The 144,179-nt window shown below is 36.6% G+C and overlaps 6 protein-coding genes across 15 annotated transcripts in view; 5 read left to right on the top strand and 1 right to left on the bottom strand.

The window, feature by feature from the left end:
• BDKRB2 (bradykinin receptor B2) overlaps positions 1-4,971 on the top strand; it is an 18,088-nt gene extending 13,117 nt beyond the window's left edge. Inside the window, exon 2 of the mRNA XM_072338922.1 lies at positions 2,326-4,971. Coding sequence (XP_072195023.1) covers positions 2,328-3,473 — 1,146 coding nt within the window. The 5' untranslated portion in view covers positions 2,326-2,327 and the 3' untranslated portion in view covers positions 3,474-4,971. The remainder of the gene's footprint in view (positions 1-2,325) is intronic.
• Positions 4,972-8,494: 3,523 nt separating this feature from the next.
• Positions 8,495-10,159, top strand: BDKRB1 (bradykinin receptor B1). The gene is made up of 2 exons (XM_072339242.1): positions 8,495-8,577; positions 9,059-10,159. Exon 2 carries the CDS (start codon positions 9,071-9,073, stop codon positions 10,157-10,159), a length of 1,089 nt encoding a protein of 362 aa, XP_072195343.1. The 5' UTR covers positions 8,495-8,577; positions 9,059-9,070.
• Positions 10,160-31,715: 21,556 nt separating this feature from the next.
• ATG2B (autophagy related 2B) lies at positions 31,716-78,024 on the bottom strand. Of its 2 annotated transcripts, XM_072337319.1 has the most exons (42): positions 77,655-78,024; positions 74,122-74,284; positions 73,140-73,292; positions 72,215-72,317; positions 71,121-71,283; positions 70,477-70,656; positions 68,662-68,762; positions 67,539-67,717; positions 66,788-66,942; positions 65,156-65,267; positions 64,753-65,014; positions 63,738-63,888; positions 63,133-63,225; positions 62,778-62,966; positions 60,718-60,991; positions 59,914-60,016; positions 58,708-58,900; positions 58,416-58,558; positions 56,969-57,126; positions 56,541-56,713; positions 56,081-56,231; positions 55,310-55,509; positions 54,343-54,423; positions 53,102-53,208; positions 52,690-52,782; positions 51,778-51,848; positions 50,804-50,880; positions 50,408-50,578; positions 49,762-49,903; positions 48,705-48,907; positions 47,679-47,905; positions 47,005-47,113; positions 45,120-45,314; positions 44,461-44,562; positions 42,865-42,943; positions 41,720-41,924; positions 40,741-40,810; positions 39,995-40,077; positions 39,357-39,478; positions 39,020-39,174; positions 37,953-38,102; positions 31,716-37,176 (listed from the first exon to the last, which is right to left on the bottom strand). In XM_072337319.1, exons 1-42 carry the CDS (start codon positions 77,814-77,816, stop codon positions 36,946-36,948), a joined length of 6,234 nt encoding a protein of 2,077 aa, XP_072193420.1. In that variant the 5' UTR covers positions 77,817-78,024; the 3' UTR covers positions 31,716-36,945. The 2 variants fall into 2 exon arrangements, with proteins under 2 accessions (XP_072193420.1, XP_072193419.1); XM_072337318.1 differs by lacking the exons at positions 68,662-68,762; positions 70,477-70,656; positions 71,121-71,283; ... (2 more) ...; positions 74,122-74,284; positions 77,655-78,024 and having other exon boundaries at positions 47,005-47,110; positions 67,539-67,718.
• A 279-nt stretch (positions 78,025-78,303) lies between these two features.
• Positions 78,304-81,636, top strand: GSKIP (GSK3B interacting protein). Of its 5 annotated transcripts, none has more exons than XM_072337327.1 (3): positions 78,304-78,440; positions 79,167-79,425; positions 79,745-81,636. In XM_072337327.1, exons 2-3 carry the CDS (start codon positions 79,168-79,170, stop codon positions 79,904-79,906), a joined length of 420 nt encoding a protein of 139 aa, XP_072193428.1. In that variant the 5' UTR covers positions 78,304-78,440; position 79,167; the 3' UTR covers positions 79,907-81,636. The 5 variants fall into 5 exon arrangements, with proteins under 5 accessions (XP_072193428.1, XP_072193429.1, XP_072193430.1 ...); XM_072337328.1 differs by having other exon boundaries at positions 78,324-78,440; positions 79,064-79,425; XM_072337329.1 differs by having other exon boundaries at positions 78,346-78,444.
• Positions 81,637-81,822: 186 nt separating this feature from the next.
• Positions 81,823-102,241, top strand: AK7 (adenylate kinase 7). Of its 4 annotated transcripts, XM_072337321.1 has the most exons (18): positions 81,823-82,261; positions 82,346-82,525; positions 83,331-83,439; positions 84,783-84,877; positions 85,306-85,416; positions 87,248-87,331; positions 87,858-87,946; positions 88,440-88,530; positions 90,023-90,100; positions 90,876-91,025; positions 92,154-92,282; positions 92,709-92,856; positions 93,796-93,924; positions 95,457-95,516; positions 95,882-96,079; positions 99,141-99,361; positions 100,043-100,201; positions 101,194-102,241. In XM_072337321.1, the coding sequence occupies exons 1-18, from the start codon at positions 82,184-82,186 to the stop codon at positions 101,230-101,232; spliced, it is 2,148 nt and encodes a 715-aa protein (XP_072193422.1). In that variant the 5' UTR covers positions 81,823-82,183; the 3' UTR covers positions 101,233-102,241. The 4 variants fall into 4 exon arrangements, with proteins under 4 accessions (XP_072193422.1, XP_072193425.1, XP_072193421.1 ...); XM_072337324.1 differs by lacking the exon at positions 95,882-96,079; XM_072337320.1 differs by having other exon boundaries at positions 81,823-82,525.
• A 191-nt stretch (positions 102,242-102,432) lies between these two features.
• PAPOLA (poly(A) polymerase alpha) lies at positions 102,433-140,959 on the top strand. Of its 2 annotated transcripts, none has more exons than XM_072337325.1 (22): positions 102,433-102,820; positions 111,574-111,744; positions 112,287-112,353; positions 113,344-113,425; positions 113,846-113,955; positions 115,087-115,140; positions 117,951-118,062; positions 118,915-119,004; positions 119,101-119,239; positions 120,629-120,701; positions 122,130-122,250; positions 123,208-123,292; positions 127,400-127,453; positions 128,191-128,310; positions 129,641-129,750; positions 131,270-131,391; positions 132,202-132,344; positions 133,203-133,303; positions 134,469-134,689; positions 134,996-135,061; positions 136,377-136,448; positions 138,302-140,959. In XM_072337325.1, exons 1-22 carry the CDS (start codon positions 102,813-102,815, stop codon positions 138,395-138,397), a joined length of 2,217 nt encoding a protein of 738 aa, XP_072193426.1. In that variant the 5' UTR covers positions 102,433-102,812; the 3' UTR covers positions 138,398-140,959. The 2 variants fall into 2 exon arrangements, with proteins under 2 accessions (XP_072193426.1, XP_072193427.1); XM_072337326.1 differs by having other exon boundaries at positions 134,999-135,061; positions 138,302-140,499.
• Positions 140,960-144,179: the final 3,220 nt, after the last annotated feature.

Here is a 144,179-nt window from a genome sequence, read left to right as displayed (position 1 = left end):
ACATCAAAATCACCAGATAAAATCAGTTCCAGATGAGACATTAAAACTGCTTTGCATTGCGCACACTATGTCTTTGTGAGGGGACTGCACTTATTTTCACTGGCCTGAGATGAGACAATGACAGATCAATCTCTTTTCTAAATTGATGTTGTGTAAATCATAATTTATTCAGTAAGCACATGGTTTAAATGACTTCTCCCCATGCTGCAGAGAACAGCCCCAGGCGATTGTTTAAATAGGACATGTAATGATGATTAGCACATTTTACACCGTTCACGCCCTCATTTCTAACAATTACAGAAGGGTCTGAGCTCAGGACCAAGGAGACAGATCAGCCAGGAGCTGCACAGCACAAGTCTTGGTCTCAATCTAACTATGTCCCGAAGTCTGTTCCTACACCACAGTAATGTGACAGAAGTAACTTATTCTAAACAGTTCTCGGTCTTTCCTTTCTAAAGCACAATCATTTAAAAGATGAATTAAAGGAAAAATATCATCAATCAGTGGGCAGTTTTTGTGCTTCCGTTTGCTGTAAAATTAATTCCTGGTTCTTGCTTTCCTATTAGTCATAACTATGAGAAAGAGGCATAGAAAATGCCAACAGTATCATAGCCTTTATGACTTTGAATTACTAATGAATGTCTTATTAAGTAACTGCAGATATTCAACCTCAAAGAATTTCATAATGCACTTAGTTCCTGCTGCTGCCTGCTCCTGGCAGAAACAACAGCTTTTGCTTACAGCATCACCCAACAGAACTTCTGTTCTCAGATGACCTTCTGTTGGTCCATTAGCAATTCACTTCACATTTTTAGAGCATGAAGTGCCAGGAAAAAGAGCTACAAAGAGGGTGAAGGGTCTAGAGGGGAAGGTGTGTGAGAAGCTGGCTTGCTCAGCCCAGAGTAGAGGGGGTTGAGAGGAGGCTTATGGCAGCTTGCAGCTCCTCACAGGGAGGGGCAAAGCAGCTCTGTATGACAGAAACAGGGCCAGAGGGGACGGTATGGAGTTGTCAGGGGAGGGGCAGCTGGGGGTACTGTTTCATCCCTAAATGTTCTCAGTCTCACTTGTTTTATCCAGTTGACCTGTACTGCCTGACACTTGTGTTGTAAATTTTATGGCAGAGAGGTTTTGTTATACTTAATGAAATGCAGTCTTGATCTTTGCGTTTGGTTCCCAAGCACTACAGTACTTAATTAAAATAAATACACAAAATATGGTCATCATTTTTCAGCAGTTCTTCATCTAACAGCCAAATGTCAATGTGCATACCCAGCATTGATTTTTACCAACAAACTAATGCATTAACCAGAACATGAATGAGAACTTAATCCTTCCAGGAATTACATATGTTTTCACTACCAAGTTACCAGATGAGTCAGAAAAATGTTTTAGTTAAAAATACATCTGAAAAGCTTCCAGTAAAACAATAGTATTATCAGAGGTATTTTAAAGACCTGGAATAACACAAGCAATATTGCTGTCATCTAGTCCAGATAACTATGCGTACAGGCCTGGATTCTTATATTTGGTCAGTCAGAGTCTCAGAAACATAGCAATAATTTCCACAGCATACATTTTAACAGCACCAAGTGGAATCTGGACATTCAACTGTTTGATCCTAGTGACATTTAAACGCCTATCTGAGATTTATCTTCTTAAATAATTCCCTGTAAGACCCTATGCTGTTCTGAATGTTTACAATACAACACCTGGTTTTCACACTGTGCTCTTACAGTCAAATTAGCTCAGTGAAGCTTCACTGCATACAGGTAATAGAATCAGAATATCCCAGGTTGGAAGGGGTCTGTAACAAGTCCACCTCCTAAGATCTTTGCTTATGTGATGGCCACTATCTTTGCCAACCTGCCAACTCACCTAATATGGACCTATTAAAACTGGATTCCCTTCCAAAGATTGGTACCATTCATCTCTTTTGTGACTAGCCTGCAGAAAGAGATGCTAACACAAGTACAAAAACATGCAGGTGATTCCAGTGAGTTGACAAAGCCACACTGCTTCCAAATACTAATGTATTCTGTGAGAGGAGACTTTTTATAAAAATAAGGAGCTGTGTGGAGAGAAAACACCACTGAATTCCACAAATTCTAGTTTAACAGAAGATGGAAAATGCTGAGAAACATGCCACAAGCTTGTGAGCTTTCCAGGTGAAAGCAGACTCTCACAGTGATGCATCTCTTCTTTGGGAGACTATGAATATTGATACACAAAGATAAGAAAAGGAAGAAATCATCACCCTCAACGCAATGAGCTAGCAGTCTCATTTTACCTTTTGTTTTGTTTTGTTTTCCCTCTCTCTCTGCACAGGAATGGTTACCATCACAACTGAAAACATTACGCAACTTACCAATGTTTCGGCCACATGGGAGTTTACCATCAGTCCTGCAGGATTCCACAATAATTCCAGTGTGAATCAGACAAATGGATACAGATGTGTTAATCCAGATACATGGAACTGGCTACAGACTTTTCAGCCTGGATTCCTTTGGATTATATTTATCCTGGGAGCAATAGAAAATGCCTTTGTCCTTATCGTCCTGTGCTTCCACAAGAGTCGCTGCTCTGTGGCTGAAATTTACCTAGCAAATATGGCATTTGCTGATCTAATGTTAGTCAGTTCTTTACCCTTCTGGGCCATTAATATTTCGAATGGTTATGAGTGGCCTTTTGGCCTCTTCCTCTGTAAAGCCGTCAACACAACCAACTACATGAACTTTTATTCCAGCATTTATTTTCTGACATTAGTGAGCATTGACCGCTATCTCGCCTTGGTAAAAACCATGTCTCTGGGACGGATGCGGCGAACAGCCTGTGCCAAGTGGAATAGCTTTATAATCTGGATGTGTTCATTGTTCATGTGCTCACCTACAATGGTGTTCCGAAACTTGCAGTATTTCAAGGAGTACAACATCACAGCTTGCTCTCTTGATTATCCAACCCCCTACTGGTACCCTGCAAACAATTGCCTGCTGAATACTGTGGGCTTCTTGATCCCACTCTGTGTAATCACCTACTGCACTACTCAGATCATCAAGGCATTACAAAGTAATAATTTACAAAAGCTGAAGTTAATCCAGACAGAGAGGAAAGCCACCTTGCTGGTCCTTGCTGTGCTCTTGCTGTTTGTCATTTGTTGGCTTCCATTCCAGATCAGCACGCTCATTGACACAGTTTGCTACATAGCAGGGAATTTGGAATGCCTTCAAGAAATCAATGACATTGTGACACAGATGGCAATCTACTGTGCCTATAGCAACAGTTGCTTGAACCCGGTCCTGTATGTTATCGTTGGGAAGCACTTCCAAAAGAAAGCAGTGGAATTCTACAAGGGCTTGATCCCTGAAAGGTGCAGAAGATCACAGTCTGTGAAGACAGAAAACTCCCTGGAAACTTTAAGAACTTCCATTTCAAGTGAATATCTAAGGAAAAAGTCTGCTTTGCCATTCTCACAATAGCACAATTTGTTCATAATGGAAAAAATAAACAAACAACACTTTTAATGTATCATTCTCCACTAATATTCATCTGCTATGGGCCAGAAGAATGAACACATAGCAGCATTCCTCATTTGAGGGAAAGGTTTGGTCTTAAAGCTAACTCAATACAGTGAATTGCTTCTAACATGACTGGTCATTCTTTTGGATGAATCAGTCTTTGTAGCATATTTACATTTTTGTGGCTGAATTATAGTTTTTTGCATGTATCATTTGAAATGATTGAATTTCTGTGGAGTATAAGTGTCAGAATGCACGTACAGTTCTCTGAATAGAGTGCCAGTCTAGAAGCTATTGTAAGGGTCATGCATCTACTTATGGTACTTATACCCTTGGATAAAGTACATTTTTTGATAGGATGGAGTTGTGTTTATGTAAGTTTAAATGAATCCACCAGGATTATTATTGAAATGGTTTTTCAAATATGGTCATCTTCTGAGTTTTCTTTTTGTTTGCTCCAAAGTAATTTTTTTTACTTGATTTACAAGCTGGGCCTTCTTGCAAATGCTCTGACTGATAGGATCAGATTTACATCTGCCTGTATGTATGGAACATAGTTCAGAAAAGGCAGTGCAGTAAAGAAAGGAAGGCTGTAGCAAACCTCACGAAGGCAGTGGAGTTTTCTTTATAGCAGGAGACACTTTACTCCTGCAGAGAGGTAAAGCATTCACTAAATAGAGCTCCTTTGGAGTTAATGTTATTTACATTCATACCTATCCTTCAGCTCAGAAACTTGTTTTTGAATATTCACAAAGCATAATTAATATTTGCAATATTATTTCATGGAAGGATAAATACTCAGCACAACAGGCATAATCTCACAAGAAGAAGAAATAAAATATAGTGTAGAGCATCACCTCACTGGCTTAGAAAGACGACTGAAGATTACAGGGGCCTTGAATGCTAAGAATACTCAAAATATGGCATTTCCAGACTCTAATACTACCCACATTTTATTTATAGAGTTAGTCTGATTAAAATGCAAGATAAAAATTCATAAATTAGACTGGATTTAAAAATGATAAGTAATTAAAATAAAGAAATGCTCTTGAAGTTTGTGAATGTGCTATAAAAAATTACAGGTTTTAGACGGCTGCAGATAATTTATAAACAGTTTCTACTGGTTTCATTTAAACACACACTGTATGTAATTCTATGTCATAAATATTTATACTGGTTGTTATAGATATTGTCCAAAATGTCTGTGATGAAACACTGCAAGTCTTTCTGTTACCAATGTTGTCTTGTTCAGGAGCATGTTGTTCATATAACCCTTAAGTGAAACCATAGGGAGGTTATGGGGACAATGGAAGAGAATTTTGAGTATTTGGTACTGACAAGTAAAATATGAAAATGTTATGACATGTAAAGAATATGACATTAATTTAAACTATGTAAATAAGTAGATGTGTTATTTTGCTATACAGTATGTACAACAGAAAATAAACTACCTTAAGATATGATGGTGTTTTGTTCTTTAGCTGGAGTTCTCTTAGTTAGGAGGGACTTGTCAGATGTGCAACTGTTAACAGATACTTTCCTTCTTCTTTCACTTCCTGTTGTACCAAGAGAAAGCAAGTTGAAAGAGTAGAATTTTAGCTATTTTAAATGCTTTAGGTCAGTTTTCTTTTGGGTCAGCCCATTTCTAATGATACTGAACACCCTCAACTCCTTTTGTAGTTAAAAGATGAATTAAGATGGATAAAGATACTGGAATCCTTTCAGTAGCTTTTCTTTGCACCTTGGTAGCTCAATTTCCCACAAAGCAGCAGATGCTCCTTTTCTTTCTGAGGTCTTGGGGCACCCAATAACCTGTAGGTGCCCTCTATATCTGTCTGCAGGATGGGCTGCCTGCCTAAAGCCTTTACTCTTCTATGAAAGCACAGATACCAACAGAAGGCAAAGACTTTCCATCAGATCCTGTAGATTGTAGAATGCAATAGGTTGATTTCCAAGTCACCCACTTTCTAGACCTATCACATATTGTCTAGAACTGGCACATACCAGTTATGCAGGTAACAAAGTAAAAACAGAGGAACAGCAACTGTATGAAATCCCAGCTGAAATTTTAACAGAATAGTTCAGTCGGAGGGGACCTTCAAAAACCATGAAGGTCTGAAACTACCTGACAACTTCAAGGGTAACCTAAAGTTAAAGCATTACCTAAATGCCTCTTTAAAACTGACAGGCATGGGGCACTCCCTAGGAAGTCTATGCCAGTGTCTGATCACATTCACAGTACAGAATTTTTTCCTAATGTTCTATGCTCTGTGTCATTCCCACCCATTCTATCAGTTCCAGGATCAGAGCCAGGCACCTCCTGCTCCTTATCCTCAGGGATCAACAAGGTCTCCTCTCAGCTTCCTCTTCTCCAGCACCCTCAGCCCCTCTTGACAGGGCATGCCTTTCACTGTCACAGCTTTGCTGCCCTCCACTGGACTCTTCCAAGGACTCTAACAACCTTTTTAGCGCGTGGAGCCTAGGTCTGCAACGCCATATGCAACGTCAAGCCACACTAATGCTAAATATAGCTGACAACCGCCTCTTTTGACCACTTGGCCGTGTATAATGCATCCCTCAGTGCAGTTTGGCCTCTTGCCTGCCAGAGTACACTGCTGGTCTGCACTTAGCTGCTGTCGAAGCACCCTAGGTCCCCCCTTGCTGAGCTGCTCTCTCCAGCCTCTCTACTCCTAGCCCATGACTGGCACTGCTCTGGGCAGGTATGGGCAGGATTAGCGATGAACTTTTTACTGCCTGTTTTTTTCAAGTGGATTATTGTTTCTACCTGGAAAACAAAATTAACAGTCTTACAAGGAGTTAGTCCAAGCAGCTGATGCTTGTTTTGGATAGGATAAGGTTGCTGTTTGTGCAGACACTCCGTGGAGAAGTAAGGAACTCAGCCTAAGATTCTAAGATGTTTAAGAGCAGCACCTATATTCAATGCTATTCATTTTACAATCTCCATGAAATGCATAGAATTGTAATTTTGATTCTTCGTTGCTGAAAACAAGTTTTAAGCATGAAAACAAAAAATAGAAAATCAGAAGCTTGATTAACAAAGAGGAGTTGGGCTTGAAAACTGAGGCTTTGATCCCATTTTGAAATGATGATTTTAGTAAGTCTGCATTTTTTACCATTTACGTTTTAGACGTAGCCACCAACTGATATTTGACATCTGTAAGAAAATGTGGATGTCCGAGCAAGGCTGAATTCCAAACTTCTTGTTATTGCTCAAATGTTCTTCATGAAAAAATAACTTCAACACAAATCTAGTAGCGTAAGCAAAGAGGAAGTTATGGAAAGCTTATGACGAAGTTCTACTCTTCCACTGCACTTACCTTAGTGACTCAGTCTGGGATGAGATGTTTAAAGACTGACCTCCTGCAGGTTATTAGGATCCTTTACACTGTGTGTTCAAAAAAAATTCTTCACCAAAATAAAAACTTTGATTGAGATGTCAAAAAAACATTGACACAAGTGAAGCATATAGTCTCACTTGAGATCTATATCTTTAATCCAACTTCGTTTGTTTAGTAAAATAAACAACTGTTGAAATAAGTTACTGTCTAAATAGAAGTGTTTGAATTCTTTAAGTCTTTAAGGCTTCACATCAAATATTGGATTTTTTTTAGAATTTTCTCCATTGTGATTGTGTTCAAACAGAACAATTTTTCAAGTTTCTGTAAATTGTACCATAATATATCAAGTTTTTAATGAACAAAATTAGAATAGTTAGAATAAAACTATTTATCACAATGATAAGGAAATTCGTCATGTGACATCAGAGTGCAGCCTTGCACGATCCTTTATTTTAACTAATTAATCAAACGAGAATGCAGTGGAGTAAGAATTTGGAGAGATGGTGAATTTGTTGGGTAGACAGCCCACAAGAACTATGTTCTCATTTAGAATCATATCATAGAATGGTTGGGTTGGAAGGGACCTTAAAGTTCATCCAGTTCCCACACCCTGCCATGGGCTGGTTGCCCCCCACCAGCTCAAGCTGCCCAGGCACCATCCAACCTGGCCTTGAACATTTCCAGGGGTGGGGCACCCACAGCTCTCTGGGCAGCCTGTACCACTGCGAGAAAATTCCCCCTAACTTCTAATAAATCTCCTTTCTTTTAGTTTATAAGTGAATAACATTCCAGGCCTTTTGTTACCTTTTCAGTGCTCCTTCAGAAATTGAAGATACACATGTGTACTTGAGATACTTGTATTTAAAAATCTGATATATATCAAATCCGATTTTTTCTCATTGCTCAGATTAGGGGGCAATTAAAATGAAGAACTTAGGTTTATAGACAATTAGTCTCAGTCTATAAAGCCTCATGTAATGAAACAAAATGCAGATTGCATTTTGCATGTCTGATAAAATACAGACACGATCACACAATCCTGAGAAGTAATGTTCACAGAGATTCATGCACTAGATAGCTATAGCGGTGTGCAAATGACATTGGTTTTCAAAAATGGTGGAAAGGTTCAGTGATTCCAGGTTTCAGCTACCATTCCCAAACACCTCTTCTGCTCTAATCCCAACTCCTTCGCATGGCCCACCACATATGCGATATCATCTTCCCTACACCAGCTGGACAGGAAAGAGTTCTCACAGCAAAAACCTCAGAGAAAGTTTGTCTTTGATTGTGTTGGCACTGAGAGAGAGGTTTGGAGCTGCTGATAAAATTGCCACTGTTGCTGACGTTGTTTTTCATACAAAGGAACTATTAATTGGCATTGACCTGCACTCGAGACCTTTATTTATGTTCACGTAAAAGTCAAGTCATATAGCTTGACTTTTTCAAGCATTTCACAACGAGAATGAAATATCTCAGATGCCTTGAAAATTACCACGGCTGACGCTTGGAAAGCTTAAAAAAAACAACTCAGTGGCTTTCTTCCAAATAGTAACATCATACATAATGCGCAGGGCTAACAAAAGACTCAGACAGCACTCAGTCTCACTCACTGATGAGTCTGAATTCTCTCCGTAATCACTGAACTGCTGCTTGTCAGTTCTTGGATTTAAAAGTTCACCTAAACTGCCAGGAAAGACAAGAACAAGGTATGTCTATGTGTTTTTAATGTCTTACGTACGTTAAAAGTATTTCAGATGCTTTTATCTTGTGCTCTCAGTTCCATTGCGTGCAGACTAGTAAGACGTACTCTTTCACTGCACAGCTAACTCTGAAGATCAGGATTAAGTCTTCTAATCTGTAAAAATACTTGAAATGTATTAAGGACATACATAAACTGAAAGTCATTACTTTGGCTAATTGTCCATTAGCACTAAATACTTTACGGTACTTACAGAAGAAAATTGCCTTTGAAAGAGAAATGAATTAAGCAACTGCAAATGAACTGCATTTTCTGCCAACAAGGCATCTGGAGTTCTGTGTTCATACAAGACGGTGTTGGGGCACTGAAGAAATCTGAAAAAATTAAAATGTTTGTTACACCACTGCTAACAGACAACATTTAGAATGTTATGCCTCCATTTTGTGGTTCTTTTCTCTTACTTCAAAAATGTCTCCTGTTAATTACAGAACCTTTAAGAAATGACTGAAACTCCTCTACTGAGCATTCCCTACTCAAACCAGAGTGAAAACAAGAGCAACTCAACTGCTTGCCCAGACTTGGATAACTGGTGGGAAATCGTGTACTACTTAGTACCTAAGTGTATCGACATCATCTGTGTTATTGGAATGCTTGGAAATTTATTTGTTCTCATTGTTTACTTAATGCACAAGGGACCCCTGAAGATACCTGAAACCTACCTTGTGAACCTAGCTGTTGCTGATCTTATTTTCCTCATGTGTCTCCCTTTCTGGGCAGAGAATATCCGAAATGAGTATAACTGGCCATTTGGAAATTTTCTTTGTCGTAGTGCCAACTCATCCATCCACCTAAACATGTACACGAGCATTTACTTGCTAGTAGCAGTCAGTTTGGATCGCTACTTGACTTTTGTTCATACCTTGACACACAGAAGAATACGTAGTAAAGCTACAGCCAAACGGATATGCTTGCTCACCTGGATCTTTGGGATCCTTCTCAGCATCCCAACCTTTATGTTTCGGAATGTGAAACACCTTCCTGAGTGGAACATCTCTGCATGTGTTTTAGACTTCCCCACCCCATCGTGGGCAATTGCTAATCGTCTGATATTCAGCATAGTGGGGTTTGCATTGCCATCAACAGTAATAATTTTCTTCAATTTCTATACCATTCGCTCCCTACAAGAACACACAAAAGAACAAAGAGCATTCAGGACAAAGAGTTGCAAGGACCCCAGAGACGCAAAGGCCGCAAGGTCAATCTTCTTAGTGGTACTGATGTTTCTTCTGTGCTGGACTCCTTACCATCTTGTTACGTTCATTGATATATTATTCCAGATGAAAGTGATACAAGGCTGTTTCTGGGAGGATTTCCTCAACTTTGGTGAGCAGTTTAGTTCTATTCTGGCTCTCACCAGCAGCTGCATTAACCCAATAATTTATGTCTTTGCTGGGAAATATTTCAGGCAAAAAGCTTTAGAAGTTTTTTCACAGTTTTCCTGCTGTGGGCATTTTTTAAGCCAAGTATCAATTCAAGAAAAGTTTTCACATTTCAATTTGTTTCCAGTCAAGAGTAGTTCAACTTCATGATTCTCGCTTCCATCTTAATTTTGATACTACAACTTATTTTTAATTGCACTAAAAAGGAATAGGAGTTGCACTGTTTCAGCATTCTCAGAATAAGTGAATTATTTATTAAGTCACTTCACTGTTCATTTCTCCCTGGGTTTGCTTCTCCTTTTCTGTGTTACCATCCAAACGTATAACATGCAACACCAGGATTTTATACCAAATGATGTAACTTATCAATTATCAGAGACTGGAAAGAAAAGTTCTTTGACAAAGTATCAGAAGTCTGTTTTCTTTACAAAATGCTATAAATTGATTGAATAATTTACTATATTGTATCTATGGTAACAGCTATTGTACCACCAGAAACACTATGCAAAGAGTTATAACCAATAATACAGAGCAATTATGAGCTTAAATTTCAGCTGATAACTGCATTTGAGCAATTACAGAACAGACTCAGCTATTTTTATCAGTACTTTAAATGGGTTGCATTTTCAGTATAATGTATTGAAAATTTGAAGAACTGTTCATTTAAAATGCATTTGTTGCAAAAATATTGTATATGAAATGTAGCACAAAAGAAATGCACATGAACTGTAATAAAAGTCCAGTATCATCCTCAAAATTGCACTTTTTTTTTTGGATCCAGCACAATGTTATGCAACCACTCTTCAAGTAGGCAAGGATTCTTTTTCTTTTCTGTATATGAAGTGATGACCATTGACACTGTATAGTTTTGAAATACTTTTCCATCTACGGCAAATCCTTAAGCTCATACTTATATTTTTATGAATCAAAACCAATAACTACATAATATCCCACTTTACCATAACCTTGTCTTTTTCCTTATTCCTTTGGACAGGAGGAAGTGCGTATTTCCACAATAAAAATCCTTTCAACTACTATAATGTTAACTCTAATTGTAGCAGTAATAATAATAATGATATAACAATAATGTAGGAGATAAAGAAGGAAACTTTTCCATCATAGGCACAACAGTAAAACAAGTTGATGTAACTGAGATATTTCTTCCCATATACGTGAAAATATTTGTGTGTGTGCAGACACTGGAAGGAGATGTTTCAATACAGAAGTTGGTTCAGCCAGAAGGACACCAAGTACAGAAGAGGCACATAAGCACTTCATTTGTATAACATTTTACTTAGTTTAGTGCAAGTTCTGTTCAGTCTTTCACTTTCTGTAACGGTGTTTCTGTTTTTAATATGGAATTAATCTCTTATTATAGAAATCTAACCATTCAACACTCCAAAAAGATTAGTGCTCATTTTTTAATGTTTTCTTCAAACTTTTTGAGTTTGAATGTTGAAAGCTTTTTGGTGAGTTAAAAGTTTGTCTTCCTGAAACGATGAGGTAAGAGCCGAGGGTGGATTAGGCAATCAGGGAGGAAGAATTATTCATAATTCCATTAACTTTTCTCCCTCTGTGACAGGCTTTTTTTCAAAGAATTTTCAGCTAGATATTTGTAATAGCAACAGTATGTGAAGTCTGGTGAGTCACAGAATCATAGAATGGCCTGGGAAAAAAAAAGACCACAATGATCATCTAGTTTCAAATCCCCCTGCTATGTGCACAGCCACCAACCACCAGACCAGGCTGCTCAGAGCTACATCCAGCCTGGCCTTGAATACCTCCAGGGATGGGGCATCCACAACCTCCTTGGGCAACCTATTCTAGTGTGCCACCATCCTCTGTATGCAAAACTTCCTCCAAATCTCTAACCTAAGCATCCCCTGTCTCAGTTTAAAACCATTCCCCCTTGTTCTATCACTATCCACCCTTGTAAACAGCTGTTCCCTCTCCTGTTTAAACACACCCTTCAAGTATTGGAAGGCCACAATGAGGTATCCCCAGAGCCTTCTCCAAGCTAAACAAGCCCAGTTTCCTCAATCTTTCCTCACAGGAGAGGTGCTCCAGCCCTCTGATCATCTTAGTGGCCCCTCCTCTGGACCTACTCTAGGATCTCCACATCCTTCCTGTATTGGGGGCCCCAGGCTTGGTCGTGGTACTCCAGATGGGGCCTCACAAGAGCTGAGTAGATGGGGACAATCACCTCCCTCTCCCTGCTGGCCACCCCTTTTTTAATGCAGCCCTGAACACAGTTGGCCTTCCAGGCTGCAAGCACGCACTGTCAGCTCATATCCAGCTTCTCATCCACCAGCACTTAAATCTCCCGTCTTTTATCTTATAGCCATTTACCCTTATCCTATCACTAACAGACCACATAAAAGGTTGCTCCTTTTCCTGCTTAGAAGCTCTCCCCTCCTGTACTGGAACACCACAATGAGGTTTCCCCTAAGCATTTACTTTTCCAAGCTAAACAAGCCCTACTCCCTCTGCCTTTCTTCATAGAAGAGGTGTTCAAGCCCTCTGATCCTCTACATAGCCTTCCTCTGGACCCACTCCAACAACTCTGCATCCTTCCTGTACTGAGGGCCCTAGAACTGGACACAGTACTCCACCTGGGGCCTCAGAAGGACAGAGGGTGAAAAGCCCCACCCTCACCCTCTTGCCTCCCCTTTTGATGAAGTACTAACCTGGCTTGACCCTACATAGCTTCTAAGATCAGATGATATCAGGGTGGCATGGTCAGTCTATTTTAAAATATTGCACAACATTTGTTTTACAGATTGCCATCTGAAGCCTTAAGTCCAAATAAACTCCCAAACAGAGATTCTTTTTTTTTTTTTTTTTTTTTTTTTTTTTCTTTTTAAAGCTGAAATATGAAAAAAGTACATGGGAAACCTTAAAAGTGAAAAATTTCTCAACATCTCTAACTCTTGTCCATGTTAAGTACTGAACAAAAACAAAGCAAACAACACAGTACTGAAGAAGGGTTTCATTTAGAGCATGAGCGAATAGACTGAAAAATCAGTCTGCAATTCTAAATCAATGGAAAGCTTCCCATCTATTCCAGTGTGAAGATGGCAAGGACTTTCATGAAGGTGCTGCTTCCTTTTATATGTACACAACCATTAGAAAGTGTCTGAAACTTCAGCACTGATGTAATGAATACTTAGCAGGGTCTCACAAATCAATGAATTTACAACAAGAGAGTAACAAAAATATTTTTCATTCAGCTTCTCTTATTACCAATTGTGTGAGTTACATTATTATAGCAAAATATGACCAGTGATCACAATTCACTGCACAGCAAATACAAAATTCTATATTCAATCATAAATAATCCAATACACAGAAACAGGCTGCAGAGCAGGCTACAAACAGCAGTTGAGCTGAAAAGAACTGGTGGATTAGAAGTTTAACATGACCCAGTAGTGCCGCATTATTTTTGCCTTAGAGGTATACGTGACAACAGTCAACAGACTTAAATTGTAGCAAGGGAGGATGATTATTAATAAAAAATCTTCTCCTGGTGATGAGTCACCTTGGAGATAAGGTAAGACCTCAACAATGGAACCCTCTGAAGCCATCTTAGAAAGGCCTGGTAGGGGTGATATCAGTCTATTCAATTCTGTTCCAGCTCATGGGGGATTTTTAATGACACAGATCTCTCTATCAACTCTTTCACTTGTGGTCAACAATAAAGGTTCCTTGTTTGCATTCTCAGGATTCTTCACATATCACCTTCCATTCATTACTGAAATATAAGACCTTATGGCCAGTCAGTCACTACTGCCAGACTCCATTACCCATGTGTTATCCTCTTCAAATAAGCACCCTTTTTATCTTCTTTCACTTTACTCCTCACAGTCTCAATAAACACTATCACGTAATTATCATTAAAACAATATCCATCTTTTGCAGGCAAGATCTCAGCCTTCTGAGAGCTTGCAATCATTAACTTCTTCTCCTCATCCATCTACACCAAATTATGTTTTAATCATAATTTCTCTATCAGAAAAACTGTCTTCTATTATCTGTCCAGAGCTTGCTTATTCTTACTTTAATAGATGGATCTGCTAGCACTGGAGTAATAAAGTGGCATTTAGAAACTATGGAAGCCCACATTAAGGAATAATATAGTCTGGGCTTGCATTTGCAGGATGAAGTTATTATGTCATCTTCAAAAATTAAACTGTAAACATAGACCCACACCAAAACCATCTGACCAATTTCTAAAGCCAAAGGTAGAAGATACTGATTGTTAGAAATAAATGCAGAAGAATTTTCAAAGATTCGTATTCACAAAGGCTTCTAAAGGCCGAGGCATTTTCCTGGGAAGAGAACACGTGTCATCCCTCGAAAAAGCATTCCAAATCAAGTCAAAGTTATGAGACTTCAGTTGCAAAAAATCACAGAGCACACTTGCCTCTGACAGTGTTGCACAAGTGAACTGGTCAAAGGTAAAGTGGATCCACTTTCCCTGCCTGTGTGTGGCCTTAGGCTGCAGAAAGTAGGTGTCAAGGATGCTGACTGCTTACGTCCTGTGGTGGCTTTCTGTGCCAACACAACCAAGAGACAAAATCTGTGTCAGCCAGCAGAACAAGAGCCAGGAAGTGTTTAATCTCAGACTTCTCCTGGAATCTTACTGTGGCTTCTTTCAGGGTATAAGTTATAGAAGTACTACATGACTAAGCTTTGACTTTCCAACATTGCAACTTAGCCACTTCTCATTTAGCTCTGTGTCAGTATGCCTTATGTGGGAGAGAACACTTAACATAATTAAGCAGTATGCTCAAAAAACTGAATTATTATGTCTTGTATATTAAATACCACCTAGGAGATTGATAACACATATCTTGCCATGAATTTTACAGAACTAAGTCTTTGAAGAAACGTTCAATTAAATTGAACAATTTGTCACAGTGAGATTGTACAGAGACAAATGGATCTAATAATCAGAACTGAAAACATTAGAAGAATTAAACTAATAGGAATTTGGAAGAAAATTGTCATCAGTGTCAGAGTAGGATAGAACATCATTCTTTGTAGCACAGTAAGATGCCTCACAAACAGTAGAAACCACTCTTGGTCACTGGCAAAGAAGGGTCAAAACAACTTTGTTATAGAAGAGTAAGATAGGGCTTTAGATCCACTAGGTGAACAGAAGAATTGGAAATTCCCCCCAAAAAATCCTACTCTATCAATTCAGGGCATGTAGAGAAAAGCTGTAAACACAGCCCCTAGGCTGAACTACACAACTACAGTTTATTTTACTTTAAGGGAATTTGAAGCTTGAAGGAAAAAGAAGCCCGCCTGAGGAGTCATCCTACTCATTCTAGTGTTTTACCTGGTTTATTCTTCAGATTTTCAATAGTTCCTGCTCAATGCTCATCCTGTTATTTCTCACATGCCTAAGAGTCAAATCATGAGTTTTTCACAGCCTTACTAGGTGACAGGCCTGGCTTCTCCTTCCCTAGTACCATATAACAGAAACCCCTTTCAACTAATATGATCCTCTGTGGTAGAGAATAGCTAAGGATCCATTTATTCATAGGTATTGTCTTCTATGGAACATACTGCCTTACAGATACCTTTCACAGTGAGCTGCTGAAAATATGAGCAAAGTTCTGCTTCAGGGAAGGAGTAAACATGTCCTCCATCCCCTCCTTTTTCGTTGCTGTTGCAAAAAATGGATATGCCTTGCTGAATGAGTTCACTCTGCAGATGCTCACAAGGAGACAACATTTGATTACACCCATTCTAGGGTTATCTATGTTATCTATGAAGCATGAACAGATCCAACTGTCTCTCAGGGTCATAAATCCATGGGCAGCAACGGCAAAAAGCAAAAAGTCTGCTTGAGAGCTCTGCTTCTGAGGTTCAAGCAGAGCAGGAGTATCTCACCCACACAAACTACTTTGGCTGTGCTGTTGTCACAGACAGAAGAATTCTCTCTTGTGCCACCAAGCAGTGACATAATGAAAACCAGTAAAAAGAGATCAATGAATTCAAAACTTTCTATGTTTAAGGCATAATTGAGGCTGATTGCACCGCGTAGTATAGGAAAGAAGGCAACGGATCAAGAAATCCACCTGCCATCTTGCACAGTCCAAGTTTGTTCTGGCAAAACCTTCACTGTCTGCTGGTTGTACTTTCTTACAGGAGCTGAGGCTTATTCTCCATTGAGACCCTAATCTATAGCTACACCTTGAAGAGACATTCTCCTTTGAGAATTAATTCACTCATGGAGAAGTTCATGTTTGGTTTCATGGATTGCTGTTCACCTATTTCAACTACTGCAGTGCAAATCCCTAGCCGCACATTAGGAATGAAACAAGTCACCCTCATTCCCTACAGGAAGGGATAAGTCTCACATCCATCACACAAGACTGAATCAAAAAGATGAGTTGTAAGGCCAAAAGCCTGAAAAAACTCTCCAAATTATCACAGCACCTTTTATGTATGGACAAATATGTACGTCAGGTAGCTACAGAGAAAGAGATGCTCATCCTTCATTACTGAGTGGGTACATAGCAATATTTCTTCTGTAGCCTCAAACAATTCTCATGCAAGGAACAGGATTTTACTATGAGGGTAGAGGCTGAAACCTCACCTAATGTACATCATATTAAATCAAATTTGATGGAGACGTACTTAATTGTACCAGGTAAAGGATCAGCCCTGAACAGAAATAGTGACTCTGAGTCTCTGTATCATTTCACAATTTTCAAATTACAATCATTTTTCTATTACTATGAAGACAACATGATAAGTGAGAGATCTTTCTGCATTTTACTTTTCTTTCTGTTATGCATTTTAGCTATTAAGTTACTGACAAAGATCTCCCTCAAATGACAAAACTGCTGGTATGCACATGCTGTAGAAGTGACATAGATTGGTGGTGTGCTCTTTCGCTTGATAGACTGTGATGAAGTGAGATTCCCATTACGATCAGTTTTTACAAAAGTGACGTGCAAAAGAAGCCAAGATTTAATATTAAATTCAAATAATAACCAAAGGAGATATATATATATATATATATATATATATATATATATATATATATATATTAAGAGGAAAAGCAATAAAACAGTAAATCTCAGGTTGCCTAGTTTATGAAAACTTCTGTCCATCTTACAAGAAACTCTGAGCAAGGCCTCTTGACAATACTGCTCAGCTCTTATCTGCTGGTTGCACACCTGGTTCCCAGCATGGATGCCAGTAAGTCACACACAGCAAGAACATAAAAACTGCCTGGCGTGGAAAGTGGCAGCCAGACAATGCATGACAATGTGTCTGATGGGAATTAAAGCTCTACAAATATCCTACTCTACTGGAAGAACTCAATTTATTTGTGAGAGGATGCTATAATGTTTAGCACAGTTTTTTCCTCTTTCTTTTTCGCCTCAGAAGAGCTGGAAAGCAACACTGGTTTGGCTAAATATGGACATCCGCATAATGCCATAAAATACATTACCAGGCAAACTTTCTTCTTGCTGGTGTTTTGAGGGAAAAGGAATATACTGCTTTTTTTTTTTTTTGGCAGCCACTTCACAGCTTTTAAGTAATAACAGCCACTGGCAGCTGTCTATCATGGAAGAGGTTATCCTCACCATATTAGCAGAAGGAGGAAGCAACCATAGCAAAGACGAACGAGATAAACTTGAAACATATGTAGTGCGCCATTTATCACCAGTAGCAAAATCCCTACAGCCAGTCCTAGGGGTGCTCTTTATGTTTTGATAATAGAAAAAGAGAGAAATAAATTCAAGCTAATGGGAAAATACCTAGCAGAAGCAAGTTCCAGAAAAAGGAAAAGTTTTTCTTTTATCAAATGACTTTTAGATGTGCATACTGGAACTGAAGCTTTACGCATCCTAAAGCTCAAGGCGATTCTTGGCTAAGTTGTCACTGCAGATCAAGAGTAACATTCAGGTGCTCATTGATGCATTAAAGACACACACTCTCCTTGTACACATGACCTTATTCACACCACGGCTTAGTATCATTTCTCAGACCTATCCACTACACTCACATTAGTGGCCCAAGGGAAGATGCTAGTGGTCTAACTACCAATTGCACAATCAGCATCTCAACTTCCCAAAACCATAAAGCACACATGCAGATCTCAGCCATACTCAGCCAGCCTTCTGGCTTTTTGCAACAGTCACGTTAGTGCTGTTGTGTCTCTCAAACAGATCCACGCTCATGCCTTGGAAATGTGAATATCTTTGACAACAACCTTAGTTTTGAGAAAAAGCCTTCACAGTAAACAATTTCAAATTTCACCTCAGCTACAGATATTTAGTTTCATCAGGGAGAAATCCTTAGTTTCTGTAATTATTTCTAAGATAGCCTTTTAAAAGTGGACATCCTGATTTCCAGAAGCTTCTCAGGAACCTTTCAGGTGGAAATAGTTCACCTTACCTGCTGCATGTATGCTGCTTAGAGACCCCTTTTGCACTTTATCTTCTTCATCATAGGATGGTCAGGCAAGGAACAGGCTCCCCAGGGCAGTGGTGATGGCACAGAACTTGCAGAAGTTCACAAAGCGTCCAGACAATGCTCAGACATATAGTTTTATTTTTGGGTGGCCCTGTGTAGATTCTGGACATGATGATCCTTATGGGTCCCTTCCAGCTCAAATGTTCTATGATTCTATGAGTCTGAAAGAAATAGAAGCAGGTAGAACAGAGAGCCAAGCCCTCACAGTGAGGTCAGATGCAGTGTGCTGATAATAGGAATCTAATGACAGCCTCTCTATGAGCTTTACATGCAACCCGGATTTGCAACAGAGCTGACCCTTGACCAAACACTGTACAGAGAAGAGTCACTGCTGCCACTATTAACTCTGGAGTCATAATAAAATGAGTTCAAAAAAATTCACAGGTGTATTACGATGCCTAGAAATAAAACAGGCATAAGTTATTCAGATACTGAAATAACTGAGGTTTATCGAGCACTTCCTATAGACTATGGAGGCCAAAACACAAACTGCTGTCTATGGGCATACAGCACATACATCAAACATGGAGTTCTTGGTGGGAGCTTCCCCACACACAGCTCCCTGCCTCCCCAGATGGGGTGGCATTGCAGTTCTTGTCATTCTCATGTGCTGCACACGCAGCATTTATAGGCTTACATTCATTACTAAAATATTAGGCAAATGAAAGGAGTGTTTGTACATTTTATAGTTAAAACAGCTGTTAAAAATAACAGCCAAAATTATTTTAAAACCAAAATGATTTCATCTTTCACACCAGAGTAAAAACAACCAAATACCCTTCAAGTACACCATATATTATCAAAATAATAACAAGTGCTGTAAAGAGCACACGATTTCCTGAGGAAGTGCACAAAAGCACCACTGATCACATTAAAAGGGCAATCCGTGCAAAAACAGTCATGTAAGCCAACGCCTTGGTTTCACTGGAATAAAATTAGATGTGATTCTGCACCTCCACTGCTCTTCCTGCCTGACTTCTCTCCCCTGAGCTCCACTTCATTTCCAGGCATTTTGCACAGCCCATCCTGTTTATTCTGATGAGCTGCAAAGGGTCTGGATGAGTTATTTTGGGATAACATCCCAGAATTTAGGGATACCGATGCGAAACACTGCTCCCTTCATGCATTGGATCCTTTGATCTTTTTTCAAATTCTAACCCTTCAAGGCTAATATTAGCAGAATGACCCTGTACGCCAATTTCAGTGAAACATTTCCTTTTCCACTTCAATACATTCTTCTCTGGTGTGTTGGACAATACTGTATCCAGCCATGCTGCAGGAGATATACCTGCAGTCCCTGGTCACTGTGGGAAGCAGCCTGCAGTAGCAGATGATGCCCTTTAGCAGTGCCCCTCTGTCCAGACCCCGGACCTCTTTCCTACCTTACAGTTGGAGCCCCAGGAACAGCCAGCTGTGGTGGGAACAAGCTGAGCAGCTGAGGCACTGCAGTTCCGCAGTGATGTACCTAGGCTGCAGAGAGCCACGGGACAGGAGCCATTTGGACAAGAACAATGCCACGGAATAGAAAAGACACCTTTCTTTTTTAATTAGAATTATTAAGGTTGGAAAAGCAGCTAAAATAATCTAGACCAAACATAAATCCACAAGTGTGACTGCTCTAGACCATGTCACTCAATGCGTCATTCATATTTTCCTTGAAACCCTCCAGGATGGTGACACCCACCTGATTCAATATGCCATCAAACACCTCTTCCTACACACTTAAGATGGCTTTTCTTCACTCGTGTCACACAAACCAGTCGGGATATACCTTTGTTTGCCTATGGCTATCACTATATGAAGAGAAACTTCTGTACATCTTTCAGGAACAAAGAGGACAGCATGATGCATTCAGTTCTCTGAGCTCTATATAGTGTGAGGAGAAAGACTGAGCAGCTCTGATATTGTCAGTCCCACTTATAGTGAGGTTAATAGGTTAATAATGCTGAGAATTAGCAGTAAGCTCATTCCATTATACTATGTTACAGAAAAAGAAAATAGCAACTATTCCAAGAAATATGAGTAAAAGTTGAGTGAAAAAACAAACAAACAAACAAACAAAAACCCACCAACAGATATTAGAAAAAGATCTTTAAAAATACTAAAGACAGGAGAATCATTTCTTACTGTTTCATTGCAGGGTGTTTCCGAGTTGCGTGTTATACCTTTATAATATGCACTACAGTGAGTCAAGTAATTAAATGGCTTCCCTTTTCCCAGACATCTTATTTGTAAAACTGTAAGTATCATTAATGTGGAAGGTGTTTTTGAGAGTTATTTAGAGCATTTTAGTACGCAGCTTACTCAAATTCACTTCTGTACTACCGTAGGTGAATGAGCCAACAATGGCATTAAAAAAACTTTTTTGACATAGGAAGAAAATTACATCCAAAGGTACATACAAAACAAAGATTTGTTGCCTGAGATGGCAGGAGGTGGTAGGGATACACCAAAAGGAAGATGTCTGCTTTTCTCCACAGAGGACCAGGCTATGCTGAGTTGGTGGCACCACCTGAAGCTGCTCTGCCTCTGTGGTTCAGTTGGACCCTTCTGCTAGAATGTGGCAAGCCATCTGCTTGGCTGCACTGAGGGGCCCTCTGTATCCCCCTCATGCTTAGAGATACGGAAATTAATTCAAAGTTTCAGTCTATTTTTATAGAAGCACAAACCAACCCGGAGGAGACCTTCCAACAGACTAATAAAGAAAGTGGCAGCTGTACATGCAGTGCTGCACTGCAACTCACAACACCCTCAGCAGAATTCCACCAGCAGCTGTTACCCTGAGCAATTACAATATTAATGTTGATGAGGGGTTTTTCAATGCATCTTCAGTCTCAAGGAGAGGTTGTCTCATACTCTGCTTGCTGTTGTGAGCAGCATACTGCGCTCCTTGCCAAGCATCTCTCAGAAAGACTAATGAAGTTTACAAAGTTTCTTACACATTTGGACACAACAGTTTCATATCAGTATCTAGAATTCAGATCACCTCATTGGATGGCCTTCTTTGAGCAGATGAGGGAAACATCTACTAGCAAAAATGTTTGGTGAAGGAATATGGGCTTCATAAATTGTTAATATCTCCACACTATTATTAGCTACAGCTGTATTTTATGTAACTATAATTAAATAACTGTCATTTATAACATATAACAGAATTTCAAAATATATCACAGCAGGTCTCTTGGAGCCTGAACCATTGCTGCCAAGCTCTGTAAGAAACATTGATTTGCATTGGTTTTGACCTATGTGAACTGACAAGCTAGAGACATACTGTGTGCACAGCCACTGCATGCACGCTCCTTACAGGGAAGGCTGTGGGAGCTGAGACATGCCTCTCCCACAGCCCAGACCTCCCTAATATCAGCACTGCACAGTAAAAGTATTCACCGAATTGAAGTGTGCAGTAATGCTGACATAGCTTCCTCATCCAATCCCAGTTCCTTGCACACCTTTGTACAAGGCACAGCACAAAGGCTGTCATGGCAGTAATTCCGACATTTTAGGTTAGATGGTACTTGCACGATGCATGATAATGCCACGAGGAAGACCAGATCCCCAGCAACACATTTACTAATGAACACCATTAACAGAAACACCTATCTCAGGGGTGAAACCACCAATACATTGCATGTGGAAGATGCCATTGGAGTTAATGCACTTGAAAGAAAAATGGAAGGAAATTGCATTTAAGCAGCAAAATGTAGGGATCAGAAGCAGGATTCTGTAATGGCCAGATGAAGCTGAGACTCCCTGACACGTTCAAACATTAAAACACTTTATTCTCCATGATTACCTTGACTAGGAAAGAACACTAGGAAAAAGCATTGCACAGTTCCTAAAATTACCCACATGGTTAAACAGCCCTTGTCAGAGAAGTCAACAAGGCTGCTTGCGTGCCCATCTCTCATCTCATTTGAGGAAGGATTGAAGAGCAAGACAAAGCTTTCCTAAAAGGTAGGGGTTAAAGTAAAATGTCGTTTGTTCGGGACCCATGGAAGCACACCAGGGAAATATAGTACTTATATTTCCTCTTTAAAAGTAGACAAAAGAGATTAGTGTTCTTTTTCTCTGGCTATTGCAACTCCTTTCCTGTTTCAGTCTATTTCGGTTATTTTAATTGTTCTGGAGGACTTGACCTAGTACACCAGACATAAACATCTGCACTGCAACTCTGCCCTCCTAAAACATGTGCATTGTCCTCTTTTATTTTTTTTTTCTGCTTCCTGAGAAACTTTTGGCCCACAGAAAGAGAGCAGAGTTCTGTCAAAACTCAGAGACCAACATTCAAAATAGAAGTCTGTGATGCAAAGCAAGGTGCACTACAGGTGCTCACAGGTAGTTTCTTACCAGCAGCCTGATACTTTTCAATTCTACAAATGGCCTGTTAGGGCTTTCTCACATACTGCCCAGACTTGTGGATGTCCAGAGATCCTCAGCATGACTATTTCTTCCACAGATGCAGAAGTCAATGGATGCAAGGCCATTCTGAAAGCAACGCCTCCTATTTATTTCCATGAAAACTACGGACACAAATAGCAAAATAACACTGCCTGATAGAGCAAATTCCCAGTGACAAAACACTATTTCTCAACATAGTCACCACCATTAATTTTGCATTGTCACCAGCCACAAACGAGAGTCTACATGCCATGCTTGTAACAGTCTGCACCAGTGTGAGCAATCCACTGTCACCACTGCTGAAATGCACCATCCACCACCTCACTGTGCTCACATCCACTGTCTGGTCTCCAGAAACATTCAGCAAGCATTTATGAATGTCCATGGGAACCATCTTTTCTGCATGGAGGAGTTCAGTGACACACCTTGCAAAACATAATCAAATAATGGTGGGAAGGTTCAGCCTTTACTGCCATACCACCACCATCTGCCTCTGATGTCATGGGCCAACATAATAAAACAGGAGGCATTACTTTTGGAACAACCCTCGTAATACTGCTCTATGCAAACAAGGCATCATTTGACATAAAGCAGAGAACTCACCAAGTGATGCAAGGTGGGTTGAATGAATTCCAAGTAGCTGAGGATATTGTTGCCCTCCCAAGGGTGAAGTAACAACGCTGACAACTCCTTGGAAAAGGAGTACATATCATTCCTAACCAACATCTGTGATGCTTCAGGGACTACATCAGCACATGAACCACAATGGAACAGTGTCTTTTAAAACATATGTGAATCTGAGATCTCAAGAGATGAGACAGAGAGGATCAGAAAGAGTGAGGGCATGAGAGAGGAGCCAAAGGGACTGAGAACTAATAGGGATACACGCTAGATGACATGGTAACAAGAAACAGTCCACGTCCTTCCTTTCTGCTCTTGCCAAAAGATAGAGGTAAAAAGGTCTGTCAGCAGCTGAACAGGCTCCTAAGGATGTCTGCACAGAATTCTGTGTTATCCTAATCTGCTTTGCACAACCATTGCTAAATGTACATTTTATATGAAGTAAATATATCCAACTGCTTAGTCTCAGTATTTCAAGAGCATTTCCCCCATTCACCAATAAAGATGAAGAAAACACACCGTTAAAGGCAATGTTCATAATTTTCCAAGACTTCAACATCCTGTTTTATGAAAACATTGTAACTGAGCGGAGATGGTTTCCAAACAGCGTGCACTTCGGAATAGAGCTCAGAGATGGAGAACCTTTCATTTGAGAGAAACGTCCTGAGATCACCCTTATTCCAACACCACAGCTCATGCAGAACCAGCTGCAGCAGGCTGCCCAGGACCATGTCCTGTGAGGCTTCGGGCATCTCCAATGATAGAGGCCCCAGAACCACTCTAGGCAGCCTGTTCTATTGGCTGACCACTCTCACAGTAATAAATAAACACATAAATAAATATAAAAATAATAAAAATTAAAATAAAAAGTGTTTTCTTACATTCAGACAAGATTTCAAGGATTATCATTTTTGTCTATTGCCTCTTATTCTGCCATTGGGCACCACTGAGAGGAGCCTGGCTCATCTTCATCCCTTCCCATCTGGTATTTGTGCACACTGATTGCATCCCCCCAGGCCATCTCTACTCCCTGCCAGACAGCTCCATCTTTATCACTCTTCCCTCCTATGGGAGTTGCTCCATTCTATTAATCATTTTAGCACACCTGTGCTGGACTCATTCTATTAAGTCAATCCTTTCTTGAACTGGGGAGCCTAGAACTGGACACAGCACTCCACCTCATTGCCCCAGTGCTGAGAAGAAAGGCAGTACTGCTTCACTTGGCCTAAGAATTTAAACAGTTCAGGTCACAAAGAAAGAAGTGAAAAAAATAGCAACAAACAGACATATGGCACTGTAAGAGGGATGGCCCACTGCCACCAAGTGAAACATTGCTTTATGATGGTGTTCCACAGCCTCACCTGGGGCACGGGGAAAGCATGCACACAAACACACACAGGCACAAAGAGGCAGGAACCTTTCAGTCAGGTTGTCTGAAATCAGGGGCACAAGATGCAGCCCAGTGAGGTTTTGCCTTCCTCAGCAGCTGCTGAGCAGCCTCTCCTGGTAGAACCGAATTACTGCTTTTCCAGAAGAAAGGTTTGGGGTTTGGTTCCTGCTGAACTCACTGCAATAGTGTTTTCATCTCTACTGATTCACTGCCAGAGAAAATTGCAATGGGTTTATAAATACAGTCGAACATTAAGCTGAATGGCAGTGATAATCGAACAGTTTCTTTTCATAAAGTCTTGTATCTGAGAGAATGAATTGCTGTTTCTTTAAGCTGTCCTTACGTTATATGTTGCACTCCACACTTGCTGTGAATCTGCTATTTGTATAGAATTAGAAATGTCTTTTCAAGCAAGCACTCACACACCTCCTCCATTATTATAGGAATAGCTAATGTACATGCATGACTAACTTCAGCTCACCTTTGTCTTGCTGTTCTGCTGGATCTAATTGTGGTGCAAGATTACTCACTGTCAAGCCTTTCTGACACCTAAAAGCTTTATTTTGTAACCCTGTAAAATGGCTACAACAGATTAAATGCACTACTGCAAGTAAAGCAAAGCTCTGTACATGTTTCAATGTTTTTGAGGCTTTGCATGTCTGTCCTTTCCATTACTGGTAAAATCTGCCAGTCGTACCACTTGCAGTAGTAGTACAAGTGGTATCTAAGCGACACCACATCGTTTCACCGACACAGCACAGTTTCAGTCATCCCAGCACAAGAGGAGATGCAGGCAAAATAGAAAGCACCTCTTCCAGGTGCTGAGAAGCAAGTTAATAATGGCAAGACAGATTACAACAGTTACAAGTGCTCATAAACAGTCTGCTGAAAGGAATGTGAATTCCCTGAAATTCCTCCCAGGGAATGAAAGAAGATACGAATGTAACTGATCTTGCAGAAGCTGGAGTTTCTGGAATACGTCTTTAAGGGTCTCTCTCTGTCTCAACTGAAAGCTGCTAAATTAAAGTTATCTTTCCTCAACCCATTACCACCATCTTCTATGAGTAGCCACTTCAAGGAACTGAGTTTACTACTGGAAACCACATCCTGACATTCCAGTTTATTACTGGGAACCACAAATGCTTTTTAGCAGCATTACACCATTTGAGAGGTAGTCATGCAACTAAAACATACCACGCTGATACAACCCGTCAACAGACAGGTCCCCTAAAGTTAACGTGACACTGCATCGTCACCATTCAAGGTATTTGACTAAATACCTTCAATTTTTTTCTTATAGATCTGCTTTACCATAAACAATGCATGGAAGTATTTTTAACATTGCAACACAATGTAATTATCATTACCCTTTGCAAGACCACATAGATGCATGTACCCTTTCTAAATGAGGCTTTAATTGCTTTCTCTGTTGAAGGAGGACCTAATGTATCGTTGGTAGTTAATGTAGTGTTTGCAATAGGAAAATGCATCATTTCAGCTGTAGGTGACTTGGAAAACAGCACTGCTTAATTCTCTGTGATATTCCATGGGCTCTGTGAACAACTGCAGGTAATACCATAATGGGTTATTCTCTCCCACAGTACTAACTTCTTCATTTGCAGTATTTCCTACCAGTTTGATTAGAAACCTCAACTCCAGTATTTCATTACAAAGAGCTGAAAATCTTCCCCTTTGAAGATGAGGAAATTATTGCTAACCTTCAGGAAATGTTTTCCTTAATCACTGCAGAAAGTGCAACATCTGTCAGTCTTCCACATGCATTTTAACTTGCTGTGACTGTCATTTGTAGGGACTTAAACTTACCTTGCAGTAGGTGCACACGGCAGTACGCAAGATTGCATTCAGCATCAGGTATGGGTCTTGACAGCCATTCTCCAGCACCTGTCCTGGGCTGGTAGAGCTTTTGCACTGCCCTCTGTACAGGTAGTTTCTATACAAAATTGCTGCCTGGGATGAAGTTCTATCCACAGAAGACAACAGCTGCTGGTTTTGATGTGAATGTTCTGAAAGCACATTTCAATCAAATTTTTTTGCACTGTAGTGGTTGCTGACGTTTATAAAAACACTGCAATGAAATTCAAGATTTGGAAACTTGTCTTGAATGTGATTTATTGCTGCTTGAAATCTAGCACTTGATCTTAAATAGAAAAGCAATCTGAAGAATGAAACAGCTTACGGCAAAACAAACACAGGTTCAGCCATGTGGAAGTTCCCCTGCAGACTGGTCGTAGTCTGTCAAACACTCCCAGTTCATTGTCTTACACTAAGTGGGCTCTTCAATTTTCCAGCAGTAAAGAATCTGAAGGAGTCTTCTCCTTTAGTTCTCCTCAAACTCTTACTTTACCCTTGTTATAAATAGCGAAACAGGTTTTTTTTGTTTTTCTTTTTTCATTTTTGCTGAGAACACAGAAGATACAAGCAGGAAGGCACACACAGGCCACCTCCCCAAAAGCACTGTACAGATATGTGGTTCTAAAGGCACAGCTTCTGCTCTTGAGGCCAAATGTCAGCACACACTGCCCAGCAGAGACATCCCCAGGCTGGCTGCAGCTACAAATCCACAGCAACACAGTGATAGAACTGCATTCCTCTGGAGTCCCTCTCACTGGAGACCCCAGCCTGAGACTCAAGGAGGGAAGGACATGAACACCCACAGCTTTCCTCCTCAGCTCAGGAGCCTTTGTTTGGGCAGACAAACTGGGTTTATTATCCTTTACCTATCCAGTATTAATTCTGCTGCAGAAATGAGTTTTGTGCAAGCAACAGGTATGAAGAACTGACACTCAGCAACACCAGCAGGACTCTTTGAATATCTGCTCCTAAATTGCGTAGGAAAACAAAGAAACCATTTTCCGTGTTTTCAAAATTAATCCCATAAATCTGCTTTTCCCTTCTTCCATTCGCATGGCTTAAATTCAAGTTTAAATTCAAGCACATGCCCTTTGGTTAGCTGCTCTGTTGATCAAGTAATTTGGACAAAAGAGCACTTATCAGCAAGTCTCAGGGTGGCAGAAATAAAAATACTGCTCATCTTTATCCATCATCCTTCCCGGCCTTTCCTGAATCTTCCCAAACCTCTGTTTAAACCTGTTCTTAGGGCTTCATGTTTAATAAGAAGCAGCATCAGAAAAAAAACAAACCAAAACAAAAAAATCAGACTGAGGTCAACAAAATAAAGATGGCTGTGATGAAAATCACATCTGAAAACCTCCTCTCTCAGCGTCAGTGTGGATCTTCACATTAAATGATACGAGAGGCTCCAGGCAAAAAAGTAGAGGCATTAATGGTTAATGCAGTGGGACACGCTCCTTCGTAATTGCCTCCTGTTATTTCTGCACTGTCCCTGGGATATTTCAAAGAGACAGTGCCCAGTTTATATTCTCACATCAGTGAATCTTTTCAAACTTGGAGGTCATTTTTTCTTTTAATGAATTGTCAAAATACATCGTGTAAGCAAAGAATTTAAGCACAGGGGCATCAACACTGGTCTACGAAGAAAAAAGTTGCTACATGGTACTAAATTGCTGCTCTTAGGAAACAGTAAAAATACAAAAGAGTGCCCTGAGATGGTAATTCTGAGTGAATGAATGAAACTCAGCCATGAAGTGGGAGAAGTCGCTTCAGTGAACTTGGTATAATTGCTCCACCCCCATTTATATCTGCTGAATTTGGCCTGCTGATTATTCAAGGAAAGAGAGCACTCAGAGTCAGAAGTGACATGGAAAAGAACAAAAATAGTATATGTCACTACAAGAAAGTACTAAATAGCTCTAATAAGCAATGAGAAAATGGAATTCAAGAGCGTGACTGAAGGTCTCATGCTTAAAATAAATACCTTTAGTGCTCTTGAAGATACTTCTGGCACCAAGTACACAGAGACACGCCATAAAAGCTGTAAAACATTTCATTTTATGGAGTAATTACAGGAAACATTTTAGATCTGTTAAACATTACTGAAGAGATAAATGGTACCAGGAACTGCATTTCCTAATAACTGGGATGTGTATAAGTAACCTGTTTATACAACTGAGCACTACTTTTTCCATCCTCCTGTACTGCTGTTTTGATGATCTATTAGCCTTCTGCCCACAGCACCAAGTGTTTGTACAAACATCTGTCACACAGCCACACTTATCTGCCATTGCCATGTCCATGTGCTATTTGGCGTTCCATCAGCACTGATGGATCCAGATCTGAGAATTACTGTTCACACCAAAAGATAAAGTTAGCCATCAGCTTGCAAATGCTCCTATGGCACACTGTGCTTTCTTCAATTTTTCCTTTCATTGTCCACCATCCACTTCAGCCCACCATTCCCTCACCCTTTTATGTCCCCTGACCTGCCATATGCAAACAAACTGCAGTTATTAGAATACATAGCATGGTACTGTCAAAATGCCTCCTGCTCACAACTCCTCTTGCTTACAAGTAAGCACAAATCCTCCAAGACTGTGTCCTATGAACAGTAAAAAGCATTTTGAACCTAAGTTAACAGAAGAGGAAGAAAGTGTTGCGAGATTAATGGAGTTGATGGAAACACCTGCAAGTTTTCAATACCAAAGAACTACCAAATGTTGAAATTAAAGCTCTCTTATTGATACAGCTGAGACCTGCTAACTATTGGTGCACATTTTACCTTAGCGCCCATGAGTGACACTGGACCCAGTCCCCATTCTGTTGAGTGCTGTCATGAAGGACACAGGGCAGTCCACATCCTTAAAAACAAAGTTGTTTTTTTCTCTCCTGAAGCCTGATACTCCTGGCCTGTAAGATTCAAATTCAGCGCTCAAGCTCCTAGTAAAGAATGAAATCAACAGCAAGGCAAACAATTAGATATGTAACTGAGTTAAGGAACAGAATTACACTGCATTTAACTATCTCAGAAATTCTAATTACAAGCAACTAAGAAGCTTAAACTGTTTCCTTTCCTGTAGGACAATAGATATTTCATTGCTGACCCCCAGTAAATTCTGTGTTCGTCTAATCACTCTGATCTAGAATAGCTCTGAAACGAGAGCTGCCACAAACAAAAAAAGCACCTTTATACAGTTCATGTAATCAATCATAATATCAGGTGGTTTGAAACACTTTTTTGCTAGAGATATGAATCAACTAAGTGAAACCTACAATGTGACAGAAAGCACAGCAACAATAGCAGGGTAGCAAAGTCCTAGGCTGCAGCAAGTGAGTTGCTCAAATGCAACAGCCATAGGCATAGAATTAAAAGAAAGAAGCTGCTTACCAGAAGGCCTCAGGAACACAAGGATCTCCAGCAATATATCCTTGCCTAAATGAAGTCTGGGAAGGGTTCAGTCCTGGCTTCACCCCTTTCAGTCACTCATCTGCACTGCATGCACTGAGCTCCCCCCAGGTTGGTCCTGCCTTCCCAGCAGGTGTTCAATCACTAGTTCAGGCTGTGCTCAGCATTTCTGCTACAGTGGGAAAAAAACCATCACTTAATAGTACAACCCCCCCCCCCAAAAAAAAACAAACAAACAAACAAAAAAACAAACATCACTATGAAGAAAGTAAATAATTAACACTTCAGCTGGGCTCATCGTCAATCAGCAAATGCAGTTCAAGGACTCCAGCTCATGTTGCTCCTGGTTGGTGGTACACTGTTGGCTTCCCATAAATTCTCAGCTAGCTGATGTGCCATAGACTGCGGAGTCTTAGTCTCTGCTCCTGGGACAAACTCTGAGATGGTAGGAGACTGCCGTGCAATCATAAAGAGAAATAGATCTTCTCTGGCATTCTCCTTGAGTTGCATTTCCATCTTGTACCATTCTGTGTGATCTCCTTAGAGCTCATTCAAGCAAAACGAAGCCTTACACTCTGACAAGGTGGATACAAGCTTTACAGATGCAAACTTAAACTACAGCAGCTTTAGATTCTGTAGCGGATTTTACATAATTGCTTTCTTACAAGTGTCAGATGAGACCCAAAAATCTTGGGGAGCACTGGCTGTGAATGAGGAGTTTTCATAGCTTCATCTCTTTTGATGTATGAAAGAAAGCATTGAGAACAAGTGAAAAAAGGAAATTCCTCAGTTTTCATACCTTCTTGTGATGAGCAATGACTAATCTCAAGCTCTTCCCTGTTTCTCCTCAGCAAAGCATTTGTTAAAATAGCCTTGATCACTTTCATGAGCGTTATTTATTAAAGTGGAATAAGACTCTTGTCCACCTTGCTTGCAAACAACAAAATCCCTCTCTCCTATAAATTGCATGAAGAAAAAAACTGAGAGCTTCATAGCAATAGAACTGGAATTCACATGAAGTCTTGCTTTAAAAAGAAAAAAGTGGGGAGGGAATGGGGGACGGGCAAAATGAGGACCTGCATTGAGTAGGACTCAATTTTCTTCTTAAATGTAGTTACTATTTCACCAAATAGCCATCCAGGCTTCTTGGATTTTTACTGTTTTAGTTTTTAAGCTATAAAAGGGTTTCAAAATGCAGTAGGAACATTGCACTGCTACCACGATTTGAGTACTCAGCCTTTCTAGAGTCCTTTCAGAAAGCTGTAACTAAGCACTCAAACAGGGCATCATACCAGGAGCCTGAAGGAGTTATTAATTACACAGCTGTGTAGCCAGGTAGGTTAAAAAGCATTGGCATTGTTTGCGATATTTTAGGGCTAATTTTTGCTGTATTATTTTTATTCATAGGTAGAGAAAACCAACTCAAGGAACAAATTAGTGTATTTATTTAGGTACTGTTACAAATTTGTCTTTTGTTGTGGTTTTTATTTTTTTTTTTTTATTTTTTATTTTTTAACCATTAAAGATATTTGCCAGGACCACCTATTTGCATTCAGGCCTTTCAGTATTTTAATAAGTGAAAATATACACATTTAGTGCCATATAAATCATGGCCTAAAAATAATCACACAGATTGAGAGGACAAGAACGTTAAGCAAAATAATTCAAGTCAAAAGTGTAAATTCCTTCAACAGTGGTCTCTAGCTCATGAGATTACACCCTTTACTCTTGCAAACTATAGACAATGAATACCACAAAACTACTATAAATGCAAAAATGTAAAAAATATACACAAACATTTACACAAACAGCTGTGTTTCTTTCTGAGCTAATTCACTATTAAATCGGAATAAAGGCATGATATGTACTCATGTATTTAATACATACTGTTTAACTTTTTTTTTCATTGTAAACAAGATTCAACACATACAGCAACTTAAAACAGTTGTCAGAAACTTAAAACATAAGGTCCAGAGACTGAGAGAGCTCTGCACAGTGCGGATCCAAACATGACTTCAACACTTACATCTTTTCTGGGAATGCTTGTACTACTGTGAACTGTGGGGTATTTGAATGTATTTAACCATTCTAAATGAGTTCTTGGATTTCATTGCTTTACAAATGCTTATGTTCCAATATTTAAAGTAAAATCAGTACCACATTTGCAACGACACAGATAATATTCAGTAAAAGTGTCTCCTTCATTAAGGGGTTTTTGGTTTATTAAAAAACCTTTCTTGCCAACTCAAATAACAGTAAATGGAACTGAGTAAGGTATGACCACAATTAACCACTTAGTGAAAAAACAGGCACACCCATTAAGCATATACAAATTCATTGGTGAGTGACCTAATGCTTATCACTACAGAAGCAAGCATAGAGTATATTGCTAAAAAGCTGATATTTAGGAGCTGTCAATTGATACCTGTAAGTAAACAGAAGCTTCCTTTGCATTTGTTGCTCACAGACACTGTTAAGATTCCTGTGTAGCATAGCTGTCTTTCAGGTAGTTCCTAGGCACCCACAGGTTCCTAGGCAGGATACTTAAGAAAATCCCAGTAGATTCTGAGCCTGAACATCTGGCTAAGTAACAGTAGTAGCAGTATTAGTTCAATGTTACAGAATTTGTGTGTTAGAGAAAATGGTCAATGCCTCCTCACACGCTGAAACAATGAGAAGTACTCATTAGTATCTGTACAAGTTGATTTCAGCAGAAAACATGAGTACATTTTCGTAGATTCATGCTAACAAAACTACAGCAGCGTGCACAGGTTACTCCAAAAGCAATGTCTCCTATTTGTTTCCACAGGAACGACAACATAAAAAAAAAAGAGCACAATAATACTACTTGATGGAGCAAGTTCTCAGCAATGAAATGCTAACTTTCAGTGTAGTCACTAACATTGGCTGTGTATTTTTGCCATTGATGAACAGAAGCCTGCATGCTGCACTTGTCCAAATCTGCACTTAGCAGAAGTGACCCACTGTTTCACAGCTGCTGTGATGGCATCACTTCCCATGAGTCCATGTTTCACCACTGGATAGAAGTCAGAAAGTATCAAATCAGGACCATACAGTGGGTGTGGTAGGACAGTCCAGCCAGGATTGGCTATGTGCTCCGACGTGGTTTGGCATTATTGTGTTGCAAGACAAAGGTGCCTTTTTCTCTGCCCTGACTCAGGAAGTCTGAGCCTTCAGCTTTGTCAGCATTGTGGTGTAGCAGTCAGAGCTGATGGTTTGTCTGGGCTCCAGGAAATCCAGAAGGATCACCGCTTTCCTGTCCCTTCTATTACTTCACCCACTGTGGGCTGTATCTTGCACTTTTTCTTGATGGGGATTTCAATGTCACCTCTCCCTGGTCTGCCATTTTGACTTTATCTTGTAGTAGTGATACCACACCTCATCACCACTGATGACACAACCCTGGAAACCATCACCTGTAGCCTCATACTGGCTCAGTGAGTCCTGACAAACGCAGATATGGTATTCTTTCTGCTCCTGAATGAGCATTCATGGAACTCACCTGACATAAACTTTGAGATATTCCAACATTGCCACCACTGTTTCCAATGAACAGAAGCTGATGTTCAGATCCATACACTCCTCCCTGGATATACTTCAACAGCTTGTGTGATGAGACACTCTTCTGTACATGGCAGTCATGACCACTGTTTGTCTTTCACAGTTCTTTTGCCTCTGCTGAAATGCACCACCCATCTCCTCACTGTGCGAACATCTACTGTTGGTCTCCATTAAAGTTTGCCAAGTGACATTGAATGTCAATAGGTGCAATTTTTTTTTTCCACATTCAATGACACATTTTTCCTTCACCCACACTTCCATGTCAGATACCATTTTGTATCTGACTGTCCCCCTGCCGCCATCTGTCACATAGTCACAAAATGTAATGGGATACTGGCAGGAAGGTTCAACCTCTATTGCCACACAACCACCATCTGCTCCTGACGTCATGAGTCAACATTACAAAACAGGAGGCATTACTTTCAGAGCACCCCTTGCATATTACAGCCTTAATTTCCAGGAAATCCATTCAGTCTAACTGTATTTGGTGAAGTAAATGCTTCCACATTCTTAAGTATTGAGCAGAACCTCTGATAGGCAAAATGTATCTTTTGATTTAAATCTGCACCAAAACACCATGTACAGTCTGAGGAGTGTTTGGGTTTTTAAAATATCCAGTGCTACATGATGTCACTGAAATCAGAAACAATACAGAATATACATTCAAAAATTAAGAAAGTGATCACAAAAATAAAATTAAGGGAAAAAAAAATCTTAAAGTTTCCCTAAAAAGGCTCAATAAAGTACAAGAAATAAATGCAAGGGTTTAAATAGTGAAACGTTTGAAGTTTAATAATTTGTACAATCTGTATTGTCAATAGACTCTATAAAATGTTTTACCTTGAGAGTATGGCCTCGTATAAAAATACGTTCAAACTGCATTGCTGTACAATCAGATAATGACAGAATGGAAGCTGAACACTGAAATGCAAGTGCTTCTTTTAAGCAATGTTAAAAAGGAAGAAAACATGCAGACTTCTACTGTTACAGTGTACTTCCATTAACTGGATGAACTAGACCAGAAGGAAAGATGTAGTATATTAACTGTAATTGAAAATGATTAATTGCTACTTACTTGCACTGATTCATTACCATTTCTTCAGAAGGCAGACAGGAGATGTGAAATAGCAAGCATGGAACTCATTGCTGTGCAAAATGTTCGGCTTTGAGCTCTTACTGAAGCATTTAGTAACAATACTGAAGAAAAATATGAACTGCAGCAAATATTTTTACATCAGAAAGAATTTCATATATGAAGGTATTTGTCCTCTCAGAAGAATTTCCTTCTGTTTACAACATGTTGCTTAAATGAAATTATCGGGTCTTCAAAACATACTACAACTACGAAGATTCCAGTGAATGAAAGCCAACTTCGTAACAGCACCTTCCACCCACATAAGAACTTGTTTGCAAATGGATCTGTTTTATTCAAAATAATAAAAGCAGTCTGCAATAGTCATTCCAGCAGAGGGGACCTCTCTCACAAACATTTGCCCTCCAGACAAATTCTTTGGTGTCCAGGAACAGCTAGTTAATGCTTATTCATCTTAATATACTGTTTTCCTTCATGAGCTACTTTTGTCCTGCAATGCAGTATAGCAGCAAAGTTTCTGCTAATGGTAGATTATTAAAAAAAAAAAAAAAAAAAAGAGGAGATTACCTCCTGATCACCGTTAAGAGATTCAAGTCAAATGAAAAGCACCTTTCAGCAGAGATTTGTCCATGGCGCATCTGTAGGACAACAGGACTAGCAAAAACTAATGTTCCAATTGGTCACTCAAATGATTATGCTGCTGAAATTCAAAATAAGTAGTTTTCTATTCAAAGTAGTCCTTACTTTTTATCCTCCAGGCTTTGCAAGTACAAGGAATAAAGGTTTATTCCTGCACAGCTACTGTCTAGCCTTTTGATTTCCCAGAAATGGCGCACTATCAGCGGCTTCATAAAGTTCTGCAGAGACCCTGTTCCCCTATTAAACTGTAAAGAGTGTCAGAATCAACTCTGACTTTTAAAGGTTTTTGTTTTTCAAATCCTCAACTATTCCCAATTCAAACTAAATGGCTCCAAACTCTCGCTGCCAAATAACTGATGATGCACGATTTACATTAAAAAAAAAATCTTGTTAAGAGCAGCAACTCCGCAACCATAAATGAAAGCACAGAATTTAATCTGGTGGAGAATTTTAACCATGATGCTATAAAATAATTTGGATTTATGTAAGATTCCTCATTCTTACAAAGAACTTTTCACTACAATATGTAAGTGCTGTTTTTTTGAAGAACGGTTATTTTTAGCTTTGTAATTAGTGTAACAGAAGAGTCTTTTTACATGTAACAAGCCATTTAAACAAATTTAAGACACTTTTTGTAGAATCATCATCAAATGATGCTTTTTATCAATTACTTGTTTAAGCTTTTAACCACATAAAGGATAATGCACATTACATTTTATTCACGCTATAAAAAAGCACAATATACAGGCCATATCCTTTAAAGTGCAACACAACAGAACATTTCTGCAACATTCAGTTTCTTCAAAGACCCACAAAAGTAGGTATTTAATATTGAGAAACAAATCCTGTTCACAGGTGTATCAGTAATGAATCTAAATTCTGAATGGTTATCAAGATTGCTCCTTAAGTGCCACACTAAAAGCAATGCCTATGACCGCTAAATGATATTATCATATCTGCTTCCATGTTACATTGCCTCCGTATCTCAAGTCCAAAATGAAAGCTGTTATCTTTTAGTCAGTGAAGAGCATCTGCAGAGCCTTTTATTGAAGACAGTTTCTTGACTAAGCACAAAAACCATCACTGAAGTATACTTATTTTCATCATATAGGCTGCTGCTTCAGATGTTTAATCTACCAAGAAAAATATGGTAAACAGAATAGAGCAAGCACGTCTCTTGAGTTGGCAGCACATGCTTTGTTATGTTTGGCACTATCTACCAAATGTATTGGTAACACACAGCATAAGCAAGTACCAATTTGCTTTCCACTTCATAAATATTTTTGGTTGGATGTTTTGCTAATAATAGGCAAAAACCTTGCTTGTTCCTGAGATGAGCAAAACAAATTCAGCTTCATCTAAGGCTGCCAGTGGGCAAATCTTCTGCATTTCTAGCCTTGCTAGCTGGCTGCTGAGCCTGATTTATAAATTCAGTCTTCCCCAAGGCGCCATTTCTGAGACTCTTCTTGACGCACATCTGGCCTGATCTGGTTTCTCATTCCACCTAGAACATTTGAGGTCGCCTCTGTTGCAACAATGAAAGGTTTCACCACAGTTGGTGGAATTTGGCGGAGGACTCCTCCTACAGCTCCTGTTACTCCTCTGTTTTCATGCTCACGAGCAGCAGTCTCATAGATGGTTTGGGCTGTGTCCGTAATTCCCTTTGAAAAATTAACAGAAATTAGTCACATCAAAAACAACAAAACCAATTCTCCTAATTTAAAGGGCAACTTAAACTGCTCAGCTGTTTTTGTTTTTTTGTTGTTGTTGTTGTTGTTTAGTCTATTGTAACTGGGACACAACTACATTTAGACAAATCTGATTTAACCCTTCTAATGAGGCTTAAAATAACACTACCACGAGCTTACAGACGAAAAAAACATAAGTAATTTCTGGTGGCAGTTCCTGTGAGTAAAGGAAGAAGTTCCGGGCTACTCTTTGCTATTCAGACATGACAGAATTCCCTGAATTCTCCCCAGCTGAGACTTAATTTCCTAAGCACGATTTCAAGCACAACCAGAATTATAATACAAAAAGCTCAACAACAACAAAAACCAACAATGAAACATCAGCATTCTAACTTTTAATATGTTGTCATGGTAAAGAGACAGAGTTTTTGCTCATCTGCACACAGCATTACGCTAACAACCTCAAAATTAATGGTAACTGTTGTTTAAGAAAGAAAAATAGCCTTATATGCCTCTAAACAATAGTATAATCTCAGAACTGAAGACTTACTCATGCTTCTTTGTCTAACATCTTAATTTGTTTTTATTTATTCCACGCAAGATTTTTCTTGGCTTGAAACTACTGATGAAGACAGCTGCATTCAAAAAGTAGTTCAAAATATAGCTTAATCTAGCATCTCACATTTTATTTGCTTTGTCTTTACTGATACTTCTTCAATATTGTTAAGGACAACCACATCTGCACTCACCTCTTTTACAACACTGTATGCTTTGGCAACACCTTCCCGCAGATCTACCGGCTGATGAGCCAAACGATGGCGAGGGAATCGTTTGATCTTTTTTGTTTCAATAAAATTTGGCCCTGGTGATACCATATCATACGCTGTTTCTGCAGCCACCTGATGATCAGGAACAGAACAAAGAAGTAGTCTTATTTCAGCATCTGGCCCCATATTTGAACTACTTGTAGGGAAACATAATTGAAACAAAACTATTTTAATATTACAAATAATAGTCATTTACATCAGATTAAAGTTCTGTACTACAATAATTTCTAGAATGGGTGTAGATGCAACTGTATATCAAGTTCAAAAATGAAACAACTAATATTGAAGGTTGGTTAGCTCCCTCCATACTCCCCCAACTGTTGTTGCTTCAAAAGCATCTTCTAACCTGTAGAAAACATTCAAGATGAAACTAAAACATGAACAATGACATGTTTTTTTACATGCACACAACCAGACACATATTTCCATTCATGAAAAATACCAGTTTTTGGCTAAGAGCATGCACATGTGGGCACATGTACAATCCTTGCAAAATTAGGCGGTAAAAATATATTATCATGTGGTATTTAACATTAAGGATCATGAATTTGTTACCACTTCAAACCACGAGTAGAGCTATTGCCTACAACTTTTTCTTTCTCTTCAACGAATAAGTACAGAAAATGTTTTCAAAAACTTTTCAGGATCTGTTACTGGAGAAAATATGTGCAAGACTTTTCTTAGTATCAGAAATGTTTTTAGTGCTGCTGTTTTACTGGTTAGTCTCTCCAACGTAACACATACAAGGTATTAAGTCTGGATGCTGGGCAATATTTTGGACAATTTTCTAGATATTGCATTTGATGAAACCATTCAAAGTGCCGTAACCCTTGCCTAATCTCATCTCTGCATCCTTATTTGTACAGCACTTATTTTTTCTTCGGCATTCTCCCAAGCTTAAACACAGCATTTAAAATATTAGCCTAACATAAAGCACTTACTAGCAACACCTCTCACTTATGTCTAACTTTAGATGCAACACACTATACCTGTATTGTCTGAACCATTCTGTTTGTTAGCTCCAGGGCTGCCATTGCAGTTGAAGTACCAAAAGATGCCGCTCCTCTCTGAAAGCCTCTTACAATACGGCCATCCTTTCGGTACTGCTCAATTGGTAACCACACCAAGTCCTTCAGACCTTGAACTGAAATGAAGCAGAACACTAGACTTAGTAAGTTCTCAGTATACCTCGAGAGGAAGTAGAAACAAGAACTACCACTGTATTGTTTTGTTGTTGTTATTTCAGGAAAACAAAACAATGAATAATTTGAAAACAAAAACAAGCAGTGCCATTGTGAGCCTGAATAGAAATTAAAATTAGCTTACCTAACTGCACCAGTGAATGCATAGGTCCTACTCCTCCCAAAATTCCCGGAAGCTGGTTTTTCTTTATATCATTAAGCCATTCACTGATGGCATAGGAAAACAATTTATCGACACCTAATAAACTGAAATAAATAAAATAATTATTCTTTTTTTAAAAAAAACAAAGAATTCCTGATAAATGTATTATTCATTGAAGCAAGCAAAAATGTCATACAAACAAGGGGGAAGCCAATTTCAAGTGTCATCTTTTGTTACCTTTGGCTAACTTTGCTTCATAAAAGCAAAGTTCAAAACTGTATACTACATCCAGTTCAACAGGAAGCAGTACACAAATAAAATTGAAGAGCATAGTAGCACCAAGAATAGCACATATATTAAGTAGTTTCCTGAAAATTGATGTTCTTCTTTAACTGTCCATTTATGAATATTTCTCAATTATAGTTTCTCTATAACTCAAAAAGCAACTGACCAGAAATTGTTTCAAAATTAAAATACTCAATATAAATACTCACTGTAAATACTGAATTTGAGAAATGTATCTTATCAGAGAATTTGCTTTTTGCTTGCTATATTCAGTTATTCACTGTAAACAGAACCAATTTGGAATACTTACGCTAGCTAAAATTTAATGAACTTACCCATGTCTGTAACAAAGTCTCTTCAGCTTTAATTCTGAGCAGTTTAACTGTGCAAGCCCAATAAGAATCCCAGCTAGTGTCCCCTGTAAGTGAAACATTTTGTTAACATAAAAATGCACTCATCTGCACTACCTGTACGTGAGAGAGAATTTCAATATCTTAACTCTTTCTGAAGGCATTTCTGCCTAAATTGATTATTCCACCAAAACCCAAATGCCACACAGCGCTATGAATTACATGTCCAGTTGATTTGCAAGTTATACAAAAACTTGCAAAAAGTTAAAATCTGACTTAGTCAGATACTCTAAGGAAAATATGAAGAGGGCCCCTTCACAAATACTGAGGTAAAACAAATAATGGAAACATAGCTGTGGTATTACTATGTTTCAGGTATCATAAAGCTGCTATTTCAAGTTACAACTTCTCTGACAGTACTGATGGTTCAAAAAGCAATTCTGGTATCATTTTTTCAGGGCCACCACAGTTGTGTAGAAGACTGTGTAAGCCAGTCACTGAGCTTACAAATGACTTTCAAGTCTCACTCGGCACTAATTATACCTGGATGAGCTACTTCTCAGTTTTAATATTAAGAGTAAAATAAGATCAAGTTTAAGCTTTACTGAAACTGCAAGAAAAAAAGAGCTCTATGATTCTCAGGATTGCATCAATGAACAACAAAAAGTATATACAGTCTTATGAGAGAAAAACAGAACTTTTGTTTTACAGAATCAGCATTATACACAAACCTGATCCATAGATACATGTTTGCCATGGTAATCGAGCCGTATAGGAACTTCTGATGTAAAACGAAACTCTCTAAGATATACAGAGGAAATTTCAGAGTTAGGAACATCAATAAGAAACAAGATTATCTTTTCAAAAAGAAACCCACGGTTTCCCATTCTCCCAGTATAGGATGCAAACCACAAATCCTTTAGACACCATGCTAGAGCTTAAGTATTGTGGAATAAGTGTACAGACTGCAAATTCAGCTTTTCTTGGTTTATTACTATCTTAACAAAGTTAATATTCACAGTAATTTTAACAATACTGTAGAAGTGCTACTAAGTCTAAACATGAACACCTTCCCTCAATTTTCACAGCATGAATATTGCAGACAAAGAAATTAACAGCAAATGATGGAACTTAATTAAAAAATCTTTTGGTGATATATGTGACAAAAGCAGAACCACAGCCATTTTCTCATGATTTGGCTCTGCCCTGCTTACCAAAACAAACATCTTTACCTACAGTTTGAACACATAATGGAGAAAAAGCTTTTGCACAACAAGCTGCAATTTTTGTAATCAATTCTCAGTCAGGAACGCATTCAGAGTTTTTCTTGTGGTATTTCAATCTCATCCCTCTCCTATGATTTATGTACTTGAAGGAAGGTACTCTCATCTCTATTTATATTAGACCTAATTTACATTGTCAGGGTACAAAGACTGCTCTTTTTATATATATCTCCAAAATATACTACTGTTTTTTTACATGGCACAGCTTTAACTCATTTTCTTGTCCTGTGCACAGTAGTTTGCTAAAATTCATAATAAATGTATTAGTTACTTTCCAATTATGGAAGCAAATACATTTGATTTCTCTTATCGGTGAATAAACCATCATCACCACTGCACTTAAGATACCTAAGTTTATCATCATACTTCCTTAAAATAATCAGTAAAATAGCCGCGGGTCTCTGGAAATTTTTTAACTAAAGCTTACCTAAAAAATACTGGCTGATCACTGTACGATGTCACTTCTTCTGAGAAACGATGATCATCCCCATTAATGACATCCATAGAATCAATGCTGCCATTCTCACTTGTTTGCTTGTGTGATGAGAAAGAAATGACTGGACTCGGGTCCTTAAGGCTACTGGCATACCTGGGCAAACTACACGTAACTTCAGCGCCAGGAGACTTTTTAACTAAAATGAAGAAATGTTATACATAGTGAATAGACTCTTATTTTTCCACAGGGATTACAAAAATGGCTGTATTTATACAAATACCTTAACCTTTTTAACTATTAATATGATGTAATTACATTAATTAATAATTACTACTAATTACATTACATCAGTACTTACAAACATTACTAGCAGGATAATATAGATTAGATTCTCTTAGATAATAACTTAGCTATCATTAGAAATCATTATAGGAAGTTTAAGTTGAGGTTTATGCTTCAGCAAAAATAATCCATCCAATCTGAATAAAACCAGCATGGTACTTCATTACTTAGGCATTTCAGCACAATGTCTCAACTGAAACAAGTAAATCATAGCTGCTAATAAACTCGCAGATATAGTTAATAGAGAAAATGCGCATTTCAATATATAAGGCTTTTTTTGCATTGGATGTTTAGTTGAAATGTTGATTTGACTGTACATATACATTTTGTACTGCTTAGTTATAAAATTGACCTCTGTTTCTTCCTTAGGTGTTACACAACCCCAAATCGTTAGAGAGACATATTAATTTATACAAGAAGTATGAAATAACATTTTTGTTTTATCTGATGGTAACTTTCAATTGTTATATATACATTACTCAATTTTTTCAGATGTTCTTATTAAACATGCTCTAATTTTAATGAAGCATTTTATACAGCAGGGCTTCCAAATGTTCAAAATCCTTGTTGGTGTTTACAAAACATTAAACCAAAAATACCCAAAGTTTGGTTTTTTTTTTCTAAAAAGTCAAGTACTAATGTTGATTTCAGGTCAATAACATAACTTATTTTATACATGAGACTTGTATGTATATTTATAGATATGTATATTTAAATAGAAATTACATAGAAATATATATTTGTAGATGTTAAAAGAGAAAGAAAATATTTATGTTAGATATTTTCAAGTTTACCTTCAGGATCTGGAGTAACTAAAAGCTCTACTTCTGCAGAGAGGCTAGTGAAAAAGTCCTTCAGGAAAAACAAGGCATCCTAGTGTCAACAAAAAAAATACAATCAGTTTTAAAAACAATAACGAAAAAGCTCTCAGTTCTCTTAAAAGAACATCAACAACCACAACCCTATAATCACAGAACTTTTTCCTCTCTGTAAACGTGAAACAAACCTCTCTCTATGTGAAGCCTGTTCCAGAAACCAAATGTTTTAATGGCTATAAACTTTACTGATTTCCATTAAAAGCATAAGTAAATTTACTTTATATTCATTTCTACTAATGAAGCCAATATCAGACCCATCATTCTGGATCAGCTCAGCTCTCATCACTGTTTCAATAAAAGGCATTAATACCTCTACTGTTGCTTTATGTCTTGTTAATGTCTTAATGGTATTACATTGTTTGCTTTTTTGAAAGATGCATCACACTTATCTCTTGTTCATCTTATAATAAGTGACATCTGGGCTTCCTTTTCTTTTGTCTTTTTGGCAGGGGGGGGTTCATTAGTTTGGTTTTGACTGATTGCATACAACTCTCTACTTCCAGAAAAGCTATCTTTTTATTTTATAGAAGTCATAAAAGTGAATTTGGTTATATTATGAAAGATAAGCATTAAAGCTATTAAGAGAAAACATATTTCTTCACTGGATGGGAAAAAACACATTTTTCTACACAAAATTACTACAAACCACAGAGTTGATGGTTGGACTAGACTATCTTACAGGTTTTTCCAACCTTAATGTTGCTGTGACACAGTCTTAGATTTTTTTCTAAGAGTAAAAGGAAAATCGGCTCTCTAACTTGAACTGAGCAAAGGTAGCTAGGGATTTTGTCTGTGCCCTTGGTGAAACATCTCTTCATAGATGTTCTATTAAGCAAGAAATTTCACAAAAAGTAATACCTACACTTGAAATGTGAATGCATAGAGATACGTATCTTCCCTACTGGTACAGAAAAAAATATATGTTTCTGTAGTATATGAAAAACATTTTGTGCAAAGGTTTGCCAATAAATATAGAATAATTTCTCCCGGTTCTGTTCCTCATGCCGCTACTGCTGATAATGAGACCTAAAGGATCTCATAATAATAATGATAATGAGACCAGTGTATCAGCAGTCACCATGTGTCGAGTGCCCTTGACTAAAATGCTGTGAAGAAGCTTCTGGTTTAATGATTAACATTCTTCCAGTAAAACCAACACTATTACCTCATCAATAAACAAAGTAAGATTGCATAAGCATTATGCTTTTTAGACACTGCCACTTCAAAACATGTAAAAATCATCAGAAACTGCAGAAGATAAACTGGTAGTCTGGAGAAAACAGCCAGCTGTCACTGGCTAGTCACTGTAGTAGCTGTGGCACAAGACAAGTTGCAACTTGGACATAAAAAGAAACTGAAACCCAGATGTGAATGACTACCATTAAAAGTTACCAAATGTGAGGTAGCAACTCCATAAAACCAGGCATAAGGGTCACAAGTAAAATAAAATAAAATAAAATTTTATATATCAATGTATCAATCAATCAATATTTTTGGATTAGCACAACTAACCTGGTCAATATTGAGACGAAGTGGCATTAATGAAACACGTAAACAACATTCCTGTGGGGATCTGCCAGACTCTGGTCGGACATGTAATGCTTTAACTGTTAACTGAGGAATAAACAAGGTAAATAAAAATTATTAGCTTTCACAATTACTAAATCTCAAAACACTGAGTAGGACAAATGTTTACAGTTAAAGCTCTATATTAATTTGATTTAATGTGCCACTCATAAACCTAGTGTTGAGCAATTACTTCAATTTCAATTTTTAACAATGTTAATAGTAAGAAAAATTGAAAAATATTTATAAATTATAATACCAGTAAGACTAGAATATGTCAAAACTACAACTCTGTATGTGTAGTGAAGTCTAAGAATACGCAAAGATGTAGATGCTTGTTCAGAACAAAAACCTGAAAGCTACTAATGTAGTCCTGCATATGTACCTTCTAAAGAAAAATGGAAAATTTATCTGACACACTAATATTTACAATGACTTTTTAGGGAGGTGTCAAGAAAAATAACAGTAATCATTTAAATGGCTTCCATTGCTCTGTGACCTCACTCACGTTCCTCCTTCTGAAAGATTAATAACTCTATATAACTTCCACAAAGACAGTTCAGCCTCTATAATTATAAATGAATTAAAACATTCCATAACAGTACCATGTTTGAATGTGCTTTTCTGGGCATCTCCTTACTACAGTATAGATAGAGAAATTTGTTCATCTGCGATGTAGCTAAGCGGTCTCTGATCTCTAAGTCTTGAACAATAAAAATCTGCCGTGACACGGGTTGTTCCAACAGACCAGATTCGCCTTCTGCACCACTTTGGGGGTACACTTCATGCTGGAATTTCACCTTTTAACACATGAATAAAAACAACAAAATCGGTTTCAGCGATAAACAAGTTTGAAAAATAATATCAATAAAAACAAATAAACAGACAAAAAAAAAAACAAAAACCACACAAAATCCTTAAGAAATCCTAAAAATTCAGTCTACTATTTTAAATCTTTGTACACCTAATATAATTCTCTCCATTCACACTTGTGTACACATTTGTATGTTAGGATGCAAATTCAAGCCAGGTCAAATAGTAAGCAGTATAAAATGAACAAGTTTCGCTTTTCATTTTAGTATGGATTTCATCCTGTTGCTTTATCTCCTCCTTCTTTCAGTGTATAGAAGTGTAGACCATGCAAACTAGCAATTCTACACTTCAGAACATTTCTTCCCTTTCAAACGGACTTCTCAAGTACCTTCTTCCAAGTCTGTTTCCTTTTCAATCACCCACTATCCACATCATTCCTGACAAATTACAATGACTTACCTTTCCTAAATTCTAAGCAGTTCTGAATTTCTTTTTCTTTACCTCCCGATGTGATTCTCAATCAAAAACGTGTGGTTACCTACAAATCATGACTTGTCTCTGCAATGGGGTAGGCCACAAGGTAGCAAGCTTGGCAGCGCTCTACTGTCCACATACAGAGATTTTAAGAAATACTGAATTAAGTACCCTGTACTGAAGACACACGTAATAATTCTTGAGATGAAATGGAAAACATAAGTCAGTCATAAATACTACTAAGAAACTTCTTGGGTTTGATAGTAGTTTCTTCATTTTCAGTTCTTATGCAGCCTCATACAAACAATAAAAAAAAACAAACAAAACAGAACCTTGCATCTGAGTACTAATATCGAATATCTACTCCTAAAACACCTGCAAACTAAGGGACATAATTCCAGATCCATGGAATATTAAACTCTTCCTGTTTTCCTCTTTTCTATCACAATGCAATGTTCTGCCTAGAACAGGATAACTTCAGCATCAAGTATTTCTGGCAGATGTGGCAACATAATGAACTTTATGTTGTAAAAGCACCCACAGGTTTTAAATGGCATTCAGATTTATGTAGTACCTTCCACCTTCATAGAAGTGCTTGAGAAAATGGTAGCTAAAAGTTTCTGCTATTTATTGATTTAACATGAGATGTGATTAACTCTTTGTCAGTGCTCTTCACAGCATCTCAATCAAGCATCTAGTTCCTAAGTACAGGTTTAAAAACTGCAGCAATATAATTATTCCTGAAGGGTGATAAACAGTGTTACAGGAAACACAATGATGACACTATTATATAACTCAATGTTATTTAAAACCCCATTATCAAGAGATGTCCCAATGAATCTACATCTCAACTATTTCACTAAATATTTAATTTAATAATAGGCGTACAAATTCAGAGGAAAACCGAGGACAAAAAAATAGATCAGCTGTACAACATAGCAGAAACAAATTTTAACCATATTATATTAAGCATCTTCCATCTTTAGAAACATATTCAGTCATCAAATAAGTAATACTCTGCCAGAAACACAAATACATTTCTTGCTAACCAATTCTAAATCTACCACTTTCAGTGTAATTGCTTGGATGTAGACAGATGATACTGGAAGAAAGCCTACTGAACTCAAATGGAAAGCTGCTATTAAACCACTATAGCATGTAATGATATTTTCACAGCCATGGCTGAAGACTTTTGTCATTCACCTTGCTTAGTTGTATTTCCATGAGGAAATCTGGGTTTCTTCCTCTTCCCCCACATGCTGTACTCCTTCCATGTCTTGTCGGTGTATGAGAAGGAGAACTATGGGGACTTCTGTGGGGAAAAAAAAGAACACTTTTCTTGGCTAACTTAAAGCCATCTCACTGTGAACAGAGACAGGAACTTGAGTTAATGCTAACCAAAAAACTCCACTCTATTACTAAATAACACACACAGACATGGAATGCTAGGTGTATGTTTCCCAGCAAATTAACTTTCACAAGTTTTGTCCATGATAACATGAATTCATCTCTAGCTTACAAGACTTCCTTCAAACTAGGCCCCAGCTAACACAGCAATATATATACCCCTCTTATACCCCTTAAGGTCCACCTACTTAAGAAATTTTATTTTTCTCCTAACACTTAAAAGCAAAACTATTACTTCACTTTCAAAAGAAATTAATAAATAAAATGCCACAACAAAAATCCAGATTGTTCAGCCTGAGATATTGGAAACATACACTGAGATGGACTGAGTAAGCACGTTTGTTGTGCGGAAGGAGCAAAGGAGAAAGAGAGGCCGACTGAAGGTTAATCTTACAATGCAATCACCAATCACAAAGGGAAATGAAGTATTTTAAAATATACTAACGTTCAGAACTATGTCAAATACTTACACGAAACTTTTAGCTGGAGATGTTGGTGGTGCAGACCCAAAATCCCTTCCACCATAAAGATGCCAAATAAGAGAGATTTCCTTCACAACGTAGCGTACCAGAGGAATAGGAAAATGAAGGGGAGCTTTGCTTGCATCTGTTTTTTTCACAGGTTGACTGAAATGATTTTCCTTTATCAAAATTGCATCATCAACCAGTTTTTTTATTACTGGTTCTTCTTCTTTCTCCTAAAAATGTACATAAAAATAAACAGCATTAAGAAGAATGAAAGAGACTGTTCTATACTGTTCTCTGAGGGTTATACAGCATAGGTTTGGTTTAAGGATGATATATATAAAATAACAAAAACCAAAAAGCACATAAGAGGGTAAGGACACCACTTACTCCACATGTACATGATGAACATAAGTCTACTATGTAAGCACTACTGGAAACAGACGAGCTCAAGGATAACTGAGTTAATACTACTGATCAGGAATCCAAAACTAGTTCTGTTCATTCAGCAGAATACAACCAGAGACTACATGAAGAACGTGAACACAAACTGTTTTCAGACAATTTGAGTTTAGTTTCCCAAAGTAATGCACTGCACTAATGCAGTGGACAGATAGTGGAGTGACATGGCACACAAGCTTTACTATGCCTGGTAATCTTATGCTCACAAGACTCCTGAAAGCTTGGTTTAAGAGAAAAATGAATAAATGTTGGAAGATAATAACTTTGCACATCTTCAAAGTATCGTAGTTTTCTTTTAAACTATGCCTTGATTGTAAGCCAAATGATAATAATTAATCATGAATAAAATGTATATAAGCTTTGACATAATATTCAGACCACAGAAGAACATTTTCCTGATATATAGAAAAACCTGATTTAAAAATAGTTGCATATATTTCCAATGACAGCAATGAACATCTTTCACAAAAAAACAAAACAAAACAAAAAAAACCTTCTAACTCTTTAGTTATAGCTCATATGGATTTATTTATTTATTTATTTTTTAAGGTAATTCTCAAAAGTTCTTACAGAAACAGCAGCTTTGGGTGCAAAAAGAATGCAGAAATCATCACTTTCTGCAGGAGCATCTCCCATAGTCTCATTTATCAGGTGATGAGTGAATGAAGTGTAAGTGGGACTTGGATCTTGTGAGACATTCCCACTCTCATCTGGAAATAGGAAGAGATCTGAGCAAGATGGTTCCTGAGTTTGAGATCTGTCATCCAAAACTCCTGAGAGCAGAGAAAAAACATGCTTCGTTGGAAAAGTCTTTATAAAGCATTAACAAAACAATACAATGTTTAAGTGAAACCTGTTACTTTAATTGTCATAGAAGCTGATAGAAGTTGAAGAGACATTTTCAAAGAATTAGTCTACTATACAATTAAAACAATTATAATATATTCATAATTAGTTACTAGTAGAGATGATTTTAAAGATAAAAAGTTCATAGAAATACCATATAGATACAAAACATCATCCCATGATAAGATGACTAAGAATAACTTTCCGTATCACACCAATAGCTTACTTTCAACTGTGGAAATAAGTATTATCACTATTTGCAGTACAAAATCCTTAGCCAAATTAAACCTGGATTTAGCTGCACTCAGGATGCATAAACCATAATCCTCTGTTTAAATCAATTACCTTGTTATGTCTGTTAATTAAAAGATTTCCTCATAGCTCCAAGTTTTGTTTGACTTGGAAGCGAAACAATCCTCTTGGTCTACCTCTGTATACAGAATAGTGGTTTTTGATTTCTCTGCACCACAGAAAGCATAACTTACACCCATACTAACTTGCTTTGACAGTCAAGGGTCTTTAATAAAGACACACAAAATATGATACCTCCCTTGCTGCTGCCAGTATTTAAGTAATGTGTATGTGACTATGATCTTAAATAACTTTTATGTTACAATTATTATTAGTGAGAATTTACTACTTGATCGTAAGAAGACTTCAGACATAAAAAGTGTGCTCTAATTATTTCTGCAGTGTCCCAATATACACAAAACTTTCCATCCTAATTTCCTTAAAGAAAAATTGCACTTCATGTTTAGTTATGACTCCAATGTATTCTTACCATTAGGCTCTTTCTTCACAGCAGAAGAAGTCTGATGAGTCTCAATTTCCTCCATAGCATCACTCATCAAATCCCGTAAAATCTGTTGTTGTGATTCAGCAAGCAGTGGTCCATGTGAAGAAGGCTGGCTAAAGGTTTCCACCTAGAGGCAGCAAACATATAGGCATATTTAAAAATAATGGCAATATCATACTAAATAAGATTCTGCTAGAATATCCTGAAACACAGCAGTCGAACTTTATTGGAAGTCAGACAACATTATATGCTATCAACTGAAACTGAACTATGATCTACATGATTCATAAAACAGAATTAAAAAAAACTATGATTCGGGATACTTACAACACTAGAGCACTTGGATACCTCCCCTCCTTATATCCCACCATTTCTTTCTCTTTTGTTATATATGAATAGAGTACATTAAGTAAACAGCAGAAAATATTTACAACCATCTAGTAGTGATCAAGCCAGAAAAAAATAAAACTAAACGCAATATTTTATTCTCAAATATTTTTGAGTCAGATACAAACTGATTTTTTGCAGCTTTTTTCATGTTCTTTGGAGAAAGAACGCAGATATTGAAACTGAAATGGATTACCAAAAAGTGTACAGCTAGTTACGCCAATGTTACTTTGAGATTTTATACCTTCATTTTTGGCTTGTTAACTCCACATTTAATCTCTGTTTTACTTGGAGGATGTAAATCACCGTAACTCGCAATATACTGTATAAGGTTCATTAGTGCAGCACACGAATCAGAGCAGGTGCGAATATGGATTACATCACTGGAACAGCGCAGCTCAAAACGTGGTTTAGTCTGGATAACAAGAAGACACAGTTAAGAGTATTCTTAAAGTCAATCTAAATACCCATAAAAATAGCTTCTATACACAGAGAGTTCAAAATGAGTTAACTAGTCAAACAGAACTAAAAAAAGTACACATAAACTTAAAAAAAGCATATTTGATTCTAAATATAACAAAGTAATTTATAAATTGCAAATCAGTCCTGATTATTTTAGATTTTGTGGTTAAAAACTTACTCTTTCCCCATCTGAATCAGATTTCACTGTTGTAATAGTTAGCTCCAGCAGGCCCATATCCATAACACGGACATAATCTGAAAGAGAATGCATAAAAAATTTAAAAAGCAAAAAATAAAAAAACCAAGTATCTTCCCCTTTTTATTTTTGTTTGTTAAAAGTATTAGAACAGATCATTTTGCCAAAACTTTTTCCATTACATCACCTCTAAAAACACTATCTGTGTGCAGTGCAGTCTATTTAGAAATTCATCCTTATCCTGTCCAAGTAAGTTAGAGCCAGAGGCACACAGAAACTGGGTGACTAAGCATCCTTGGTGCTTACTGCTGAAGTAGTAAAGAGGACATTTTAATACCATACCCATCTTTCAGTACCAAGAATAACTTACTTCCCCACTTTTTTGTTTAAACACCATACGCTTGCTTTTATTCTGTCCTTTGCTAGAGATCTCTCAGCTAAGCTAAATACACTCATTGGTTGGTGAAGGACTTCATCACTTCTCCAATTTTTTTTTTTAAATACTGCTTCAAGTTTCTCAATCCTAACAGTTGTTACTGTATAGAACAAAATAGAATAGCTGATAATTTCCTGGTAAGACTACCTAGAATTCCAAGCCATACAACAACCTCCAAGTTCAACTACTGAGAATGTGTAACTCAGAAGAGCTTTTCTGACATGCTTCTGCAACTACAAATCTAAACTAGAACAATCACAGAATCACACAATCATGTTTCCTTCAGTATTGAACTACTCATTTCATATCCAACTAGCCACTACTCAGACCTTCAATAATCTTTATATATGCTGAATATTCCTGTGAGGCTCTAACGTGTGCTATGAGATATGGTTTAGTAGCTTAGTGGTAGTAATGGTGATAGGAGGAACGGCTGGACTTGATGATCTTATAAGTCCTTTTCAACCTTGTGATTCTACTGTTCTATGATCAGAAATTCAAGAAGTGATTAAATCCTTACCTCTGTGGAGGTTTACCATGACGGCGTTGCACTTGTCAGACAGATGCAAAGCAGCTTCATCTAAAATTACCCTAGAACATCAGTAAATCAAAACAAACGAACAACAAAAAAAAAACACTAGATGAAGAAAACACAACAAAGAAATGCTACAAAATTCAGCAGGCACAGAAAAGAAACAATATTTAGTATAGAAAAATATATCCTCATTCCAAACTCTTTACCTTAACTTCTCATCACTTCCAAATCTGTCAACTAACTCTATAACATGTATCTAATAATTGCAAGATTCATTCACTATCGCTAATTATTTCAATTTATAAGTTTGGTCCTCCCTAAAACAAACAACAAAAAAGCATGTTGACGTACAGAATTATCAGAGTAACTTTGTTGATGCTGTTGTTAATGAAGACCACCTAGCAGGTATTACCAATAGAAATTAGTAATCTGGTAGATGTTCCTCATCAGAACATCCATGTGCTTACAGGTCCTTACATACATGTTCTGACATGAATATACAAAGGATGTATATTCAAATAGAGTTTCATTGTTATCAACATACTGAAGATGGTGAATAATCCCTAAATATTTTGTCAATTAATACAACATCTACACAAAACAAACTTTGATGAAACACAAAGTGCTGGTAATTAAGAAAATACAATTTCATTTTTCCAGCTTTCAGCTTCCTATTAAAAATTGCAGAATTGCTGGTTGTTAATGAAAGCAATCCAACAAAGAGTAATGTGTTTGGCCTAATAAAAAATAATGACTACACATGAACAAAGTATATTTCAAAGATATAGTTCACCAGTGTGATCATTTACACAATGTGAATGCTTCATAGATCAAATAGCAAAAAGGCATTACAAGCTTCACAGAACATCCCACGTTTCACAAGCACTTAAATTATACCTGAGAGTAGAATAGGATTTATCTACTGCAACGCTGCTGGAAATGCTGAAAGTTTCAACAGTAAGTAGAGATCTGACTGGCAAATACACGGGCCTAGCAACAAATGGAAAAACAATTTTTTCAATTAAAAATTGTTGCTTATTATATAAAATATGTATTATGTAATAATAAATCTTTATTTTCTCACTGATAAACTTTATATATCTATACATCTAGAAGCAGCTAAATCTTTCCTGTCCTATAAAGCATTTAACTTACTTTAGATTGCTTACAGTTTGCCATCTTTCTATTTAGCGCTTTTTCCAAACGAACATAAATAAATGTTATTAACAATACGCAAACTAGAATGTTTAAAATGAATAAATATATTGCTGAAATGCCACCAAATGACACAGACTTGCATTTTATTTACCTGTAATCAAGAGCACAACTCCATAGATGCACATGAAAGGTTGTAACTGTAGCTGGAGGATTATATCCCAAGACAGGCTCATCAGAAATATTCAAAAAATATAAAATCTAAAAAAACATACATATATCATTACAATATTTCAACATCTGCTAATTTAACAAACAATAATGCATTAGAAAAGAGAAAATCTGTAACAGGTACAATAATAAAACACAGGAGAGCACTGAATGTAAATTGGGCAAAAAAAATGCAACAACCAAACATGTGGACTTAAAGGTGTGGAAGAAACTGATCCACAGAATCCAAAGCGGGTACCTCTCTAGCTACTAACATACCATTTCTAAAACACAGTTCCATTCATCTGCCTTTGCTATTGTGGTTTGTATTTTCATTTCGATACTACAGTATCTGTAGTAATGTAAATCACAGTGCATATAATAAATTCCTATCCTCCTCTATGAGATGAGATCTCTCAGATTTCTCTCTCAAAACTGTTACGCTCTGAAGGTTTCTCCTTAGAAGTGTTTCAAGTAATGCTCAAATCAGTAGTACTAGTCTTTTAGTCATGTGCCCTACATACTCCTACGGCCCATTCCGCCTCCTTCCAGAAAAGATACCCAAGTGCACTTCAGACAACATTAACCAAGCAAAAAATCATTCTGTAAATAAACAAAGATGATGTAAAAGCAAAGAACAAACAAAAGCACCATACAGAGAAAAAAGTTGTGAAATGGCTGAGTTCAAGGCACCAAGTACAGCTCCATACAGTAGCACAATGGAAACGAACATAAAATTATGCATACTGTGTTGAAGGATAAGCAGGCGGCTAAGCTTAAAGGAGAAAGTTTACTTTTGCTAATTCAGTATGGCATACACGCAAATATGTACATCTATTACTAATACTGAGGTATTAAGTGAGCAGAAAGAAAAATGCAAAAATGATTTCAGCACTGCAAGTAGTGGGGGTTTTGCTGGGTAAGTTTGGGGGGCTTTTTTTTTTTTGGCTTTTTTTTTTCCCATTCTTTATTTAGGTCAAGGATTATTAAGGTAACCCCATAGTGAAAAGGGCAAGAAATTAATGGATTACTGACTTCTAACCTGAAATCATTTTTCAACAGGGCAAAAGAGTAGGACAAAACCTAGTATAAGAAATCTAAGGTTTACTTTAAATTTAAAGCAACTGTTGTAAAATAATGAGACTGAAGTTGAAGATGCAGTTGAGAAAACTCTAGAAATCTGACCTGTTCATGCCAGCTTAGACCTGAAGGCAACACTCTGTGTTGAAGGGTGGCTCCTCTTAGCCCAACAGCAACTAGAAATTCCTGTACAAGAAAGCTGTACAAATTAGTTTACATGAAATACATGCAAATGACTGAGATCAAGTTTATAAAGTGTCCACACTTTTCTCCCAAATTGACTACAAATAGTCTAAACAGAATTGTCTAGAAATAGAAGGACTGGATCAGAATTAAACAAAACAAACAAACAAAAAAATCTGTTTCCTAAAACAAAAACCTTGTTTCATATAGTGGTATTTGTTGCAGTGGGATAGTCAGAAAACTATTATCAATTTTTCTAGTGGGGGTAGAAAGGCTATTTATTCATCTATTCTGAGCTTCACCAGGAATTACAAGTACTAACCCAGTGGTGTCCCATATTACAGTGTGTTTAATCTTGAGTCCACTGAGTCACAGTGACATTCTGCGGCTATGCAGATTCCTTCCCTCCCTAGATTACTCCACCAACCTGTTTGTCACCATTATGCTGGCAAACAGGTCATCTTTTAGCCATGCTAATAAATGCTACTGTAGAAGCCAACTCAGTTACCAGAGAGCTGCATCAAACAGGCAAGCAAAGGCTACACAATAGACAATGCTGACAAATAGTCAGTAAGCTGATCAGAATAACTTTTAACTTCTCTTATCTGTTTTGCCTGGTTTGATACCAGGTTAACCAAATTAAACGACAATAAGGTAAGTTGGACAGTAAGTATATCATGTGAGCAGCAAAGTAAAGTACTGGAAGAATTACTACATTGTGCTAATAGATAAAATTCACAATTCACCCAAGAAAATCCGATTTTAACAAAATTATAGAAAAAGCAGCTCATAAGTCATGGTTTCTTCATCTATAAACCTTGTAATCTGAAATCTAAATGCTCCCCATATACACTGAGGTAAATAAAAGCACAAACTGAAAAACACAAACCTTTGTATTGCTCTCTGTTTTATCTGATTGGATTTTGACTGCAACGGTCAGCATATTTGGGCAGTTCTCTCCCACACCATCTGAAGATGTCCTACTAAGACCATCTTCTTCCGAAAAACAAATAGTAGGTTCTAACCAATGGGGACGTATTGTGCTGGGCAGTCGTATTTCAGACGAAGGGACAGCCCCATCCACCATACCTGCAAAAATTGTGTAATGAGTTACACTCTGGGTAAAAGCTGCTACTAATGAAGCGTTAAGGAAAATCCTTTTTATTCTTTGTGTCCTTAAAATCCTTCCATTACCACCAAATAAAGTCATACACACAACAACAAATTGCAAAATGAAGGTTACAGGTAATGCAACATTTAAAAATACGGTTGTAGCTAAAATCTTTAGCTATAGTTTTGTGAGGTTTTTTTTGTTTCTCTTCTGTTGTTTCTTTTGTGTCCAGTATCTTTTTAAACTAAATATCTAGTACCATGTACAAGTGTCTACATTCATAATAAAGAACAAATTGCACAGCTAACATGTATAAGAGGACCACAAAATCATTTAAGACCAGCAGTTGACGGGAAAAGCTTGAACTAAGCTGCTGCATCACTGCAGTACCTTAGGAACATTACCCACGATTTACAATCAAGCGAAACAGTACTCGAGGGGAAAAAGCAGGGGGAAGGGTGGGAATAGCAGAATTTCCTTCACCAAAAGATAATGCAAGAATATCTACTTCAACTTTAGCTCCCACGCCCACCTCAGTACCAACTCTACCTTGATGATACAAATTGAGGCTGCTAGAATGGAGACAAACGTAGTGTCTATCTTCAAAACCTTCATATTTAGTCACACTGAAAAGTGAACCATTGTTGAATTCCAACCAGAATTCTCCGTATTTTCCTTCTAGTGTTTTTCCATCATCCTGCTGAAGGAAGAGTAGAAATAATATGCTGAGACAGTTCAGACCAACCTGACACTTGCTACTAACACCTTTTTTCTGCTTGCATTTCATTATTCTCATGTTAAACTGAGTTTCAAAAAATTGCTAAAATATTACATCACTTTACAGTTCAGTTACATTAGAGTACGTAGAATGTAAGATTACAGAATTACTGTTATACACACTTGTTCCCTGAAGACGTCATGACATTTTGCATGAAAGGGACCAATGGCCAAAACAAAAGAACTCTTGAAGTACCGTGTTTGATTTCACGTTAGTTTCCAGCCACCTTACCTTTACATCTGTGAATATTGACACTAATCCATGTGTGACATTTAGCTGAACAGATAGAAAGCTTTGCAAATGTTTATTCTGAGAGTCAAGCTTTTTCCTTCTGCGTGAACGATAATTTGGATCAACAGTGGAATAATATTGTAGTGTTTCCTCCTCAGATCCACTCTCATCATCTACGAGATAAAATAACAAACAACTAACTTTCCAGTTAAAACACATTATGCCAGTAACTCATTCTTTAACCAGGTGGTACAACATAATTTCACACTTGTTTTTACTTAATTGAAAAGCTATCGACATTTTTTTTTCTCAGTTTAAAAACTTTCTTTCTTATAAATTTGCATGTTCTTTCCAGTATCATCATAATTACTCCAGCCAGTTATGCCTTTGTATCACAGTAGTTCAAGTGGATCTAATAAGTGCATTACCATAATTAACTGCAGATTTAAATTGACTGAAGCTGTCTTTACTGAAAGTATTGATGAGTTGACTGGCCACAGATAGTCCAACACCATAGGAAAGGTTTTCAAACGTTTCTACAGGAGATGGAGCAGTTGGTTCCCATAACAGCAAATCATTGCTGATTCTAGAAAGAAATACATTATTACATACAATACTATATTCTTAAGATGAATAAAGCATTATCTCCTTCACAGATTTAATATATCAGATTTCATAAATGAAGGGGAGAAAGTTCAAAAGAACAAGAAAGAATAATATTTCCAAGAATAAAAGCCATAAATAATGAAAATATATTTTCTCCATAATTACAGTGTGCATATAGTATATATATATATACACCAATGTATATATACTATATATATATATTGTATATGTATAATATATATGTATAATATATATATGTATAATATATATATGTATAATAATATATTTTATATATGTATAATATATATATATACACCAATAGTGACACAAAAATCTCAAGTAATTGGTGCATGCTGGAGAGGAAAAATATGATTTTAATCACATCAGTTTCAAAATGAAGTTGCAGGAAATGTTATTTGATTTTACATGAGTCTGTGTCTATTAGTGGAACAGAATTTGTACATTCAATAACATGAACATTCAATGAAAGTTTAAGCATTGCAACCTTGGAAGAGAAATAATGGCCAATACAGGATTGAATAAATCACTATCCTTCATGTATGTAACATATAGCATAATAGTTATTTTTAATTGATATAATCTAGTGGAGTTACGCAGATTAGGAACAACTAAGAGAGATAGCAATGGGAATCAGAATTTAAATCAAGTTCACTTTCCCTCATTAGTGTCAGTAAGACTTAATAAAATAAAATAAAATAAAATAAAATAAAATAAAATAAAATAAAATATGTACTGTTAAGAGTTTTGCCCCTGCCTAATGAATTTTTAAGAGGAAAGTGACTGAATTAAAAGGAAAAAAATGAATTCAACAGTTTCTGAAGTATATTATTTTATATATTATTTATAAATTAAATATAAAATATTTAATATCTGTAAATTAATTAAATATAAATATAAATATTTATAAATATTTATTATGTTTATAGATTATTTATAAGGGGAAATTCAGAAATATTAGGGCAGAACTAAGCCCTGTGAACAAAGATCTGAATAAATTTTTCACTGAAAGCAAAAGGCTATTTTAACTTCATCCCCTGTTCACAAAATCTGCCACATACTTTTTCAGCAACTGACTCCTATAGCACCAGTTAACTTGGAAGTAAAGAGTGTTTTAAGTACTTCATATTCTTAGGAAACCACTGGAATGAATTCCAGCTCCAATCACTCATTTAAATGCTTTCATCAACAATTAACACAGAACTAAAAGTATAGGTAATGATAACTAAATAAAACAATTATCATACTTACCTGTTGTAAAGTTTTTCATAAAAGCTTTTATTTGGTAATGTTAGGTGAATGTTTGGTAACATGAGCTCCAGTACATAATGAGAATTGTTAATTGTTTTATCCTGAAATTCAGTCATCTCAACTACATCTCCTGGCATCACCATCTGAAAAAAAAAATATCAACAAAACAAACCCCAAAGTGAAAACAAACATCTGAGGGTTAGAAGATACATGTAAGTGAGAAGATCTAAGTGTCAGAATACATTCATTTTATCTACAATTAGCACAGAGCAACAATAAAATTTCAAAGTACCTCTTCATTTTCAAACATGACTCTACGAGAAGAAAAAGGGGAAGGCTCCGGTCTTCTAATATCACAGACATCTTTCAAAGAATGAGGCCCTCCTTCTTCTTCCTCTTGAAAGTTACCATCTCCTTCCTCCTCCTCAGCTGCTATCCTTTCCAGAATGGAATGCACAGCCAGAGGGTTTATTTTCAGTACAATCCTGATGTTGGAGATGTTACACAGAACAAGCCATTAGAGATGCCAAGAATTTTTATATTACTGTACAGACACATCTGCTCTACTATTAATTCAGTAAGCACAAGTGGACTAGCAAGTCAAAGATCAGGGCTCTTTTATCAGCAGGAACATTTTGTTAGAGGGAGTGACACACTGAGAAAAACACCAAACTTAAAGGCACAAAGGAATATAAAGATTCACCCAGCCAAAAGGTTGCTATATGCTATTTTCAACTCTATCAAGCAACCATTAGGTAACCAAAGAAAATGCTTTTTTGCAATATCCGTATCATGATGCCATCAGCAGCTATTAGAAACAAACAAAAAGCAAACTAACACTCTGCACACTCTCTGTACATCTTAAGTACAAACTGTTATAGACTATTTTATTTCTATCACCATACAAAAAAAAGAAACAAAACAACAACACACTGGAAAAAAAAATGTCCATGCAGAAATACTGTCAAAAAAGCCGATGAAAACTGTGGCAAAAAGTACATGTAGCAAATCCGAAAATCACCTTTTTAAACAGTGTTAGGTGATTCAGTTCAGCAACTGAGGCACTGTGTTGCCTTACACGTTGCAGTAACACTCAAAACATAAATATTCTTATTGTTGTTAGAGTTTCGTGCCAGTTTATTATTATTTTGAGACAAAAAGCCATGTGTTTTTTTTTTTTTGTTGTTGTTCTGTATTCAGTCTTCAATGTAAATGTAAGAGAAAATTTAAAGTGACAAGTTAGACTAAACAAAGTTTCAAGTCTCCCTCAAGATCACCCTGAACTGGAATTTACTGAAATCTATCCAGAAAACATTATCCATCAAAACCATCTTGATGATAAACACAGCAGTTTTATAAGCTCTTGGGTTTTTTCACATTCTTTCTTCACAATTAATTTTAAAGAAGTCGCCACACAAGCAATTGGCATTAAAATTTGAACAGCGGCAGTACTCAAAAATACTATCTATCTCTTCTGAAAAATAAAACATTATTTTACCGAGGCCAGTCAAAGTTGTCTGATGATGTTATATCGCCATCAACGCCACCAGACACTTGAAAAAATTTTACTGGTGCTTGAGTTTTATCTTCTTCAAATGAACCTAAACAGAAAAATATAGTAGAAAAAAAGTGAATGACAACTGCTAACTACAGCACGCCTGTAAAAATCTGAATGCAGAAATACAGTAGAAAATAAGGTCAACTGCTCCTCAGCTTGGAGTCCAATAGGTTAACCCATCCAAACTGTACACAAGACACCTTTGCACATTCTCTCTTCATTTCCACAAAAAAATAAATGTCAACTTTTACAATTTGAAAGCAGTTTGGTTTCCATCTTCTGACTTTGTAAGATACTTGAGTTATAAGAGTATTACCATTCTCTCAATGGCAATTATTTAGGACAACATAATTCACTATATTTTCAAACTAGAGCTGAGATTTCTCGTTTAACTGTATTTCTCCCATAGTATATACAAAATTTAGCCTGAAACAATGAGTGATCCCAGAAAAATACAACGTAAGACAACATGACAGAACATAAATATTAGCTCAGCTAAAGCACTGCACCCACATACATCATCCCCATCTCCTATTTGTATTAATTTACTTATGTTAATATCTAGCACAGAACGCTGCACTACAGGAGAAATATCTGCTCCAAAGTGGAGACAGAAAAGTAGTCCATCAAAAGGGAAGAAGTCATTATTAACCCTTAATGGAAGACCTTTGTGTCAATTGCGTGATTTCTGGTAAAAATAATATTAAAAAAAAAGAATATCAAATATAACATGAATACACTTACCAGTCAGCTCTTTAAAAGTAAGTTCTAATTTAACTTGTTCTGGAGTTGAGCCTCCTATAAATTCAGTTTTAAATTCTATATCTGTAAATTCAAGATGAAGAATCTCTTTCTGAAGTGACTTCTTGAACCATGGTCCTCTTTCCTGATCCGACCGCAGGTCAGGTATTGGGAAGCGAACAGATAAATTTAATGCAGGGGCAGTGACTTGAACTGAAACTCTACAGTTTGCAGGAGTATGTGAATCATCCAGAAAAACTTCAGTGAATGCTTTATGCTAAAAACAAATAAACAGAAGAAGTTAAAAATATAAAAATCATCTGCATTAGATGTATTAGTATTAGCTAAAAATAACGATGGAGAAAGCTTTTTCTGTAATACTCTAAAAAAAAAAAAAAAAAGAAAGAAAAAACTCAGTTTCATATATTACACAAACTAGATAAAGGACTGTGGGAGATGGACAGGTCAGTTTGGCCTCACTGAATGTCAACTCGCTGATAATGAGGCTTGAGAAAGGAGACAAAAGGTCTGAATAAACAGGGGTGTTTTGTACCTAGGCATAAGATAAACTTGCTGCTTGTTATGGAACTTGCCTGCTTTCTAGTCAAGAGATAATTAGTGGAAGCGTACTGAATGCTCGTGTTAGAATATAAAAGGCTTGCTTAGAAGAATAAGCACAGATGCACAAGATGATGCAAATACACATCATGATCATGATCATCACAGCAATAAAGAAATCTTCCTGGCACGAGAACCCTGTGTCATGTTGCTATCTCATGACAAAGGACCAATCATTATTGCCTTTTAGATTATTCTTCTATTATTGATACTGTTAAAAATCTTCTTAATTTAAGTCAAGTATTTACAGCAGAGTTAGCAATCTTTCATAAATGGCTAGTTTTCCCCTTCAAATTAGAGTAAGAGTACCAAACTATACTCAGCAGCAGTTAGGAGATACTATAGAAGTACAGAATATCCCAAGTTGGAAGGGACTCACAAGGACCACCGAGTCCAACTCCTGTCTCCACACACCACTACCTGAAATTCAAACCCTATGTCTGAGACTGCTGTCCAAACATTTATTCAACTGGCAGCAGTTGAACGTGCTGTGACCACTGCCCTGGGGAGCCTGTTCCATGCCCTCCACCCTCTGGTGAAGAATCTCAACTTGACCTCCCCTGACACATCTCCATGCCATTTCCATGAGTCCTGCTGGCGTCACTAGAAATCAGTACCTGCCCCTCAGTCATCTCTTCTTTAGGCTGAACAAACTAAATGACCTTGATAAAACAATTCTTGGAGGATTATTAAAGGAAATTCTACTGTTGAGAAGCTAGGAACTACCAGAGTGCATGGCTGCCCCTTTCAGTATGTCCTGGGTTCCAGCTCCTGTCACTCATGCGTGTCATTCAAGACCCCCCTGCAGATGGCTTCCTGTTGACCATCAATTAAAAGACTCAAACTTTCAGAACATAACTGTATTGATGAAAATCGTTAATATCTTATGCATTTCCTATACAATTAGCAAAATTTCATTCACTGGTACCTGGACTCAATTAAGTTTTGAAAACCGGTTGTTCTGTAATCAATGTAGCTACAAAATTCTTTGAGAGTATTTTTTCCTGTGAGAAGTCAGTAGCATTAATCCTCTATTATGTAATCCGAAAAAGAGCTTTCAAGTTAAATATTCTTATGCTAAATATACTATTAATAATCCTACTGACAACTTGAACCAAGATTAACAAGCTGTAATTTCTGTTTGTCCTCAATCACTAGAATGCAATGCATCTGTTGCCTGTCCCTTCAACTCACTGCACCAAAAGTAGATATGACACAGTACAGAAAACTGGGCCGACATAGTTTATGAAGTAGCTATCATAGTCTTTAGGTCTGCTATCACACATGCAACCACTGAATCTAAAACAAGTATCCAAATCAGACAGCTTCTGGTTTTTATCAGAACTTATAAACCAACAAAAAAGATCCCAAAGGTTAGAAAACTGACCTGTCTTCCTGTTGCAAAAATTCAGCAGGTTTCTTAATAAATTTCATTTTTAACTTACCAGATTTATGTGTTTGTTGTAAGAAGTATACATGTGAGATGCCATCATCTCCACTGAAGTTAGCTTCTGTGGTTGAAGCAAGGAATTTAATCTGTCCACAATACTAATATCCAGCTCACAAAATACTGGACTTAGCTTTATTTGTAGCTCTGCTTTCTGTGGAATAGAACTAAGTCTGCCTTGACTACCCTGAAAAGAAAGAGAAAAAGTACTAAAATCTTTAAAAACAATATAATGAAGTGAATAATTATATGTTAAATACTCTCAGTTGTACAAGATACCTTCTTGTAAAAATGAACAAAACTAAACAAAGGCTATTATATGGAAACTTGGTCTTTTTAACACCCCTCCTTACCTGAGGTCCTCTATTGTCTGAATGCTTATAATGAAGCTGAAGGCATGGCAGAGCATGAGAATCATTTTCTTCTTCAGAACGAAATGTCAGCAGCTTTAAAATAGTAGAGTTAAGATAATTAATGGATAAGAAGAAGAGCTGCCATAGAGAAGATGCTATATTTTTACTAAAAAAGATAGCATGTAATGCTGAATTCAAGTCAATGAATAGAGCCTTGGCCCAACCACTAACTCCATCCCTTTGTTCAGTCACTTTATTAGATGCTTCTCATCATTAGAAGATTAGACGCTGGAATAATAATCACCATCTAAAGGAACTTCCCCATTCCTTAAACCCAGGAGTTAGTGTTAGGAAAATGCTTACTGAGTTAAGCATACTTGAAAGAATAAACTAGTGAAGTCTGGGTAATTAATACCACTTTCAACAGGTATGACAGCAGTCTGGTTCAATATCTGATCTTGCAACAAATATAAGATATATCTTAAAACAACAGCATATATAAACTTTTTACATAAATACTGTAACTATTTTAAAATCTAGCATTTTCAATAACACAATTTACATTTTCTGGGGAGATGCCTAATTTTATTTATATATTTATTTACCTCTGTATAGTGAGGCTGAACGGACTGAGAGTCAGTAGAGAAAAGGCATTCCAGAAACTCCATATTCCCAATGGATAAATCCGTACTAAAACTTCGAGAAGCAGACCTTTGTCTTTGTTCATAGGACACTTTGATGCCAGTACCTATAAATCTGAATTATAAAAATTATGAATTATGGAAATTAGCATGAAACAGTAAAATTAAGAAAAGTCAAGCTTCAAGCATGGGAAAAAAGTATCACTGCAAACCTTTTAAAAATCATTAAAACTGTTACCATTTGTAACTTAAAATGATATTTCTAGTTATCATTTTAGCAACAAAGTGAAAGGATTTCACATCACACATTCAACAATGATTAACGTACAGAAATTCATGAAGACCACTTCAGACATCTAACTTAACGTGTAATTCAAAAAAACCTGGAAATCTAACACCCTTATTTAGACAAAGTCTGATGCCTAAGAAAGTTTAGATTAGAGTCATAAAGTAAGAAAATATATTTTCACTCATAAATGTTCTGCATCTCAGACTGCACTGGGACAGTTAACACTTCTGGGCAAAAAATTGTTTCTGAACTAGGATCTTCTTAACTGTATTGAAATTCTATTTTGCAGAAAGTAAAAACCTAAGTTTCTCAAAACGAAATCCTTCCTTTGCAATAGGATGGTCCTACAAATATAGCCACTTCTGAAGAAATAGTTTACCTAGTGAACCCGATTCCATGGCTTTCTGCAGTAGAAACTGTACCTAGGTATAATCAATCTGTAACAGAAGGGAGCTAGGCTCACTCCATTGTTCATGCACTTCTCTTATATTTGTTTTGTTAAATTTTAAATATAAAACAGCAGTAGTCTTAGACAACAGGTGTCAAAACATAAGGCTATTTTGAAATGAACAGTCTAACATTCAGTTAACTAGCAGTCCCAATGGATATAAACTTTACTGTTTATTCAAGCTTACTTAACAGATATATACACATATATATAAATTTGTTTATTAATAAGCAAAGTCATACCTAAGGTGGTCATGGGAACAAGCTTCTGAAAATACTTCTCGGAAGGACAGAAAATCTTCAGTTGCAAACTTAACTGGCTCAATCTTTTCTATTCGGGCAAAGAAATCTCGAGCCATTGGTGTCAAAGGGTTATGGTTCAGTGAACTTTCAGGTGGAGGTAAAGGGTCAATGTGAAGTACAGACACTGAGAAAGTTCCCAATGTGAGTCTAAAAAGAAGCTCAGGTCTGGATTCATCCACAGAAACAGATCTGGATGGAATAGCTGAAATATAAAATTAAGTTTGTGTAAACAACAAATTTAAAACATCATCTTAATTCTTATTTTCATTTTTTTTACCAAGTTGCTTAATCAATTTCTAGTATGATCTAGGGAGCAGAATGAAAAAACAGTATTTTTACTTACACGTTCTCCTTAAAGAAGCCTGGTGAACCACATTGGCTGCAAGTGAAGAACCTCTTGGAGGCTGTAGTTCTTGCTTGTTACGATCAAGAAAATCACCCCACGTTGGTTGAAGCTAAAACAAAAATATGTACGATCTTAAGTTTGCTAAATAGATGTGTATATATATACATACGCACAAAAAACGTGGCTGTTTCAAAAGTAATGCCTCCTACGTTACTACATTAGTCCACATTGTCAGAGGTGAATGTTGGAAGTAAGGCAATAGAGGTTGAACTATATTCCACTGTTGCCAAGCAACAGGGGTACTCTGACAAAACGGCACCTGACAAGAAGGAAAGGTGTGAAACTGAATTCCTCCATGAAGAAAAAATTGCACCCACTGACATTCATCAATGCTTGCTGAATGTTTATGGAGACCAAAGAGTGGATGTGAGCACAGGAAGAAGGTGTGTGCTGTGTTTCAGCAGCAGTTGTCAGCCACGTGAATGACAAATCCTGTTTCAGATAGCTACGCAAAGTCACACTATGAAATCAAGAGTGTCTTGATCAGCACATCCACACAAATCAGCCGATTATGAACAGGGAATGGTACAGAGCTTAACATCAGCTTCAACCCATTGGAAACGATGTTGGCAATGTTGGAATATTGTGAAGTTATTACTATTTGGGTCCTACAAATGCTCCTTCTGGAACAGAAAGAAAACTGTATGCAAGTTTGTCAGAACTCACTGAGCCAATACAAGACTGAAGGTTTCCTGCCTCACACGATTACTGGTACAAGATGCAATGTCGACACTACAAGAGAGTCAAAATGTCAGCCCATGAAGTGGTGACATGAAATCCCCATCAAAGAAAAAGTGCAAGACACGGTGGGTAAAGTGATGTGCATGGTCTTTTGGGACAGGAAAGGGGTGATTCATCTGGATTTCCTGGAACCCAGACAAAATAAATAAATAGGAGGCATTACTTTCAGAGCAATCCAAATGTATGTGTATTAGATCAAGCAAGCAATAGGCAAAGCAACCAAGAAATCTGTACATAAACAATCAACAGCACACCATTTCACAGCTTGTTAAAACTCAGGTGAATTATGCACATATGCTTTACTTTAGGCTACACTTTTTAATTTTATGATAGATTTACTGCACGTTTATAAACCTGGACATAGTTGCACTCTCATTCAACATATATTCTCCTGTTTCTCTGTAAAAAGCATGCATTTTCCCTTGTTTTAATTAAACATCAGGCATCTAACAAATTTTGAAAAGACAGAGATATTAACAGTATATATTTTTGTCATTTGAGGAATTAATACAATGATTTTCTGCTTTTTATTGCCATCACCTATGTAGTCCATAATAAAAGAAAACCCAAATATTCAGTTACAAAAACAAAAGGATCTTTCGTAAGTTTTCTATGTAAGTTTCAAGGCAACTGAAAACAAATACATTCAATTTTCTGTCTCAGTAGCCAAACAAATAATCTTTCCAATACAGTTCCTATTTCCTATAGCTTCAAGGAAAAACTGGCCTATCCTCAGATAGAAACATACAACAGGAAGAAAAGAGAAATAAAAGAGGAAAAAAATATTGATTTCAAGAAGATTTTAAATACAGCTAATACTATACATACCACTGTTGTGCTCAGCGGGGATCCTGCTGGTGTGTTTGTATATGTACTAGTTAAAGACAAGTCTAGATCCATAGTTGGAGGGTCCCCGAGAGGCGGCAGGGAGGAAAGGCTGTGAGACATGTCCATTTCAGCCATTGAGAAGAAAACTTCTTCCTCTAATGAGAATCACACATACTAAAGTATTATTTTCTAATGAAAAAGGATTATTTTTAAAAGAAATAGTTCAGAAATCCAACAGCTAGGCAGAACAGTCAAACAAATATATTATTTACAGGAGTTCCAAGTTAACAACCTTAAAAATATTATATGTCAAATGCTCTGCTTTCATATTCAAGTTGACATAATTTCTCTAAGTTCATACACTCTTTTGACAAATTAATATATCAAATAAAAAACGGTAAGAATAATAATGGAAATAAAAATGCAAATACAAGAACAACTGAACTATTTTTCTGTATTTCATGTCCTCAGTGTGTCGAAAATAGGTTACAATTCACATGCATTTACCAAGTTGCACATACTAAATGTGCATTCAGATTACTGAACTCTTAGATGAAGCCTAGCCTAACCTCACGGAGCCTGATGCTTGTTTTAATTCAACAGCGCAACTAATGGCTTAGAATAATTCTACATCAAAGTTATTTTGATACTTAAGTTATCAAGAATAAAAGATCAACAGGTATTTTATATAATCTTTCTATATAGCTTAACGATGGGTGTTCTGCTATGCTGTATCATCTCTTATACTTGCCACGACTAGAAGGCGTTCTGGCAGTCTCTGTCTCGTAGAAGCTTTGTTCAGATGAGGCTCCCGCAGATAAAGACTCTTTTCTTAAATAACGTTTTAATTCCATCTGAATTCGATACTCATCTTCCTGCTGCATTGGCCGGTTCTTCCTATCTTTATTTGACAATTCTATCCTGCTTAGGCTTTCTGAATTGAAGAAGAAAATTTAAAAATTCAAAATGCACTGTTATTTTCGTACCAGTATCTCTAAAAACAAAAATCAGAATCAAATCTGAAAATTAACTAGATGCTGGTGCTGAGGTGTGTGTGCAGACATATTACTTGAATATATATACACATACACAAATACATATAACTAAATTTATCCTCTAGCATTACTTGCAACTCTGAAGTGAGTATTTTATGGTCATATATGCAGATTTTACTATTAAGGAATTACAAAAATATCAGGTTTTAAGATAATACAACTGGGAATGCTTTTTAAGTTAACCAAAACCAATTAACAAGTCCAGTAAAAGAAAAAAAATTGGAACCTGAGATTATTAAGCGTACACCAAGGATATGGCAAATCTTCTCAAAAAGACAACTAACCGTCCACCCGAATATTTAATAGTGTTACATCAGGAACACACAGGGAAAACAAAAAACAACAAAAACAAACATTCTCATCTTGTTACTGCAGTAATCTAAATACTGCTGTTGATTACTTAGCAATATAGACAAATTTTCTCAAGAATTGTCTATTAAATGTTTTTGGTGCCTGTTTCCAAAACATAGTACAGAGAACAAACTGGATTGCTAAACTCATCTGATCAGATTAAAGCTATAAGAAACAAAACTGTTCTGGCTTCCTGACCATCTGCAACCATCATTTCTCCTACTTCTGTCTTCTACTATCCCTCCAATTTTTTTTTTTTTATTTTTTTTCTTGTCTACATTTTCACAACCAACAATCTGCAACTGAATACATGCTGCACAGAGCAGCTACAGAGCTTTTTTGCTAAAACCAAACAGAAAATAATAATTTATCACCACAAACACCTTTTCCATTAAAGAAACTTGTTTATCTTGTAAATCTTCATTTTTGTCCACATAAACCCCCATTTAACATTTACAGGGTGTTCACTTGCCTGGTCCAGCAATAGCTGCTACCATGTCCAGTAGAAGATGCACTTGCCTGGGTGACAAAAATAGATGTATAGAGTCTATCTGTCCATCTACATCCAACTAAAGAAAGGAAAAACACAAAATCATGAACACAGTTTTCCTTAAGTCTCAGTGTTTTTGATAATAGATTTTCACACTGTAAAGAATACAGCCATTTCAGTAAAATTTTTATCTTGTAAACAGCTACAACTTTTTAATTACGTATCGATTCCAATTTGTAGCTTGACAAGATGAGCACAGATTTGCCACCCACAATTTATTTGCTTAAATTCAGATCACATAATAAGGAAATTCAAGAATGCTTGCTCAACATTTCTAAAAGCAACCTACAGTATAAGGATACTACTACGTACAAATTACAAAGTACTGAAATCAGCACCTTCTGAAGTAGATTTTATAAGCTGTGGAAGTTCTCTTCAGAACTACCCTTTATTGTAGAATTTAATAGAAATTAATCTAGAAATTAATAGATTTAAATACTTCCTTGCAACAGAGTGGGGGTGTTTTTAAATGTCTCTTTTTTTTTGACACAGTGTTCAACAAAGCAAGCTACTTACCTCTGAAAACCTACTCAAGCTAAGTTTATCTTAAGAACTTGTTCAGATTTGTGGGTTCTAGATTCCTACACTCCTAGACATTGATCCAGACATGATTATTACTCATTGTATTTTGCATCAGTGACAAAGAGTTGGTAGCAAATGTTTCCACTTTTGTGAAAACATATTTAAGAAAAGGCAAAATGCTACACAGTCTGAGAAAGAAAAAAGTTGTGAGAAAAAATTGTGCAGAACCCAAGGTCAAAGTAGAAGGAGTGGAGAAGGTGCACCAAGCACTGAAGCAGAGGTGCCCCCTGCAGCTCACTGAAGATAGCATGGTAAAGCAGTATTTCCCTGCAATCCTACAATTGTTAAAACACTATTTTAATACCACAGAAAAGGGGCATATATTTATAAAAGTTTATTTATATACCCACACCTTTAAAATTAAACAAAGCAAAACTAAGCTAAAAACAAAACAAAACCAAAGCAACTCCTATTTTCAATTGCTTTGTTTTCTCTATCTTTGTAACTCAAAATATTATTTTAAATGGTGGTACTTAAATTTGGCACTATTATTTGGTTGTTATTTAATGCACAAATGTACAAATTCAAAAGGGGAAGCGCTCACAAGAGCTTTATAATGCTGCAGTCTCAGTAAGCAATGTTGTAATTATATCCTTGTAAAACTTAAGTGTTTTTAATCAGTCGTTTAAACATTCCACACATACATAGGCAAAGTCAGTCACAGCGCTAGAAGGAAAAAAAAAAAAGATAAACAAAGCAGTGGGAGTATCATGAAAACAAAACAATTTTCTCAAGTCACTGCAATATATAAATCCAGTTTGTCTCCACAACACAGGAATTCTCCTAGAAGAGATGTCAGTGCAGCTCTTGTACCTTGAAATATGATTTTTATTTATTGACTTGCCATTCTCTTTAGTGTTCAGTTTGAATTGAAGTAGCAGGAGAATACTAAAGTATATAAGGCACCTCTCTGCTTAATAAATAAATAAAAAATAAACTCACAGTCCCAAGCAGGACTGATGTACTTATCCATATCAGTAGAAAAATCCCCTAACAATTATGTACTTGTTGACAGAAAACGTTCGTGCATTTTTCCTGCCTTTTATTACAAATCCCGAGAACGCACCAGCTGGTAATAAAGCAAAATAAAAAGCTTTATTTATAAAGTCCTATGTAACTATTAATATAACAACCAGGAAAGCATCACTAACCTTCGCTCCAGGAAGTACTTCATTTTGCTTTAATGTTAGGCTCAGTTCGATTCTACCAATCAATTTACTGATCTGTACAGGGTCAGAAGGAGTAATTTCTGGCAAATTTCTTGTTAATTGAGGATGAGGCTCATAAGTGATTTTTGGGTTCCAGCTGGGTGAAAGCTTTGGTTCAGCTGCCTTAAAATGTTACACAGAGAGGAATTAGAATGCATGCCATTTCTTATCAAATTGACTTAAACATGCATGAGCTTATTAGACAAGTAATAGTATTAAACAAATATAAATTTGACTGTACTATTAAAACATACTTATTAATAACTGTTAAGAAACAAGTAAAATCTGAAGTATCAGGCCTTCCCAAAATTTGGAGCAAGTTTCCAGACTGTTAACTTAGAATATTAGAACATATTAGAACTAGAATCCAGATTCCAGTACAACACCATCTTAAATTTTACTCAGTCCCAAAGTCTCTACTTTCTTCCCCCTTGCCAAAACTAACAGAAGAGATTATGAAAGTCACCAAGCACAGATTCAAGCAGAAGTTTAATTACTAAATCCTCTAGAATGAATCTAATATATTAGCACAACATTATATTCTATCCTTCATCACGTGACATTTTACATATTACATTTCATTTTACCAGCTGTGTAGCTGAACAGACTGGGGAGGACTTTGTTGATGCGGGAAACTCATCCCAGAAGAAAGAGACACCTGAGAGCTGAAGTAACTTGTGAGCAAAAGCTGTGGGCTGATGTACATTAATTCCAGAGCACTCATCAGCAGTTTCATCACAGTACATAGTTCTGGGAGACAAAAGCAAGGAAATAAAGATGGTAGGAGCATGCAAATTTTTACCTTTATTGTGCCATATAGCCTCTAAGTTTGTTTATACTCTCTCTCTCTCTCTCTTCAGACTATTTACAATGCCGTTGACTGTCCTGAAAGGAGAAACCACCACTCTCTGGGAATGGGTGGAAACCTTGAATTTTCTACATGACAATTGCAGCATGCTTTCAGTGTAAATATACCCTAGTGTATTACCCTGGTACTTATGTCTAATCTGATGATAGAGTCTGTGCAACACTGCTATACGATCGTTTCCATTGAGACATACACAACACTTGTTTCAGAATCTTGACTTTTGGAAAATCTACCATATAACACATTTATGTTGTCAATAAACACTACCTGAAAGAAATATTCTGAAAGTTAGAAACAGAGAAAATGTATTCCAATCCCATGAATTTTCTGTGCAATTAGATTTCTTACATTGTAATACTGAGATATAGCATAAACAGCAAACACTTATAAAGTCTCCACATAATTGAATTTGCAGCAGAAAAATACATCCGCTATTCCATAAATAAAAAGTATCAAGCATCAAAGCAACATGCTACTTATTTCTTTCAAGTGGGAGGTCGCCTCATTTGCCAGTACTATCCACTGACTTTTGAACTTCTGACAAATGGTATTCATTAACTGCAGAAGAGGTCTTTAGAAAAGAAATCTAGATCTCTTCTGATTTGATGGTTAAACATTTTAGTATGTTAAGCAGAAGTTCAGTGAAGAAACTCCTTGCTGACTTTATAAAAGAGGAACTCTTAACACAGCTGCTGAAGAACTGCTGTCTGACTATATATAAAGACAGTGCACACGGGTACAGAAAGTGCCAAGAAAATGTCCTTTATACCAACAAAAACAAACAAACAAACAGATTATTACAAGAATTTTTACCTTTCAATTCGAATTTCAACTGCAGTTCCACTTTTGGAATTTTCCGGCACGTGTTCTATTCGCAGAACAGTATCTAAGAAGGTAACTTTCACTCTTCGTAGTACTTAAATGAGAAAGTTAAAAGACAGCAAAGTCACTTTAGTAAATAATGACTTTTATAAACCAACCAAACACTTTAAATTGGGGAAGATCTCAATGGAAACAAATTGCAAAAGTCCAGTGACAATGTAAACTACCATTAAATGTCTAATACGCATGTTTATATCGTGCTATTGACCTTCAACACATGGATACCTGAGCAAGTGAGAACTCAAACCAAGTTGTTCTACATCTCAGCATGGATGATCCTTAAGTTACCTACTTCATTATCCACCACGTCTAAACTCTTAAACACTGCCATAAACATCACGTTGTTGACGTTTCTATTTCTAGAACTAATTTTAAAGGTTTCCCTTTAGCTCAGACATTCTAGCACTAGGCATGATATGGTCATCAGTCTTAATTTTCTTCAACTTAAAAACAAGCAGTTTCTAAAGAACATCTAGCAGCATAGCATGATTACTGAAAAATATAACATGTCAGTTTTCTGTAAAAATGGTTGAAAATGTATTGCTTTTTCTTCAAAAGCATCACCACTAACAACAAGGGACCTCACCTACCATTCAGTGAAGCAGAGATGTGCTCTGGTATAATCAAAAGTCAATTTGGCCCTGAAGAAGGGCACATTCACTGAAGGGATATACACATTTTTGTAAGTATACCTGTTGTTTTTCCCCCCTCCTGCTTTCCTATTTAAGCTTTACAATAAACAAGTGAAGATACGCAAGACACGTTATAGCAAACAAAATGTCACTTTGTAAAACCAAGTCACAACGTAAACTGATAATCTGTGACATTCATTCAGACCTCAATAATGAATTCATACCTGTTTCAATAGTTTCTGCAAATTTTTCAAGTCCTTCAAAAGGCTGGGACCCTTCTCCTTGTTCATCTGTCAATTTTTGGCTAAGACACTCTTTCGCAAGTTGCATACTACTGGTCATAAAACTTGACCAATACATCGGTTCAGAGCCAGATGCTGCAGAGTAAGAGAAATATTAAACAAAATAACAACAAAAAAAGTAAGACATTATGACCAGTCTTTATTGGATATACTACTTCAAAATGTGTTTAATCCGTTTAGATTGTACTGGTGTGATTCTGGTAGTTGAAAATTCAATATAAACAAGATAAAACCAGAGTTATGAGCAACCAATATTCAACGCTGGCTTAAGAAAATAACTTCACTTAAATTTCACTCCATTGGTATGACTTTGCGGGCATAATCAGCAAAATGAAATCAAAAGAAATTATTCTATTTACTAGTTATTTTACAGCTTCCTATTTTATTTTATATTCTAGTTGGGAAACAACTAAGTAGAGTTTACAATGTTATCTTAACATAGTAATTTTAAAAACTTTTAAACATCTAACACAGACCTGAATTCATAACCGCAAAATAATAAAACAGCAATCCAAAAGCATGCATTAAGATGAACAAAATTTCTTAGCAATCAGATTAATTTAATTGAAACTATTATCAGCTAATGCTGAGCACAAATGCAAACATGGTAAACAGGCAAAACATTCCAGCTTAGTATTCAGGATAAAACTCACATGACATACTTTCTTCTACTGTGTTAAAACGTACTCTGCAACTAACATAAGTAAACAAATGCAAGTGAATAAATAAAGATTTCTTCTAACATTACCATTCTTTCAAAGCAGTAATTTTACATCAGAGTATAAGACTGCAGAAAATTTAGTTCCAGTTAAACAAACAAGAATGAAATGTGGAGCACAAATAAGTAAGTTACTTGAAATATCTTGCAAAAGGAAGAGAATAAATGAACAAATAACAAGCCTACCAAGCCTTGGTCTTGGCCTGAAGACCATCTCTAATCCTTTTAATTCTAATGCACAGTTATCCTGTAGCAATGACCCCCATGGAACAGATAAGGAAATTGACTGGATAAAACCATCTGTGACTTCCAGAGGTGCATCTGCAGACTCCAGGATCTCATTCAGACACTAGAAGAAGAAAAAAGAACAAATTAAATGAGGAACCACATAATTTTAAGCACATTAACAATAAAAGATAATGAATACATATTATACATGTGTGCATATAAAACATACAATAAATATAACAAATCAGGTTATCAGAAAAGGAATTCTACTCAGACAATAAACTGGCTGTTTTCAAGTATTTTGATTCCATCACAATTTGCTTTCCACTTAGATCTGAGCTTTCAACATAATAGTTTTACCTCTGAGTAGCTGCATAACCTGTGTTTTTACAACACATCAATAAATTCTGCTATAATTTTAGTACAACCTATTCATTTTCTGGCAGTACTTTCAGACAGTGAAAAACAGGCTAAGAGTAAAACCACCACAGGTATCTGGCTTCTGTGACAAGACTATTTCATCAGTCCTTAATTCCAATGCAACGCTTCTTTTAGTTTTCTGTGTGATGACTGAACATTATACCCAAATAATCATTCCTTGTTGCATACTACTCTTGCCATTTCTAAATCATATTTTAACACATCTGAATTTACACTCAGCACTAATTTCAAATGTTGACAATCAAAACTCGGTTGACAGACCAACATCCTACAGAAACAGCTCTATTACCATTAATCAAATCCATTACAGTGACATTATAAACAAAGCTACAATCACATTGTCCTAAGTAACACAAAGATTATTACTGATGAAACTGATTACAAAAGTGGAAGCAGCTCTGAAGAGTTCATTCAGGACTTTGACACTGTCCCAAATCCTCAGAAAAGAATCTTTTTTGCATTATAGAGCTTTCACTGCAACTGGAGTCCAAATAGCCAACTATAAAGCCCAGTATATTCCTGTCAATACCCACGCATATAAAAGGAACCCGCTTCTTTGTGCTGATTCAGAAGTTCAACAGTTTCCATTTTAATGAAATAAGCACCACCAAGGCTAATAAAATAAACAAAATCTGTCACACACCAAATTTGGTGAGTATAACTTCCTACACAAAATCCTACAAAAGATGCGGTTGCAGTCTTTAGACATACTATTTGACAGATAAAAAACGTGGTTTTGACCTTCCTGTCTTAAATAAAACACTGATTTTTATCTCAAAAAGTATAAATTTATGATTAACACACAGATACAGATTTTAAAGATATTTTCCATTTGTTCCATAGGATCAAACATAAAAATGAACTGAAAAACTTCAGGAAACAACATCTTTCATTACTAAGACTTTAGTTTTGCTTGTCACGTTCATTTGCTGCTCTATTTATATTCTTAGTAACTTTGCTTTAAGAATTGTGTTTACTTTTCCAGTTTCTGTTCCAAAGTCTACTCAAGAAGTAGAAAAGGACATCCACTTCTAACAAACGGCCTGAAACAGCTCTGTTAGGAAGTTAAAAATCAAACTGCTGGAAGGATTCAGTGACATTAAGATCTTATTTTAAATTAAATGTATTAATTATAACTAAGATAATAACTGATGATTAAAAAAGAATTATTTAGCATGAAAACCTTATTTGAAATAACCACCAAATAACTTAAATTACTCAGATCTTTATAGATAAATTTGCTATAGAAGGAAGTAAACTATTGAAAGGAATTTTGAATAAATCTGACCTCTGAAATCTTTTTGCTACCTTGCAATGAAAATATTTAAGTATTCTCCATTTCTTTTAAACAGAAATTTACCATTTTAAAGGAAAAGGCAATATGTGTGTGTGTGTGTGTGTGTGTGTGTGTAAATATAAAGCATTTTCCTACCAACTGTTCCTGTAAAAAAGAGTTCAGATCATTATAGCAGACGTTTTAAAAGTGAAGCAGTCTCTTCATCAGGACTTGCTCCCACACAGACCGAATGCACAGAGCTGGAATCACAGCCATACCACCAGCTAAAGCACTATTCAGTGTATATCACAATCCAACCTCAACTTTTCTGAACAGCCCAGGAAACAAAGAAGTTACAGCAACAATCCTAGGCATTCCTGCTATCTCTATAAGCCACAAACACAGGTATAATATTGGCTAAAATATCTACATTAAGATGAGTAAAAGTATCCACAAAAATGGATAAGACAACTAGCAAGCCGCACTCATTCTGATGATTCATCAAGAACCAGGTTACGATGACTAGAGGAAAACAGAGCTGCAGTGCTTCCACAACATCTGTTTTGCAATCTGTCACGTGCAGAGAACCTTAAACGTGTCATTCATCGTTTACGAGTCAGAAAGACAAATACTGATCTACAAATGGGAAAGATAACCTGAATATCAGCAAATATGCATTTAATCACCCTGTATGCATAATTAACTATTCATTTAGTACTGTCTGTAACTACTATGGTTTCCAAGCATTTTTATTTTAAATAATGAAGACTGCTGTGACACCCACTAGAGGGCATAACGTTTCAATTAAAGCCTCACAGAAGTCAGGAAAGCAAACAAAAAAAACTCTGAACAACAGCAACAGCAAAACCTACATTAAAACACTGGTCATGCTGAGCATTTCAGCAAAAGTCTGTCTTCTGCCACTTTCAAACATAATTCATATGATAACTGGAAAAGAACTATGCGAAAAGCTGACATTTACAAGCATTTTAAAATAACACAGTATACTAAAAACATGTTTTGAAAGCAGAGTGTAAAGCAGTAAGCCTGGGCACTTAATCATATATGCTGTCTTGAAAGTCAATGAGTGACGCGCACAAGCGCTTAAGGCTCCTCATGACAGTCGCTGGACTCACAGGTACAACAAAGTAACATTAGTAATTAACCCCAGAAACTTTACGAAATACTACAATGAGGGACACAGAACTTTGTATTACTACAGCAGGCTGGAAGTACACATACGTGTGTATGTACAGTTGCATACATACACATATACATTTATAAATATACACACCAGGACTGAATAAAACTTCGGCTGGCTCCAAGCATGGCAGCCCACCTGCTGAGCACGCGCACCTGAAAGCAGCTTTCCATTTCCTGTCAACACAGACCTCCAGCATTTCAAGACCAGGCTATGAAGAGGTCTAAAAACAACCCCAAGTTCAGCACAGCGCTGTCAGTAAGAGCTAAGCTGCATCCAAGCCGAAGACAAATGGCAGTGAGAGCAGGGATCGCTGTTTATGTCATCTCTGCTAGTAGCGAGTACACAAGATTCTCGGCAGTCACAGGAGCAATTGCTGGTAGCCCGGGTAATATTAGCTCCTCCTTCTCCCTGCCACCAATTCTCGCCTTCCTTTAGTTACAATGCCAACACTGTTCCCCCTTTCCTATCGTCAAAAATAACAACAAAACCAGGTCATGGGGACAGAGCACCGGGCGGGTGCAGACGAGGGCAACGATCAGCGGGTCCCTCGGGCACAGAGGCGTCTCTTACCCACTTGTCCAGCGGGACCTGCGTCAGAGAGCCGGTGCCCTGGTAGAGATCCAGGCTGAGCTGTTCCAGGCTGAGCTTCTCCTGCAGGAAGTGGCCCAGGTACCTCTGCAGCAGATACCTGCAGGCCCTCTTCTTGATGGACTCCGAGAACGGCCACGGCATGGTGGCTGCGCGCTGGGAGCCGCGGGGCTGGGATCGGGACGGGGCTGGGGCCGGGGCGGCCGCTCGGAGATGGAGTGCGCGGAAGCGGCCGGGTCCAGGCTCGCCCCTCAGCGCGGGCTACCCGCAGCCAGGCTCCCCCAGCGCCCCTCGCACGGCCGGTGGGGCGGCACCGCCTGCCCTCAGGCGCCCACAGGTAGCTCCATCCTCACTCGGCCACCGCCGCCGCCATCTTCCCGGCGCCCCGCGAGCGCGGAGGGGACGGCGGCGCCGCACGACACGAGGGGTATTGGCGGCGGGAAGGGACTGGGAAGCGGCCGGGACCGTTCCCCGCGCCAGCTCCCACCGCTGGCACGGCCGGGTCAAGGCGATACGAGCCGCTCACCGCCTTCCTCCGCGCACCTCCCCCACCACGCCGAACCCCGTCACCGGCACCGTGACGCAGAGCGGAAGTGGCGTCTCCGAGCGGAGGAGGCGGGGGCGGAAGCGGCCGCGGGAGGCGCGGAGTGGGGGCGGTGGCGGCCGCGCCTGAGAGGGGCTCGGCGTGGAGCGAGCGGGGCGGCTGCGCTTCGGCGGGACGGCGGGGCGGCTGAAGCCGCAGCAGTGTGGGGTTGGGCGCTGGGGCTGGTAGGTGGGCTGCCTCAGGGTGCGGTGGGAGGAAGGCTTCCGGTTCTGCTGCGCTGCTCGGCTGGGATCCGCGCGTGTTGTGAGCGTCGGTAAATCGCAGTAGTTCTCCGAGGAGCAGAAGCTCGGCAGCTCCACGACCAGCTCTCCCGCTAAGGGGTGTTGGCCGCGAAGCCTGCCCACGTCTGACATCGGTGGGCTGTGCTGATAGTTGTGCGTGAAAACCGAGTGAGGGAGTCGTTCTTTAGCGAGGCTGAACAGAAAACTGCTGTTCGTATTTTTGCCCTCGCAATGGCTGATAACCCATTTAGTTCACAGGCCCTCGTAAGTCTTATTTAAATTCACGGATAATAGGTTATTATTTTCAACAGCCATTGGTTATAGCTTTTTCATGCTTAATTTGGTTTTCCCAGTGCATTCGGGATCAGCAAAGTGCTGAATTAGTTACTGCTGAATCATATCGGAGTCTTATACAACACAGCACGAGCTGCTTGTATAGCAACTCCTTCAGTAATAATACTTCACGTGCTGATGTAACCTGAAGATTCTCAGGAGCTTTGTTTTGGCTTTTCTGGATTGCTGCAGGATTCACTTGCTTTCATATTTTATTTCTTCTTATTTCCAAGGGTAAATACACCTACTTAGGATGTAGCTCTAGCTCTATGGTACAGATGTTCTATATTGACCATAGTGGGATGATGAATCTAAAACAAATGCTTCCACATGCAGAATGGAAACTGACTGCAGCCCTATGGAGTTGACCAACAACACAGAGTCTGAAGAGGATTCTGATTACAGAGACTTTGAAGAAGCGGATGTAAAAGATATGAGACTAGAAGCCGAAGCTGTAGTGAATGATGTTCTGTTTGCTGTCAGCAACATGTTTGTTTCAAAAACCCTTCCATGTGCAGAGGATGTGGCGTATATCAATGTGGAAACCAGGGAAAGAGGCAAATATTGTGTGGAGCTCACTGACTCGGGACTAAGGGTAAACTACCTTGTTTATGATTTCTTAACTGTATTCACTTTGAATGATGTTCCTGTTCAGAAGGTGCCTAGAAAGCAACTTCAGTGATACCAAAACTTCATATGTATTCTCTTGTACTTTTATGAAAGCCAGTTCTATGTGTTCCACCTACAAAGTGGCATTTCTGTTAATGCGAACAAAGGAAGAAGGGAAGTTGGTTGGAAAATGATGAGGGCTGAAGCAGTTAACATGACTGGCAAAGCTAAACGCTGTGATACCTGTTTCTCATTGCAACGTGACCCTAATCACAAAAAATTAACCAGTGATTTCTTTGTTGCAGGTAGTAGCTTATGATTTTGATCAGACTGATGACAGTTTGCAAAACCCGTACCATGAAACTGTCTACTCCTTATTGGACACACTCAGCCCTGCGTATCGGGAGGTGTTTGGAAATGCATTACTACAGAGACTAGAAGCTTTGAAGAGAGATAGTCAATCATGATGTACCCTGAAGGGAAGAAGATTTAAGACTAGAAGGAACTCTTTGTATGAGGCACTGAGATCTTTCTTATAAATGCAGCTGCAAACATCTAAAGATCTATTTCTTATATTGACATCTAATATGTACTAGAACTGTTCTACAGCATGTTGCTGCAGAGGATTTATGTATATCACAGTGCCGTCCACTTGGATAGACTGTAAAACTAATCAATGTTTTCTTTTTGTTGTAGGTGAGCAAAAACTTCTTTCAAAAATGTTCAAAGATATTTGGTCTCTTTTCAAGGTGTTACTATCAAAAGCTCTTGAAAAAACATAGAGAATGAATGTTATATAGGCAAGTAATAAACTTTTTTGTGCTTTCTGGTTATTGCCATACCTGATTTTTACCGTGGAAGTTAACCACCTAGTTACAGTCTATTAAGTGAAATTAATAGAACAAAACAGGCTGTTAACTTCTATTTCTAACTGAGAAATAGATTTTTCACACCGATTTGCTGTGCACAAATCTGAAAGTTCTAAGTTTCAATAACAAGAAAGCTCTTGAGCAGCTGAGTGTTGCTTAGATAACGACAATATCTGAGTTAAAAGGAAAGTTCATTATTACTTGATCCATCCTTGTCTACAACAAGCAACAAACTCCAAAGAGTAAATGATGTACCATTACTATATGAATGTACTGTCTGATTTGCAAATGAATTAAGCACAGAAGTAACTTAGGATGTAACAGGCTACATTCCTTAGAGATGATGATATATATGATATGTATGTGTGTATGTATGCTATATTGTAACTTTTTGGGAGGCTTGGAAGACATTTTAGCTTGTCTGCTGTTCTGAATGTGTGTTTACATATCGTGCAGGATAAATACACCCAGAGTATTTTGCTTCAGCCTTTACTTTCTACAACACGGTAATTTGGTACTCCTGGTTTTCAACTTTTCTTCCTCAATTTTACAGCATCCTCTCCTAATGAATACTAAGTATGCATTGTAATACTGATTGCATTGTATTGGTTTGAAACCAAAGGTTGTATGAAATTTATTAGGACTAGCGCAAACTGGAAGACATAACTTGTATTTTCTACTTAAAAACTGGTACAAATCTCTTTATAATGTATTGCTTTACCTTTTCAAGTATGTATTGAATGGTAGACCTTTTTTAAAAGAAACCTGTTGTCTAGAAATACTGCAACTTCTGGAGTAGCATTCTATGACCATGATACTTCTTGTATTATTCAATATTTGTGCATCTTTATTTATTCTGTCATGCTGTTGTGCTAAGTATATCAGTATCTTTATTGGAGCAATGATTAGGAATATATCAGTCCTTGTGAACTCACAAATTCTGCTGACTTCAGTAGAGCTGTGTTGACTTACACCTGTTGAGGAGTAGCCATATTAATTGAAGAAGCCAAGCAGTGGATTTTTTAGAATAGTTTTGGGATGTTGATGTTATAAGTGTGACTGGTAAGATTACCACAGTCAGCTTTTCCATTTTCTAGAGTTTAATTTGATGTTTAGTTATCTTGTTAGGTTGATACTCCCAATGTTAATCTCCTGATCCTGGGTATGGACCTATGCTCTAAAATTTGTTCATAGGCTCTGTTTTGCACAGAGATCTGTGGCACGCGGTTAGTCCTCTGTGAGGAGAATTGTACTTTACCAAATTTATATTTGAGTATTTTTCCTTGCAGTTAATTTCCTTTCAATTAAAATGACTAAAGCATTAAATAAATGCACCAGCGTGTTGGTGATTTTTAGGGAGAGGGAAGAGACCACAATTATTCTTTCCATAAACACATCTTAAATACGCGATTATTAACAAGTACTTCAGAAATACCTTTGGCTATAAACTTATATCCACTGAAACTGTCCTGCAAAGGTAGAGCAGATAACTGTGAAGAGGATCTTGGAAAGGAAGCGTGAGAATGACAAGTGGAAAACATGCCAAAATCAATGTTGCTTTGCCAGGTTTTTTTCCTTAGACATCTTTTAAAACGCTTTTATTATTTCATGTGCTTATTACCAACCCAAGCTGAGAACTACTTACACAACATACTGCGTGTAGATGTTTCTGGAAGAAATCTCTGCTGTTTCTTAGAAGGTGCTGGAGTATAAAAAATGAGAGAGGAACATCATTCCACCGTGTTTGGTTGTGGGCTGGTGGAGGAAACGCTTTCCGTTCCATTCAGGAGCTGATGACAAGGCCGCGGCCGCGCAGCCCCCGCCCAGCACTCCCCGCCCTTAGCAACGGGCCGCGTCGTCGGCGCAGTTGCGGCCATGGCGGCGGGCGCTGCGAGGAGCCGGCGGATCTTCCTCAACCACCTCGATTCCTACTGCGGCCGCAGCATCGGCGAGGTTCGGGCACGGGCCCGCGGCGGGCAGTGCAGCGGGGAGCTGGGCCGGGCGGGTGTACACAAAAGTGCCTTTTGTATGTTGCAGTATTTATCCGGTTGTGTTGTCGGAGCGTCGCTAGAAAGTGTGGAAGAAGAGGAAGAGGAAAATGAGAACCGCCCGGAGGCTGAAGTTTCCAGGAGGCCAAAGGAGGGACTCTACCAAATAGTAGGGACTCTCTCTAAGCCAGAGAGTACTAAACCACGCTTTGCAGAGGAAACATATGCAGTAAGTCATAAACTTATTTCAGGTTGTTGTTAAACAGCTTTATAAATGTGGCAAGGCACATAAATGACCCTCATTAATAAAGTGTTCCACCTAAACACAGTGGTACAGTAAACAAAGCATCTTCCCTTCTTAACACTTCACTGTCATCACAGCTGTCACTGGCAGCTAACTGTTCCAAATACATACTTTTTTGCATATACATCTTAAAATCAGTTAACTGAAGGAGGCGCAATTATTATTTTCTGAAACCACAATTGTTTGTAACCATCAAGTTGATTATCCAGAACCTCTTCAGGAACATTTTGATCTGAAATTCTATACAGACAAGCCTTTTAATAATAAAAAATAATATATATATGTGGGTAACTATGTAATCTCAAGCACTGCTGTCATACGGAGTGTTTGTTGGACTTGTTTGAGTGATGCAGACCATCTACGTTACCAAAAGATGAGATGTTATTTTGTAAGGAAACTAATTTTTCTGTGTATTTCCATTTTGCCACCTGATTCTTGTTCAAAATAACTATAAAAGCTGTAGATATTTTTGTGATCTTAGCAACTGTACTGATAATACAAATCCTAAAATTGCTTAAAATTGTATGTCCTTCTTTATCATACAAATGTACATTGTAAAACAGAAGCTTCAGCAATTAATTTACATTCCATTGCCTTACTTTTCACTGACAAATAGTTTGATGTGACTCTTGTAAGTTATTCAAGCATCCTTTTTGGAAATCTATTTGTGAGAAAACTGCATTCTACCAGTAAGTTAAATCAACAAGTTTTAACTATTCTTTTCCCTCAGGTCTCCTCTCAGAAAGAGCTCTTAGGTTATTTGCTTGAATGCGACGTAATTTTATACAATATCACTGAGGATGCAAACCAAATCGAGGAAGCAACATGGGCTGCTTCTGGTTAGTACAGCTATCAACTGAACAGAAAACTGTTTACTATACAGCTACTAAAGTTTACTGTAGATGTCTGACAAATTAACTAAGGATTTATAGTTCACTATAATATAAAACTGGGTTCCTTGATGGGGAAACGCTGCATGAATTGTTCAATTAATTCAAATGCATTTCATGGTCCCTTGCTCCCTGGTCATAGGATGGTCCAACACTTGAAGCAACATACCTGTGTAGACAGCTATTTCCATAAAAAACTATCCACAGTCATCTTATATATTTGTAATTGCTCACAGGAGCAAATTTTTACTCACCCTTAATGTATCCATGTTTCATATAATTGTCTTAATCATTGAAGAGTGTCCTGAGAAGAACTATGATGATTAGTTGTCTGGAGCACCTCACCTACGCAGATAGGCTGAGAGAGATGGGTTTGTTCAACCTGGAGAACAGAAGGCTGCAAGGAGACATCATTGCAGTCTTCAAGTACTTAGAAGGAGATTATAAATAGGAGGGAGTCTGCTTTTTACTGAGGTAGATAGTGATAGAATGAAGGGGAATGGTATTACGCACTGTGGGCGAAGTTTAGATTGGATGTCAGGGGAAAGTTCTTCACAGAGAGCGTGGTGAGGTGCTGGAACGGGCTGACCAGAGAGCCTGTGGATGCTTCATTTCAGTAGGTGTTCAGGGCCAAGTTCAATGGGGCCCTGGGCAACCTACTCTAGTACTGGATATGGGAATTGGTGGTCCTGCCTTTGGCAGGCGTTTGGAACTTGATGATCCTTGGCATTTCTTCCAACCTAAGTCATTTTTACTTAAATCTGTTTTCAAAGATGTCATTAACAGTTTTTCTACAGCTTGCTTGTGATTGTCATATTCAAATTCTAATGGGTGTCTGGAATCATTTTATGGTGACAGTGCAATATTGCTCTTCATATTATAAAATAAACTGTTCTTTCCTGTTTACTGTTTAATAATTTTGCTCTAATTTAAATAAACTTCCTGGAATTTTGTAGACAAGCTGTTTCAGTTACAAGCACACTTATCAGTATCTCAGCAGTCAATAAAGACGAAGCATTTTCTAGTATATTTTGTTTCTTTGTTTCTTTTTCTGTAATGTTCAGCTCTATATAGATTATGTTAATACTGACCACCTGGTTCCACGTTATTATTCTATTTGTTTTCTTATTTATCATTGATTAATTTCTATTTTACACCAAGCAAAATAAAGGCTATTTACTTCAAAACACAGAACATGATAGCATAAATATATATACACAGGGACAAAAGCAAATAGACAGTTTGTGTGATACAGTTTACAATAGATTAAATCCTTTGCTTTCATTTAACAGCCCTACATACGGAAATAGAGAATTTTGCAACACCAAAAATATTCATCCTCATTTCAACAGTAATGAGCTGGGCTAAAAGCAAACCCCCTGACCCAGTAAGTAAAATACTCTCTTACTGTGCATTTCCATTTAATGAAAAATAAATTAATAAATATCTCCATTTGATTTATTTGTTCATTTCAATTAAAATACTGCAGTGTGTACTTCGATAGCATTAACTTCATCTGCTATTATTAAGAATATTTTTCTTTGTGGTCCTTTTACTTTAACCCCCACTTACTGCTCGACTTGTTAAATCTATTCCACCAAATAGACAAGGTTAGGCAATGAGCTACTGTGATGGGCAGACATTAGGATTGCTTGGACGTAATCTCGCAAGTATCAGCTTTAGAAGTTTAAAACATTTCAAATGAAAGCAAAACAGATTTTAAACTATTTTAGCAACTCGTTTTAAACATACAGGCCTTTAAAAATTATTCTGTTTTATGACATACATAACGGTTGCATTTTTTTTTCTTCCTAGGAGGATCCTGAGATTCCTTTCACTGAGGAAGATTATCGTAAAAGAAAACCTCATCCTAACTTTATGGATCACATAAATGCTGAAAAACTTGTTCTCAAACTTGGGAAAACTGTATGTAAAGACCTTTTATTTTTATTTTATTTTATTTTATTTGTTCTGTTTTAATATATTTTTAATGAGCTTTTTAAAAACCCCTGAAAAACAAAAGCATACGATGGTTATCCTAGAGAATCATCTTAATAATGAAAGTTACCAACTATTAGACTAAATTTGTAGTGCATTGTATCTTTGATAAATGTGAATATCATCCCTTATGTCCATGTTTTAGAATTAAATACATAATAGTTACACTTAACTTACATAATTCATAATACAGATCCCAATTTTATTTTTCAGTATCTATTGAGTAAATCATGCTTATCTCATTTAAAACAAAAACAGCAAAAACAACAACAAAATGTCTTTATGTTGGTTGTACAAGAGAGAATTAAAGCTGGAGCTTGTGTGGGGAAATCTCAAGGATAGAAAAGATGGACCAGAAGATTTTTACCTTTATCTTTGTAGCCAAAAATTAGGGCGATGCAGCTTTTCTGAGAGAAGCTGCTGACCCCCTACCACAGATAGCTCGTCTCCCAGCTCTGTTCTCAATGGCAGTCTGGATCCTGAATCCATCAATTTAAAGCTATTCCCACTTAAAGCTTTATTAGAATGAAACCAACCATCAAACAGAACGACCAAGTCCAGAACTGATTATAATAGCTGAAATGGGACATCTAGTGGCTTTAATGAAAATTACATAGTAACTTGAACGTCCTTAACAGTGACTAAATATGATGTAACTGGAGCTTACCAAATCATTGCTTCATTTTATTCATGACGTATATCAGACTTATCTCAAGTAGTAACTTCACATGTGTGACTTGTGACACTAAATAGACTATTGTTTTGGTAAGGATATGGATCTGTTTTACTGGTTTGTATTTCTCTGGGTGGTGAACCGTGGTTTGTGTTCCATAAGCGGTGCAGCACCTACCGTGAGGTAAAAGGTAAAACATCCTACAGGTTACTTGCTCTTTAGGGTACATGAGAAATGAGCCTTCCTGTGCTGTCACAACTGTCAGGTTTTCCCTGCTGGGAGACAGAAATTAGTGTACCTTCTCCTGGAGCATTGTGCAGTCTGTCCAGAACAAACCTGGGAGCTGCTATTCTTAGTTTGTAAACAATTAGTACTGCTGAAGAAAAGTCAGTGGGTGAGAACTTGCATTATCTCTAATATCGTCTGATTGTAATATTGCATGTGATTAACAACAAGTTGCTATGTTCAACTGAGTTGAAGTAGTTTTTTATTACAAAGATTTATTTTGTAGCAGAATGATATAAATGCATTACATAGATATAGTATAGTGATATATACCTGGCATCAGCAAAAAATACAGAGATTGACCATGATGTATGGTTAGGAAAACACTTCATAGTCTACTGATTTTGTTTAACATTTTATATCAAAATGAAAGCAAAGCAATTCTAAAAGTACTGGACTCTCATTTTCTGCTTCTGTAGGCAATCAAATACAAACATAATACAATTGGGAAATAAAGCCTCCACAGATTTCAGAGTTACATCTCTTGGAAAAAGAAAATCGAAGCATATTTTACCCTGATCACTTCACTGATATACCTAACTTCCAATTTTTAAAGAATTTTTTGGAATTTCAGCTCAAATGCAGATTTATTATTATTATTATTATTATTTTTAAAGGAAATATTGCCAATAAGACTAACAAAACTAGCGGTTATGCAACAACTGGTCTGGCTTCAAATGTTAAGAGATAATTCAAACACTTTCTACACTTGGTATACAAGTTCCCACATTTCAGTATGAGCAAGTATTCCATTAGCAATACCATATTGTTATAAAAACTCATGTTGATTTTACTTCACAGAACAAACATGCATTTTCAACTTACGTTGTTGCTTCAGGAATTCAGTATGGAGCTGGGGAAGGAGTCTTACACTACTTTTTTAAGGTAGATATCCAAGAATATTTGAAGGTTTGTCTAATACTTAATGGCAAATTGCATTGGAATTAAATATGTGTAATAGTTTTGGTAGCAGAGCCTTAATGTTCTTGTGAATGGAATTTATTAGATGGTCCCTTTGATATGAGTTTTAGCTATAATTGAAAGATTTCCATTCTTTTGACTGTGTATGTTTTTTTAGCCTCTCCATAATTTTTAACAGTATCTCCATTTGCACTCTGCATTCAGAATATATCCAATACATCAATACAATGAGGAAAAATGTCTTTTCAACATTACATCATTCTTATTTTTATTACAGTTACAAAGTACTAAAAATAACATGTTGCTGGACCAATGAGTTTTCTTAAAAAGAAATTTGTTTTCTTTGGAGGCTGCCAGTATTTCTCAGAATTATTTACTGCAGTTCCAATAATGGTTCAATAAATTAAATTTTAAAATCTTGAATGTGTAAATTTGCCAGTACACAAATACACCTTTTCCTTCTAACTTCATTATCCACCTTTATTTTCAGATAGGTTGGCTTAGTGAGGCTACTGCAATACCTGTTTTTGGACAAGGAAACAATTATATTCCAACCATTCACGTTCGTGATTTAGCAGCGTAAGTAAATAAAGTTTCACTTGCACAGTCATTGATAACAAACTAGGTAACAACAGTACTAGGAGTGCAATGAGACTTTTAATTTGGAGTAGAGTGGATTTAAGAATGCTATTTGTCTCTTCATCTTGAGGCAAACAGAGACTTCAGTTTCTTCAATCCTAGATATGCCTTCTGGAAACCTTACATATCCATTGCACAGATGCTGTGCAGTTAAGGAATTACTGACTGTGTTGTATGTAAAGCATAGTATCAGTTAACTAGCACAGAACTGAAACTGGATCATGGACTCTACAGCTAAAGTTAGTATCTTGTACAGGTGTTGCTTTTAATCTTTTGAGCTTCCTTACAAGGAAAGTACATATCTGTGTTTCTTTGTTGAGAAAAAAATACATTAAAAAAACCTTCATATTAGGATTGCTTCTGAAACTCATCTCACAAGGAAAGGCCAATGCTTCATGAACTACTGACCTTGACCATACTTCCTACATTCCAGGGTGTTACAAAACGTAGCAGACCACCGTCCAAGTTTTCACTACATACTTGCAGTAGATGAGTCTACGGATGCTCTTCAAGCAGTAATAAAGGTAAGGAACTTTTATTTTACAGGTATCTACAAGATTATTAAAACTGGACATTTTAACTTAAGTATAAGTCTCTAAGCTTCCCCAAATTATCTTTGTAATAAAAAATAAATAAATTGATTTGGTTCTGTCCTTTAAACGAAATATATTACTTGGAGCTGTGCTGCAGAATTAACTTTAACATTTATTCTGCTCCTGAAGAAGCAAAATTGCTTCTGGCAGATTCTTAGTGACACTAGGCACAGTATTTACAGATAGACCAATAACCACATGCAGAAAGAAGAGCCAAGCTCCCTCAACTGGTGACGGGACTCTGACTCTACAATACACTTTCTCAAGGAGCAGCCTGAGCCCCAAAGATGCCCTCCATTCAGTGGCTGACCCTTATATGAGCCCAGGGTGGCTCCTCTCTGGTTCCAACCCTTCTGGTCACACATAGGTACAAACATTTTGCTTGTGCTCCCCAGGCAAGACACACCCTTTCACCATGTGCTCAATCATCAGTTCAAGCTGTGAAAGCATCTTAATGCTTCAAGATCTCCATGTATGGCTTGTTAGTGGACATTTATAAAACTGAAGTAGCTATAGGAAAGATTATAGAATGAACTTACATAGGTACTCCATGAAAATCTGGTGGGTTCTTTCATGGATATCTGATAATTTACAAAATAGCAAATAGAGAGCAGGTGTAAATGGTTTTTGTGATGGCAAGAAGTTGTTAGCATTGTAAAGGGTGCTGTAAAGAGCTATTTTGTCAGGGAGCTGTATCAGCCCAGAGGAAGAGTGAAAAGGTATACCTTGAGTTACTTAAGTGTATGGTAAATATTTCCCATTTAGGAATCTCTGAGCTAAAGATTAAGAGAATACTTGGAACGAATACCACATATTTTTTCCTATTCTTATTTTTATTTAGGTGTCCACTAATTGAAACTCTTTGAGACAGAATACTAGAATATGCTTAGAGTTGATAGCAGCTTTCATGATTTTATGGAATCTAGTGTTTATTTGTATTCTATTTTTTATGTCTATTTTAGGTTATGGGAGTAACTAACATCTAGTTAGTGATGAGATGGAGATAGTAATGTGGAGAGTTAATGGTGGTATTCCATTGATCTGAAAACATTTTGTGACTGTTCATAGGATTAAATACTTAAAGAATCTGGAGCGAAAATGATGAGAAATAAAAAGAGGAATCCTAATTAATCTTAAACTATAAGAAGTTACTTAAATTTAAGAGCTTTGGAAGACTTCTCTGTTTCGGGGTTTGTTACAAGCACTGAAGATGGGATGATGTTTAGTGAAACAGAGATGTGTTATACTAACACAAAAGTTAAAGTTAGTATGATATGCTTTAATCAGTAAATCATATCAGAGTACTGATTTTTCAGAGATAGTGTAACTTAAAATATAAAGTTTTATCTGTAGAAATTTCGTTTTTTCCTAAGGATCTTAGAGAATGTATGTATTATTATTATTATTATTATTTTCTTTACAGTGTATCAGTAAAAACATTGGACCAGGAAAAATTGAGAAGGTTCCGGAAGAAGATGCATTCTTGAGTAAAGAGTTAACGGTTAGGTTTTCCTTTTTTTCCTTTTTAACATTATGAAAGAAGGTAAACTTAGATATATTGTATCATGAAACATATATATTTATTTCAGTGAAAAAAACGAAACTCTAAAATATGGTTAAAAGTAAGCATAGAAAATAGGCAAGTTATAAGTCTAATTTTCAAACAAACATGTTTTTTGAAGAAATATAGCTTGATCTGGAAAAGCAGTTGAAGGAATGATGTTTCTGGTGTACTAAGCATTACTAGAGCATGCTGACAAAACCTAGAGAAAGTCATAATAAATTAGTAAATATAATGAGGAACTATGAACATGATGAACACAGCATATGTAAATTAAAATGTCTTCATCTACTTATCTGGAAAAAACTGTTCATTCTTGAAATAAATACATTAGAACCCTGCCATTTTAATGATGGTACTTAATGAATTTCTGAAATAACACTTTTCCCATTAATAGTTTGAAACCTCTGCATAGTATTGAATAATTGTTTGGTGGTTGTATCGTAATAATTCTTGACAATATTGAAATATATATATCCCATATATATATATTTAAAGCAAAACAATAACAAAAAACAAACAAAAAAAAAAACCACAAAAAAAAACCAAACAAAATAAAACAACCTTGAAATGTTTGCGCAAAATCCTGCTTCCCCTGTGCTTAAATTCTTTCTCTTCTCTACCTTCCATTCTAGTTTCATTGGTTGAAGCCAATGGTGTTCTTTTAACATGCAAAGCCTACAGGTGTTAAATAAATGTCGTTTTGCTCCTTCAGCAAACACATGTGGATATGTTGCTTGTGAACCTGCGAATGGAAGCTATGTTTTTGAAAGAGACTTTCAACATAAAGTGGGTTGCTCAAGCAGGACTGGTGGAGAACATTGAACAGGTTGTTGAAGAATACAAGCAAAGTCGAGGACTTCTGGTAATGGTTTGGCGTATGCTATTCTCAATCATGCTTTTTCTTTTTTTTCAAATTGAGATGATTATATAAATTTTAGCTTCCATTTCTTTTAGTAAAAATACAGAAAAGACTGATAGTGACATAAAGTAAGTGAATATAATCGAAAATTGAATTGAATGTTAATTAGAATGATCATCTAATATTTCCTATTGCATCTAAAATTTAACCCTTGTAGGTGAAAATAAACTTTCTGATGGAAAGCTTTGTCTTTGAAACTAGTCTGCAGTATATGTCATTTTAGATATAGTTGGCTTCAAGAAAGCAGTAACTTTGTATTCTTAAATGTTTTTTTTTTTGTTTGTTTATTTTAGTCAGTAATTCGATGACCATTTTGTGTCCTTCATTATACTTAGTGAGCCAGGATATTAATTGGTACATAGCCTTCCTTTTACCCTGCTCCACTGTATAATATAATGAACAATATTTCTGTTTCCTATCTTAGCTCGATGCTTAGAGCTTCTGTATTCAAGTATAAGTAGCTATTCAAGGGTTTGAGAAGTATAAACTACCAGATCTTTGGAATTAAATGTAAAATTAAAGATGTGTGGTTTTGAGTTGAAGTTGTTATTCTGGACTTCTAATTATAATTATTCAATGATGGGTTAGATAGGCTGTAACAACATATTGTATTGATGGATCTGAAGTTTTTGAGGTCAGAATAACTATAATGATGAGAACAGGTCTATCTCAGATGGGAAATAGTTGCATTTATATAATGGAATACCTGCCACCTAATTCTAGAATCCATTTCATTCTATCTGTGGAGTTGTTTTTTGTTTGTTTGTTTTTCCTATGACTGCATACCTTCTAGTAGTGCCACTATAAGATGGTCTGTGAGTCTATTAAATTGAAATGTGCCTTTTTCTCAGTTGCTGACATTGTACTGTTAACTACCATCCACTCAAAGGCAGTGGATGATACAGATGATACTCGTGAGGAAGATACATACTTACTGTAAATTAAAACATTTTTAATTTTAATTATTAGCTATTTCCTATTTGTTATAGGGAAAAAGTATTCATTTTAAATAAAGAAAAAAATCTAGATTATTTGAATGATGTTACATCTTCAACTTCTTTTTTTTCCCAGCCTCTCAAAGTTTACATTCATGGTCCTCCAGGGGTTGGCAAATCCACCATTGCTGAAGAGATCTGCAAGCACTACAAGCTACATCATATTAAGATTAAAGATGTGATTTCTGAATCAATAGCAAAACTGGTGTGTGACTTTAAGACACTTGGCATTATTTAAAATGAACTTAAACTCCATAACTTAGCTATTAAAGAAAGACTAAAGGCAATAATCATATTCCAGCAAAGCATTTAGAGAAATGACAATATACTGATGACTGTTGGCATTGTTCACCTTCTTGTCTCCTGTGCTGACCTGAAAACCTGAAAAATACATTATCAAAACAATTTCAGACTTGAGAATGGAAATATTTTAGATGTGCTTATGATCTTTGGGGATGCACTGAACCCTTAGACTTAAAAATCCTTTTAAAGACTAAAGGTTGCTCGGTATCTTGCTATCCAGGAGTATATGTGGGGCTTTTATTTTATTTTATTTTATTACATCCATGTATGTAAGAAAATTTGGCCATAGAATTTCTGAACCAATTCATATTTCTCATCTTGTCTTCAGGAGAAAATTGTGGCTCCTAAAGAAGTGGACTTCGACGATGTGGGACAAGAGGGAGAAGAGGGAGCTGATGATGAGGAAGAGGGTGAAAATATAGAAGAAGCACACGAGTTGTTAGCAGGAATTAAAGAAAGCATGGAACAGAATGCAGGTAGGAAGGTACTAAAGTGGGACTATCTTTCTACTTCTCCATATATTTTATATAATTTTCACTCCATTGTGATTGTGCATGTATGTATACGTGTATATATATAGATATATATATGATCAGTCTAATATCTTTATGTGGTTTCTTCTCAGAACAGAATGCATAACTTAAATAATACAAAGTAAAAGGTGAAATATGTCATTATCAAATTTAGGAAGTAAAATATTCCAGTAAGAAGAGCACTGGCAGTATTTAGTCTGCATGCCTTATTTTGTTGTTAAAAATGATAATACCTTTTAAGATGTAACATTTTAAAGATAACACTAGTTTATAATATTTAAGACCCTTAATAGCTGAAGCAGAACAATGTAGGAAACTGGAGGCAATGGTTGCAAGTGGAGAATAACTAGCTAAAAGCAAACTTTTGTAATACCATATATTTTCTCAATAATGTAGTTCAAGTTGATAAGTCACTTTATCTCTTAGTCTATTTATATGTAAATAGAACTTGCAAAACCCATCTAACATTATTTTGACTTACTTTAATTCTTACTGTTAATTGAAAAAATCAAACATTTGATTTGACACATGCTTATTTCTGTTGTTTATTTATTTTTTATATAAAAATCTGACTGAATATTTATAAAATATCTAATTTCATGTTTTGTAACCTTAAAGTTCCAGTATTTATAGGATTGTAACATTTATGATTGTAATTTTATTTTATAGCTGCATATATATCTTTATATTCTCTAAATACAAAAGCTATCTATATATAACTTTATATTCTATAGACCTTTAACAGCACATCGAGATTTAAAATACATATTATTTTTTTTAAGTCTAAAAATTGTCTCATAAATTAAACAAACTGTTAGTAAAATAATTCCAGATATTCGTTTTTTCATATCTAGGTACTTAATAACCTTCTTTTTGTTTTAGGTCGTCTAGATGATCAGTATGTTATTAAACTCTTTAAAGATAAGCTCAAATCTATGCCTTGTAGAAATCAAGGGTATGTTCTGGATGGATTTCCAAAGACCTATGAACAGGCAAGAGATCTTTTTAACTGTAAGTACTGCTGCTTTTGTTTTTATTGCTGCTAATGCTGCCATAACTTGTATTTTCCTTAGTATCTTATTAAGTTTAAGTGTATCAATGATGTTTTGACTGCAGAGCAGAACATAAAGTAGTTGTTTTCATGTGATGCTTTAAAAATTTAAGAAGGATTGTAATGGACTGTTAAACATATTAAGCAAGATGCTTCTGAGTTGATCTCGGCTGGCAATGTACTAAATAAATACACAAATAAGAATTATTCTTTCTGTGTTGAACTACTCTATGCAAGAAAGCTCTAAGACACATTTTCTTCAGCATTGGTGAGGCCTCACCTCGAGTACTGTGTCCAGTTTTGGGCACCTCAGCACAAGAAGGACATGGAGGTACTGGAGCAGGTCCAGAGAAGGGCAACGAGGCTTGTTAAGGGCTTGGAGAATCAGCCCTATGAGGAGAGACTAAGGAAGCTGGGGCTGTTTAGCCTGAGGAAGAGGAGGCTGAGGGGAGACCTTATTGCTGTCTTCCAGTACCTGAAAGGTTCTTACAGTGAGAGTGGGGCAGGTCTATTCTCACTACTGACTTGTGACAGGACGAGGGGAAATGGCCTCAAGTTGCGCCAGGGCAAGTTTAGGTTGGATATTAGAAAGAACTTCTTTACAGAAAGGGTGGTTAGGTACTGGAATGGGCTCCCCAAGGAGGTGGTTGAATCGCCATCCCTGGATGTGTTTAAGAGCCGCTTGGATGTGGTACTCAGGGATATGATTTAGCAGAGGTTTGTTATTGTGGTATTGTTTTGTGGTTGTTTTTTAAGAGATAGGCTACTGGTTAGGCTGCGGTTGGATTTGATGATCTTCAAGGTCTTTTCCAACCTGAGTAATTCTATGATTCTATGATTCTATGATTCATAATATATAAGAGCTTCTTAGTGAAGGGAATTCAGCCAATTCATGTTCTGTGTGTTAGAGAGGGGGTGTATTAGATTAGCTTCAATGTATGTATCTTAATTGGAATTCCACAATATACGTTTCAAATTCTTAGTCAACACTGTCTATGTATGAAAAACAAGAATCAGCTCCATGGATCAGAGGGTAGGATTTTAAGAAAAACAAAACCTAGTCTTGTTCATCTTAATGTGGTTGATTATAAACCACCTTGTTCAGCTGATATGTATCAAACTGTTGAGCCAGCTGTTGAGGAAGAGCAGGCAATATCAGAAACCATTGAAACTACACTGTTCCAAGCTGTGTCTCCTTGGTGGAGGAAAATACAAAGCAGCAGGAGGGGTCAGGGACAGAAAAGTAGTATGGACACGTTTTGTAATGGTGTATGCAAAAGAATGCCTTGCTGATAGCTAAACAGCTGTTAGTGTCCTGTGATAAATCTGTGGTGGCTGAAAGCATGCATGCCTTAACAACTCCCTCTAAATTGGTGTAAGTTTAGATTACTCAAGTTATCATAATTGTTGGGAAATATTTATTTATGCTATAAATAGAATAACATTTTTTACCACAAATGATAATCTCAGTTACGTATTGCTTTTGTTTTAGTGGAGGAGGAAGAAGAAGCTACAGACAAAATACCTAAATATGATAAAATAATCACACCTGGTAAGTTTGACTTAAAAACAAAACAAAAACCCAAAAAATAAACACAAAAAAAAACTTTTCAAATGTTGTTCTTGTTCAACAAGAAGTCCAAAATATCACTCCGTCTGTTCATATTACATTTAAGATAAACAAAATGTCTAATTCATGAAACACGTTTGCCGTAATACTTGAAAGTAAGCAGTTAATCAGAATGAGGGTTTTGACTTGCTTTCTGTGTTTTTCTCATTCCTTTCTTTTTGTGAAAATGCCACCAACTGCTGGTTTATATTTACTTTAACTGTGTTCATTTGTGAGTTTAAATTTATCCTTGAAAGTAGATAGATGTGAAAGAGGAGAAGTGAAGAATAATGTGTTCTTCTTCACAGAATTTGTTGTATCTTTGACTGCATCAGATGAATTTCTTAAAAACAGAATAATAAACCTGCCAGAAAGTGTTGTTGCTGGAACACATTATACTCAGGACCGGTTTCTGCAATATTTGAATAACTTCAGGGAGATCAATACAGAAGATGAGACTGTTCTCAACTATTTTGATGAGCTTGAAATACATCCTCGGTTTATTGGTATGAAATAATAAAATTCTTAGCTAAAGTATGAATAGAAATTTGTACTGTCACAAACTTTAATTTTGAAAACATATATTATGTATATAAATAATATTTTCATTAACATATCAGAATGAATATACAACAAGTATTTAATGAAATATCTGCAAAAATAGCTGTATGCTCATAGGGATTCTGATCTCATTAGATTCTATAGGAAACATGTTTTGTACATTAGGTTTTAATCATTCAGTTTTGCAGTCCAACTGAGCAAAATATGTATTTAACATAATTTATGGACCTCTGCTCTTGCCATCTTTCTGGAGTGGCATAGTAGTATATTTCCATATACTTTATAGCTGCTTATATTTTTTTCTTTAAATTGATCCTCTGATGACATGACAATGAATATCCTACAAGGATGAAATTATTAAATATATGAAGTATTGAAGATGTAAGGTTAGTAGTGCATATGAGATAATTTTTCTTATGTATTATCCAGAAACTTGCTATCACTGGGAGATCTTGAGAAGACTGTTGTAATCTGATTATTCAATAAGTAAGAATGGGATAATAACATTCTATATGTAAAGTGCCTTTAAGCTGTGGAAGGGGGAGGGGAAGAAAAGAGAAGAAACGAAAGAACAAAAGAAAGTTGCAACTAGATTGAAGTTGCTGATATTTGGAGTGTACATTTGCGATGAGTTATGGAAAGTTAATTGTTGAACAGTCATAAATAATAAAAATTTAGGAAATCAATTGATTAATGTAAATCATGGAGACTATATTGTGAATAAGACTACTTAAATTGTTAGGAAATGTTGCAGTGGGGAAAAAAATAGCATGTGATGATTTTTACATTTGGGATTATTTCTGATTTATGCTTCTGTCTTTTAGTTTTTAAGTATCCAGGTGCTGAGTGATTATTTTTGTGTAATTTGCTACTTTCTCATGCAGTTTTCTGCTAAAATCTTATTTGCTGTCTTCTAATTCAATAAAAGGAAGGAGATGATAAGATGGAAATATATTTCATTTTCCTGTTTTCAGCGGGTGTTGCTGTTTTTATTATTGTATCTAAACAGTAAAAATGATAGTCTTAGAGTCCTGGGAGGTTTGGAATGCAGGTTAGCTGGCACATTCATTCAGCTAAAACTGAAGCAATGTTATTGCAGATTGAGTGTTAGAAATAGTAAATATTGAGATGGTCTGATGTCATTAATTGGTCAAAATTTAAGTTGTACACTTCTGAGTATGAAAGTAAGTAGCACTGTCCAAGACAGTTTTATTTTGTTAAGGACTATGAAGTTTATGCTCTATACTGCAGTATTTTATGCTGAGAACCATGTCCAAAATTTATTCTGAAACTCTATTTAATTCTAAATAAGGATACTCAATGGTCTGCTAACCTTACCTATTGAGGTATCACAGCTGTCACATTCAGTTTGTAGTGTTCATTTACATCTTAAAAGCAGCAGCATCTTTAGATCCTGTTTATCTCTCAGTATCTTTCCCTCTATTTGCATGATTCACTGTGATTGCTGCCCACTGAAGTATGCAAGCATATAACTTTTAAAATAAAGGCTGACTACAAAGATAATTTCTGTGAGAAATCTTCACCTGTGAATACCTCTCCATTGTGGCTGATGTTGCAGTTGGTTTATCAGAAGTGCTGAATTAATATCCTCAGATTTAAACAGATAACTGACTTATGTCAGCCAGATTTTGAGGGAAGTTGTCTATATTTACTGACCTTAGTTGATAATCGTTGAAGAACTGCGTTGATTCGATAAGTACTGAATCACATTAGTCAAATATTTCTTCCACCATAATTTTAGAAGATCTTGACATATGGCCTCATGAGTTGCATTGTAGGATTTTTTATTTTTTTCCCCTCAGCCTGAAATATGATTAGTACAAGATTCTGGAAATTGCATTTCACTCCAGTGACTCACTTCATGAAGTCTGCAAATCAGTTATCGTTCTGCATTGTTTCCATCTGCAAAATGGGGATGATGGCACATGCATATTAGATGATCTACAAAAAGGAATACTAAAGTTATAACAGTTTCCTTTGACAACCTTAATTTATGAGGACTTTTAGTTATCTTTCCTCTCTTTTAGAATCAAGGCTTTTTAAAAAATTTCTTTAAAATACATTTTTAGTAGCTATGCATTTAATTATGATTGCTGTAATATTTGTGTTGCAGTCATGCTTGGTCATCTGAAAAAAGGCTGTGTTCTTTAAATCCTCAGATTCAATGCCAAGAATGTTCTTAGCAATATTTTAAATGACTGAAAAGTTGTCTTGCATTATAATTTTTATATCCAGCTGCAGCTAAAATTGTGGAATTTATGATGGCATAAAAAAAAACTATTTCAGTTTGGAATACTTCAGGAATGTGATTCACAATATACTGAGAATGAAGAACTCTAAAAGAAACTTGATTATGTAGAATCATGTTATATTTCTACCTTGATAAATCATCAAAGTTTGGACTTCATATTCAAATGACAGACATACGTTCTTATAATAATTGTATTAGTAATGATCTGTTACCTTCTGTCTGAATTAGTGAAAGAAATGAGAAGCAAGAGTGAAAATATTGGAGTTTGTTTCCAAATGCTAGCAACCTGCTGTGCAATCTGCGTGGAGATACAGGGTCAGAAGCTGATGGTTTTGTGCCTATAGATAAGGTGATATTTAAGATAGGCAAAAGGAACATACCGGATACTAACGTAATTTCATCTGCAAATTTCAAGGCTTAGAAAGCCTGCGAGTGTTAAACTGAATAGTTGTAAAAACAATTCTAATACATTTCTCCCTAATAGCATCATCTGAGAAAGACAAACTATTTTAGCCTAAACTAATAAAGAAAATCAGATGTAGAAAATTTCATTTTGCCTAGGGGAAAAAAACAATCAAACAAAAAAAACCCCACCAACTGTTAATGAGCAACACAAAACAACATCTAATAATTGCAAATTCAAACTATATATACTTAGGTCTTGCAGTTATTCACTGCTGGCTTTTGGTAATAGAGAATAGCCTTGAAATGTTTTCTCTTGTATTGTTTTAAAGATGTAGCCAAATATGAAGATTCTGAGAACAGATTTATACTACAAGAGCTCATCAAAGAAATTGGGGAACCACGAAATTATGGACTGACAGATGAAGAAAAGGAGATTTTGGAACGTAAAGCAGCTGAGGAAAGTCTTGCCAGAGAAGCTAAAGAAGAAGCTGAACGAGAGCTTAGAGAAATTGAGGAAAGGGCGGAAAGGGCAGCAAATTTGAAAGAGTGGGTAAGTCAATACATATTATTGGGGAAGACATTATCTGTATGTTTTGGGAAGTAGAAGCAATAGGGCTTCCGGCAATGTTGCATAAGAATACATGGAAAGGGTGGCATAAATTCTCTAATTTCTTATATTGTACTTTAGATCTGGCTAGTATCGATCAATTCAGTGTTCCAGGCATTGTTCACAAGGACTGCCTGAGGCAGGCTGAAGGATGCTTCAGCTTCACAGGATTTGCACATACTTCATACTTTTTCCTTTTTTTTTTTTTTTTTTTTCCTTTGTCATTCCTAAAAGATATTTAAGGCAAATTATGTGAAATGCATGTTATAAGAAATTTCTTGTTCACAGCTGAATCTATGTTGATTTGCCTTTTTTCCCCTCACCAGAAGGCTGTTCTTCTACAGTCTCCAGTTACAGCTATTTAAAGGCAAACTGACCATTCTAAAGAAAAATCATTTTCTTACATTTGGATGCCTGTACATATATATAGGAAAACCATAACCAAAAACTGCTCACCTTTAAAAGAAGCTTTTAATATTGCTCTGACGTTGGCTTGTTCTACCCATAGCTTTTAACACTACCTTTTGTTTGTTTGTTTTTTATTTTGTTTAGGTAGCCATCACTATTAGGTCAGCTACTATTTATTCTCTTATTATTCTTTTTTGCTTTGTAACTTATTTGTAGAGTAAATATCTTGAGGAAGTTAAAAAACAGGAACAAGAATTACTGGAAGCCCAGTCCATTCCACTAAGGAACTATTTAATGAGGCATGTCATGCCAACACTTATGCAAGGGTTAAATGAATGCTGTAAGATCCGGCCAGACGATCCAGTTGATTTTCTGGTAAGGTGATTACTTTGTTATTATTGTGTGTTAGATAAACCGTAGTAAAAATATTGATTGACCGAAGACTGTTCATATAAGCACATAAACTACTTATTTTACCTAATTTATTGTAACAGTTATCTACAATACAGGTGAGCAGTGATTATTGTGAAAATCAATATAGTCTAACTACATGGGATCATTTCACAGTGTATCAATCCCATTTTGCTACAAAGTAACTGGAGAAGTTACTCAGTTTTGCTTTGGTGCATGCACTCTTCTGCTTTTCTTATGGTACCCTGCCAATTCTGCTGTAAAGCTGAGGTGTGCAGGAAGAGAAGCATCACTCTCTACTCTGCTTACACCTCTCTAGATACAACAGTACTGTTTGAATAAGTCATCAATAATCTCTTCACAATACACAAATAAATTAATGAGTGGATCTATTAAGATTCTCATAGAACACCTCCAGTTTGCAAGGGACCTCAAGAAGTTCCTTAGTTCAGCTTTCTGCTGAAAGTGGGGTCAGCACTGAATTCCCACAAGGATTCAGATGCTGTAGATTTGTCACTATGTGGCTGTTCTTGCTCTGTTGCCTAGAAAGTTTTTAACAAGCAATTGCTACTTTTAATGAATAGTAACTTTCATCTAATGAAAAGCTTAAAATGAATGTTAGCTGTCGGACTAAGAGATCTTTCCTACTAACTGCAAAACTTTGTAAGAACTGTATGATTTAGTCTTTTGAGTCCAGAAATCAGGCCCTGAGGTACATCCTAGAATTTTTTGTTGAATAACAAAAGCTGCCATACAGATGGGGTCAATGCTACCAAAAATAAGGCAAAATGAGGTGGGTGTATTTGTAAGAAGCTTCTGTTAAGTATCTGACAGAGATGATGTTTTAGACATATTTAATACTTTCTGCATTTTTTTCCCCAGTATATTGTTGTTATCTTGTGTACATTTTAAAACCAGAGACTTTAAAAGTAACGTTGAAAATCTTCTGTTTGCAGGCAGAATATCTCTTCAAGAACAATCCTGATGTCAAATGAGATAGCATGAAATCCTTACAGCAGTAGAAACTGTTAAATAGAAAGGGTGAATGTTCCCAATGTTATTTACAGTGAAAATTTTTAGGCTTGGTTTTGTTCAAACACTATTTTAGTATCCACTTTTTCCCCCCCACTGTACTAGTATGTGACATTGAGCTTTTTAATAGTCCTTCTACACATTGATTAAGACATGAACGTATCTGTTTTTCATGCATCTTCTTCCGGCTGTGAACCTTAAGAATCTGTTGGTTGTTTTTTGTTTTCCTCCTGGATTTTGTTTTCTGTTTTTGTTTTTTTTAGTTACATGTTGTATGTAAACAGTGGATTCCTGCTGTAATTCATAAAGGAAGTAAGCAGGGAGGCTGAGGGAAGTATTATCTTCTTCGGACTTTGTGTGTGTTAAGTTCCTAGACACTGCCAGTCCAAATTCCCACCTGAAGCAGCTAAAGATGAAATAACTGATTATTTTAGAGAAATAGGTGGTTGGAGATTGTATTTTTCTAAAGCAAGGGCAAAAATAAGACACTGACATATACAAAAAATGCTTTTTTGTGAGGAATTGCTGTAATACGTGTACTTGCCCAACAATAAATATCTGAGCAGCTTGTGCAAACTATACCTTTTTCTTCTTTGAAGTTCAGGACTTGATCCTTGTGGATCACTTCCACCCTGGGCTATTCTATGATTCTGAGACAGAGCTTTCATAACTTATTATTAGCAAATTGTCTCTGTACTCTGCTTGGGATTTAAAAAAGAAAATAGGTCTGATTATAGATGAGTAAGAACAAAAGCTTAGCCCAGACCTGAACAGACTTCCCTCATTTATTCAACGAAACGAGGCGTAAGGCCCTTCCGCAGGCGGCCCCTTCTCAGACCTCAAGGGCCCTGGCGCCGGGCATGGCTGCGGGAGCCGAGCTGCCTGCAGCCGCGCCGCATTAGTTTCCATGGCAGTTAAAGGCTCCCTCGCTGCCCAGGCCGGCCGGCGCCAGCGCGGAACCTCCCGTCACAGCTTCGCCTCCTTCCCGGCAGCCCCTTCAGCGGGGCCGGCCCGGCCTCCCCCCGCGTGAGCCCGGCGGCGCCGAGGTTAGAGGCCGCCCCGCCGCGCCGTGCGCAGGCGCCGCCTCACGGCCGTTAGAGCTTTGTTTTCAAACGGCGGCGTCCTTCCCGCCGGAACTACATCTCCCAGATGCCTCCCGGCACCGCGGCCTACTGAGCGCGCGCGGCCGAGTTAGTGTGCGCGCCGTGCGGGGGTGGCCGCGCCGCTGCGTAGGGCCCCCCCCGTTCTAGAACGTTGCTGTGGTAGCGCCCGGGCGCCATGTTAGAAGGCCGGAGGGGAAGAGGAAAGTGAAGCGGCGGCGGCCGGGCCCAACGAAGGGCTTTCTCCTCCCTCCGAGCCCTCGCCCCCGCCCCGGCCCCTACCATGGTCACGGCTCCCGCTTCCCGGCGGGGCGAGTGACCGGTCCGGAGGCGGCAGCGGTGGGGGAGGACGAAGAACAAGAGGAGGAGGGAGAAGGGGAAGACGCGGCGGCGACGGTGGTGGTGGCGGCGGCGGCGGAGGAGGAGGAGGAGCCGGAGAGACGATGCCGTTGTAAGTTGGAACCCTGGCAGAGCAACTTACGGGCCCGTGCCTCGCGGCCCGCGCTCGGCGCTCTCTGCTTCTCGCCTTTCCCCGCTCCCGGTCCCCGCCGGCCGCGTGCCCTTCCGGTGCCGCAGTGTGAGGGGCAGCGGGCCCGGCCCGCCCCGCTCCTGCCTCCTCCTCGCCAAAGGAGGATGTGCTGGTGCGGCCTTTACTTTGTCGCCGCTGTCTCTTTGGTGGCCTTTTAGCGGTCGGAGGGTGAGGGGATGTTCGCGGGGCTCTCGCTGAACGCCGGCTCGGGCGGCATCAAGCGGGCGCGTTGCGCGTGTTTACGTCCCGCCGCCAAACGCGAAGCTTCCCTTTCCTTCAGTAGTGCCGACGAAGTCTCTCCCGCGACCCCCGAGCGAACGATTTTCCCTCGTTATGCGGGCGGAGGAGACTCAGGCGGCGGTTCTCGCTCGGTCCCAGCCCAGCCCCTGTCCTTGCGGAACTCCCCCGGCCCACGGTGACTCCGGCACGCCGCTGCGGGGCACAGCGCCCCCTGGCGCCCCTCCCGCCGCCACGCGGGGCCGGGGACTCCTGTACGCAGCCTCGTGCCTGGGGCCCGCCGCGCCGGCACCCGGCCGGGAGCCTGCAGGGCCGAGGGGAGACGCGGCTCTGGCCTTGTTTCCTCACCGCTTCCGTTTATTCCGGCTCTTCCTCTTTTTTCTTTTTTCTTTTCTTTCTTTCTTCTTTTTGCCTTTCGCAGCCGTTTTGACGGCACATGATTGAGATAACTCTTTTGTTCCATAGTGCAAATGTTAACGGATTATTTATCCTGAATAAGTCAAGGGAGCAGCGATGGGTGGGAGGTTAGGTGACTTCTAGGAATAAGATATGTGTATATTTCAGAGAGAGTGTGACGTTAAATTCCAGATAATTTGGAATTCCTGCAGTCACTGTTGTTTGTGCCTGGAGTTCACATACAGAATAGCCTGATTTGCTTGTTGCGCTTGTTTTATCAAATGTAAAATACTCCTCTATTCATCACGATGCAGAGAATTTGAAACAGAACTTTGTGTCAGGATCAACACGGCTGGTGAAGGTAGTAGGGAAAATGGTCATCCCAAGGCATTTCTGAGGGATGCGTAATAGGAATGCAGCTTGTTTGTAGATAAGCTCTGCGCATCATTATGGGAACGAAAAGTTGCCAGAAACTTTGAAGCATGCTACGTTGGTTTTTTTAATTCATTGGTTGTTTTTTTCTTTCTTTCTTTTTTTTTTTTTTAAACCTTTGTTTCTTAAGGGAAACAGGAAAGTCAGACACTTTCTGCCTGCTTTCATTGTAGTTTATTTTGCTGTAACTGTAAATTCCAAGTGTTTCGTAACAGCATTCAAAGTTTTGTGCTACTTCTAATGAATGAATGATCTTCTACTTTGAATGCCTTGCTCATTTTTCTTAAAGTCAAAGCTTGATACCTTAACTACAGATTCTTAAGTAACATTGTATAGTTTGAGCTGCACATCACTTCCTGATTTTTCAAGATTCTCCCCCCCCCCCCCTTTAAACATATATGAGGGTGCTGTCTGCTATTGACAAGCCAAGTCAGAGCTGATCTGTCATAACCATCAGCTTCCATAAGTCTTTATGCAAAAATGTGACTTTGAATTTAGCAGCAAGTGTGCAACATACAAAGTGGTTCAGTTGTAAGAGAGCAGACTCAAGTTTCATTGATGCCAATAGCTGGTATGTTTGAAAAATCCTTTTAATGGTTAATAAAGGCATTAAATTTATCCTAGGCACTTAGGAGTGTTTACCATGATTCTCATTAATTCCTTGTGTAAAAGAAGAGATTTCCTTTGTGCAAGTCACTTTGTAGGGGTTTCGTTTGTTTTTTAAGGGTCTTGATGGAAACAAAAGTAAAAAGCGAATATTTCTTCTGTTACAAAGATATGTTTTAGCAAACTGTTAATGAAGAATAGTCGTTGGTGAGCATTATCTAGAACATAGGATGGAAGGGAGAAATGGAGCTCACTGAGCTTCATATAGTTCAGAAGTGACTAGATTTTATGGAGAAAAGTTCCGGAATCAGTTAAGTGGTTGCTGTGCTTACCTAAATTGATGATGCAGCCTCTTTATGTAACCTGGGCCTTTCTGTCTCTCCAGACAGAAATAGCAGTATGAATTTGTCCCTTGTTAAACTACTGATATTGTTGCATCTAAAGCTTCTCTGCTGGACTTACGCATCTGCTGAAGTCTTTGTAAAAATCTTTGTAAAAAAAAAACTTCTTTAACCATAAAGGGACAAAGTATACAGAATGAGCATTCTGAAGTGTCAGAAGTGCTATGAAAGCTGTTGGTACTGTTAACTGGTCTTAGAGTTTTGGGGGCATGGGTAGTGGTTTGTTTGTTTTCTTATAAACTTGATTTTCTACTGGAAAAGTGTTACCTCATGAGATAACTGTTGTGTTTCTGAACTCAGAACTCAGGTTTTTATAGGCTGAATTTTGGAAGGAATGAAATGCTTACTAATTCCAGAAAGCACCAGAAGAAATCTGCCTTAAAGCTTGGATAGTATAGAAGAAACTCATGTAATAAAACTCAGCTGAAGATGAATTTGTTGGATGTTGTACAGTAGGAACCATGAGGCACAAATGGGTGCTTTTGCAGCAGTTTTCAGTCTTCTACTGTGACTCTGGGGGGGGGGGGGGGGGGGAAATAAAAGTTTGATAGCTGCGAACATAGATGTACAACACAATATTTGGGAATGCATTTATTTTGGGATGGGTGAATTTCACCTTGGAGACAAGTTAATCTCTTAATATTGAAACATTCCATCGGATTCCTATCTTTGTTGCTTCCTGGTATTTAGCCTTACAGAATTAGTCAAACTACTACCTTGAGTGTTTTGTCTCAAGAATAGCAACAAACCTTGGGTGGCTTTTTATTTTTTTTCCCTTCAGTTGCTGCCTGCACAGTCCAGGCAAAGTTTCAGCAGTTTAAACTAAAGAACATCAGAAGCTGCTGTTACTAAGAATGTCATGGATGGGTGTGTGTCTGGACGTGCTGTTTTCGCTCTTCTGTACAAAGACTGTCCCAGACAGATGAGCCGGAGGGATCTTGGGAATGAATACCATCGTTGAATCTCTTCTTCCGTGCTTCTGTTGTTTGTCATTGCATCTGCTTTAGGTGCCTTGAACATACCAGATTGGCGATTTACACACTGTATTTTTTGCTGAATTTTAAAACCTCTTGTTCAGATACAACAGCTGGATTGTCTTAAGGTGAAATGCATGTTTCCTAGTGGTGGGTTTGTGCAGACTTCGAGACTTTTCCTATATTCCTGAAACATTGTGTGTAGTGGTTAATACATCAGCATTAAACAGAAGCTTTAATCTGAAATTGACGTGGTCAATCCCTATTGGAGAAGTCCTCAAAATAAACAAAACTTGTTAAGACATTCCATGAAATCTAACATGCTGGAACTCGAGCTGTGTGAATTTAATCCCAATCAATTGATCAGATGTTGTGATGACCAGCACTGCTTCAGGAATGTAACTTAGGCGGCTTATCAATATTTAAGACAGACTGGATTTTACTGATGTGATCAGTGGGGGCTAATAAGAGAGGATAGTTATTGGGAGTGCTTGAGTTGTGTATTCATATCTGGAGGCAAGACTGAACTAGAATTCCTGACTGAAGTTAGACATTTAAAGTTAATGTTCTGTGTGTTGCTGGTACTATTTCAGAACAGCCTATGGTTTTTCTTGTTTCATCAGTGCTAGCTGTGTGTGTCTGGATGCGATAATAACACAATAACTTATTTTCTTGTGCACTGTTGTAAAATGGTTTCAGCTGGGGCTGTATTACCTAGATTTATTCTTTTTGATTCAGTGTTTATTGATAACTGTAAGGTATGACCTGGTTTGGTTTCTGAAGGAAAAAAAAAAGTATCTTAGCTTTGTTTCTGTAAACTTAGTATAGAATGGAACTTAGTGTGTGTGAGGGGCCAGCAAGAGGAAAAACTAGAGGTGGCTTTTTCTGAGAGCTTGTGATTAATGTTTGAACATGAGTTATTGCATGCTTTGAAATTAAACCACTGTAGCTGTGGTCCAGTTTGCTGATGGTGTAAATTGCTCCTTAAGTGTTCAGGACAAAAAAAGCAGGAGCCACAGTGTATTTAAATTTAAGTCTACTTTTTTTATTTTTTTTTTTCCTGTAAATTTTTGTACTGTGTTATTGGCAATTATTTTATATTCACTGTAGTGCAGGAGCCAGATCTTTGTGTGAATGTGCTTGACTGGAAATAAACAAAATCAGCCTCAAATAATATCGTAATCTTAATGATCTTAGAAGTTTAGTCTCATTAAAATGAAGAAGTTATCATGGTTTGAGTTGTCTGCTGGACTCTGATAGGGCCTACCAAGACTACCCCTTTTGTTAAGATTGAATGGTTGGGCTGGTACTTTCTCTTGTAGTTGGGTACTCTGTTTTTTGTTAATGCTTAACTTCAATGACAAGCTGACTTGACTAGCCTTTCCATCCCCAGTCCTAGGGACTTAACTTCCCTAATCCTCTCAGCTAGAAGGTTAGTGTTGATGCTCGCCTGTCCTTTGTGTAAATTCAGTGCAAGTCTAGGATTGTTAAGTATATTCTGGCTAAAATGTAAAGTGAAGGCAACATTAAAAATAAGCACACGATATTAAATTCTATTTTTCAGCTCTAATTTATTTTCTGTTTATAAAGCTATGAGCAAATGCTTTATTTGAAATTTGTTTTTTCATCAGAGGTAGAGGAAGAAAAGTATACTTCTAATTGTTACACTATGATTTTGAAGATTTGCTGTCACTTAAATAGATGAATGGTAGTTACTGATTTTTTTTGCATCCAGAAATGAGTTTTACACAAACTTTCCATGCTAAATACCATTCCTGCTCTACTTTGCAAACACCTTTGATATGCTGTTGTACTGAGGGCAGTCTTCTGAGTAGTGCTTGATTTGGCACCAGTTTGGTGTATGAACTATCACGATTGGGAGTTCACTAATAGTCTGCTGCCTGATCCGTGTAGCGCTGTCCAGTGAGCTAACTCACAACTCCCTTATTAGTCTAGCGGTGTTCAATCAGTCAAAACTCACATGGGTTGATCTCTGAAAGAATTTTGGCCATGCCAGTGTAGAAGTCACATGACTACCTTAGTGATTGATGCAGGTTATTAGCAACAGATAACAGATTCTTTTAGATTGCTGGTGATGTTTCACTATCTGCAGAGTATGTGAGGTTAACCAAGAATAATGCAAAGTGCCTGCAAAGAACTAAGAGTAATATAGCCTGGTCCCAAGTGCGCCAGGTTATAAAATGAGCTCAGCAGAGATTACTAAGTTTCTCTATCAGCACAGTGGGGTGTGTGAGGCTTTTCCAGTAGCTGTCAGTATAGAAGATGAAGACAGGCTCAGCCTCTCAACAGATTCTGTGAGCCAACGATGTCCTGTCTTTTCTACAGTGGTACCCTCCCCTATATTCTCTCTCTCATAAGCCACTTCGTACTATTTCTTGTTCTACAAGTGGAGCTTGAGTTGTGCTAGTCATTGCATGCTTATATTCTGACTGGTATAAAATTGTTGAGCATTGCTTTTAAAGGTATGGGATAAAAAAAAATTCAGAGTGCATGCTCAGTGAAGAGTGGTCATGCCTTTGAGACAGTAGCTTCTGGGATGGAGGTGTGTTTTGGTGTTACAATGACCGAAGTTCACCAAAGGATGGCATTTTGTCAATAAGATGACAGAATTTTGGCCAGGGTGGTAGGTAAGCAGTTCGGCGCCTCCCAGTCCCCATCCCAGCATTGTTCTTAGGGTCAGTACATCGAGTTCTGCTGTGTGGGCACCTGGGGTTACCTGAGGAACTACTGTGGATCACAGAACTTGGCCACAGAGTCTCCATTTTGCTCCAAATTCCATTTAATGGCACACCTGTTACACTCTGCTCTTATACCTCTGCTGTATCTCATGCAGCTGTTACATGTATGTGGAGGAGCTTGTAGAATGGCCTTAACTTTTGTAGATGTCAATTGAGGATTCAGTCAGCATTACTGACTTGACTTCAGGAGTCTGCTTTATTGTTTCTGTGTCAGAGTAAAGCTGAATCTTTTTTCAATATATAATCAGTTTCTACCAATCTGGGTTTAGTCAGACTTTCCAGTGGAGCATAGTAGTTGCTGAATTGCATGTAGTTATGGATGAATGAAGCTTAGCAAGTCTGGGGGAAAAATTATGCAAATAAAACTAAATCATTGCTTTAAATTACTGGTTTAAAAACATGTAAAAATAAAAAGTACCATTTCAGAATATGTTAATTAGGAAAAAAGTAAATTGGCAAAGGAAAAGAGAAATTTTAGTTCAAATTTACCTATTTGCTTTCTGGTATAACTAGAAATGTGCATAACGTGCAAGGGATGTTTATTGTATTGAGAACTTATATTTTGTGACCAAGTGGTCAGGCCCTGGAACAGCCTCCCCAGGGCAGTAACTGTGGCACTGAACTTGCTGGAGTTCATGAAGAGTCTGGACAATGCTCTCAGACATATGGTCTGATTTTTGGGTGGTCCTCTGTGGAGCCTGGAGTTGGACTTGGTTATCCTTATGAGTCTTTTCCAACTTGGGTTATTGTATGATTCTTTCAAGTGTCTGAAAGTACTGTTTCTGTTGACATCTCTAAGAAGATTCACTTCACAATGAGAAATCTTTTAGTAACTTAACTTGTCCTTAACTTGAATTACTGCTTTAAATAATTTGTCTGAACATCAGTTGTTTAATTTTTCTTCCACAAGTGGTTTCATTCACAAAAAGTCCTAAGGTCTGTATGAATCTTTCAGCTGCTACCAAATAATCTGCATGACAATTGAAACCTTAGTTGGAGGCAGATATGTTAAATAATGTTCTCAAAGATAATTGCTTCAAGTTGATTTTTGTGTACTTTTTTTTTTTTTTTTTTTTTCCTGCTTTGCTTCCCTTTTTCCTTTTTCTAACAGGCAGCTGTACCAGCAAAATTATGTGAGGACTTAGTGCAAAAGCTTAGCATGCAATAGAACAAATTATAGGGCTTGAAACCACTGGAATTAAATCAGTTTAACTTGTGGAAATTGTACTTGTTTTTGTTGGTTTTGGTCAGTTTAAGTTGATGTGCTTTTATTAATATTCAGTCTTCATAAAAATGAGGAATGAATCCTGAGCAGATGACCAGAAATTATGGAACTGAAAATAAAGTTGCGCAGTAGCTTTTCATAATAGTGCAGTAGTTAGGCTGAAACTTTTATTTATTTCTTTATTTACTTATTTGTGGTAATGCAGTGATGCATGTAAATGTGGAGGAGTGATAATACAGTAATACACAGGGGAATACTACATTCGCCAGGAACAAGACTTTCATGGAGGTGGTCAGTCTGAATATCTTATAGAGACAAATTGCTTTTTGGATTTTATGAAAGCTGAAGGAGACCCGATTGATAGTAGAGCCTTTTCCCTTGTAGAATGAATAGCCAAATTCCTGGAAAAGTATTAATGCCTAATCTGAGCCAAAACTAGTAAAATATTATGTACATCTGGTGTTAAATGCAAACATTGCATTATAGTATTGGAGGAGTAAGGTTGCGCAGCAAGAGTGTAACAATATTAAACATCTATACAAATATTGCTTTAATGTGCAGATGATGATTTAGGTGTTGGAAAAGCTTTTTGAAGTAGCTATTTGTTTAATGTCTACTTTTCTTGAGATGTGTTCTAATGAGGGATTACAATTCTGGTCTTGTAAGAACTGATTAACAAGTTTGTTTCATATTTAACTGAAAACATTCTTTTTGGTATACTTAATGATTTGTCACTTTCAGATATAAAAGGTGGGAGAATAGTATACATGACTTAAAGGAAAGTTGTCAGTATGTCCATATAAAACTAGTTCTTAATGCTATGAGTAACATTTAGAGCTACTTTAATACAAATTTAAATAGGGTAGTTTTTACATCTTGGAAGTATATAAGCTGCAAGGGTACTAAGTTCTTAATAGTTAAAATTTGGCTATTGAAATACTCAGAACTACTGCTCTGAAAATAAGGCTGTGCTTGAACATGAATGTCACAAATACATACTGATCATCAAAAACTGCCTGGCTGCTGGTGTAGTCTTGCTGCTAATTGAAGAAGGCAGTTGCTGATTTCATAATATTATGATACCTTCACCTCTGTGTTTCTCGTGAAACTCTCTTGCTTGCTTGTCTGAGCCCTCAAAACCTTGAAATATGGGGAATTGACTTTAGTACTGGCCTTGTGTGTGAAGTTTGACCGGTAACTATTTGTTTAGTTTGAAAAGATGATCTTGAAAGGTTCCTTTGAACCTAAAACATACAAATAGCCTTGATTCACAGAATTGTTTTTTGCCAAATAAGTTGAGCTGTCATTGTTCCTCTAAACCATCCTGTATTTCTAGCCAGAAGAGAAGTCATCTCAAAGGTATCTATATGATGCTGCTGAGCTCAGAATGTGCTAAAGCTTTCTTACTTAGGTGAATGTTCTGTGTAAAGTGAATTGATAGAGAAGATGGTGCCTCGTAGAAATTTGCAACAGTGCAAGAGAAAAGTAATTCTACCACTATCCGTATAACTCAGAATTAATACAAGTTAGTCTGGGATGTCAGGCTTAATTTTTTCTTTCCTTGGTGTGTGTCATGTTTTCTACTCAGATAAGAATTAAATATATGTTGTTTCTGTCAGTAACATTATCTAATTGTTTTTATTAGTCCTGTTACAACCCAGGGATCACAAACACAGCAACTGCAGAAGCATTATGGCATTACCTCACCTATCAGTTTAGCTGCCCCCAAGGAGTTTGACTGCATGCTTACTCAGAAATTGATTGAAACCCTTAAACCCTACGGTGTTTTTGAAGAGGAAGAAGAACTGCAACGCAGGTGAGTAAACACAGTTGCACTAGTTTTCTCTTATCTCAACATTCACGTGGTTAACAACTGAACCCCAAGCATGTTTGCATTCTTTCAAATGCTTTTTTAAAAGCTTCCTGAAATACTGAATTTATTTTCTACCCTCAAGAGGAGTGTGTTAAAACATAGAGATTAAAATAGCTTTTAAATGTAGGAGGCTGGCTTGCATTTTTTCCCATAACTGTTTTGTTCTGATTGCTCTTTTTATTTTTATTATTATTAATTTTTATTTGACAGTGTATAGAATCCATTTACCTAAGATGTGTGTAGACCTTGCATGCTTGCGTTTCTTCAAAACCAAAATTACTGAAATAACTTTTAAGGAGGAAAAAGTGGTGTGACTGTTTTAAGAGTGACTTTATTTTAGTGTATTTTAGAGATGAGATCTGTAATTAGATCTACAACGTTACTCTGGTTGATTCATTGTATAATGTTTATCAAGGTCTTAAAAAAAAAAGTATTACTTTGTTCTTATGTTTGTGGTCTGTTGTTCTGCTGTTTCTTTTCAATAGGATTTTAATTTTGGGAAAACTCAATAACCTGGTAAAGGAATGGATACGGGAAATCAGTGAAAGCAAGGTATGGACATATTTTACTTGAAATAATTCAGTCTAAGACTGCTATAGGAAGACACTTTCAATATGTTACCACTTTAAAAAATGATGCATCACAGGAGTGGAGAACTCGAGATTTTTATTTTTTTTTAGCTGTTTTTCTTTAGAGAATGTTTAGAATTCTCTTCATTCTGTATGCTGCTCTTACAAAATGGGCATTTAGATAAGTACAAGGTTATTTAAAAGGACATTATGAAACAACAAAGCACATTATGTACAAATTGTTCCTTGGAAACAAGATAGAGACTGGATCCTGACTGGTTTTAAGATCTGAAAACTACTTGATGTTCATCCAACATACATTATAAAATTGTTTTCAATTTCTTATTGTTTTGGTTGTGTTACTACCAGTGAGTTATAACATAATGCATCCTGTTCTGAAATGATAACTGTCTTACGCCACTGTGATGCTGTGGCTTCAAAACTTCTTTAAGCATGCAAATCTAGGAACTTGTAATATTTTTATGATAGTAAATGTAACTAATTTTATTGCAAAATAAACAATTCTGACAAACAGAAACTTAGCTTAAAGAATGTAATCCTGATGTCTGTGAATGAAAGTAATTTAATACACATTGATATTAGAAATAATATTTTTCTCTTGCTTTAAATTAAAATGTCATAATTTTGAAGTCAGCTTAAATCGTGTGAACATTAAGAAAGGTGAGTTCAGCATCTGTAATTTTGAAAGCTCTTGAAGTATTCAACTCCTGAGATGATTACCAAGACTGAAGCAGTAATGTTTAGCATAGTTGCAATGTTACAAATAAGTTTCACAAATGCAAAATGTGCTTCTCTTTTGATCGGAAACAACATTAATATAAGGAGTGAGCTGCTACTCAAAATAATGTTAATATGTAATAACATTAATTTTATGTGTATTTTTCCTTTTATAATACTTGCGCCATTATCATTTGCTATAGTAAAAATAACTGATTTTATTTGCTCTATTTAGAATCTTCCACAGTCTGTAATAGAAAATGTTGGAGGAAAAATTTTTACATTTGGATCCTATAGATTAGGGGTCCATACAAAAGGTAAAATTTGCATTTATTATAAAAACTGTTTTGTGTCTGAGATAGTGACATCTCTCTAAATGTCGTGCTTAATTGTTAGAGTTTTGTCAACCACTTCTAGTCTTCGTTGTAAGTTAAAACGTGGATGTATCTGTGTTCTTGTGGGCTGGAAAAAGCGGGATGGGAACGCGTTGGAAATTGCTTGAAAAAAGCTGGAAGGTTGCACACTTGGCTTCTCATGTTCATTTTGAAGTTATTGCAAGTATGCCAAAATCAAAGGATATATACATTGTGTGTTTCATGGCGTGAACTTCCAGTCAACTCTGGAGCAGCTACAGAAAGAAAAACTAAATTTTGTTGTTTGAAGAAAAATCTGACTACTGTTGACATTTTGTGTGTGTGAGGTGTGAGTAACCTACTTGCATCCATGAACGCTTACAGGTGCTGATATTGATGCCCTGTGTGTTGCACCAAGACATGTTGAAAGAAGTGATTTTTTCACATCATTTTATGAAAAACTGAAACAGCAAGAAGAAGTGAAAGATTTGAGGGTATGTGATCTGCTTAATACAGCTGGCTGAAGTGATCATGTTGAAAAGTGCAAGATGGTTCCTTAAATAAGTAATTGGAGATTTTCTTTGAAGGCTTGCAGTGGATTTTTAGTTAAACTGTTGCAAAATATATCAACACATGTGAAATATTTAGTGATTCTTGCAATTTTTTTGTTTGTTTCGTTTACCAGATACAATAATTTCAAAATCTGGATGATGGAACAAATCTCCTGGTCCTGTCTTGTGAAATTTTTGCTTTATTTTTTTGGCGGAAGGCAAATGTAAAAATAATCCGTCCTGATCTCCTCCAGGATAATTTATTTGGTTTTCATAAAAGTTTTAAAAACAGTAGCACAGCAGTATACTTCTTAGTGTCATGCATATGTAAACCATTACAGTGATTGATATTTAATAGATATTCTTTGTTGTCTGTCAACTGAGCATCTGAAAACTGAGGTTGCATTTTTAGATGCTTGTGCAAGGTTATCGCTGTGTAAAGATGAAGATTTCTCTCCTAGGAAAGAAAAAGACAGTAAATAATAATTTTATTCTCTGTTATACCTGAATGAGAAGCCTTCCTAGGTCAGCTACTGGGAGTTTTCTTTTTTCATAGTGTGAGGTTAGAGTAAAATGTTAAATGTTCTTTGGTTTAGTCCTACTCTGTCCCAAAATAGTAGTAGTGCAAACATCTGGTGGTAATACTGCATGCACTGAAACTACTGTTCTGAATGCTTTGCTGTCTGAAGTTTTCTTTTTGTTATTTTTCATATAATATTGATTGCAAATAAAAATCTTTATAGTCTTAGAATGTTTAGAGGAAAAGGGGGGTGAAAAAGAAGCTTGATCGTGACCTACAGTGTGGGGGGGAGAAAAACGTTAGACTTAGAGGTAACGTTGCCTGAGCTGACTAGTATGAATTTGGGTTGTAAGTTAAATCAGGGCATCTGTAGGGTATAGTAGATGAGTGTTTAATTCCTCATTGGTGAGAAAAGATGGAGCTAGCAAATAAAAGTGGAAGCAGAGGAAAGCGTCTGTATACGTAGTATTTCATCGTGATTGTTCAGATCTACTGGCTATTGTTTGTTTTTCTCTATAGTGAAAATAAAATACAACTTTTTTTTTCCCCCCTAGGCTGTTGAAGAAGCTTTTGTCCCAGTTATTAAACTATGTTTTGATGGAATAGAGGTAAAGATTTTACATTTTGTTTCGATAGAACGTGGTTAAAACAAAGAATTCAGCATTTCTTTAAATAGTATTCATGAATATGAATTCTATTAAAGTGACTATCCTAAATTCATATTCAAGTAATTGACAGCAGTCCTTGGTTGTGAAACTTAAAAGTGTACCTTTAAGACCAGCCTTTCTTAACTTGTTTAAGAAATTGTGTGTGAAGATTTCCCTGCTCTTTTTTACTTTTATATATATATATATATTTATATATATATTTTAACTCTTGCTCACCTGTATTGATCAGTTACTAACCTATAGGGTACCAGTATTAGTATAATTGAAGAATTAACATTGAATGGAATCTAGATAATAAATTTCTCCAGTAGGTTTTATATTATTGATTATTAGCTGCTCAAACCTCAAATGAAGATTTGCTTTAATACCTAATACTAGAGGAACATCTTAAAAATGTGTTGCTGTAGGCAGTTAGCCAGCCCCTTCACCCCTATCTCTTCATGCTTTTGTTAAGGTGACTAGAATTACTGCTTCTATCCATTTTGTCTGCAGCCTCATTTTGGAGTGATAAACTTACTTAACCTGATTTTTACTATTTTGGGACATACTGAAGAAAATGTTTTGGTTTTCTTAGCATGAGATACTGTAAATCTTTTTCAGACTGTCTTACAGACAACCTGTCACTTTTTCTTCATGACAAGACAAAAATACATAATAGAAATATGCACATTCATATATGCGGTTCCTCAGAGTTTTACCTGAATAAAACTCTTAACTGGTGGGTGTAAGAAGGGTAGTTCACAGAGGGGGAAAAAATTCCCATGCTAATTATCTGACATGTTACACAGTTTGAAGAGTAACCGTAGTTAGGTGTAGCATTGTGTGCAAGGCTCGAGAACTCATTCTCTCCCAGAGTCATTTGAATCTCTTCCTGCAATTATAACTGTCCTTAGGGTACTGGCAGTTTCTGGGTCTCAGGAAGATGATGAATCATCTCACAATTCCAGCTTTAGTTTTTTTGTATTTTCACTGACATTTATGTAAGTTGACACTTAGCTGGTGTACTTATTCCAAATTAGAGAGATGCACAGAGGTATGTGATAGTATATGGTAAGCTAGAATATGATTTTTCATTTATTTCAGACAGCTTATTACTGTCTGTACAGTTGGACACTAGGAACATTCTTTTGGATAACATTTTCTGTTTATTTAGCTCAAATATCCATACTGAATGTTGAAACTTGTCGTAGGTATTTTTGGTTATTTGTATTTTTTTCACTCACGTTCAAACAAGTGTGTTCTCTCTCTCTCACTGTAACATTGAAAAGTGAAAACAGGGGAAGTAAAAGGATTATCTACAATAAGTGTAATAGTATTTAGCTCTGTTCCAGTCATTTGTAAATGATGGGATATGGTGGCTTAGATTTATGAATGGAGACATAACCCATATTTCTGACAGTGCATCAAATAGTTCTCTTGAGCAAACTCATGATAAGAAGTCTTCTTATATGCAAGTGCTGTTAGGCTATAGTTTCTGATGGTTTTGTTTGTGGCAAGTACATTCGTACTGGAAGGTTTTCCTTAGTTTTTCTTTAATAATAAAGGCAGAAGGTGCCAGGAGTTAATTTCTCTTCTGTGAAGAAGACATTGGGATCTGAAGGAAAGGGCTTTAGTTATGTGGTGATCTTGTCAGTTAGATTTAAAAATTTTCTGTTAGTTGTGTTTTATACGCCATATTCTTGCTTAAAATAAGAAAGAATATTCTTGATTTTTTTGCTTCTTCCTGTAGATAAATGTTTTTGTTTGTTTTTTTTTTTTTTCTCGCCACGAAATGATACAGAGCTGGTAATTTCTTTCTTGATTTGGAACATCTTTTTGTTATTTAAGAACTTTTGAGCTGTTCAGCCTTCTAATGGTCATAGTAGTTCATTTTGGATCTACTTTCACTTTTTGAGAAGTGTGATAGATGGTCAGAAATTAGTGCCTTCTATTTTATTATCTTGGCCCATGATGTCAGAAGCATGTTGGTCATCTGGCAGTAGAGGTGGAGCTCTCTGGAGAATATTCAGTTACATTCTGTTCCCATGTGACAGATGGCTGTAGAGGAACAGTATAACAAAATGGCTTCTGCAGCAGCAGAAACAAAAGTGTGAGACTGAATCCTTCCATGTGGGGAAAAGTTGATGGGCCACATTCTGAATGACCATGCAGATTTTTGAGTGTGGTGTGTAGGCTTTTGTTCATCATTGATGAAGGTCTGTAGTTGTGTAGTGACTGTTGAATCGTGTCTTGCAACTGAGAGTCTTCTCAGTCAAATAACATTATTGTGCTCTTCATATCTGTTGTAGTTTCTGTGTAAATAAACAGGAGGCATTACTTTTGGAGCAGTTGACACAGTATTTCCAGTTCAAATGGAAACTTCTGCTTTTTCTGTAATTTGGTGACACCGTCAACTATTTCAGTCCATTCTGGCTTACCTTTTCATAATTCACAGAATTCTACTGTGCCACTATTCTGGACCTAGAATTGGTATTTACCCCTAGAAGATTTTAACTTTATCAATGGGCATAATTTTTATGCACTGGTTTTAATATATACTTTACCCTCTTGGAAAAGGGGTCATAAAATAGATAAAACATCTGGAAATGGTTCATTTGATGTTTGTGAAGGGTGTTACTGTGTATTATTTAAATATATCAGTTATACTAGAAAGAGTGCTGTACTTACTGCTAGTCAACTTTATGAGAACGGATTACAGAAGAGAAAAAGAGCTATCTAATGTCTTTCTGTTTTGTTTTGTTTGTTTGAAGATTGATATTTTGTTTGCAAGATTAGCACTGCAAACTATACCTGAGGACTTAGACCTCCGAGATGATAGCCTACTTAAAAATTTAGACATTAGATGCATACGAAGTCTTAATGGTATGTATATGCAATTTTTATACAGACTTTGTCAAATCCTTTTATAAGTATCCTAGATTGTTGTATTAGATGAGTTTCAGACTTAGCTGTCCTGTAGAAATTGATGACTGCAAGACTTCAATGTGCAGTGACACCTATTTTTATGTCTGCATGCTTTAAAAATTCTGTATATTTTAATATGCATAGACTTAATATGGAATTACTTCATATTAGACTCTGACCAGTATGTAACTTGGCACATGAGGGAGAGGGGCACACGTATCGCTGGTTTCTGTACAGTCTGCAAGTTTGATAATGATATCAAGTGAAAATTGTTCATTTTTGGCAGTGGGGTGCTAGGATGATCACAGTGCCCTTTGTTTTGTGAAATTCAACCTTGCATGTTTTCTACAATTCTTGTTTGTCTTTTCATGTTTTCCTCCTGTTCCTTAGGAGATTAGATAAAACTTTTATTTATTTATTTTTTCAACCAGCTCTGTGCAGCTTTTATTAACTGCTATTATTATTTTTTTAAATACAGCAAGCAGTATAAACACATACAGTGATATTCTTTAAGCCTGAAGTTATCTAGTAATGACAATATGTTGAAAAGCTGTTCTTCTTAGCTTTTTCTTGTCATCAATTCCTGCAAAGCTTTGACTTCAGGCTTCCAGGTTTCCCGTGCTGCTGTAAAGACAAGATGAAAATTGCCAAGTGGAAAAATAATCAAGTTTTCAGATTCAGATCAACAGTTTCAAAGTACCAAATAAGCGGCTGGGATGGTGATCTAAAGTTTGACAAATTTTATGGTGTGAGAGAAGGAGAGGAAAAACACTTGAGGCAGCAAATGTAATAGACTTTTTCTGTTGGCAGGTTGCCGGGTAACCGATGAAATTCTGCATCTAGTACCAAACATTGACAACTTCAGGTTAACTCTGAGAGCTATCAAACTGTGGGCAAAACGTAAGCAGTTTTATTCCAAAACTTGTGAAGTTTTCATTAACTTTTAAGGTTGCTGTTAACTCTCTCTTTTTTGTCTCTTTCCTTCTCAATTTACAGGCCACAACATCTATTCCAATATACTAGGTTTCCTTGGCGGTGTGTCCTGGGCTATGCTAGTAGCAAGAACTTGCCAGCTTTATCCAAATGCAATAGCATCAACTCTTGTACATAAATTTTTCTTGGTGTTTTCTAAATGGTATGTTTTTTTTAAATTTAGTTTACACTAAAATAAAATTGTTTTGTAGACACTAAATTTTAGTCCTGTTTTTATGGTATCTTTTTCAGCTGCTACCAGATTAAGTTAATAGTGATAAGCATTGTTCTTGCTGCCAGAAAGTAGTTAGCTTGGGTTTTTCAATACAAATCATCCAACAAGTCTTGTTCTTAAAGTAACTGAAACAAAAATACTTAGTTTTTTATTGATTTTTCTTACGTATTTGTTATAAGTCAGCATTACTCTTCATCCATATATATGGCTAAATAAGAACAGGCACCAGAAATCTGAAGTCTCTTGGCATTCAGATACTGAGATGATGGTGAAGGAAGGTGTAAGGTCTAGGCATGTAACTTAAATACTGTTCAAGAGAACCAGTGGGAAGTTTTTTGTTGTTGTTGTTTTTTATTTTTTAAATTTTTTTGAATGTGGAGATGTAGGTGTTTACTTTTGTATTACTGAGATAGTTGCCTTAGAAAGTTGGTTTGTATAACTTAGGGAATGATGGGAAATTTCCATGTATATTTAGAATGAACTGGATAGAAGTGTACTTTGCAGGTTATGAACACTGCTTCTCCTGAAAGAACATCTCTGGAGACTGTATTCTTCATGAGACATGGACATATATTTAGAATCACTGTACCTTTATTTCAAACAGAGCAGCTTTTCCCTAGTTCAGTAGTTTTGCTATTCTGAGTTCATAGGCTTCGTAGCCTCTGATGTTACAGCGTATTGATTCTTATACAGAAAAATTGGTTCCAGGCTCTGTTTGTTTCTTATACCGCTGTACATCCTACATGTGCATTCTGTAGGAGCATTAATTTATGAATACCAAGTACCTGATCTCTGCTCTTTATAAGGAAAATTAGCTGTGTTTGTGATGGTAGAGACATCTTGAGCATAAGTGATAATTTTGTGTTTTAGTGTTTCTTTCAGTATGGTTTCTTTTTGCAATTTGGATTGGAAAATTCTTTCCTATTTAATTATGTATTCCTTTTAATGATGCTACAGAGCAATTATCGTGCTGCCTGTTTTTTGTATTTTGTCTACAGCAGGGCTAGCATGAAGATGGATTCAGTATCAGTTTTCATTGAGGAGAATTTGGAGTAGTTTGCTTCAGTTACCTAAACTACTTGTCTAAAAGTTCCAAAACAATAGAAATTAATTGTTTTGATGTTCTGGCGAAGCCAATAAAGCTATGATGTAGTTCAACACTATACGTTATATGAAGAACTACATTTAGTCCAGCTTTGTCTTGAGAAAATGGTGCTTGAGAAGAGAGTTAAAAGAGTCACATTCAGAAGTATTGTTTGTTGAACATACGTGGTTGTATCCAATAGTCTTATTCAGTGCTACAATCTTTTTGAACAGGGAATGGCCAAATCCAGTGCTATTGAAACAGCCAGAAGAATGCAATCTTAATTTGCCTGTATGGGACCCAAGGGTTAGTGTATTATTTTTTCCCCTATAAGTCACACTGTACAATAAATTCAGTTGCTTGAAGAATAGTAGGTGAACTTCATTTTAGATTTAATAAAATTAATATCTGGGTATGTCTTAGTAACCTCTGATTCTCCTTAATATGCAACAAAGCTTAATTTTGTAAACTTACCACTTGAAGGACACTTGCTGAACAATGTATTTTTTTACTACAACTTTTGTAACAGGTGTTGTTAAGCATCCAGTATAACTAGACATGCCTTGCAGGAGTGCGTTTTTGAAAAATTACTTATCTTAAAACTATTTTCTGTCAGACTGTTAATTTTTGCAATTATAGTGAATTCACTTCAACGCAACAGTAACAGTTGGGTGGGTTCAGTTATATATAACAGTATATCTAAACTTCTCTTCATCTTGAACCAAAGAAGATCATATCTTGATGTCTTATGTTTTGGTTATACTACTTATAATCTTTGTAGCATCCATATTAAGGGCTTTGGACATAATATCCTTCAGGTGGTCAAAGAAACAGCTTGCCACAGGCACATAGTCATACTCAAAGATTTCAATACGAGATAGTGTGGATGTATTTAGTGTTGTTTTACCAGTTTTAAATTACTTTCAACTCATCATTTTGGGGGAATAGTGTAAGCACCAGAGGTAAAGTTATGAGACCATTAGTTTTCTAAATCTGTTGTTCTGCCTAACAGATGTCCACATTTAAGCAATGTGAGGCAGAATATTTACTGTTATCAACTGTTACTACTGGGACAGTGGGTTTGAGATCAGTATGTGATACTACAGAATTGTCTGTGTATCTAGACATAGTGGAATAAGGTTTGACAGGGCTCTATCTTTACTACCTACAAGATTGCTACCCTAATGCCATTTAAAATGTACTGTGTGTGTGTGCGTGTGTGTGTTGTCCCTCTTTTGTTTCCCCATGTACTGTTCAATAAAAGATATATTAATGCAAGTGTTGCTTCTCTCAGGATACCTAGATCCTCAATTTTTAATCTGGCTCTTTATTTTCCATAATTCAAGAAATAAAGCATAAATATTTTTCACCATGTCTGAAAACAGTCATTCCTATGAAGATGCTCATGTGGTGATGAAGTATCCTTGTTTTGATATAATGTCAAGTTAGTTTCTATTAAAGGGAGTGAAATGGTTCTGGTCAGTTGGTATTTCTGGATTTCTGCATCTTATGTGCTGACAGGTTATGGTCCTCCCACGTCACTGGTTCAGAATAGTGTCCTTTGCAAACTACTATCCTTGTATTCTAAACTTTTTGTGAACTATTTGTAAATTTACGTGGCCAACAGACTAAGGTCTCTTAGCACTTGACTCAGTTTTAGCAAAGGGAGAAATCCAAATTTGTTAACTCATCTGTATGCTTGAAGATAAACTGATTGGCTGTTGTTATATATAGGTAAACCCCAGTGATAGGTACCATCTTATGCCTATAATTACACCAGCATACCCACAGCAGAACTCTACCTACAATGTGTCCGTTTCCACACGGATGGTCATGGTTGAGGAATTTAAACAAGGTAAGTATTTATCTTATGCTCTCTATATAAATGCATTCAAAAAGATTTAAAATAGTTCAATTTTGGGTATATATTGGGGTGGGGGGATATTAAGTAACTTTGTCATGTGAGAATCTATTTTGAGAGACGTGAAGTTAGTCTGTTACACCTGGGTAACTTGAAGTTCTAAATTCAGCAGGGAATTTTGTGGTTCAGTCAAGAACTCCTCTTAACATTTAGAAACTGAGTGTGATTAATTAGTGCCTTGTGCTCTGAAAAGCACGATTTTTAGGTTTATGTTTATGGCTTTGTGTCCTCACACATAGATTAATAACTGGCATCAGGTGGGATTGTTGGCCTTAATGTAAGGCAAGATATATAAGGCTTTCTCAGAATTCACTAGTTTATCCTAGTAATCTACTTCAGTAATCATAGTAGCTAGAAAACAGTGTAATCAAAGCAAGAAGTAGGCTTGGTACAGCGGGCAACCACTGGTAGTTCTCATTGAGCATTAGCTCATTTTCTTATTATTTTTTTGCCCCTGATATCATAAAAAAACAACAAAAAGAAAAAACATGCACAGATGATTGAAAAAAAAATAGCTCGTATAGATGATCGAAGCAGTGAAAAACATCTCTCTATGGAGTGAACATGGAGTAAACGGGTGACCATGAAAGATGAAACTGAGCTGTGTGCACTATAAAGAAAAATAAATGTGTAATCATCAATCACAGTTAATTTAAATTCCAGTGTATTTATTGAAAAATGATATGTGTAAATAATTACTTAAGATTATTCACATCTACTCTGAATAGAATATAAAGCTCCTTGGTAGATTCCTTTTGAATTTGAAGGGGGAAAATTAACCTGCAATAACATCTGCTAAGTTAATAAGCTGTTTTTCTGTGGATATAAGATTGTATATTTAAAAAAAAAAAAAAAAAAAAAAAAAAGCTTAAATGTTTTTCTGTAATTTAGGTCTTGCTATCACAGATGAAATTTTGCTGAGTAAGGCAGAGTGGTCCAAACTTTTTGAAGCTCCAAACTTCTTTCAAAAGTACAAGTATGTATTTTATGGCATGGCAGAATATTTAAGTTTTATCAGTTAAATTACTTAATGATGCTCTGTAGTGCAGGATCTTAAGTATATTTGACATCCAGTAAGTGTTTTGTTAGGATATTTCTATATAGGAGAAAATGTGCTATTACCTTTTCTCTGAAAAAAGAGCCATTTAATCAGATACCCTTTGTGTCTTTAGTGTGTAATTCAGAAGCCTGTTAGTTTGTGACCCAGTGTTTAGAATTTCACTATTTAACTATAGAATTGGTATGTTGGCGATAAAATTGAAGATAAATCAGCTGCTTTGACCGGTGTGGAAGTTATCGGTTTCAGTAAGCATTCTGAAAATTGGTCTTGCCTCTAAGGAGAATCAAGATGTTAAAATAACTAATTACGGAGGTCAATGTTTAAGATGAATACATACTTGATACTGTGTGTTTTCTTTTGTCGTTGCAGACAACAGTTCACTCTGATAATAAAGCATTTTTGCATTTGTGTTGACTAACCACCAGATGTTCTAGTTACTATTGGACTTTTTTCATTAAAGCTTAAGGCTTTTGGCTCTTTATTAATAACACTTTCACATCTAGCTTCGCTAATTTTGTGATGATTCCACAATAGGAGGAAAATTGAAGTTCACACATCGTTTTTAGAGTTTCTAGTAATATAATTGTGGGGCAGAAGCTTGTTAAATGTATATTGACTTGATGAAGGTTGTATTTTTATAATAAATATGAATTATTAAATATGGACTACATCTTCTTTGCCCTCAGTTGAAATTGGAGACCCCTTTTTCTTGAATCAAAATCAAATATATTTTACAGCTGTTTCTGTGCTGGGTGGTTGGTTGGTTATGTACTAATCCAAACAAGATTGAAATTTACAGTTGCCCCATTAAAAGAGACTGATGACCTTCATAATGTGTCTGTGTTTTGTTTCTATACCTTTTGCATGATAAAAGCTTTAAAACAGTGGATGGCTTTTATGTTGTAGCTTAGGGGTAAAATTTGAGAATGCTCAAAGGGGCCCTGCAAAGTTACATTTTGAAGTTAAAAATGGGCTGCAGGTAAATTAGTTTGTGCTCCTTCTGATATTTTTCTTGTAATATTTTTCCTATTTTTGAAAGAAACATTAGATGTTATTTGAAATAATCCTGATTTCATCAGATTTTTTTTTTCTTGCATGTATGAACTATAGCAATTTTATCAGTGCCACAAAAGTTGCTTTTGCCAGCACTGAATATCCAGATTTTGTATGTTTTGCATAAAATCTTTTTTTCCTCTTTTTAACCATGGATGGTATTACAGAGCATGTTTTAATTTAAATTACCCAAGATTCCCTCTGTTACATCATAGTAAGTTTAGTTAAAACTTTGATTAGTAAATGTTAGAAAATAAATAATATGCAATCATAAGTGTGTTATAAATATGCTTTTATTGGTCAAATCTCCATCTGAAAGCTAGGTATATATTTTTCTGCCCCACTTCATCCTCTTTTCCTATTTAAACTGTGTGTATCATTCACTTGTTCCTGCTGAAGCTCAAAGCTATGTTTAGTGTTCTTCTGGATAAGGGTAAATCTGATCCATACTGTAAGATGTACCTTTTAAAAGCATTTCTTTCCATAAAAGGATAGCTCTGTCACTCTCCAGTAGAAATTAATTGCTAGACATGAATTTTGATCATAGTCACTTTTGCTTTATTAGCTTTGTTTAAAACTTCAGTGGTGTGTGACTAAAGAAATCTGGAGGCTACTGCATACCTGCATGGCCAAGTGTAGCTTAGGGATTGGGAAAATATGGAAATCTGTGTTATTTATATTGATTTTTTTTTTTTAACATCAACAATTACTTGGAGCGAGGGAGTTGTATCTTGCATTCTCCACTTTGTGTGGTTCTAAATTCTGAGATGGTGGGAAAACTAACAAATTGTACTTGCTGGCTATAATAATACGTAGGGAAATGACAGGAATGATTTCAGGTGGATATAACATCACTATGAGAGGTTCATGTGAATGAAATAATTAGAACTTAAAACCAAGAGTGCAGTGTGGTGATGAGAGAAATACATTGAAGCTCTATGTTTTTCCTTTATTACCGAGATATATCCTGCTAAATAGATAAACATAAGCTAGTTTTTAAAAGTTTTTTAGCCTTGATAGGACTTAAAATCAGTGGGTAAATTCTAAGTGTAAATCCTGGAAAGCTTAGGACAGATGAACTGAACAAGTTCATGTGCTCTTGAGTTTTTCAGGAAGCCTTTTGTCTCTTAAAAGTACTTCAGTTTTCTGTGTGTGAACAAGTCAGTTCCGTAATGTCTGCATTCAGTTGCTCTTACGAAAACTTGATGCTGACAGAGGTGGTGGGAAAGAATAAGCACAAATTTCTTTTCAGAAGTACTTCTGACTAATATTATGCACATCTTAGGTGATCACCGTCAGGAAGTAGTAACTTCATATTGTCTCTTATTATGAAGTAATGGGTACTCCTGAGTTTCACGTTCTTTTTGTTATAAAATGGAAAGCCAATAACTATTATTGGCATATTAAATAGAGCAGTTAGAACCTGTACCCTAAAATAAAGTATATTTTCAGTAGTACCAGCTGTTTTAAAGCTAAGTCTTAGTGAAAATGGCTATAGAGGTTTTACAGGGATTAATTCCATCTCATCACAAATAACACATTTTCTGGAGCAAAGGGAGGAGTTTACATGTTTTCTGATTTTTCAGTTAATTGTTATATCTAGCACTACCCTGACAAAAGTATCTAATCATCAGTCTCATAAAGAAAGCTTTTTTTTCTTTCTTTTTTTTCGCAACGTGTTTATCAGCTCAGGTGAGGCTCACAAGTGTGAAATCCATGTTTTGTTTTCCTGAAGTTTTTTAGTAAGTCTGTTTTTGTAGTCATTACCTGGAATAATGAGTTTCTTCCAGTACCTGCAGCTCTGTCTCTGATTCAGTTCATACATGATTGAAAACATCTAAAAGATTAAGTTGCCTTTTCCATCAAATGAAGTCCATTAGTGTATACATGTATGTGATAGGTAATGATGTAGGGATGTACGATAGCAGTATGTCTAGTTCTCCTTAGAAGAAATCTGCATTAGAAATGAATTACTTAAACAGAATTTGAATGGACCCTTATTTTCTTCTGTGGTGTTTGAATCAGAGTACTCTTTGCACTATTGTTTTTCCAGCAGCATTGACTCGCAAAGTACGAGTGTATAAACCCTCATGTTACTAGTCAACTTTAAATTCTGCTTGGAGAATATCTTAGTAGACCTTATCAGTTTAGTGAGTAAAGGCCGTTTAATTTATCTGGGAAAGTCTACTTCAACATCATAAGCTTGAGAAAAGCTTGACAATAGACATGTAAGGTTGACACTACCCCAATCCCCCATAATTATAAACTCAGATTAAAAGGTTTTTTGTGTGTTGTTACTATTGAAGTTCATGATAATCATCTTCCTTTTTACCATCCTAGATTGCTTTGATCAAAATACCATTTTTATTTTGTATTTTGTTTCTTTGAAACTTGCTTACAGTGGGCAAATACTGGCTATCCGAGAATATAATTGAGAGCTTAAGTATTTGTCACCAGATGAAATGGTTTTTTGCTTGTAAAATTCCGGATAAGCATCCATAGGCAGTTCTAAAATGCAGATTTTAAACTTTTGCAAACCATAATTCAGTGTTAATCTGACTTAGAATGAATATATGGGAACCTTTCATCTAAGTACTCAGATTTAATGTTAAAGGGCAACTAGTGTATGTAGAGATAGTTGAACAATTGATTTACTTGCAAGGACTTGCTAGTAGCTGAATCACCACTCATTATGTTTTGAAGCTTCTGTGCTGTTTTTCAGTTGGTGCAATGTTCCTGGCCTTTTATTAAGGTTGTTGCTAGTATTCCTAAAACTTGAAATGCTTTGAGAAATCTCTTAGTCACGTACTTGGGGAACATAGCCTCTCTGTCTGTTTAAAATACTCTGTAATAAAATCAAGCTAATCAATCTGTAGTTTGCAATGTAGACCTTACTTATGTTAATATTAAACTTTGAATGTCTAGTTTAAGAAGCATAAATAGAATAGCATATTGTCTTTATCTCCAAAGGCATTATATTGTGCTTCTAGCAAGTGCACCGACAGAAAAACAACGACTAGAATGGTGAGTACAATGCTTACTATTATTACAAAAAAAAATATATGAATTAAAACCTGTCAACCTTGAATTCAAGGAGATACACAGTGTATTTTTAATGAAACAACGTGAAACTTTCAAAATGTAACTTTTTTGTTTCAAAATTTAACAACTGTGATGGTATTTCTGGAAAACAATAAAAATGAAGGATTAGGGCAGGAGGACTGCTGGTTTAACTATGTTTCTTTTCAAAACAACCAGGTCACTTCACAAATCTTATTTTCTTAAGCTTTATGTGCTTTAAGAAGCAGTTGTTCCTAGGTTTGTGTTCGATCTCTAGAAATATTGTTTATCAAACTTAAAATGCCTCTCCCCCGTTTCTACATTCTTTTTTTATTAAACAACTTCTAAGATTGTCAAGCTTTGGAAATCTTTTAATATTCTACATTAGAAATTAAAAGCAAATGGCAGAAATACCTGAGAGTTCTTTTATGCTTGCTTATTACTTATGTTTACTTGTTGCTATCCACTTGTAAAAGCAGATCATAAGGCTTCAGGGTATTCTTCAGAGCTTGCTTTGTGTAAGTTTTTGTGACATGCTCACGTGGCTTATTGATTTGAATTTTTCATGTATAGTGTGTTAGTTCATTTGTAGTCTCAAATACTTGCGTAAGCAAAATGCTAAAGGCTTCTGCCTGATATGTAATGTTTGATATTTCTATTTCATATTAATGAGAACTTACTAATGAATGACATTTACGCAGGGTGGGTTTGGTGGAATCAAAAATCCGTATTCTAGTTGGAAACCTGGAGAAAAACGAGTTCATTACACTGGCTCATGTGAATCCACAGTCATTCCCAGCACCCAAGGAGAATCCTGACAAGTAAGCAAAAATATGTTAATCAGTAAACTAAGATTATTTTTTGAGTCTTAGGTTATTTTTTCATGATGGAGCCTAAAGGCATACAGTTTGAAGTTGTTTACAATTTTTAAAATCAGATGCTCTTTGTTCTGTGTAAGAATGTCTCTTAAGCTAGAAAACAATCTTAAAGAAGCAATATGTGTTTTGCTAATAAATGTAGTAATTGCATAATTGCAAATAATAGTATTTCCTTGTTATCTACTGTTATTTAGCTGCTGTTGATGGACTGTCCTGATATTAGTTGGCTTGACAGTTTTAATTACAAGGGAGCACTGACAGTTGAGTAGAAAATCAGACACGGTAGAAATGAATTTTGAGTAACTTAAGTAGATGGGATGTTACAAAATTTAGCAGTTGAGATCCATATCATTTAAACTTGACAAAAGCTAATGCTAGAATTCTAAAGGTTTTGAAAACAGCGAAGGGAATACCAAGCACTTAATACTGTCTAGTACTGTGTGGGTTTTTTTTAACTTCTTTCACCCTGTGCACTAAAACTTCAGCACCAGTAGGTAAATACAGATAGAACCGCATAGATAATCATCCACTGGTTAGCTCTTATTTCAGAAGACTTAATGTGGCTAAACTATTAGGAAAGGCTGTTTTTTTTCTAATGTCAATGAAGTGTGGTTCTTCACCTGCCTTTCTAAATTTGTCTAGTAATTGATTGGAAAGTGGAATTGTTCTGAAACAGCTTTACACAGAAAATGTGTGGAATAAAAAAATCAAGTGCCTTGAGGTGTTCTGATATATTCTGTAATAGGATGTAATAGTTCATTTTCAGTGTACAATAATTGAAAGTAAACTGTCAAAGTGAAGAGTTTCTTACCTGAAAACTGCACGTTTTTTGTCAGTTAGAGCTAAGAAATTTGAGACTTAAAAACAAATGTAGATGGCAAAATTGAAATCGTTTAGTTGGGGAATATATTAATATTTTGACTTCAAGGTCAGATGCTGAAAAGCTGCTGTCTCCTGTTTCTTGTACGGTTGTAATGGCTTGTCATAACTATTATATAAATTAGAGGATCTTTGCAGAAGCACAGCTAGTTAAATGATGTTGTTTACTGATAATCTTGGTTTAAGTTTGCTGGAGATGGTCTGTTTTGTGACTTCTTTGTATTGGAAATGAAACAAGAATTTCATCAAGCCAGGTTTTGGATTTTGCTTTTCTACATATGCATAGTTCCCCATTGCTAATGGAACTAAACTAGAATAGTAGCTATTGAAGCAAGTAACTTGTTGTCCCTGTTGGTGGCTATTGTCAAAAGCGACTTCATCTAAAATTTTGCAGGGAAGAATACCGTACCATGTGGGTGATTGGGTTGGTGTTCAAGAAAACTGAAAATTCTGAAAATTTAAGTGTTGATCTTACTTACGACATCCAGTCTTTTACAGATACAGGTGAGTTTTGTATTATAGATGTTCTGATATGAAACTTGTTGCATTATACTACTAGTCTATTTTTTTCATGATCTATTCTTTCAGTAGTAGAACTGTACCTAGAAATAGAAGCATTCAGGTAAGGAGTTAGTGTTATTTAGTGTAAAACAGATATAGTGATTTGTAATGCTTCTAGAAGCTCCTGATTAATAAATAAATGGATTATTATTGATTAAAGTGACGAACACAAATCTTTCGGACCTCATTAAAATGCTAAATTATATTTGGATCTTTATTGGGCAGACATGGTTATGACATGTAATCAGCCTCACCTAACTTCATTTTTACAATGTGTATAGCTTGTTTTCTTCATATATATATGAAGAAAATATAATATATATATATATGCAAATATATATATATATATAAATGCAAGAAACTTTTTTCTTAATGCTTATTCTTTGACACTCGAAAAATTTCTAGAATGTAAGAAATTCATAAGGAATTATTTGATTACATGGGAAGAGTGTGATTATATTTAGTTTTGAAAGTTCTGTATTTATTATGTATATCTGCTGTTGTCTGTGTGAATGTATATGTGATTATATTTAGACGAGTCTTTTTCAGTCAAGGGGATTATTATTTTCTTAAAACAGTTGGAATAACCCTTTTGATCGTAAGTGGGTAAAGGTGAAACTGCAGACACCATCTTACTTTCTGAGATTTCAAGAATGGCGTAATAGCTGGTCTGTTTCTCATAGCAGTGTCCAAAGCCATAGGCTTTTAGTGAGCAGTACTCACTGTTAAAATCCGTACGTCTCTAGGCTTCAACAAAATATGAATGAATCTCAAATTTAAATGCTACTTATGAACATGAAAAAACTTATGTTTTTCAGCATGATATGGAACTTAGAAACATGCTTTTGTGATCTTTTTACTTCTGTGTGCACTAACTGGCTAGTTTTCATCTAGGTTATACTTGCAGAGGTTCAGTTTTCAAATCAAAAGTTAACTATTTCATCTTCTGTTGAACTAAAGGAAAATTTTTTCAGTACCTTATAAATACTTGAATCATCCTCTTGTTATTATTTCTATTAATTGTTCTATAGTTATTCTATTAATTGTTGATACGTGCATCCAATTCTTTCTAAAAGAGGAAGCTGGTAGTTGAGCATTTGCTTTATTTGTGATCTGTGTTATCTGGACATTCAAAGATGCATATGGTGTAGAATGCACTTTTCAAGGCAATTTCTTAAAGTGAACCCAGATATTTCCTGGTGCTTTCTTACAATTGATGGAAATAGCCAGTTAAGACTTAATGCAGTCCTCTTTAAAAGTTTCTTAGTGTGACAACAATAAAATTAACAAATTGTGTGATGTTTGTGCTGTTAGTGTTGGCATAGTAGACAGTCTACTTTATTCTCCAGAGGGCGTTCTTGAGAGCGACAGATATTCTGTAATACAAAACATTTCTTCCTGGGCAAATAAGTGGACTTTGCAATATACTTTGATACATATTTATGTTATGCTAATTGTGTAGTTTATAGGCAAGCAATAAACAGCAAGATGTTTGAGATGGATATGAAGATTGCTGCAAGGCATGTGAAACGTAAGCAACTTCACCAACTGCTACCTAATCATGTGCTTCAGAAAAAGAAAAAGGTAAACTGTTTTTACTTTATATTTTGCTTTATATTAAGCACTTTTTAAAACTACACTTTTTTTTATTACAATTTTTTTTAGAACATTTTTTTTATTACAAACAGACTTACACTTGATTTCAGTACATTTCAGGGAACAGTGCAATTATTAAGTAATGCATCTTTTTAAGTAGTAGTATGTCATAGTACATAGTAGGGTTTTTGTCCTCCACTGATACTCAGCAGTGGTCTTTCTGCTGTTTAAGTTGCAGTTGGTCTCTTAAGTTTTTGAATTCATTTTTGTCTCTTGAAAATGTAAATTTTGGTGTACATCACTATTAATTTTGAAGTTAATGTAAAAGCAGTATCTATAAACTGTGAAGAATAAAGAAAGCTGAGATAAAACTAAAATGACAGTTACTAAATACAGTAACGGTTCGTCTTCTGTTTTTTAAACATCATTGAATCTATACTTGATTTTTGAGTATGGGAAACATACATGCTTACAGTGATACGATAGCAGTTTCTTTACGTATAAAAAGATTGGAAGATTGTCCATTTGTGCTTTGTATTTTACATTGATCCTTTTTTCAAATTCTGCCTTAAAATAACTATGTTTAAGGCACATGTATGTGCATAGCTCAGTGGAAGCTTATCACTATTAGATCACCCCTCATTTCTTTTTTCTTCATGGATTTAATGCTGGATAGTTTGCATGACTAAAATTCTGTGTCTTTTGAATCTCACTTTTTGTTGTTGTTGTTGTTGTTTGCTTATTTGTTTTAAGACCTTTACTAAGACTAATAACTTTCTTTTGTGTTATGGATGGTAGCATTCAACAGAAGGAGTCAGACTGACAGCTCTGAATGACAGCAGCCTAGACTTGTCTATGGACAGTGATAACAGCACGTCTGTGCCTTCGCCTACTAGTGCTATGAAGACGAGTCCATTGAACAGTTCTGGAAGTTCTCAGGGGTAATGAAGACTTTCAGTCTTGAGGCTACTTTCTGTTCCTGAATTGTGTTTAAGTATGGCAAGTACTGCATTCACAAGGTAGTATGTCCGTTATGTCAGGGTGTAAATATTTCAGACTGGCACTTAAAGACTTCGGTAGCTCCAGTTTGAATGCTAGAGTGGAACTGTGTGGGATGGGGAGCAGCACATCACTGGACTTAAGATGAGGAGTTATGAGATTAGATATGAGAGTGTAGAAAAGGTGAAATAAAAACTTAGTCACCATAGTATTAGGGCTGTGAGAGGTTGTGAACAAGAAGTGTGAGAATATGGAGTTTTGGGGCAGGTGTGGTATCTGGCATGTCACAGTTGAAATAAACTTTTCCTGTCTTATTTTTGAACACATGCTGCTTTCGTAGTCTGTGAAAAAGAGAGGGAAGAAAATTTGTCATGTGAAATCCCTGGTTTGGCTCAGGAGATCTGGACAGAAATTACAGTTGCAGTGGTGCATGTATATTAAAAACAGGCTTTCTGGTCCAGTCCTTGTATATCATTGTTGTTCTTTCATATGGGAAAATAATTCCTTTACTTCCCCCTGTATCTCATCTAATCAGACTTGCCTGAATTTTTGCCTTTTTTTTTTTTTTCGTTTTTTTTTTTTTTAAATGCAACTTCTTATCAATCTAAAAAACTGTCTTTGCTCGAATTTCATAGATGGCTAAATTCTGTCTTCACACTACAGCATAAACTTACATGTTGTGCTCTGTAATGCAGATTGTTTCAGTTGTAATAGCCATGCATACAATGTAATGAAGAGCAGATAAACCTATAGGCATGCTTTACTCATAATAAGCATTTTTTCATTTTTTTTTCTTACAGCAGAAGCAGTCCTGCGCCAGCTGTAACAGCAGCATCTGTGACCAACATACAGGCTTCTGAAGTCACTGTGCCACAAACAAATTCCAGTGAAAGCTCAGGGGGTAAGGAAAAATGACATAGTACATTGCTTCTACTGATTTTTGTAAAGCATTATTTCTTCTGTTGAGGTCTTCATTAAAACTGTGTGCATATTCTGCTTGGTATATAGATAAACTGATATTTTTAGAGTTGGGAAATCACGGCAGAGTATTTTGTGCAGCAATGTTTGTATTTTCTTTTGTCTCCCACTCACACTAGCAATAAAGTTTTCCAAGGTAGACTGTATTTGCGGGTTGACTGGTTTAATGAGGAAAAAAAGTCCAAATCTGAAAGAGAGATTTTTTTTTAATTTCTTTTAAATCCATTTCATAATTAAATCCAAGGGGTGGTTCTTTACTGCCTGTAAACTGTTTCTGTGATCCTCTTCCTGCTTCATGAAATGGATTCTAGGAGTGAAAAAGCCTCAGCACATGAAGTGAGACAGATGCAAAAGGGACTGCAACTGGTTATCCTTTCAAGATCAAATCTCATTAGTCTCAGAAATTTAGTGTGTTGGGGTCTTATGATTGTAATTTCTTTCTGTCATGTCACAAGTGCATTAATATGAGTAGTTGAGTATTTTTTTTTCTGATCATAGGATAGAGGAAAAGCATCCTGCATATGGTTATTGGTTTGAAATAGGCAACTGATGAGGTATAACTTTGTCAAGTGGAACATCTTTCAAAAGGATGTAGAAAATGTCAGATGTTTTTCTCATGCTCTCTCAATTCATCGTTATGTATTCTGAGCCTGAGCAATGATAAAATCAGGGTTTCTATGGAAAAGAGAGTGTCAGATTTGCCTTGGATTTGATTTAAGGCACTCTTAGGCAATGTACAACATATGTTTTACTCAACATATGGTTGAGTAAAACTTCTTCGAGTGCCAAGAACACAATAGGTATATGAGCACAGTGCTTCACCTGGCTAGTGTAATCTGTTGTTTAGAAGGGCTAATTAGGCCTAGCAGAGTGTTGCTGCTGTCACTACCTTGTTTCTGTTATGTGAGTTCTCTTTTTAGAGTGAGTTTAAAACTAAACATTTGCTGTTCCAAATTGAATGCTTTTACTACTAATTTTTCCACTTTCCTGAAGCCTATTTGAGTAATGATGGCCTTGACTAGTAACTGGAAACTGAAATGTTTGCCTGAACTGATCTTGCTGAAGCTTTTAAAATTATTTACCTGTAGGTTCTTCAAATGAAAGCATTCCTCAAACTGCCACACAACCAGCCATTTCTCCACCACCAAAGCCTACCATCTCTAGAATTGCTTCCTCAACACATCTATTAAATCCATCACCCAGAATTTCAGGAAACGTTGCAACAAAAACGCCTAGCCCTGTCACAGCAGTGAAAAGGACATCTTCTCCCCATAAAGAAGATTCTCCCAAGAAAATGAAAATTGAAGAGGTACTTGAGATTTTGAGATTGTAGCATTCTCCAATGCTACAACCCAAAACTTTGAATATTAATTTCTGCTGCTGAGTACTGATTATCATGTTCCAGATTTCAAATACTTTGTTAGCTTGTGTATTTCATACTCTGATTGCATCTTCTGTATAGCTTACTAAGGTGTTACTGTTCTGTATTGTGCTGATATTCATCATGTGACACATTTCTTTCTCTGCGTATTTTCTCGTTCTGTTTTTTTTTGTTTGTTTTTTTTGCTAATAATTTCATCATTGTTAATAGTTTCTCATTTTGTGTGCATTTCAGCAGGATGAAATAAGTGAAGCTACTAGCTGTATAGATGTGAACGAGCATGAAAGAATGGAAACAAAGGTATTTATCACTGGTCTATCTAATTTTGTCTGCATTCATTGTAGCTCTTAATTTGAAAATCTCTGTGTTTTTTTATTTTAACTCTAGAAATGACTGGTAGTACTTGTAGATATAGTATAGAATCTCTGTTAAAGACATTAAATTCGTATGTTCTTTTTCAAAGGATATATTAACAAATTGCAGTTTCCTGATACTAAGCTACCTTCTCCTCAAATCCATTGACACATAAGACAATAGACAGTGATTTTTTATTTTTTTTTGCTGATCATTCCCACTGTGTTATGCATTGCACAAAAAAAGCTTGTGCTAGCTTGCCAACTTTTAGAGTGTGGGGAAATGAATGGTGCTATATAAAGTCTTTTCTGATGGATATTCTGTGCAGTTGTAGCAAAGCCTCTGGGGACTTTCAGAGATCCAGACATGCCCTACATTATCTTGTAAATTGCCAGGCAATATTTTTGCTTACTGTAAGTGGAAAGGGTGATGGTCTGTCCTTAGCTTTATGATAACCACTTACACTGTTTTTATAGGGCACGGTACTCTTGAAATACTAAGGAAAATATGCCAAGAAATTAAAGTAATTAATAATGCTTTAATACTTGGATTTAACTTCCCACCCTTCAGTAAAAAATCTTATTTGGTCACCTTGAAATTGCTTTGAACTTGAGTCAGGTGAAGGCAGAAATGGTTGTAAGCATTTAATCCTAATGTTGAAACTAGATCCTCTGGATGCAGGTCGTTATAAGAGTTGTAGGTAATTTTGTTAGGTTTTATTGTAGTCTTCTCTAAATCTTATGTCCATAATTTGTATGGTAGGACATGAGGAAATAGACTTCTAAACTAACTTGGAATTGTTTTTTTTTTTTTCTGCTTTGGGTGTGGTTTATTGGCTTCCTTTTCCACAAACAATTTTGAAAGTATCTTCAGTCCTTCTAGTTTTGAGAACTGTTCTGGGGCAGGAAGATGAGGTTATGTGTAGGGATTGAGGATAGTTTGGTCTGTAGCGAAAAGTGTAGGGGGGGCTGCTAAAAATAAATAAATAAAAAATTACTGAGCGATGAAATTAATGTTCAGTTCTTGAAACAGTTTCTGTACTGTGATTACATGGGAGGTTAGTCCTGATCTTCAGCTGCTTATGATCTAAGTTCAGTGACATCCACTTTGTTCTATAGTATTAAAGAATTTACTCAATTCATAATAGTGGAAAAGCAGTCAAATTGGCAAGAAGTGCATTAATCTGTCATGTGATCTTCCTTGGTACTACACTTTTTCTTTCATAAACTGAATGACGTATTCCTCATCTGTTTATTTTTAGGAGCTATTGGAGACGGAAGTGAATGTAAATTCTCAAATGGAACATCTTCAGACAGCTTTGCAAGCTCCTCAGGTACTGGCTTTGAAAACAATGGATTTCTGTTTCTATATGTTGGTCTGTGCTGAAAATATCAAAATGAAAATAAAGTTGCTTGTGGTCGCTGTCGCAATTTTTGTGTTTTAGATGATCATTGATCTTACTGAATATACATTATAGCTAAACATGTATAGCTTGCCATACAAAATGACTAAAGCTGGATTCACTCTTCTGAATTGTGCCTTCAAAGTAAGGGGCTCAGTTTATTCCTTTGTGCTTTGCACATCACTGAATAATCCTTTCTAACAAGGAAAAAAAATGCCTTAAATAACTGCTGCTTGAAATTGTCCTGGTAGAGATTGAAAATGTGAAAAATTTGGCTTCAGATTCTGGTATTTGGTATGAGGGGAGCGAGAGAAGTTCTGATCTGATAGTTCATTAACCGACTATCTCACTTCACTGCTGGTGAAGGAGTGTAAGTTGCATTCTGTGAAGATCTCTTAAGCTTTTGTTACTAATACTGTAATTGCTTCTGGGAACATCTTTAGTGGCATTTCTAAGCCTTAATTGTTGCTCTACTGATTAAAAGTTCACAACTGCAGATCATTTTATGCTCACCCTACTCCTTAGGAGATGCATAGTAAATATAGTGATTGAAAATGGGGATGTATTGCAATAGTAGTATTTGTTAACAGGCTTTTTGAACTAAATGAGTAGACTACATGAGTAGCATTTAATAACAATACCAAAATTGGCAGAAATTGTAGATGTTATGTGGGCGCTTCAAACTACTTCAGGGAAATCAGTTTCTTTAAAGTTCACATAGTATGCCAAATTTATTTCATCTACTAAGCTATTATTATATAAAATGTTCCAGTTTTTACAAATTCAGTACTTATTATAGCAAAGGTAATCTGGAAACTATAAAAGTATGGTGGATTTCTTCTGTCACTTTTTCTATATTTTCATTGGCTTCTAGAACATTGCTTATGTTACAGGACATGAAAACAATACAGGTCAGCTTGAACCAGGCAGTGGGCTGCTGGGTGCAGGTTGGTGGGGAAGGATCTGTTTTGCTGTGAATCTTCGTTGCGTTGTGCTTTGCTATCATATCAGTCAGTGTACTCTGCTGATTCATTTTAATGAAGCAACAGTTGAGAGCAGTCATTTTAATGCAGTTTTTCCCTACATGTGAAATGCACTTTTATATTTGTTTTGAATGTTTATAACATAAGAAAACATTTTCTGTTAAATTGTGTGAAGTAATAAATAATAACTGACTTTTTGTGATGTCAAATAATATGTAGAAGTGGAAGGCAAATGAAGGGGTAGCGGCTTAAAAATAGAGGTTTCCAGCAGAGTTTTGTCATACCATTTCCATGTTAATCTATTTTAATTTGTTCTGGAAATTTGGTCAATAGTTGTTCTTAAACAGTGTGAAGTATAAATGTCAAAAGACACACATTGCATAGGGGACAGCCATCTTTCCTTCCATCCGTAAGAGTGTTACTGAGTTATTCATAGCAATCTTGAAATATTAAACATCTTCATCTGATAGTAGATGTCATCCTTATTAGGTGGATATTATGTCTTTATTATGGTACAGACTTAGTAGGCTCAGCTTTCTCTGCAGCACCTCCTAATTTCTTGCAGTTGTGAGAAAAGGAAATGCACGCTTTGAAAGAGATAGTTGCAGTTTGTTGTTAAATATGGCTTTGTAGGCAAAAGGAACATCTGCTTCTGTCTTTATAGTTTGTAATTATCCTTATCTTGGTTTATTTTGAACTACTCTTCAAGATTTGATTTGTCGTTGAACACTGGTGCCAGTTTCTACAATATTCCTGTAATTTACAGTTAAAATACAACCGAACTTCTTCTTTTCTTTTCAGAAAACACCCAGTACAGATCTTTCCGATATCCCTGCTCTCCCTGCAAATCCTATTCCTGTTATCAAGAATTCAATAAAATTGAGATTGAACCGGTAAAAACAACCTCAGGGGTCCATAAACAATATCTGCCAACTCAACCCGTTGTCTTCTAATGCTAGAAAAAAAAAAAAGGAGAACAGAGAGTGCAAGACTAGAACATGATCGGAAATGGATTTAGGTATATTTTGTGCACTTCCCTTTCTGGGCTAAAATCACCACTTGATTGGAAGTCCAGGTTAGTATGTGAAGCCAGGAGTACTATTAATGTGTTAGCAACAGTTGCATTAAGTATTTCAAAGGATTACTGCCTTTAAAAACATGAACACTATTTGTATCCATATTTGACATACTGATTGAATTTGTTTGATGCATTGTTTCAAAATTGAGATAAAACTGGCATAAGAATCCCTTAAATGCACTTTTATGTACTTTTTTTTTTCATTGGAGTATGACTATTCTTAAATCTTCAGCTGATGTATTTTCATTTTATTGATGAATCTCTTCAGTAGCAATCTGCAAATGGGATGATGATCTATGATATACTATACATTGAAGACGGAGTGTATAGTATATCTAGTTCAACTGCCATCAAGCAGCAGTAAGCCTTTCAAGTGGAATGTCCAATCCTGGGGTAATGAGACATATGTTGAGGAAGTAATTGGGAAGTTTTTGGTATTGGTGGGACTTGATTAAGATGTTGTCTACTTTTATTTATAGGATTGTTTTAAGGTGCATACAGATCAGCAGTCAAACAGCGAATAAACTTTCCTTTGAACTAATCAAACTTATTTCCTTTTTGAGCTCTTTATTGTATTTCTTGGGAAAAGCTTTTGCATTTAGTGTTGGGGTTTTTATTGCAGCTTGTATGCACCGTATAGGACAATAGTTATACAAAATAAAAACAAGCCAGACCGTAATATTGTTTTTTGTTTTTTGTTTCCCCTTACATAATCATAATACCTTGTGGCCTGTAGGCACAAACTCAGAAGTCTGTCCCATCACTGAAGTGTTTAAATATGTGTGCCTGTGAAATGTAACACCTGTCTTGATGGCCTTTGAGTCACTAAATATAAGATGATTTTTGTACACTCCGTAAAAGTTCTGTATGCATTTAAAAGGTTCAAATTTTAAATAAAGGAAAAAAGATTTTTTCCCCAAGGATTTTAAACTTTTTGTTTTTAGATGGCTCATCAAAAATAGTTTTACATACCGAACAACATTGAATTTTTAAAAATCATATTTCTAGTGAGCACTTGACATCTACTAAACTCTCTTACTCCTATTTTTTTGTTCTGTAGACCTATGAGAAAAGATAAGTAACAACTGTTTCTTTTGAAAGAACTGAATCTCTCATGGCAAAGAGCAGCAGTATTGAGGAATATGAGGGATATCAGCAGTAATAACAAATGTAGATAACAAACTTCATGTTACTGTTACTTATTTGATATGTGGGATATCAAATCATATTCCCTTACTTTGATTAGCATGTTTTATGAACTCTCTTCTCCCATTGTGCTTCATCCTCTTTACACGTGCATCTTTCATGTTAAAATTAAATTACTTACACTCTTCCCCTTATCCTTCTAAATTAAGTCTCCAAAGTCAGAGTGTAGCTTATCTTTTACTTAGGCTGTGCAGTAACCGAAGGGTTTTTTATTGCCATTTGTCTAAGAAGTCTAGTATACAGATCTTCACTTTTTCCTTGCCCTGTGCAGCCTGCTGTTGTCCACCTCCCAAAGAAGGTTATATTAACAGTTGAAGTGTACAAGGTGTCTGTGTATTTTGTGTAGCTATGGAGTTTAGATCGAAATTGCCAGGCACAATTTTAGTCTTGTCATTTTGTTTACACATCGAAAAATCTTTTTCATTTTATTAAACGTTTCATGTAACTGCACCCAAGTTTTGCCAAGCTGGGAACTTGGAACTTTTCTGTATAGTGACTTTTTAATTCTAGTTTTCATAACCTGGAGATCAGACTGTTGCTTTCGCATGATGTACGTAGTGTCTCATGACTGGAGTTTGCTTTGTTTTATAGTATCTGTACTCCTTGTATTTTTCAAGAGCTATTTTGTAAACAGATGATGTATTTCTCCATTGAAAACACAATAAAAAACAGCACAATCCCATGGTTGCCTCATTTTTCTGAATGTACAAAAACGTTTTTACTTGGAATTCATACTTGTCTCCTGATCTTTCTGCTAATACAAAATCCAACGTGGTCTAAAAGAAACGCAGTATAAATCAATTAATTCTGTAAGTAAGCATATTGTATGTAGAAAGTAACACTTAATGGGATGCTGAGTTCTAGTCTGTGAAGGGGGTAGGTTGTGGATTGTTCAGCAGGCTTGAGGATGGAGATGTGGCTTCCCAGAATGCTTCAAGAACATCTCTTCCTCATCTTCTGATTAGGATTCCATCTCACCTTTAAATTATTAGACAATGCTAAAAGAAATGTGCGTAAACAATCTGGGGATGCACTACTTTCTTTAGAAGTTGGAGTGAATTTTATTAAGAAAATCATTAACAGTCTCGGTGTCTTAGACTTGCTTTCCCTGCTATTACTTCTTTTGTCAGCAGATGGCACTGTTTCTTGTCAAACAGTACAAGCTTGCCCTGAAATAAAAGTAAAAATTACAGATAACTGTGCATCGCTTGATTGATCTTTGTATCAGCATGAGCCCAATCCTCCAAATGCTTGATGTGAGTAACTTTAAGTAGCCCCCCTTTGACTAAAATTTCTTTAACTGCTAAAACCTCTGATGATTATGGTCTTCATATTATAATTACCCTGCCTAAAACAATGGACCTTTGTGTTGTATATACTTTTCACAGCATGCAATTGCTTGTCTTGTTTAGAACAGATTCATCATCTTTATATCTTGCCCATCCCTTCTCCCTTTCATCACAGCTGATGTTATTTATGGCTTTAATTCCTTTCTATTCTTTCCAACCAATAAAAATCTGCAAGTAGATGTACAGATTTCTGTTTAGTGCTTCTCATCCTACCAGCAACGGGCTTCAAAAGGGTTGTTCTGAGTTACCTATCATGAACTTCCAGAAGGGAGTTCATGAATTCATAAGGATCTGCAAAGATGGCAGTGAAAGTTACTGTTATAGCCAGAGTAATTAACATTAATAAGCCATGGTTCTAACAGATCGCTTTAGACATGCTGATTTGAATCAGACTTCTGAATAGGTTTTAGCTAAAATTGTGTTTCCTTACTGTTGTAAGGATGCAAACCATGTTTGGTGCATTTTTAACTACAGTATGTTGACAGACTCTGGTAGTCATGTGTGTAGTAACTGAGCAGCAGAGAGTATCAAATGGTATAATGTGTATATAGTAAGAGAACCAATTTTAACAAGCAGTAAAAAGTGAGTACCTCAACTCCTAGAATAATGAAAAAAAGACTATAGCAAGGGTATGCTAGATGTTATTGTAGCCAGAATCTACACTTATGTGCTGGACAGAATGCTAGAGAAACCACTGATGGTATACAGAATGTTTCTATTGCATATGTTGTTACAAAAGGCATTTCACATGTTAGTGACTCTGGCTTGCCTTATGTGAATTTATAAGTACACTAGTCAAGTCGATTAATCTCTTTTTGACATCATTGTTGCTGAATAATACAACATTTTTATCACTTAAAGAAGTACATCTTGATAGTACACTCGTATATGTCTGCACACAATACATTAGCTTTGTACTTGATAGGTTCACATTCTAAAGAAACAAATGGTCATATTGCAAGTACATCAGTAAAAAAACAGTTTTTATTTTACTTTAATCATCCTAGTAGAATTAAGGATCTGTTTAATAGAAATAAAGCATCTTGGGATTGTTGATGGAAGCAGATGCAGTTTGATACGTCTACAAAGTTCAAACTAATAATTTGAAATATCTACAAACATCAAACATCTGCTGCTGTCATCACCAAAGGAATGCGAACTTTGATATCAAACTTCAGAGGGCACATTTTATTATGGAGAAGATAATACAGTGAACCACTGCTGAATGTCCCATCTGTTTTTTTGTTGTTGTTGTTGCTTTGTTTTTTGGATATTTAAGCTTTAATGGTTTTCTATTGAAGTTTAGGCACAGCTAACATGGGGTGCTCTGACTAAATTCAGGGTTGTTATCTTTAGGTGTGGATGTGGTATGTTTTCCTATTTTGGTGGTTGATTCCCCTTCTTCCTCTCCCCCTCCCCCCTCCACACAGTAACTGTGATCTGGTTAATTCATTTTTGGGCATGTCTTGTAATTATTATTTTTAATTACTTTAATTCTCTGACTCCTGTTTTGTAGTGGAATGTTTGCATACGCTAAGAGTATGGCACACATTGTGAAATCTTTACCTTATAAGCTTGCAAGGTATTGAATTACATAAGTTAAATGTAATAGCTTCCTAATGGTTCAAAAACAAAGGAAAACCCACACCTGGTATATGCAGATATTATCATGTTGGGTTTTGCAGTAAATTTCCATCTTTAAATAAGAACTTGAATGCAGATAAGTAATAGGAGAGGATAAAGAGGAAATTTACTTTTGATGTATGGTTATAAAAACATCAACCTGCTGGCTAAGTAAAGCTGCATTTATTTATTTAACTTGAGAAAATAGCCAATGCATTTAAACTGCCCAATAAGTATGGCCTGCACAGATACCGGACAGCTTGCAAGTGCAAATGTCATTTTTTCTGTCTTGTTTGCAAGCTAGCACATCTATTTGATGAATGCATTTTATGTTCATCTTTTGAAAAAATTATTTCTTCAATGAGGCTACTTAAGTAAATGTTTTGCGTGCTTAAAAGTCTGTACTTGAACGCTTTCGATTAATCTGTGATTATTTCTGTGGTTTGCTTCACTTAATGATAATATGCCAACCTAAGGCAGATGCAGTTATTAAAGTTGAACAGAATATTTGGTTGTGTACACATAATTGATAGTACATTTCATATGGGGTTAAAACTGGACCGGGGGGCTGTTGGTGTTGGAAAAACACCTTTTTGTCTTTTCCATCCTCCCTACCTTTCCCAAGAGAGAAACTTTGTTTCAGTTTGTTCACTTTCCCTTTTCTGACTTAAATACACGATGCTTCTCAAAACAGCATGTGAGAGTGTGGAGTTGCAGCTTCTGGTTTGGATTTACTGAAACCTTGCCCTGCATGGTGTCTGGTGCTGTGTGCCTTCCAGAAATCTGGCATGCGCGTTGTCCTTGTTTGTGTTCTCAGTCTGCAGTGGAGCTGTTAATAAAGAGATTGATGATAAAGTTGTCGAAAAGAGACAGTTGGACAGGACTACTCGCCATGAGTGACAGAGGGCATGCTCTGCCTTCACAGCCAAGAACGTTGCCCCCAGCAGAGAGCTGGCCATGCCTGGACGCTGTGCCAAGACTGTTCAGTGCGTGGGGAGAGAGGAGTCTGCAGCTTCTATGAAGAATTTCTATTAGGTTTTTAGCTTACGCTCTTAAAGTAAGATTTCCTTTATTTAGGATAATCACGCTTAAAAATATATATGTATATAATATGTCTTGAGAACAAATACTGTTTTAAACAGTGATATAAAGGATAGTGCAGATGCATTTTGAGATTTTTTGTGAATGATCTGGTAGTGCTTTTGAAGTATTTCACAGTGAGCTGGTTCAATGAAGTTAAATGGAGATGCCTTGTTCTTAAAATCAACAGTTTTTTTTTAAAAAATAGGGTATAAATGCATTATTCATGTATTCAGCCTAGATATTAGCTTCTGTAGGAATGTCCCTGCCAAGATGTCATAAACTTGATTCAACTCAATCACATGATTGGAATAAGAGAAGACTGGAATGATGGATGGAAGCG

Source organism: Excalfactoria chinensis, chromosome 5, assembly GCF_039878825.1.
Source record: "Excalfactoria chinensis isolate bCotChi1 chromosome 5, bCotChi1.hap2, whole genome shotgun sequence".
NCBI lineage: Eukaryota > Metazoa > Chordata > Aves > Galliformes > Phasianidae > Excalfactoria > Excalfactoria chinensis.
This window is presented reverse-complemented; position numbering and strand designations above follow the sequence as displayed.

What these genes read in the sequence shown, in the direction of transcription:
- ATG2B (XM_072337319.1), bottom strand. Translation starts at nt 77,816, where the DNA reads ATGCCGTGGCCGTTCTCGGAGTCCATCAAGAAGAGGGCCTGCAGGTAT. An exon ending in AGGTCCCGCTGGACAAGTGG is followed by an intron (nt 74,285 to 77,654) that starts GTAAGAGACGCC and finishes TTCTTCTTCTAG; the next exon opens with TGTCTGAATGAGATCCTGGA. An exon ending in AGACTTTGTTACAGACATGG is followed by an intron (nt 39,479 to 39,994) that starts GTAAGTTCATTA and finishes TATTTATTTCAG; the next exon opens with TTTATTAGGTGTCGATAAAT.
- BDKRB1 (XM_072339242.1), top strand. Translation starts at nt 9,071, where the DNA reads ATGACTGAAACTCCTCTACTGAGCATTCCCTACTCAAACCAGAGTGAA.
- AK7 (XM_072337320.1), top strand. Translation starts at nt 82,184, where the DNA reads ATGGCGGCGGGCGCTGCGAGGAGCCGGCGGATCTTCCTCAACCACCTC. An exon ending in AAAGCAAACCCCCTGACCCA is followed by an intron (nt 84,878 to 85,305) that starts GTAAGTAAAATA and finishes TTTTCTTCCTAG; the next exon opens with GAGGATCCTGAGATTCCTTT. An exon ending in AAGCATGGAACAGAATGCAG is followed by an intron (nt 92,857 to 93,795) that starts GTAGGAAGGTAC and finishes TTTTTGTTTTAG; the next exon opens with GTCGTCTAGATGATCAGTAT.
- PAPOLA (XM_072337325.1), top strand. An exon ending in GAAGAAGAACTGCAACGCAG is followed by an intron (nt 111,745 to 112,286) that starts GTGAGTAAACAC and finishes TCTTTTCAATAG; the next exon opens with GATTTTAATTTTGGGAAAAC. An exon ending in GGGAAATCAGTGAAAGCAAG is followed by an intron (nt 112,354 to 113,343) that starts GTATGGACATAT and finishes TGCTCTATTTAG; the next exon opens with AATCTTCCACAGTCTGTAAT.
- GSKIP (XM_072337327.1), top strand. Translation starts at nt 79,168, where the DNA reads ATGGAAACTGACTGCAGCCCTATGGAGTTGACCAACAACACAGAGTCT. An exon ending in TCACTGACTCGGGACTAAGG is followed by an intron (nt 79,426 to 79,744) that starts GTAAACTACCTT and finishes TCTTTGTTGCAG; the next exon opens with GTAGTAGCTTATGATTTTGA.